Below are 121,896 nucleotides of genomic sequence, written 5' to 3'. Positions count from 1 at the left end.
TGTGATGAATAAAGTTCTTGTTGGTTTAATTTTATTGGCTGTTGTTGTAGCGAAATAAAATTAATTAATTCATTCTATTTACTTTCAATAATAAGAGATCAAGCATTCCAAGAAACCACATCAATATTATATTTGGCAAACAAACTGTTTTACTGCAACGATATAGACTTAGCAGTTATCACAAGGTTAGACAGTTTGTATATATTCTAGAAGACCCACCAATGAAGTTTGGCTTCTTCATTTTAAAGTTGTTCTTCATTTAGCTATAATGTTCTAAGCTACTGCTCGTTTGTTCTTGGTCTCTTTTCCATTTCTATTTTCTCTCCATTCTACATGTGGTATAATATAGCCTGTTCAAAGCAATGCATTATAATATTGTGAATATACAAGTATTTAGTGGAGTGTCCTAATTCTCATTGGAGTCATTTACAATGTTATCTTGGATGAATAAATTATGAAAACTGAGTATACAAGACATTGATAACATCCAATTTTTGCTTACACATGTTCGGTTTCCAGCAGGGGAGCAACAACGATGACAATGTTCTTGATGATATTGTGGGTTGGGTAATAATTTGTTTGTGTTATTAACCAAACATCCTGAGGGGCAAAGTTTTGCTCCTGGTGTTGCAGTTGTTTCTTTAATACGTACACATGCTACTTTAGACTGACGGAGTTTTCTATTCCTTACGTGTACTAACAATTTAGTACTGGTTACCTTGTTTCTCTATGATAGGTGGTGCATTTGATGGTGACAGAAAGATGGATGAGTTGCAGCTCCTTTACAAACATTATGTGGTAGAATATTTGTCTTCTGGACACAAACTCAGCCCTTGTGGTGCACTCTGTGCCCAGATACAAAGAGGCGTTGAATGAGCACCCCATGAAAAGCACCACTGCTGGTTCTTCTATATGTGCAATTTGTTGTTAGCCTTTGAGTTGATGTAGGAGCCATTTTAATATGTTCACGAAACCTTCTCACTGACTGATTTTTTTCGTTTATATCCCGGAGTTATTGTAAATAAATTCTCTTACTTAATATACTCTCTCTTTCCATCCAACTTATTCAATCGAAAAAGAAAATAACACTGAGAATCATTATTTGTTTACTACTTGATGGTTGAGATTGACATAAGATTTGGCTAACAAATGGTGGTTATTATAACCAATGAGTTCCCACCTAGTACATCATTTAGAAACGATCAGCAAATTCAAAAGACAAAGTACTGAACTAACTATTTTGATATCCCTTCAACATCTTCCCTCATGAGTTGAAGCCCCTGGATCATCAGCTCTTTTAAACAATGGCTATTGTGAGAATAAAACATTATTATTGCAGAACCAAAACTAACATGTATTCAATATGTATTTCACACATAGTATATTTAGATATCACAAGGAAAACCAATAGCTGATATTCTAATTGTATCTCACACATAGTATAGTCAAATAACAAAATATAAGAAATATAAAGGAACTGGGAACCTTACAATTTGTTATCTGTCTCTTAAATAAGCATTGTTCAAAGGATTCAAACAAATAATCCCATTCACATAACATCCAAATTAAATTTAACAAAAATAATCAACCTATTCAGATTCTGATGCAGATCCAACAAGTCATATTAAAGACAAACATTTCCACACCATTGTGCCAAGCATCCACCCACACTCAACACATCACAAAGAGAGGGAAATAACCCTCTAATCTTAACACCAAAATGTTTCAAATTTACAAGCCCTAACAAGTTAAAATACAAACCATTAACAAAAAAACATGCAAAAAACCTAAAAAGTATCAAAGTGAAGTAGTTTAAGTTCTAAACATTCACGAATGAAGTGATAAAATATCCACATATTGCATAACAACATCAGCATTTGAGTATCTTAGACTAAGGACTCACTTCTTCAGCATTCCACATGTTACTAAAGGTACATCACTATATTTTGTAGGTCATAAAACCTTTATTTGCATTATCACTCATCTTACCGTAGGCTAAAGTACATCCACAGCATGACAACAAACATCTTTCAGACCCAAATAGAAATGACATTTTAAAGTCACTAAATGCGACAAAAGTAAAAGAATCACATAGTAAAAGCTCTATCCAATCTGCAAGCCAAATTGTATGATCCAATGGAGTTTCAGTTCAGCAACAAACTTAAAAAAATAACTGAATAACATAAGGAAAGATCTATGACTAGATTTCAAATAATGGACAATGTGTTTTATCGGGAACACTTTAGTTGATCTGATGCCAATTTAGTTGTCTAGTACAACACTTCAAAAGATGAGTTTGATCCAATGAACTGATCTGAAAGTTAATACATCATCCCACTAAGAATACGGTTATTTCAATCAAACTATTATAAGTTTTAGATTTATTACCAATTATTCAAGTGGGATTCAAACCCGCAATTAAGCAATTTTTCTATTGTCAACCTCACTGATGTGATTGACAATAGCAAAATTGGCAATTAAGAGTATCAAAAACCAACAACTTTCAGCAATGATATATGATTAATATGCTGCAAGAGAATCGCATCTGATCTTAAAACAGTAGAATATGACATCAAACTCACAATAGGACTATAATAAATCAAAACAAAAACCAATTACTGAAACCACATGAAGGTTCAGAACAGAAACCAGATATATAACACTGAAGCAAATTCTAAATCGAACAGTTACTTTTAAAGCTTCAGTAAATCCCTAGTTGGAAAATATAAGATTTCATGCCAATAAAGGAATCAGAAGTAAGAACTGATACGATGAGAAGGAAACTACAAAAACTAACTTCATAATCAACTGACAAAAGAGAAAAGAAGATCTATGGAGACCAATCCTGTATGCCAAGCCATTTATCCCCCCCCCCCCCCCAAATTTTTTTATTTAATTAATAGAAAACCCTGTGTTATGATCATAACATAAACAAAATACTTCAAAACAACTGATAATAGAACAAAACAACAGACACCAAAGGCTATAGAATCTATCCACATGCCAAAATAAAATCTTCCAAATACCAATTACCTTGATTAGACAAACGTAATGCATCACTTCCATTACACCAAACATCATCATAGGAGTGCAGGATAAAGTCCTAACTAATTGTGGCTTTGTGGGAGTGAAATGGAAAATTTTAGACTAATTCAAGCGCAAGTCGTAGTCAATTAGCAGATCTACAAAACCACAAACAAAATATATTTTTGAACATTGTAATCGACTCAACAAAAGACACTGACAACTGCTTAAACTTAGGTAAAAAACTCAAATCCACATAAAAGAAAACGAAGGTAAAATTCATTAACACACGGATCTCGAATCATACTCGAGAAACGTAGAAGAACCTCTACAACTTAAGAAACTAACATAGAGACAAAATTAACCACTTCTCTGTTTCGAGAAACCACAACAGCCGGAAGGGGAACAAATTCAAATGAACAAAAAAAAGTAAGAAGCAAAATTCGCACCGAAACAGCAAAGGAAATCAAACTTGTTTGGGATAAATTCGCACATGTAACCGGACGAGAGCAAAGCCCTAGAGCTGTTGGTGAGGCGGACGGCTGAATCTGAATGTTGGGGCTTTAGATTTTGAAATGAAACACAACTTTGGTTTGTCTTCTCCGCCGCCTCAACCTGCTGCTTCTCGAGCTTCTCCAATCCTCCCAAGATATTGACAACGATCGAAGCCTCCAGGACTTGGAGAAGTTCGAGAAGCAGCAGGTTGAGGAAGAAGAAGAAGCAGAGGAGAAGACGAACCAAAGTCTTGTTTCATTTCAAAATCAAGATATTGACAGCAACAAAATCCAGATAGGTGTCCAAGACAAGTGTTCACCTTTTTTACCAGCTTAGTAACTTAAAGAAAGCCCTCATGCATCATACTGACCAGTTCCTAACCCTGGATGATACAACTCTATTTCACTCAAATATTCTTCCGACTTGTGAAGCCTGATAAGTTTTCTATTCTTTGGCGGAAGGACACCAAATAATAGCAGGGAGCAATACAAAGGTCAAAACAAATCCTAAAGATTGCAAACATAAGTGAACCACATTCCTTCAACAACATGGTTAAACAAGACAACACATTAAAGAAGAAGAAATAAACATCACAAAAGTAAAAGATCTTGGAATACGATATATAACAACTACTACTTGACAAAACGGGTTTGATCACTATCAACTCATATTTAAAGAACTGGAGAACTATAGGCAATCTGAAGAGTGGTAGGAAAGGGCTCTCATCCAAAGGCTGGCACCAAAAATTTATTTTCTTAGAAACAACCTAACCACGTGCATCTAGCATAGAAAATAGAATTGGCAGCAAATCTCTTAGGTATCTCAGTATAAGCCGATCAGGTGAATTCGGAAGGGACCACAATGATGCTGAATTTAAGATGATGCAGAAAATTAACACTGAAAAGGTAATATGTACTTTCGAACACTTTAAGTTGGCTAATCACATCCAACCTGCAAATCCATCATCGGCAGCATTTTACTTCATCAATAATACCAAGTCAAACTAACAATTTATTTTCTCATTAACACTACCAACTTAAAAAGAATCTGTAATCATTAAAGTAATGGTTAACTAAATCAAGGTTGTCATTCCAACATCAATACCCATAAGCTCATTGAAACCGACCACAAGAACAGAGAAGCGTGCAGCCATGCTAAGAAGGAAACCCAAAATAGCATTACTCCATACAACAAACAAAAGGGGCCAACACAATTTTGTTTTGCTATATTAAACTACATATAATTATAAAATAATACTAATTTCAGCACCCATTCGACTATACCCACTTGTTATTATTAAGTAAGCCAAAGGTTGCAATTAGAACAAAAACTCAGGTTGAATCATAGTTCTACTAGATCATGTCCAAGCAAGCCTAAATCCAGAATACAGCTGCAACAAGGATGGTTGTTGCATTGAAGGGCTTGGGCCAGCTCCTTGTTGCCCAATTCGACATTCTTTGTAGCTTCAACTGCCTGGATGGATAAAAATAAAAATAGAGTTGCAGGAAATAGAATACTCACTTTCCAAATTCAGTTCAATGAGCTTGTAAGTTGCTTTTAGCTCTGACAACAACTGGTTGACCTTCTTACTATAAGGGCAATGGGTCTTGCTGCACATGTTACAAAGAGATTGCAGCAGAATGCATCATTATAAACTTAGAAAATAACACAGCATCTATTTTACCCAAACCCTAAACGATAGAGAAGTGAGAGAGACCTGGAACCATTCAGTGAACAAATGTAAGAGAGATGTTACCTTTTTTCCTCGATCTCTTTTGCAGAAATGGGTGTGAATGAAGCCAAATCGAAGCTTAGAAAAGGAAGGCGATGGAGCTCAACGAACCACCAGTGCGAGATTTGAATTTTTGAGAGTAAAAGAACTCGAGCAGAGATGTTACGACGACGGAAAGGAAGAATCGCACAGACAATCTCAGCCCTAGAGAAGCCAAATCAAAGCTGGAGCTCAACCTCAACGAACCAGGTTTCTTCTTCTTCTTCTTTGTTCTCAACTAACACGGTCACTGTTGTTGTTGTTCTTCTTCTTCTCTCCTTCGATTTCTCTTGATGTTCTTCTTCTCCAGCTTGGTTCAGAGCTCCAAAAACGTCAAATGAAATGGGCGGGGTGAAGAATAGGGGTTTGGTTTTGGGTAGTTTCAAAATGTTTTGAAAATTGGTTGTTTATACGATTACAGATTCGTGTATATACGTATAGGGCTTGGTTATATAATACCTCATAAAACGTATATATCAATCTTATACTAACCCACTCGAACCGCCTAGACGGACCGCTGGGTTTGCATGAACCGAACTGAGGAAACACGCTTTATGAGGTGGGTTTTGATTTAATTTGATTTTTTTAATGAGAGGATGATGCCAGCCGTATGATTAGATCGGACGGCTGGCTGCACGGTCAAGCGCATTAATGAGGCACTACTGAAGCAAAATTGTTCTATCAGACTCCTCATTTGATAAACCTACTCTTCAGTGAATCTTTGCTAAACTCATCATTGCTAGCTACTCTATTTGGGTTTTATGAAATGATGTTACGTTTAATAAAAAACCCCTGACTCGGTCTTTGTATCCAAGTGGTTAACTGAACAAGGCATTCAGGCCCCATTTTTGATAAATATTTCATCCTTCTAAAAGTGCCTTCCTTTCTAATTGGTTCTCCAACATGGCCCTTTGAAGAATGTTAGTCATTCACTTCCACAAGTGATAGATAAAACATGAATCTGAGTAATAGGGTGAACTTGGTACTGAATATCCTATAATCATAGACTTCCACTTTTGCTGCTATCTCCAGAAATTGGCATTCTGATAACCACAAGGTTTGATGATGTGAAGGATTGAAGACTTTATCTACTTTTACACCTCTTTACAATTGATCGATAGGATTGTCGTTGTTTGGTGTTCGAAACCTGTTAATCATCCTAATTAGTTAATGGACGTGGAAGAACCCATCTTGATGGATATGAGATTGAAACCCAACAGAACGATGATGAATTTTATTTTATTAATCTAAGAACTTGCATTTTTTGAGATCCGTTCAAGGCAAGCCCAACAGGAAAGTAGACTTGCAGAACTTCAGAGTAGGGTTTCATCAGCTCCGAATTTTGAATTCCTTTTCTCAACTAAACTTGACATGCTTCATGCTGGTGAAGAGGGAGGAAGACGAATGGGGAAGAGAAGCTGGAGCTAGGGCTGCAATTGGGCCGGGCTTTTGCAATCCCAAGCCCGGCCCTATATGTTCTAATATGAGTCTATTCCCTCCCCCACCCTATTTTAGGGCCAAGGATTATTGTCCTTGGCCCTAAGCCCTACAGGGTCAAGCCAAGCCCATTCCCGCCCTAATTGGCCCTAATTGGGTTGGGTAGGGATGGGTTGGCCCTGATTGGCCCTAATTGGCCCTAGCCCTGGCCCTGATCCTGATTGGCCCTAATTGGTCCTGACCCTGATTAGCCTTGATTGGCCCTATCCCTAGCCCCGAATGACCTTGATTAACCCTGTCCCTGTCCCCTAATTGGCCCTGACCCTAATTAACCTTGTCCTTGCCCCTAATTGACCTTATCTTGGCCCTGGCCTTAATTTGTCATATTCTTGGACTTAAAATAACAAATGTAAATTCATAAAATAATAATAATAATAATAATAAAATTAAAAGTGTCATAAGTAAACTAAAAATAAAATTCATAGAAAGATAAGATGATTCAAACTCATACAAAATGATAAAATAGTCAATAAGTTGATAGTGTTGCTTTAAACACAAATAAATTCATATTCCATAATTCTATATTGATCTCTGAAAGTCTCTCATTGCTTTGATGATGGAAATTGAAAACCTCTCCCATTACTTTGATGATGGAAATTGAAAACCCCTCCCATTGATATCCTTATTCAACAAAAAAAATCATATTCAAAATTTTGTTAATAAGTAAATCAACAATAATTTAGTATTGATATTTTCTTCGTAATTAAAGAAAATTATATTTTATTTACAAACATAGCTATCTGTCATTAATAAGTTTTTTTTCTTTCTTTTCTCTGAAATATCACATTGGAGGCAAAAGAAAGATGTCAATATTCATGACCAGAAGTTGGGGTGTAGATTTGTTAGATATTAATTCTCTATATACTAGCTTTTATTATTCATAATATATCATCTCGCCTTAGTCTAAAAAAAAAAAAAAAAATCAATGACTTTTTGGAACTAAAAATGACTTAATTTGAAAAATAAAAATTATCTTAAAAATAATATAAAAAGTGAAATCATAGTCTAATATTATCAAAATGACTGAAGGTCAAAATCGAGACTTATAGTTATATCAATGTTAATGTGAAGATTAGGGTAAAAATCTAATATATGATCAATGTCAAATTCACATTAAGACTATAGCTAAAATTAGGGTCAGAATCGGGCCAAAATCAGGTGGATGCTTACTACATTGGTAATGAAGATATAATTTATTTTTATTAATTTTTTTACAAAACATGATCATGTTTTTTAAATTTAACAGGTGTCCAATATTCATCCATGTGGATTATAATTAATTCATTTCTATATGGGTGGAGGGTCCAAATTCAAATCAGGGCCAAAATCATGGGCCTAGATCAAGGCCAAGATTAGTGTCAAGATCAAGGCCAAAACCAGGGTAAGAATTAGGGCCAAGATCAGGGCTAGAATCAGGGCCAGAATTAAGGACGGGTCGGGATGGGCTGGACGGGCCAAAGAGTAATCCCAGGCCCGAATATTTTGGCCCTAACCCACCCTTAGGGCCAAAATCTTTAGCCCAAGCCCTATTCGGGCTCAAGGCAAGTCAGGCCCGCCATGGCCAAACTTGCACCCTTAGCTGGAGTGAAGGAAAGAGGAAATCGAGGGAGAGAAATTTTGATAGGGAGGAAATTATCAAAATGACCTTCCTAACAGTTAGCTCTAATTGATAGTATTAAGGGTATAAAAAAGATTATGACCTTTGCTGTTACCGCACGTGTCTTAAATGGTTGACTGTAGGCTGTAGCAATAAGACGCAAAAAAGGGCCGAGGATTTCTTTTCAGCAGCTCTTCTGGTTTCGTTACAATCTCGGGCAAGGCATATCAGGGAGCCGAGAATTTTCTAGGGTTTTCTCACTAACGATCATGTACAGAAGCGCAGCCTCACGGCTTAGAGCTCTCAATAAGGTCAGCATCGATTATGAAATCCGAATCCGAACGTATTTGTGTTTCCCTTCGCTTGACAACGACTATTTCCATGATTACGGGGTTGATGTTAATGATTGAAAGATTTAAGCTTTTTGAATTGATTGATTATTTGATGCTAAATTTTCCCAGCCATTATTCAGAGTTTTACTCGTTTTCCTTTGGATGGTTATTGTAAACAAATGTGTAAGACCTGATCCTACTTCGATGTATTCATTTGAATAATGAGATTTATTTGCGTCTGATAGTTTTCTTAATGGAGCTCCTAGATGGGAGTTAGAGTTTGTTTTGGCATCTACAATGAGTTGGAATATCGAAGTGAATAAGAGATCTCCCTAAGGAAACTGTATTTAGCCTAGCCATAGGCTGGAAGGAAAGAAAACAAAATGCCTTTTTTCTTCTCTTATCGTGTTCCCAGCCCTCACTCCACGCCTTCGTATTCTTTCTAATTTTTCTTTAACTAACTTGGAACATGGGTGCATTGTTGAAATGAAAACAGTGAATGTCAAAACAGATGATTGGGCGGTGGTTTGCTGTTTTGGGTTAACTTTTTAGTTTCTTTTTTATTTTTTATTAACAAAATTAGAACTTAAGTTGTTGTAATGAGGAAAAGTGAACGTTAAAACAATGATATGGCCATATGGGTGTGTTTTGCTGTTTTGATTAGCATTTAGATTTTCCAAATTTTTTTAACTTCTAGGTAATTATTTGGCTGGATTTGTTGATTGTATGGAGTTCTTACGAAATCCAAGGTTTTCTTTTTTTCTTTTAATAATAGCCAGGCCCCCCAATGAGATTTGAACTCAGGGTCTCTTAGTTTTGATTTGTTGGTCTTTGCCAATGAAGGGTTAGAGAAAATGAGTCCAATAAATTTAATAAAATAACAATAAATCTCCTAGATCTTTGCCCAATGTTGACCTGGTTTGGCATGGAACTGTGTAAATAGGGCTGTGGAGGCAATAGGGCAGCTGCCAGGTTTGCAAGTTCAAGTGCTGCAATCAAGAAGGCATCCTCTTCTGGTGGTCTCTTCAGTTGGCTCACAGGGGAACGCTCTAGTTCTCTTCCTCCCCTCGACTTCCCTCTTCCAGGTGTCACCCTCCCACCTCCACTGCCTGATTATGTTGAACCCGGCAAGACTAAGATAACCACCCTCGACAACGGTGTCAGGATTGCCTCAGAAACTTCAACGGTCTCTTTCTCTCTCTCTCTCTCTCTCTTTTCTCTCTTCTGTGTGTGTATGCATTTGCATGTTGTGTTTTTAACTTAATTGATTGGTTGAGCAGAACCCAGCTGCCTCAATTGGCCTATATGTTGACTGTGGTTCCATTTATGAGACACCAATCTCATTTGGCGCTACACACCTGCTGGAAAGAATGGCCTTCAAGAGCACCACAAATAGAAGTCACTTGCGTGTTGTTAGGGAAGTTGAAGCAATTGGAGGCAATGTGATGGCCTTGGCCTCACGGGAACAGATGGGATACACTTATGATGCGTTGAAGACACATGTTCCTGAAATGGTAGAACTGCTTATTGACAGTGTGAGGAACCCAGTTTTTCTGGACTGGGAGGTTGATGAACAGGTTTTACTCCATGATTCCCTTCAATTCGGATACTCTTTTCTTTTGCATTAGATGTTTGATAGAATGCTATAACCACTCTTAATAAATTATATTTGTGCTGCTACAGCTGCAGAAGGTAAAAACAGAGATTTCAGAAATTTCAAACAACCCACAGGGCTTACTCTTGGAGGCAATTCATTCTGCTGGCTATGCTGGTGCACTTGCTAATCCTCTTTTGGCGCCTGAGTCTGCACTGAACAGATTGAATAGTGCAATTTTGGAGGAATTTGTTGCTGTAAGATGATAAACTGTATCTTTCTTTCTTTTTTGAGTGCTTTTTCCCTTTCTTTGGAATTGATTTTGTTTGCTAGGGATCCTTCACATGGCAGCTAATCTAGAAACATCTGGGGGCTCCTCATGTTTCCTTTACTCTCATCCCTTGATGATAAATTTTAACGCAAGCAGTATGCTACTTGACAAATAGCTGTACATTGTGGAAATTTTGAATTTTAATGTAAAATAATCTCATGGCTTAAATTATATGTGAGAAATGCCCAGCAAATGGTGGGACAACAATTGAGGTAAACATGGTTCTTTGGTATGTTGTTGAACCCTAGTTTCCATCATCTAATCGTCTGACCAAATCAAATGCTTAAGCTTCTTTTTTTTGGTGTTTGGGGGGGGGGTTGATATGCTCACGGAAAAAATTTCAGTTCATTCCTTATGAAAGTGAATGGTGCCTATGTTATAGAATGGGCATGTCAAATCTGAGATGAGAGACCATCCTGCAAAGAAATCTTGGAGACTCACCTCCAAATATGCAGTTTATGTTGATAGATGCGCTAGTGATGGAGGAGAGAATTGAGAAAAAAGATAATTTCATGGGGAAGATGAAAAATATAGGAGAGAAAATATGGGATTTAGTCTTTACAGACTTAACCTTGCATGCTGGCTGGGTGAGAAAGCCTTCCCTCATCTCCTTGAGATAATTTACGTTTTCAAAATTTGTGTACTTCTTCAGCGTTCATGAATAAAAGATAACCACTTACCTGCCCTCATAATGCTTCTTATTATAACTCCACTGCTAACCGCTCCCAGCTCTACTTAAGAATTAAAATCTTGTTTTGTTTTGATATTTTGGTTTGACTAAAACTACAAAAATGTTGAAATATCACTGAAATTTGGTATTTTTCTTGTTCCAATAGCTTTAGGCCAAATTAAGGCCTGAAATTTTGTGGGAACCTAATTGTATGCACCTTGACTCCAAAGGACTTTTAATGGGATTGATCCTAGAGGGCAGAGTAGTTATGTTAGTAATTAGTGATTACTAACTAGCTTATTACTTTACTAGACACTTGTATTTAGGAGATATTGAATTTTTGGTGCGATGAACTAGCTTATTACTTTACTAGACACTTGTATTTAGGAGATATTGAATTTTTGGTGCGATGAACTAGCTTATTACTTTACTAGACACTTGTATTTTGGAGATATTGAATTTTTGGTGCGATGAACTGATGGTGTTGTTGAACATGTACTTGTGTATCATGCTTCTTTGTAGTATACTTGAATCATTAAATTGCTTATTATTTATGCACTTTAGCACTTCAACAATGTGTATTATTTCAGATCGACTATATATTTGAAATCAAGGGTGCAAATTCAAAACACTACTTTGGGTGACTTCTTTTGGAAACTGATCAATAAATTGTGTTATATGGCCTATATTAAGATTTCCATGTAGTTTCAACCCTTAATTTAGCCTAAAAAGCATTGAAATTTTGAGGAAATTTCAGTATTTTGGCAATTTAGACCAAAGTACCAAAGCAAAACTAGAAGGGTCAGTTGTGTATTGTATGGTGGTAGTCATGGTCATGGTTGTGTTGTGTTGAGTAGCAATTAAAACTACTTTTACTCTATTAAATGGGGATAATCTGAGAGGTAAGATAGGCTTTGGATCAACTTAAACTTCTTGAGTTTAGGTAGGCTTCCTTCAAAGCTGTGACCTCACGCTTGATCTGTTGAGCCATATCCCTATTTTATTTGCCACCTCTATGTTGTGCACATAAGATATGTGTATATGCATAGTTTTTTGTTGTTGGTAGAACTATATGCATAGTTTTTTGTTGTTGGTAGAACTATATGCATAGTTTTTTGTTGTTGGTAGAATCTATATGCATAGTTTGATGGGGGCAATTACGGGGTTTGTTTTGTTCTAACAGCTGCTTGCTTTGAGATTTTCAGGAGAATTATACCGCACCACGCATGGTACTCGTAGCTTCTGGAGTTGAACATGAGGAGCTATTATCTGTTGCAGAGCCGCTGCTGTCTGACCTACCCAAAGTCCCTCGTCCTGAGGAGCCCAAATCTGTCTACGTTGGAGGTGATTACCGTCGTCAAGCTGATTCAGATGTGTGTATTATAACCATTTCATCTTAATTGTCATTCTTCATTTCATTTCCTATTTGGCACTTGAATTAGTTTGAGGTGTTTCTGATATGTTCTCTTTTCTTACTGAGTTCAGAAGACACATGTCGCCCTTGCTTTTGAAGTTCCTGGTGGCTGGCATAAGGAGAAGGAAGCCATGACATTGACTGTACTTCAGGTTTTATTTTTGATCTTTGCTGTCTGTAGTGCTTCTCATTGTGTTTGGATTGGTCATTTATTTTTGGTTCTTGCATGCTTCTTCTTTTCTTTTCTTTTTTTTTTTTTGGGGGGTGGGGGTGGGGGGGGGGGAGGGGGTGTTTGATGTAACCATGATTTTAGGGTTAGGGGATTTCTGATTAATTCCCTAAAATCAAGGTTAGCCCAGAATCCTTCCTTTTGTGAACCAGCATACAAGACTTGGAAAAAGAGATTCTTAACAACTTTGGGTGGGTTGGGTTTTAGGGTTAAAAGTTTGTGATGGTTAGGGTTTTTGGGGTTAAGATTGAGATTAACAAAAGCCGAAAAGGATTGTAGGAATTGAGAAGAAATTGGGATTAGGACTTATGGAGGATCATAGGTACAAGTTAGGATTAGTATGGGTTGGTATGGGATGATTAGGGTTTTAACAAATTTGCATGGGATGGTTGGTTAGAGAATGGATTGTTGGAAATCTTAAAGATTCTTGATTCTTGATCTGCCTTCTCTCTCTCTCTCTTTTCTTTCTTCTTTCTTTCTTTCTTGCTCTGAAATTTCAGAACCTGCCTCAGATCCAAAAAGAGGGAAAAATAAAGAAAAGGGAGGGGAAGGAAGTTGCCATAAGGTGTAGGAGGGGCTGGGGAGGTTGCTTCAGGGGTGGGGGATTTTACTTGGGGGTCTGTGATGGAAGAAGGAAGGGTGGGAGGGGAAGGAAGTTGCCGCATGGTGTAGGAGGGGCTGGGGAGGTTGCTGCAGGGGTGGGGGATTTTTCTTGGGGGTCTGTGATAGAAGGAAGGGTGGGGGAGGTTCTTGATGGAGTCAGAGTGTAGGGAAAGGAGTTAGGGCTGCTGTACTTGTTTGATTGGAAGAAGGTGTTGTGAATGCTAGACTGCTGCTGGAATTAAAGATTTCTTGCTGAATTAAAGAAAAAAAGTCTTTCTAAATCCACTGTGGGCCTCCCAAGAAGACCACGACCTTGTTTGCCTCCAAACAAATATTTTTATTCATCAATTCAGCCTCCCTTTACAATGAGGTAGGGTAGGCTATATATAGCCTTACAATTGGAGGGAAAAGACTTGGACTCAAATAAGGAAACATATGTTGACTCAACTACGGGATCCCTTGTAGACTAGGATCTCCTTTACTACTCAATAGATAACAACCACAAATAAAAAGAAACCATCTTGGAAAATAACAACTAATTATTCAAATGGAATCTAAATTTAAAATAGATTTGAGATGTGACTCCAACACTAACTAGGACTCTCAGTTCTAACTCAATCAAAGAAATAAAATTAGATATGGACTCACAAAAATAAAACTAAATTTACTAGACTAGAATAACCAATTAACCATCAAAAGTAGGCAGTTGACCAAAATACCCCTGGTAGGGTTCGACCAACCTACTAGTTGTGCCAAATGGACTTGGGTTTTGGGCCCAAGATGCTGGTTCGGATGGGGTGTGGGCTTGCTTGCATCCTGGAGGGGGGGGGATGTTGGGTGAGGGCATTATAATCGTCTCTTAGCAGTTTTAGTTTCCATTTTGGCCTCTTTATTTTTCTTTTTGTGTTTTTTCTCGTTATGTTGAGATGGTAGGTAAATAACAAATTTTACTTTCCAACAGATGCTTATGGGAGGAGGTGGCTCTTTCTCTGCTGGGGGACCTGGTAAAGGGATGTACTCGCGGCTATGTGAGTTAACTTATAAACTTCTTTTGCTTTTGGTATTTTGGTAAACTTAACCATAATCATTTTATGGGAAAATGGGATGATGTAAACTGTTTCCAGGGGTTCCATAGGGCCTAGGGTTACTTCCCCAAACCCTACAGTCCAGGTGTATCTTGGTCTGCAAATTTCGTGGAGTCCTAGGTGAGGTTCCCATTGAGTCCAGTTAGTTGTCAAAACCTGAGACCTATTTTTTTAAAATTTTTTATTTGGATCATTATTTTGTGATTTATTAAAGAGTCCTTTTCTTTTTTCTTTTTTGTCTTCTAAATGAGTCCTTATCTAGGTGTCAATCCTAGTTTATGTTGAGATCCCCTAGTCTCAGGCTACTTCTTATTAGGACTCCATGTCTACTCTTAGGTTCCAAATTAGATCTTTCTAGAGTAAGATATGGTAGAGTCCTTGTTTAAGTTAGAGTCATTAGTCAAGTGAGAATCATACTTAGAATTAGAGTCTTAGTTTGAAGTCAAGTTGGTTTCCTAAATTGAGTCCTAATATGTTGCTTTCTATAAATAAAGTCTACATCCTCTGTAATTGCAAGTTGAATTGATTAATAAAATTGAGAATCGAGTTTTGAGGCCAGAGAGGAAGTCATGGGTTTTCTAAGGGAGGGCTGTGGCACTACTAAGTGATTATTTCTGCAGTTCGTCAAACCCAGCATCCTTCTTCAAGCAGCAGCAGTCATTAACCACCATAAACAACCCCAGTTCCTTCCTAACCCTGTCCCGCTTCTTCTCTCCTCCATGTGAGCTCCTCAACCCCTTCTTTCCTGCGGCAGCAGCATACTCCCTCCCCTTCAACCCTAGATCCCCTAACCCTCTCACCCTTCTCTAGACCCTAGTCCTACTTTTAGGTCCTCCATTGGATCTCCTTCCATTAGGTTTTAGAATTTCCTGCAATTCATCTACAACCTTTAGAAACTCTAAACCCCTAATTTTTCTAGAAACCCTGTGACTCCCAAATTCCTCAACCTAACTTCAAGCCCTCTTAGGATTGTCATCTCCCACCCTATTCTACCTCTCCCAATCCCTAGTTGACGAGTCCTAACCCAAGTAGGATATTTCAAACCCAAACCCAAACCCAAACCCATTAGGACTAACCTGAAAATGTAAAATAACAATAACTGTCCCCTCCCTAGCCCAACTGAAACCCAATACCCTATTTTCTAAGCCCTAGCCTGTAAACACTAACCTGAAAATAACAAACAGTAGCAGCCAAACCCTAATTCTCTTCGGCTCAACTTAAAACCACTAAACCTAACCCTAGACCTAAATCCCAGATCTGAAATCTAAATTACAGTAAGGTTTAATCTTCAAAAACTTGAAGTTCTACAGCCTAAGCCTGGCTGAACTCTTCTTGGCCTATACTTGACCCTTACTATACTTAACTCCTTCAAGAATCCTTCAATTAAAGGTACCTACCTAACCCTAAACTGCTGGTTCCCTGAGAGAGGATCCTTGAGTGAGCTGGATTCTAGGGAATATCCCTACAAGCTAAACCCTAGAACTTGGTTCACCTCATGAACATCTCAACAAAGAGTCAAAGAGCTAATCTTCATTTAATCTTGATTTTTCACATTGTTAGAACAAAAAACTAATTAAGGAGCTCCAAAACATCATCCTTCACATTATTTGATGCTTTTCATGGCTATAAATTATCACATGAAAGAAAAATCATCTTTATAACAATATTAATTTGATCGACATTGTTTGGTAATGTACTATTCTTCATCTATGTGTTTCGTGATACCTGTTATACATATTGTTAAAAAAAACAACACATGGGCAACATTCTGAAACCAAGTGAGCTAAAATGTTTGGTGTATGCTTCTAATTTCAAATTGATTTGCTCATGCTTTCATGCTTTCCTACTTTGTGCCATGGTGTGTTATTAATCATCCCTCTTCCTTGCTTTGGTGTAAAGGCTTTAAGTCCATAACTTTGCATTGATAGGCATAATGCCTAGTGTCACTACACCAATAGCACTCAACATTATTGCTGCTGGCATGGTGGGAGATCTCGCGAGATATCTCGCGAGATATCTCGCTTTTTCAAACAAGCAAGACGAGATGTAGATCGAGAGTAGAGAGTTGGGTTATCTCACTCAAGATCTAGCCATATCTCTATATATCTCGCCCTGTATCTCGCCATATCTCACTGGACCTCTCAATTTTTCGCCCATTTTTTTGCAAATCTTGGCTGGATTTTCACTTGCAACTATTCTTAGCACATCTACAACATCGAAGGAAGATCAATCATTCTCTGCTTGTCTTATGAACTTATGATTTAATGACTTATATTACACTTTTAATGGTTGGGACAAGGCTTATTGTTGTTGTTGTTGTTGTTGTTGTTGTTGTATTACACTTTTAATGGTTGTATAATTTTATTATTCTATTATTGAAATTTGAGATTGTGATACTCATATGGATGGAATTTTGATGACATTTAGGTTATTTGATGCATTTGATACACTTGCTTTTCATCTATATGCCTTTAAAGATTTTATATTACATGTTGTATAACCTTACGTTCCCTAATCCTACAAAATTTCAGTTTTACACTATGGGTAGACTTTGAAATCATGTTGCTTTTTGACAAATCCAAGGCCACCATTGTGTTCAAAGGCCTTAAATAGGTTAAATACTAAGTTTCAGCCCAATTGGGACCCTAAAACCCACCGAGATCGGCCGAGTTGACGCAAAAAAGTCGCATATCTCGACTGAGATCTCGTTGAGATGGTCGAGATCTTGGTTTTTCAAGGTTGCGAGATCTCACTCGAGAGCCAGATATTCTACCATGGCTGCCTGTACAACTTCCGAAATAGATCCTTTCCCTTGTGAATGTGTAAGTGTGAACTGGAAAGGGCTGCTTCCTCTAGGTACAGCAGAGAGACCTGGATACCCATTCACCAGCAGATAATTGCTCACTGCGTACATGTTATTTTATTACAATGAAGGACATTTTAATTGTCTGTTGCATACTTTTTATTTTTTTTACTGGTCATAATGTGAACAGATCTCCGTGTCTTGAATGAATATCAACAAGTTCAGTCGTTTTCTGCATTTAACAGCATCTACAATGACACTGGCATCTTTGGAATTCATGCTACGACGGTGAGCCATACTTTCCTCACTTCATCTATTTTGGCTTTTATATATGTTAACTTGTTTGTTGGGTTTATATCTAATAGATCTCTAAGTTGTCCTTTTTATTATTTTTCACTTATATTTGCTCGACTAATGAATTGAAAATTTGAAGTTGTGGACTTGGAGCTAGAGCTTTTAATGCATCCAGAAAGAATTTAGGACTATGATTAGCCACTAATAGACCCAGGAAATAATATCTGAAATTGGAGGATCAGATTTGGATATAATGCCTGGTAGGTTACTATGGTTTGTAATAGGAAAAAATAATGAATGCATATGGATATAATTGGGGATAGGAAGCCAAACAAAATTATCTGTAAAGTCAACAGATAACTTTGCAGTGGTTCATGTGATTTATTGAGAAATTAAAATCGGAGTTGCTAGTTCAATAGCATTATAAGATCAAAGCATGAGAAGTAGAAAATCATAATGAATCTTTGGCTAGATAACAGCCACAAAATCATTCACTCAGAAGCTAGGCTAAGATAAACAGCTGAGCTTAAGTGGGTGTAGAAACAGCTAAAACATATGACATTTACCTGCACCAAGTATGCTGAATAAGCACTTACTAGCAAGTTCTTAGAAAGAGGTGGCATTAGAATTGAAGAATTTACAGCACAGTAAACATTGAGGGAATTCAAGCAATCCTTGAAGTTAAGAAATCAATAACCTGGAAGATGAACAACAGATGGGTAGATGCTACAAAGAACAAATTGTTAAATTACTAAAGGATAACCTGTTTTGATGATTTTACCAACCCTTACTGATCAAGCCCACAAAGGTGGTTTGCAACCCAGACATGGTTGGGAACACGGTTTTATTTATAAGATTACTGCCACCGCTCTCTAGGAAGACAAAGTGAGATGATGGTAACTCCCTGGGAAGACAACTTGTTGAGGCGGGAGATGTGAGGTTGGAGAGTTGGGTGTAGAAGAATATATGTGTTCAGAGTTTGTTTCTAGAACCACAAAGATACTATTTTTTGGTTTGGTGTTCAATATAAGGTTCAGTTCGTGAAGATAGAAAAACAAGTTGGACATATCAAATGCGTTATTCTTTTATTATTGTTCGAGCATTGCAAAAAGAAAAAAAAAACTTCTTGGAGTGTTACCATGCAGTCAAAGACACTGAAGGAGGAGAGGAACAGCTCAGAAATTAGGAAAATAAGAGAATTGGTAGAATAAGGAAGAAGGAAGTTCTTACCCTTAAATGGAGAGTGTGGGAGCTCTTGCCTATAAATCATAAGTGGTTATTTTCGTTAACTGGGTGGGGTGCTGACATTTGTAGCAAAGAATTAAGGAAAACAGCATACTGCCATGAATAGGAATCCTCAATCTGGTATAATGTAACTGATGCCTAACTTGGACAGCTAAGCCTAGTTTGTATCTGATGGCATTGCACCAGACATTATTTCCATATGGATGTGCCTATGTGTGAGTCTAGATGCACCCAAGGAGCAGTGGGCTGTCTAATGGATTGAAATTGACCTTTGAGAACCTTTCAGTTTTTTTTCCCCCTCTTTCATGTAATGAGTTTAGTTTATGATGGGTGTTGAATCCACCAAAGTTAATCTCTTCTCTCAACTGAATCTGTAATAGAATGAGTAGGGTTGAATCCACATAGATTGGTGAAGATTTATTTCTTGATAAAAATTGGGGGTTTTTGAATCGAGAAACTAAAGAATAAATAAAATAAACAATGGATGAAATAATTATCAAGTAAACCAGAATAACAAAACTTTCAGTAAAAAATTAATTTCGTTATTGATTTCCTCAATTGATTGTTGGCTTAAAGACAAAAACTTTAATTTTGGGTAAATTGGTTATAGTTATTGAGGATCAGTCCTCTATTAGCCAATCTTTCCCTACTTTCTCGATAACCTTCGAATTCGTCCTTTGAGTTATTTCCCTAATTAATAAACATAACCTTCGGAATCCTTTAAGTTATGCTATTAATTACATCAAATATTAAAGACTCAATCCCTAGCTAATAAACCTGGAAAAACCTTGTTTATTTAAACTAGGACATACATTCACATAACAAACTTTCTAAGGTATTGATTACCCATTCGATGATGCTATTTGTCACTTATATTAGAATAATTAATAAATGACTATTCGATTTGATTAACTATTGAACTAATCATCAAACAATAGGCCTCTTGTCTAAGTATTAATCCAATAACATAATGAACATGGAAAATGTATAAATACCCATGAATTAAAGAAGAAAACTAGTTACCTGAAGTCTCACAATTGTCGAAAATCAAACGTCTATTAATCTTGATTCAAAGATAGAATTAGCTAGACATGGGAAAGAAGATCAAAGAAATGAAAAAAAGAAAACATCGTCCCCTTTCTTCCGTAGAACTATGACCTCCTCTTGTTGTGGTGTGTGATGTCTAATCTCTGGCAATGCCTTCCTTCTTATAGAGGTTTCCTGCCAATTCTGCATCCTTTCCAATTTTGTCATTTCCATTGTTCTCTTTAGCAATGCAATTCTTCCCAATTCAATTGTTTATGTTCTCCTTCTTGCCTATCCAATGGTTTTCATTACTCCTCCTTACCTATTTTGTTATCTACATTCTCCTCCTTGCCAATGCAATGGTTTCCAATTTAGTTACTTCCAATTCAACTTCTTCTTTAGATGTCCGATCTCAAGTGGGAATGAAATCTTTGATTGTTGAATTGAGACATTTTATGAAAATCCTCCAGATTTGGACATACTCAAATTCTCCAGCTTTGGGCCTAGTTCTTTGATTTGATTCAGTATTCATTTGATTTAAAAATGTGGCGCTGCGGTTTTAAACCACTCTTTTTTTGGACTTGATATCCAAACACTTTAATATGTCCATATAATAAAAATCCAAATAAACAACCAATTAGTCTCATTAAAATACAAAGGAATTGATATAATATGAATGCAATTAAGCAACCTATCAGTTTATTAGCCCTTAAAGTGGGGATAAAGTCAGTATAAGGGATTAGGGTTTAGATATTTTGAGTTGGATTATAGTACTTAATAGGTAGATAGGATTCTACTTCAACATTATTTAATTTAGTAAGTGCATAGTGGGATAAGGAGTCTTTTATGAGTCAATTTAGAAGTTTTAAAAGGTGTTTGTATATCATTATCTATATTTCATCCATCATCTAATTAAGGATAATGTCAATGAAAAAAGGTCGCTTACAGGATTTGGTATCCCAGACTTCATTTTTTGCTCCTCTCTTTATGTTGTCTCTTCTTCTTCCCAAGCAGATCAATCTCATCTCTTTTGCCATTTCATTCCATTGATCACATTTAAGCCTGAACTTTTTTTAAGATATAAAAAAGGAGTATATTATGTTTATCTTTGCTTATACTAAGATGCATAATGAGGTGATGAAAATTTATGATAGAGATTCCACAAAGTGATTAGTTTAGGTATTTGGTCTCTTATCATAAATCTGGAAATACCTTGGGAGCAGGGATAAAGCTGTATATGTTGACCCTCTCAAGACCTTGTGGTAGGGAGCCACTGCACTAGGTATGCCGGTGGGATGAAATGGGAAATGGTTTAGTTTGCGTGTGTGGTGTGTTCGGTGTATCCCTTTAAAACTTAATGAGAAAATTTTAGGATCTTCATACAACTGGACATATGTATGGTGCTGAATGTTGGGCAGCTAAGAAGCATCATATAGATTGACTATGACTATGTAGGAGAGGAGGATGTTGAGATAGATGAGTTGCAAAACTAGGAAGAATATGGTAAGGAATGATCATATTTGAACTGATTTGAGAGTAGCTCAGTTAGTGATAAACTACAGGAAGATCATTTGAGGTAGTATGGTCATGTTCAGCCAGAGGCCCTTGGATTCCCTCATATGGATGGGTGATTTGATTCGACTTAAGAGGAATTAAAAGAGCCACAAGGTGACCTAAAATGACCTTCATAAATTGAGGATGAAACATATGCATAGTTTAGTCTTGCTGGAACATTTTCTGCTTGATGGTTCATGGTTCAATGAGTGTCAACTAGCATCCTCTTTATGTTTCCTGTGTGTGCAAATTTGAATCTTAATACTAATCATTGAATATCGCCTGCTTCCATGTTTTCAAAAAGTCGAAAATGATTTAAATATCTACAAGTGGATGTTTATAAATGTCTATTGGTTCAGCAGTCACTCCTGTTGTTTGTTAGACCCGTGAAATGGTTGGCACTTGATATGGTTCTCATGATGGCTCCTAGGTAAGAAGGCAATTCTTGATGTTGGGTTGCTTAGAGAGCAAGAGCAAGAGAGAAGCAAGAATTCATTAGAATAAGAACATCTGACATCATTAATGAGAGCAAGGGAGCAACGTCTACATCTGGTATTCTTTGCTCGTCATTTAAGGGAATTATCTACATTGTGTGTGTTTATCCTATTTTCTAGCATCTAAATCACCACTTGCCAAATCCAATACAAGAAGGATTCACTAGTGTAGGTAGTTGATTCATAAGTTAATAATCTATCATTGGTTTCCAATAGTTGTCCCAAAAGAAGGGAAAATGATTGAAAGAAAAGGGTTCCAGGCATAGAAAAAAATTCGAGGGAAACTCAAGTTTCGACTAGGTGAAAATGGGAAACCTAGGTGGGAAACGGGAAATTTCAAAGAAACTTAGGATTTTTTTGTGCAAGTTTCGACATGAAGTTTTGACAGGTTTTAGAGAGTATTTTAGGGTAGGACTTTGCATTTAAGCTAATTAGAGTATAAAGAACACATTGGCTGTATTTTGCTAAAAAAAATCAATGTAGATATGTCATTTAATGTACATAACATCAATATAGAGTTGTTTGAGTAGTACACTATAAACTTATCTTCTTAAGTACATAACATTCAATATATAATTTCTAACTTCAATACATCAAATACAAAGTAACTAACAATAAAAGGAAAGTACAACTAAGTGCCAAGAGGAGTGCCTTGGCGGATCCATCCTATGAGCAGAGTAGTACTATGCCTCTAACATCCTCTCCTCCAACCAACGAGGATAGACATCCTATGACATTTTATGCCTATGGTTGTCAAGGTAATCGACAACTGTAATTTTATAAGTCTGGTCATCAACATGCCTAAGATAATCAGTCTGGTCATCAACATGCCTAAGATAATCAGTTTGAGGGACTATGCAATTTGGATGGGGAAGTCTTGATGGAGGGGGTATCTGGGGAAACATGAAAGAAACAAAAAAATTGAAAATATGGGAATGCTATGAAACTTGTAGGAAAAAATCCCAGGTTTCCGTGAAATTTGGGATTTTTTTTCTTCTTATGAACCAGCTGGTCTAGCTGGGTTGAACCAGGTTTCAAGGTTTCGACAAGTTTTGACCAAATTTTGACGGTTTTGACCGAAACTTGAGATTTTGTTTCGGTCCCCTAGTTTTTCGTTTCGAGGTTCTCAAAATGGGAAATTTCGCAAGTTTTGAGGGAATTTTGTTCCATGGACTTCTAGGTACATGTAACTTGATATTATTCTGTTCTGTTCTTTGCAAGGGCTGTACTTGGGGTTTTTTTAGATTATATATCTTAAGCTAGATATTTAGTTAACATTTTTTTGTGTGGTATTGAGATGACCTTTTTAATCTCCTCTATGTGGTTGAGAACCTGAATGAATATTTGTCCTATGATATTGTTTCTCTCTTTTTTCTTTTTCTTTTTTCTTTTTTTCTTTTTTCTTTTTAATTTAATTTCATTAATGGAGGACGTTCTTTTAAGTGAAACATTTTTTTGTTGCATCTTTGGTTAAACCCTTCGATCAAAGACCGCGAAGCAGCTATTGTAAATCTAACAGAAAAGAAGTCATATTGACAGAAACAATCTACAAAGCTAGCCAATTGTGGCTCAAAATTCTCTTTTTAATATTCACTTGGATGACACTAATGAACCTTATAGATATGACTTGCACAGTAATAAAAGTAATCCTTTGCCTTTGTCCATCCAAAGAAAAATGCAAATTGAGTCCATAAATGAATATACCAATGGAGATCACTCATGAAGAAAATGGTATCAATCTGGTATTTTCTTGATGTTGCATTTTGTCGAGGGCAATTCCATTACTTATGCTTCTTGTTTCCATGACTTAAATAAGTAGGCTGGCCATTGCAAGTCACAGGAGGATTACTAACCATCATTGCTCCTTCCAAATGCAAGTTTTTGTAATGAAGGATTATTGTCTATTTGGAATTACTTTTAACTTTATACTTTGTACTCTGTTGAAGTTGCCAGGGATATAAAGTCCAGCTATAATATGAATCTTCTCCTTGTTCCCCCTGCCTAAGGCGCTGTGATAATCTGAATTAATTTGCTAAACTTGTGCTGGTCTAGTGAAATTTCTTCCCTCAATGGGTGGACACTATTATTGCCTCGTTATTGTAGATGATAATTTCATCTTTCTGGCATTAGGGCTCTGAGTTTGTCTCGCAAGCTGTTGATTTAGCAGCAAGAGAACTACTTGCAGTTGCAACACCAGGACAAGGTTTGTTGAACTTCTTTGTGAAATGGTTCTATTTCTTTGGGTAAATGTCTGTGCCCTTCATGAGTGACACTATATTGTTTTTGTTTTATAGTTGACCAAGTGCAGCTGGATCGTGCAAAGGCAACAACCAAGTCTGCTGTTTTGATGAACCTAGAATCCAGGGTATGTAGTTGGTTTACCTTGCTGACACAGATAATTAAGTTTAGTGTGATTTTGTTATGGTAGTGTGTTTTCATCCAAAAGCATGTCTTATTCACTAGCTGATGGGTGTTATGCAGGGTGTAGTCTCAGAAGATATGGGACGGCAGATTTTGACGTATGGGGAGAGGTAACTCATGAACAATCACAATCTTGTTCTTACATAATATTCTTGTGCATTCTGCACATTCATTTTCGGAGCATTCAAGCACTTTTAATTTCTCAACAAAGTTTAATGGGATTTGTCATTGGTAAAACTTACATCATATGTAGCTAATTGAAATGTAGAGGTAATACTGGAATGAAGAGAGGGCACCATATCATTGATGCACGAGAAACGTTTTTCATTTTATAGTCCTAAAATGTGCAAATCTTAATGATATTTTAATTTTAATTTCATTTGCAGGAAACCTGTGGACCATTTTTTGAAAGCTGTGGACGAAGTTACTTTGAAGGATATTACCTCCATTGCCCAGAAGATTGTTTCCTCACCACTCACAATGGCATCCTGGGGAGATGGTAATTCTTTTGCATTCATATAGTGGACAATTTTTTTCTTGATTGAGTTGGTGACTGATTGTGATGTAATCTATCCTTGTTGACAGTTATCAATGTACCTAGCTACGATTCTGTTAACAGCAAGTTCCATGCAAACTAAGATTTGTCAAGACCGAATTAGGCTTCTTTCCACCTTGGCATCATCCTTCTGCGGCTTTGGAGTGTCTTTTTTACATTTTAGATGCACTCTTCTTCCCTGGGCAGAATAAAAAGTTCAGATTGCACGACCGAGAAGACAGGAAGTCTGAATTGAGTTCCAACTTAGGATCAATAAAATTGACGATCCTATGAAGCAGATCTTTGATACATAAACTTTGTATGATTTGCCGAAGTTGTTCTGTGGTTGGGATCATCGTGGATCAGACGAGTGAGGTTCCTTTTCATGTTCATTTATTGCCTGGGGAAATTTTTGCACATTTTGTTTCCTAGTCTCATTTTAGAGTGATATACTTTTTATGTACCTCTATTCTAGTTTAATAGTTCATTTCTGCGATCTATTTTCTCCAGAAAGTATATTGGCAACACTGCAAGAATGTAGTGAACCCCCCTCCTTCCCTTTGACCAGAGGAAGATTGTGGCACTTAAGTGACAAGACACCTCAGATGTTGACGTTTAAAAAAAAAAGGAACAAGAGAGGCATGGTCTCCTAACTTAGGGAGGGCTTCAACAATGTGACTCTTGCATGAATTTGAAGGAGAGGATTTGACAATTAACTAAAATACCTTTGCTATCATTCTCCTGACAATATTAGTGTAGAAAGCTTGGGTGTTCTACCATTTGCTGGGGATTATCTTTGGTGTGTAATAAGAAAGGGGGATTTCTAGATTTCCAGAGCTCTCAGCTAATGAAGCCACCGTAGAATCAACCTTGCCTGATTTTGGAATACCTGCTTCAGCAGATTGTGAGAATATGTAAAGAAACACCATAAATGTCAGGTCTTTGCTAAGTGAGACCTCCTTCAGAATTTTACACCCTCGGTTTGCCACGGCCATTCGCAACTTCGGGTATCAACATTGTAGAAAAAGTCAGCCCCCCAAAGCTTCTAATGGATATGAGTTCGTTTTAGTGGCCATCGACTACCTCATCAAATGGGTTGAGGCATAGTTATATGCCAATCTCACAGCAGATAAGGTGGCAAAGTTTTTAAAAAGGAATATGATGTGCCACCATGGCGTGCCTCAATAACAAATCTCGGATTAAGGTAGCTTGTTTGCCAGGGGCAAGTGAAAACTTTATGCAACAAATGGTGATCCAGAGACACGCTAGTGAGTGATGCTTGACCCACGGCATTAGATACTGTTCTGGTTTCTCTGTACATCAACAATCATCAGCATGAAATAGCATGGAGTGACTTTAAAAAAATATGAAGAAGAAGCTCATACTTGTAGCCTTTGGGCCTTGTAGCACGGTATCACAAGACACAACAAATGGATCCACCGAGGTATAGTACTTGGTATTGACATGATACATATGGTGCCAACACAGGTATATACTTAATTGTATTTGAATACTAATATTTTATAATGATGTTTATTGTCCTTGTGCATATTTATTTTAGTTTAATTGTTTAAAATAATGTTATAAAATTTCAATTTTACCCGTATAAAATCAAGAATGTGCTAATCGAGAACACCAATTTGGGTGAGATTTTAAGCAAAACCAGCAATTCTAGTGTGTTTATTGGCATCAAATTAGGGCAGACACCAAATTTGGGTTCAAAATGACCAAAAATAGCCTTTGAGATGAGGGGGTCAAAATCTGGCCGAAACCAAGGCAAAAATTAACCGAAATTTCACACCTTGGTTGTCAGCTATCTGGTATCGTGGGATAAAAGTACCCCTTAGAGGGAAGACAAAATGTAGCAAAAAAAGGTTTGAAAACTTCAGCCTATATTTTAGCCAAAACCTGATACGTAACATTACAAAAACTAATAGGCTTATTTATAAATAAGCTCAAATTACAAGGCCTACGGGGTGGGAAGTTTAACAAGATTTTATCCCTATCCTTAATTGTAAACTCAATCTGGTAGGAGGTTTTATCCCGGAAAAGAGAAGCAATTAGTGGCTAAATAAATTTGGCTCGAATACACTATTATTTGACTCCGATAAGATAATTTGCTATCAGGCTAAAATTTATAGAAGGTTTCCAAATTTGGAACTTTATTGGCTATCTTTAATAATTTGATCCAATTATTGATTGTTGATTGTCATTTCTTTTATTTCTAATTTTCAACTTTTGATTTTTCATTATCAATTAACGACTTTCGAATCCGATGATCAGCCTTTTTTAGAGAAAAAATGTTTAATATTTTGCTCTAACCAGATAAATTGTTTTAAGGATATTATCCGATCCAATAAGCAATTAACCGAATTTGAGTCCAATTGTTTATTCAAATTTCAAACATGAAGGGACCAAAGTATCACCTCAGGTTATTTAATACATTGTGTTAATATATGAATTTAAAAAGAGATAATTGGTCATTGTGTTAATATATGCATTTATAGTCAACAAGCATTTTGAACAAATTAGAGGAAAAACTAGATTAATTATAAATTATAAAAGATTAAATGACAATACATATAAAGATGTTTATAAAATCCCAAATAGGGATTATTTTCTTAGTTACATACAAGATTGTGAAATATTTAATAAATTTGACTATAAATTTGGATTCCATCAAATTAAAATACATCCAGAATCTATTGAATGGACTGCATTCACTACAACGGAAGGATATTATGAATGGTTATTAATGCTCTTTGGACTTAAAAATGCTCATTTTGTCCTCAAAAAGCGTATGGATGAAATATTTCTTAAACATAAAAATTTTGCTATAGTTGCGATAATCTCTGGCAATCCATCAACATAAGCATTGGAAATAAAAAATTTCAGCCTTCCGTGGCCAATGCTATGAATGCAGTAGCCCTGCTCTTTGATCAAGCCAGGGCAAAAAGGAAAAATCCAAATTCTACGTGGTCTTAAACGGCAACACAAAAGACATATTCTTGACTAGGAATACGTTGTCCAAGCAATACAGGACCACCCTACTCCAAAATTGAAAGGATACGACACCCTTGAAGAGGCCACCATGCAAGCTAAGATATCCAAATAAAAGAGAAAAAAAAATATAATAACATAATGTATTAAATAAACTGAAGAGCATTTTGGTCTCTCCAAATTTGAAGTTTGAATATACTTAACGACAATTAGTCTAATTAGAACTCACACATGATATATTACACTAAAACAACTTAACATTAGTTTGTGATCCCCTAAAGGGACCCACGAAGTAAAAAACTATTCATTTCTTCTTTAGTCGTAAAATGAATAATAAATTCTTTTCTTCAATGTGTCAAATGGAGGAGGGCCCGCACCGCCGAGTATCCTCTTAATTTCGGTTATTCCTTTACGTCCCTAGAAGTAATCTCCTGCCCCGACTACGGATCTTCACTATCATTCGATTGAGTAGTAGGGTGTCTCTTCACTGCTTGCAGACATGGATCCACAGCAGCCGCGAGCAGGAGCTCCTCGGTCTCCTGCTGGAGGACCAAGTAACCCCTCTGCCAATCTTTCTGTAATCATCGCCTTCCTCTCCTTTGTTGTCATGGTAATGCTCATACATTCACATTTTTCTTTAATGATTCGTTTTTACATGTTCGAATATTTCCTTGGTCGTCAGTCTTGAATTCGCAATCGGTCGATCTTTTTGTTTCTTGTCTTTTAATTCTCGAGTTGGATGCTTTCTCATTGAATGCAATTGTTGGCTTATGAATTGTTGTGTAGTTGATTCTTTTTCCGCTTGTACAGGTTGGTTTCATTCTTTATTCAGAGTAGTTTAGGTCTTGCTTTTAGTTCTAATGTTTAGAAGGTACCGTTTATTAACAATCAGCTGTTGGAACATTTTTTTGCCTCAGAAATGCTACTGGCCCATTGCTTCCGCTGGTTCAGTCACCATCTCCGCACCCACCCCGACCCAAAAGGGAAAAAAAAATCCCCTGAATTAAGATGATTGTGTTTGGGAAAAGGTTCAGATATACCTTGGGCTTCTCGAATCTCCCCATTTGTTCTTGTAGGCAAATATTATATTACCCAAATGAAGTATGTATAGGACGATATTAACTGTCTTTGGAAATTAAAATGATTGTGTTTAGATGGTAAGTAATGCTGGCACTACACTTTTAGCTCGGCCATATGCACTCAGCCATCCAACTGACAAGATAGAAATGTAGACTTGTATGGTTAGTTGAACTTGACAGTGGTGGCCTTGGGATCAAGATTTTGGGAAATGGTACGTCGATGCTGGTGTCAAAAGATCAGCACCCTTATGGCTGGTGTTCTTGCTTATCCAAGTTCATTGTACATTTCACCGACGTGTTTATCGAGTATGCTTGCCTCACATCTATGTAGTATTTTGTATGACGACTCCATCCTCTAGGCTGAGCTTGATGTAGAAAGGCAACCTTGGACTGACCCAAAGATGAACTAGGTTCGGTTGGAGTCATGGTTCTAGTAGGATTTGAGGAAATATATCTTGGGGAAATATTGTCTGTTTTATTTTAGAAACTAGATTCTTAACTTGGATTGGTCACTTGGGGAGTTAGTCTTAAATTAGAAGTCTAGCAATTTTCCATATATATACATAGATTTAATCCCCATTCATACACACAGATTGAATAGAATGGATTGGGTTATTATGTTTGTGAGAGCTTGTGTGGCTGTTGTCTGAGTGTGGGCACTCCTCCCTTCTTGATTCCGTCTTCCTCCTCTTCCAATTCTTCTGATTTCCCTTTCGTGAAAGTCCACCATAGCAGACCATTCCCAGGCCTGCAGTAATTGGTATAAGCCAGAGATCAACACCCTTCCCAATCTTCTTGTTCCTCTATACCCCTCCTCTACTAATTCTGCCCTATTATACAGCAGCTTAGATGAAGAAGAAGAGCAGCTGGGGGAAGGAGAAATACCTGAATTTATACTCCCCCCCCCCCCAACCATCGATTTGCACCACCGCAGTCCATAAACCATTGCCTTCTTGCAGTTCCACCTTCAGCTTTCTTGAGTCTGCATTTCCAAAATCTAATGGTAAACCCCACTGTATCCTTCTTTAATCCAATATCCGTTAATTAGTTTCTTTTCTTTTATACCCCTTAACCCACAACTCTCTTTGTTCATTCCATTTATTTAGTTTTCTTTCTTTTCCCAAACTGCCCCTCCTCCTTGTTTGTCCCTACTTCGATTTTTTTTCTTGTTACAATTTGCCCCTTCCGAGACATGCCATTATGTCCAATCCTTTTTTATTTTAGTTCCAATTTATAATTCTGCCACTCACCATTAAAGATCCCTTTATTTTTAATTCTGCCATCCCTTATTGAGTCCCAATTATTTACAAATGGAATATGAAATGGTCCACACGTATATTTGGGTCCTTCAAATCTTCCAAGACTACAGTTCCTTGGATTATTTGTATCTATAGAAGTACAGAATCTAATGCCATACAGTATAAAGAAAATAATTCATACTCATGTTACTGGAATTTTCTGGCAATACTTTCTGGGTAAGGAGGCTCTTAAGTTGTTAATTATGAAATTACCATTTTTGTGAATAACTTTATTAGCTGTAGTGTCATGTGGTGCTGATAGTTGTATTTTTTAACTGACAAAGGCAACATTTTAATGAAATCTATAATTTAAGAACCAACATTGGATTCTTTGTGCTCTAGCAAAATTTCTCAGACTATGTATAGGTAGATATGTTTTTTCCCCTTCTCTCAAAATTTCAACCGAATCCAGTAACATATCAATGATATGATAATAATTGCAGATCTTGGTCTCGTCATCGTTTACAGTTATGAGCGATAACTTTTCAATCCTACATCAAGTCCCAGAAGGCCATGTTGGTGTGTATTGGAGGGGGGGTGCCCTTCTAAAAACAATTACCGATCCAGGTCTGTCCATGCTTTATATAGATCCAACTCTATGCTATTTTGTTTTGAATATAGGGACTAAGGCCTGTGAACTCTGCTTGATGTCATTTTGGTTTCTAGGTTTTCATTTGAAGCTGCCATTGGTTACTCAGTTTGAGCCCATTCAAGTGACCATTCAGACAGATCAGGTGCATATTGTTATTTTTTTCCGGATGTGGCGGACACTAAGATTTGTATTATGACATTGATCATATTTCTCCTGGAGGCTGATAGTCATCTTTTTCAAAAGGAAAGATTTATGCAGTTGAAATGACAAGAATGGTCCCTTCAGTCATATTGGATGTATGATTCTACAAGGCTTACCCTTTTGCCAAATCAGTTTCCATTGGGAATACAAATATCTGAAATGATATATGGTTCTGGAAGCACGAGAAGACCTATCTCCCTTGTATCTGTGCTGGTGTCTTTTTTTGGGGGAATCCTAGTGAAGATTTCCTGTGATTTCATTCTTGATTGTGTTGATTTTTTTATCTTTATTTTTATTTTTTTAGGTTGTTAATCATCATATATGTCTTCTTTCCTTCCCAATAAACAGGTTAAGGACATCCCTTGTGGAACAAAAGGTGGTGTGATGATCTCCTTTGATAAAATTGAGGTAAGTCTTGAAGCTTTTTCTCAATCTTCATTGCCTATAGTCCTGGTCTTTCCTCCAAGCCTTTATATGTATTTAAATTGGTTGTAATGCTTCTTAGGTTGTCAATCGCCTTCGTAAGGATTATGTGTATGAGACACTACTCAATTACGGCGTACAATATGATCATACATGGATATATGATAAAATTCATCATGAAATCAATCAGTTCTGCAGTGTTCATGCTCTTCAACAAGTTTATATCGACATGTTTGATCAGGCAAGCAACTGAACCAACCATTCTGTTTTAGTCAACCATGTTAGTTTGTAAAAGGTGGCATAGATTCAAGAAGGTTCTCATCAGTGTCCTATATTGATGATCTGCATCCTACCATTTAAAGAAATTACTTAGTGGTTGCTTTTGTCAGCAGTGATGACTGATCTTGTCTGATGGCAAATTACCAGACTAAAGTTTTCTTTAGTGTTTTCTTGTTTTTCGTGTAAATCTTTTTTGGTGAATTTTTGTAAATTTTATTTTCCAAGGTTTTTCTAGGTTGAACATTTTTACTTTTTCATATGCAACATTTGTTAAAAATGACAAATTTATCAAATGTTTCAGATTGATGAAAAGATGAAAGAAAACCTTCAGGGGGATTGTACACGCTATGCCCCAGGTATCGAAATTATAGCTGTGCGTGTCACAAAACCCAGAATTCCAGATACCATAAGACGCAATTTTGAGCTGATGGAAGAGGAACGCACTAAGGTATTTGGTTTATGCCATCTTACTGTTAAATGGACTAGTTTGGGTTCATGGGGGAACTTGTTTCTGACAACACATGGGGAAAGAATTGAGTAAAGTCTGAGATTTTCAGCCCAGAACTTACCAACTTAATAGCTCCATCCCATCAATAATTCTGTCAGTAGCATTGATTCATTGCTTTTCTTTTAATTTGATAATTAAATACTATATCTGACAAATAGAATAGGTAAGAAAATCGGAGGGGTTAGTTAATATTTCATAGTCAGCAAGTCCATTAATGGGATTTGCTTCCATTGACCTTGCATATAAGAAACATCTGGGATTGGGCTGTTTGTTTGTGCTCATAAGTTCATGTGAGAGTCACCTTCCATAACACTGATGATGAGAAGTTAGTAAATCCACAACTAGACAAGCTTTAGCTTTACCAGTCTTTATAAACTGCAGAATCTGCAATTCTCTTTCTATATAGACTTCTGATGCTACTTGCTAGCCAAAAATTATCTTATCTTTACTGTTAGTGATTACAGTAAGTGTATGAGATAGAGTTTGTGTATACAGCAATGTGAGACCTGGATGGCTCAGATTGGGTGGAGAATCACCGTTGTTGCCATAACTGTTTCACTGTAGTCATAGTAAGTTCTTTATGGTTGCATCTACAACTGCCAAGATGGAGCCAACTGAAACCTTTTCTCAACCCACAGGATTTAGATTATAATCTATGTGTGCCCATGGTTGGTCGAATTTTTTTCAGATGAAAATTTCTTTCTAATAATTTTCAATGCCAGACTGGTGAGACTTTGATTTTATATACTTGTAGATTTTATTTTAATTGATAACATTTAAAATGAAGAGTCTCTGGCTGAGTAGTGTTACCTTGTGTAGGTCATGATTGCCATAGAAAAACAACGGGTTTCTGAGAAAGAGGCTGAGACAGAAAAGAAAATGGCTATAACAGAGGCAGAGAAGAATTCCCAGGTTAGCAGGATTCTAATGCAGCAGAAGTTGATGGAGAAGGACAGTGCCAGAATGCAGCAGGAAATAGAGAACCAAATGTACATAGCCCGGCAGAAGAGCCTGGCAGATGCTGACTTCTACAGGTAAAAGTTTCCTGGCTGCCCTAAAAATGAAGGGAAGAGGAACTCCCAAACTTCCTTTTCCATCCTCTTTTCACAAGATGTATGTGACTGTATTACAAACACTAAATACCATTAGTGGCTTCCTTTTTCCAGAGAGATTAAAGAGGCAGAAGCAAACAAGTTGAAGCTTACACCAGAGTATCTTGAGCTGAAATTTATTGAATCTATAGCAAATAATTCCAAGATCTTCTTTGGAGAAAAGGTTTGATATCATACTCTATCTGTGGCAGTTCTCTTCCAACTTAACTATCTCAGGTTATTGAATATATTCATGGTAATGTTGTTGCATAGGTACCAAGCATGATATTCGATCAGAGGTTGCTCGGAAATTTTCTGAAGGACTTTCCAAGGAAAGTTAGCTCAGATTCGTAGGTTTTGATCAATTTTTCTTGATGGTGAGGTATGATCCTTCATAGATAAATGCTCCATACAAGATAGAAAAGTAGACAAAAAGGATGTTTTGTTTATTTGGTGACACATTTAATGCTCTCAACTTGAGCTAATGCAAGGAATTGTAAATTCTGACTATTTCTCGTCAATATAGAAGAAAGGAAAATTTTTTTGTTACCTCTTCACGGTTACTTCGATGAGCCCTATATTAGAGAAGTAAGTCCTACAATGAATGTGATCCTGTGTTGTTCCTGTCAATATTCAGTCCTCTTTTTTCTTTTTTAAATCCAAAATGAATTATCTCTACAACACCAAATTTCATTCAGAGGAAGTTACAGGATTTCTAGTATTTTTCATGACAATGATGATTCAAAGAGTCTTTAGAGCTGCATTTCATAACTTTCATGATGCTTGTCAATAAGCCCGGTTGGGAAAAACACCTAATTCTAAACCCTGCAGGGAATAATAACACGATATTATTAGTTGTCTGATTTAATCACTATGCTTGGGATGGTCATTATGTTTTGAAACATCAAATTAACTGTTGGACTACATATGGGTTTTTTTAAAACCCTAATCAAATCCCACACAAGGATTAGAATACAATACAATGTTTAAAGAGAATTGGGTATACCTTACACTAACATGTGATGAGAAAGATCAATGCAAACTAAAGGTTTCAATTGGTACGCTACCAATTTTGAATACTGAAAATCAAAATCGTACCATACCGAATTTACACGGTACGGAATGGTTTTGGTATTAAATCAGTGCGGAAAAATGATTTAAAAACAGTATCTAGTGCAATACGGTTTGGTACGAATGAACTTATGCCACTTTTGCTATTAGTTCATTAAGATCCTAATGAAATTACGATCCACCAATCGATAGAATTTGATATTAACAGAGATAAAGCAAGTAAATCTAATTAATAGAGACAAAACAAGTAAATCTAAGAAGAGGAGTGAAGGATGAAACAAAAAATTGAAATAGGGGGATAGGGTAAAGGTAAAGTGTTTTAATTGTAAAATTATAATTTATATTCCTTAATTTGGTATGGTACCAATTCGGTACGATTTCGGTACATACCGACGATATGAGTACCTAAAACCGGAACCGTGTCGAAGAAATTCGGTTTCGGTACGGTTTGAAAAGTATGGTTCGGTACGGTTAAACGGTTTCGATACGCAATTGACACCCTTAATGCAAACCTTGAATGCTAAAACCTGTAGAATGACAAAACCTTTTCCAATCTCTTCGTCTTCCTTTCCATATCTCTTTCTTGTGGAGAGAAAAGTGAACAAAAGACTTAACTAATTGGAGGTATTTTATTATATATATATATTTATAAAAGCAATCCCAAACCCTAGTCAACTTCTACAATGGATCGGTTTGGTCCATTTGAAACCTAATAGCAATCTATTGGCCCGATGTGTTGAGACCCACATCAATTATTAACCCTAGTAATTAATCTAAGCCTCATATTGTCTAGGATAAATTTAACAGTCTCCCACTTGAGTTAGATTAATTATTCTATTACAATAAATTGATATGGCCATGAAATCTCAAATACAAATTCTGTTAGTAATTCGTGATCCAGTTAACAAGGTCACCGATATTAGACAATAGCAAAATATGTCTTGTAATACAACATATGTCTTTCTATCAATCACAACAGAAGTCTACTTACTAACTAAACCAAAATGAGATAAACAAGGAATATCAATAATTATGATCACATAAACAACATTTTTCTTTGTCAATCCTTCATCATACCTCTAAATATTGTCATATTCATGGATTGCCTTGAACACTCACATTCAAGGCTAAACACATATTTAGGCACAAGGCCATTGTCAATAGCTAATCCGTCAATTATGACCTAAAATCACATTTGAACATTATAACAACGAAGTACAAATAAATGCATGCATGCATCAAAACATCGATAAGAAAAATAATTCATATATCATATATGTCATCAATATCAATTTATTAGCTCCCACTGAGTTCTCCCACTAAACAAGCATAAATTCAATTAAGAACGAATTGTAAGGTCAATTAAATTGTCAAATAACAATAAAATGAGTGAATAGGTTCAATCTTCAAAATATATATAAAAATTACTATAAGAAATAGGTTTCATCTCCTAAATTACTCTTTTTCCCCATCTTTAACGTCTTTCTTCTCTAGCCAAGATTTACATGCATTACAGTCTCTTTTAAATGTCTCGTTTAATCACTCTAGTAACACATGATATCACAATGATTTTTTTCCCTTGTTATATGGAAGATAGTTGTTTTTCTTGAAAGAATTTTGTTTGTTCTTGTGAGACCCACTAGTAGATTCATTGTTGTCTTCAACCAAATTTATCGACCTTGCTTGGGTCTGCGCGCAAGGATACTGAATCGAGTTGGTTGGTGCCATAGGGGATGAATCAAATCGGACAAAATCCAAAAGTTGCAAGCTCACTGGAAACCAGCTGGTTGCTTGGGCGAGCGACCACCACTAGTGACCGCCCAAAAAATAGTGAGTTTCAATCGGAAACTCAGGCTTCTAATCATCCATTTTCAATCCGATTTTTGAATGATCATAGTCCGAATTTCAAATCTAACACTCCCACAACCAAGGGAAATACGAAACCTAACAATTGACATCAATTTGGTTATCTAGAATCCTCCCCTTGATTAGATCAGTCCTTTTCACGAAAGCAGGGTTTTGTTTTCGGACTTGATCTCATCAAGATCATTAAAAAGGTAGGTATTGTAATAGAAGGATCATAAACAACCAAAGAAGAAAACTAATCTACTTTAATCATAGCTAAAGGTAGAGTATGAGTGAACAAAGAATCACTTACCTCAACTAGACCAGCTATAAAAGACAGTAGAAGCTTCTGGAACACTAACAACACTTCAGATCACCTTCCAGCACGTCTCCACAGCCGCCTAACCACCAAAAACAACAATCCCGAATATAATATTCATAAAATAGACGAGGGTTACTATTTATAGAAGTCTGGGGGCAAAATAAGGCAAAACCCCGCAACCAAGACCAGGCGGTCGCTTGGTTCAATCAACCGCCACTAGCAATCGCCCCCTAGTATATTGCTATGCAAGGGTGCTTTGCTCAGGGGGTTGAAGTCCAAGTACAACCTAACCCTAATGAACACATGGGGGAGGTCTTACCTTCATTTCGGACATCTCTAGACATCACTTGCCTTGAAGTTCAATTACCAAGCAAGGCAAGCTCTTCAACAAGAGAATCCAGATCCATGGGTTCAGGGTATGGATCATGGACTTCTATCCGGACACTCCACAAATTTACCCGTCTAGACCTTCGGGTTCTCGGACTTGCAATATGGATCCCGGGTTAGAAATACGGGGATTGTTACACTACACATCCTCTTAACCCTATTGGTCATCCACATATAATGGGCGAGAAGCTCTCATTACCTCTCATGGGTTGGTTATCGGTCTTGAGCGTTCATGAGTTCAAGCCTATTATATGTAACCCTACCAATGAATGGCCCCCACAATGTGGTTGTGTCCTCTAGAGGGTTGGTTATCGGTCTTGAGTGCCTACCAACCCACACTTTTGCCATGGGTCACTCGGCATCAATACCCAAGTTGATAGGGTGTGATATGATAGGTACCTAACTATACTCTTTTATACCTCCTAGTCATGACAAACAATAATTGTGAAGAGTGTTGGGGACACTAGAGGACAATGTCCCATATAGGGGTGTCAACGGTGTAGTTTGGAGCGGTTTCGGGCTGAAAAACACCTAACCCAAACACGGCCCATTAGCAAAATAACGGTTTCAAGCCGGTTTCGGTTTGGTGCGGTTTGGATTAACGGTTTAGACTCGGGTTGACTAACGATTTATGGTGTCTAAGAAAAAGAACAAGAAGAAACAATTGAGTATCCTACAACAAAAGCGAAAATTATATGAAAAGCAAAGTTGCTATTGGTCAATTTCCATTAAAAAAAAACCACCCTTTTTATAGAAATCAAGAACCTAGATATTAAGTAGTAAAATAACTATTTGATCTTTGAATTCATGCTTAATTTTTTTAATTGCCTATACCAATTACCTAATGGTAATATAACAATTCAAATATTATTTAATGTAAAATTACAAAACGGGTTATAATGGGTTGCGGTTCGGTTTCGGGTTGGTGCGGGCTCCACCACCCTCAGCCCAATTACGGCCCACTAAGGTTTGGTTTGGGCCGATTTGGGCTATAACGGGCCGGTGCGGTTTGGTTTTAATGGTTCGGGCTACAATTGACACCCCTAGTGCCATACCTCCTTCTTTGAAATCAAGCCGGAGTACCTAGATAGGTATTCCCCAATTCACAATCACAACATACAACATCCTCCCACAAAGAAGTAAAATGTTCAAATCAACATTCACAATCTACAAACCAATTCAAGTCCATAATGCCTTAAGTTTGATCTATACATCAATATCAATAACAACCGACTTGTATTATGTAATTTCAGAACGTAAATATTATTCCTAAGTCTTAGAACTACAACATGTGTATCAATATGCAAGTCTCATATCAATTTATAAGTGTAACAATAATATATACAAGTGAACGTTCTCACATTGCTATTGTTTTGCAACTTCGAAAAGACACTTAGAGGGTAGGCTCATGCTTCCCAAAAAGTCCTAATAACATGCTCGTTCAAAGTTAGAAATAACCTTAGAGGTCCTATATCGAAATAAGAAACAAAACCCAAAACTACAAGGAGTGGTTGGTTGGATGGGTTGTGGACGGTCAAGCAACCAGTGCATGAGTACGAACAAAATTGATTCAAATTGATAGTAGGCTTCCATATTGGGTTCTAAACTACTTTGAAAATATATATAAAAAATTATAAAATAACACTAGAACATGGTTTAAGCATTCAACAACGCAAAAGAAACGAAAACCTAGCGAATCCTAGGTTAGGTCTTTTCCGAAATCAATAAGAAAGAATCACGGATGAACCAGAGTGAATGGGGGTTCACTTTAGGGCAAAGAGAAGAGATAAACTAGGTTGATACAGTTATTAGAAGGCTCCTACTAGGTCTAAACAAGAGAAGAAGAAATCAATTGCGAAAGAGAATTAGAAAGAACAGGGATGAGTACTATCCTTAGAGAAAGTTACTTGTCGCATGGAAAGCTTTTCGGAAGATCTCCACATTGCCTTTCACCTTCGCAGAGCACTCTCTGACGAGCTCTAGACTATGGATCATAATGACTCGTTTTAGAACAAAAACACATTAAATAGGGCCTCGAAAATTTAATTTTCCAAAATTGCCCTTTTCCACCCACAACTAGGCTGGTCACCTGGGGCGAACAGACCAATCGATTAACTCTTGGAACTTCATTCCAAAAGTAGAATCAAGGCCCAGAAAGCCCATGGCTTTGCCCTAGCTCCTATTCTACACTCCAAAAGGGTTTCACCTGATTTTCAGGACCTTCCACATGTGTCATCAATGAATACTTGATCCATCTACCAAATCCTTTGATGTCCAAGTTAGATCGCCTTCTAAACTCTGACAGAACTCCCAACTCAGCATCATCTCCATCCACTTTCATTGGTTTGGATTCCAATCCAATGGTCTCTAACTAGATGGCCCATAGTTGCTTTCTACCCGCACTCCAGGTTCTTTGATCTACAATAAGGATTTTGGGTTAGGATCCTAGGGGATTTCACACCAACTATCGTGGAGAACCCAAAAGACATCTCAAGTTGAGGGTCAGTGTCGAGACCATCCAAAGGAGGTTGGTTAAGAGCATACTTGCATACTCATTCATTTATTCATCTCAACATATATATATATATATATATATATATATATATATATATATATATATATATATATATATATATATATATATATATATATATATATATATATTGTTTATTGAAGTGTGTGATGGATGCCGATATATGGTCATGTTGATCCCATTGAGTTCGTTGAACTCATTCCTTTCTATGCGGGACCGACAGACGAGGATGCGGGAGCACATTGAGACTTGTGCCCATGTTTGGATTGCTCTTACGGAGTCGAGTAATATCGAGTCCACGTCAATGTAGTTGCCCTTGTGGCCATTTGTTATATTCTTCTGATAAATTCAATAGATGGTGGCACTACTTAGCCTTTTGAGCCTCTTTCAGAACACAAATTTCGGTTGATATACAATCTTTTTATTTAACTTTGATCATGAATTTGGATAATTTTGATTAACATTTGGGGATAACTGTAATAACTTTGAGATTATAATTTTGATACTTGTCCCTTTAATCTTTTATTGCTCTTGGATTATACTATATTGTGTTGAATAATGGATATGGTTGTGAACCTAGTGTATCACCCCACAGGTATTAAGTATGATTGAATCTGACTGGGTGGGGTGTGATAGAGATATTATGATCTATGGTTTTTTTTTCTTTCTTTTGTCTTGTTTTTATTCTACTGGATTTTTTCGGCTCAAGTTTTTCAATGGTAGATGTTATAATCAGAGGGAGTAAAATACGAGCTACGCTCTTTTATTTTTTTTTCCTTTATAAAGGTTTTGAACCCTTTGGGTTTTCATAATAAAGTTTTTTAACGAAACAGTTAGCAATATGTATTATTTAAAAATGTATAATCTTTTTCTTTCATTAAGATTTTTTCCCACAAGTTTTTTCTTAGTAAAGTTTAACGAGGTATATTATCTATTGATGGACATCTACGGGGAGAGTGATAAATAACATTGATTGTGGATGTCCATCACTCCCAAAAAGATAATACCAAAAGATGTAACTTGCAATTGAAGTTCTCAGCCACCTTAGTGTATAATCGTGGCAATCCACATTTTCATTCTATTCATCTTCTATCATGGATAGAGATCTGTCCTTCCATACCAAGGGCATTTTATTGTATGCAATAGTCAATTTGAATCGGGCAAATTAAATATAGACCACATGTGTTTGCAATCAAATACATCTACTATCCTTGAAAAAAAACAATTGCAGAATACAGATGTGCCCCCTTACTGCTTCAATAGAGCTGCTTATTTATAGCTTTCAATTCTTAACAATAGGGGTATCTGTAATTAAATTTATTTTTTAGAATAGTAGATGTTATTGATTACAAACACATGAGGTCTATATGTAATTTGTCTATTTGAATATCATATATTGTATTTTTTTTATAGACTTTGATATTTTAATGTCAAAATTTTTTTTACTTCTATTATAAATATGTAATGCGAACAACTCAATGAAGTGAGCAATTCATTTTATCTTAATTTCTTTCTTGTCTTTGATAGACATCCTCTAGTTATCATTAAGTTTTGAGCAAATTGTACTAACACCCCAAAATGAAGGCTTTAAAGCACCGACCTTCCACTTTTTGTTTGAAAAATACATATGTCCTATTATGGTAGAATGATTAGTTATATAATCGCAAAGACTATTATACCCTTCCAAGAAATCTTATCATCATTTCCCAAAAACAAAGAAAAAAAGGACATTCTTCCACCTACGAAGGTTATTTGATGAAAATGTTGTTGGAATTTTTTAAATTTTTCTTCCTCATATTTTGGTAGTGTCTATGTTTTTCAAACAAAAAGTAAGGGTGTCATGACAACGGATCGGCTCGGATACACCGAATCCGAATCCGATTAGCAAATCCGCTTCCGAATCCGGATTTAAAGAGCATTCAATCCGTCCGACTTTTCGGATTCCGTATAATCCGTCCGATAAATATCCGTTTTGTTGATAATTGTCCTTTTTACATTTTTATTATGATTTATAATTTCCGATTCCGATCCGCTTCCGATCCGTCCGGTTCCGTCCGTTCCTTTTTTTAAGAAAAATGTTATTCTTTCTCTTCCGGATTTTTCCGGATTTTCCGTCCGTGCTTTCCGATCTCCGGTTGTGCGGCGTCTTTTTCGTGTTTTCGATCGGTCCCGCGCGGGGTTCGGCTATCCTTTCGTCTGGTGTCAGTGCTTTAAAACCTCTATTTTGGGGTGCCATTGCAATTTACTCTTAAGTTTATTAGAAAAAGTATATTATATTAAAAATTTCTATAAAAGAGGGGAAAAATAATAAATTAATTTCTCTTATTGATCACAATAGTCAAAATATAAGTAATTTGAAACATCAGGGAATAAAAAAAAGTAATAATAATTCGTTTTATAAAAATAAATAAATAAATAGAGAATAAATATAGGGAAGAAATCCCAAGTAAACCTCAGCTGATAGAACCGAAGATCGTTTGACACCTTCTGACAGATCACATTTGCAGTGAGACAGTGGGACTCAAATTATAATCTGCCTGTTCGGGTTCCCTGTATCCACGCTGTATCTGCTTTCTTTCTCTACTGTATAATTATATATATTTTCTAAAAAAACTCCTGTTCTGGGGGATTTCGTCTCCATCATCTTCGCTCCGACTATTAAAAGCCTTACGTGATTGAAAATCATTACTTCCGATAGGCTCTGCTGCATATTCTTTATTGCAGTTAACGGCTGGTTTCGAAATTCGGTGCTCCACTGCTAAGCAGAATGGATTTGGTATCTGGCTACAAGGTTCTCTCTCACTCCCTCCCTGTTTCTCAGGATGCTTATGGAACATGTGCATGGAAGCTCTATTTACTTTGTTATTGTGATCCTGATAAATTTTTTACCTACTTAGATGTAATAGTGTTTTAGCCTGAATGGTATTGCAGTTTCTCTGTGTTTTTGAGTTGTATCTGACAATGTCGTTGTCAACGCAATCTACAGCTTAGGTAGCTAAACCTTTACCGAATTGAAGGATGTCAATACGTTCGAGGTTAAAAAACTATTTGGGGAATGGGGAAAATTTTGGTGTTAAGTTTTGAATTGGCTGAACATTGCTTTTAAAAACATGAATGGGCGATAAGTTTTCCCCATAAGAAAAGAGACCTACCTAGAATAGAAGATTATAACAAATAAACGAACTACCTAGAAATAGAAGATTATAATTAATAAACAAGCTACCTAGAAATAGAAGATTACAATAAGAGATCTATCTAGATTAGAAGATTAAAGTAAATCACAAATAGAAGATTATAATTAATAAACAAGCTACTTAGAAATAGAAGATTACAATAAGAGATCTATCTAGATTAGAAGATTAAAGTAAATCACAAAAATTGCAAGATAACACAATTATACTGTAATACTCCCCCTCAAGGTGGAGCATGAAGGTCCTGAATGCCTAGCTTGAATTGAAGATGATGGAATGATTTATGACCCATGAACATGGTAAATAAATTCGAAAGTTGCTCAGATGAGGCAACCTTGGATCAAATGAAGATGATGGATGATGCACAACCAAGGGATGTGACAAATATATCTGGAAACTGAAGTAAATGAGTGTGTTTTGCAAGAATGTTAATAGAGGATACATGCTTAGGAATAAAGAATTTGGTTTAGGACTTAGGATTTAGGATGTTGAGCTTAGGGTTTAGAGTTTAGGATTTTGAGCTTAGGGTTTAGGGTTTAGGATTTTGAGCTTAGGGTTTAGAATTTTGAGTTTAGGATTTAGGATTTAGGATTTGAGATTTGGCACAAGATCTAGTGTTCATTGTTTAGGTTTAGCACTTGGAGATAGTTTTGGGTTCTTAGTAATACCATAGAGAGAATGGGGGGTTTGCTCTAAGGTGTACTTGGGGAAGTTTAGGATTAGGATTTGGAATTATAATGAAAATAAGGAGAAGATGGGTTAGCAACTGCTAGAGTAGCAGTTGGGGATGGAAGATTGGTTGCCATGAGGAAGAAGACAGGATCAAATATTAGGCTAAAAGATTGGTTGCCATGAGGTAGAAGACAAAATCAATATTAGGCTAAACAATTGGTTGCCATGAAGAGGAAGACAAGATCGAATGTTAGGGGGGGGGGGTGTTGATGATAAACTGATGCATATAAATAAAGTTTAGCCATAAGAAAAGACACCTACTCATAATAGAAGATTACAATAAATAAAAGAACTACCTAGAAATAAAAGATTACAATAAGAGATATACCTAGATTAGAAGATTCAATAAGTAAATTATCAAAAATGCAATATATATACAATAATTCTATAATAGTGTAATAACACTCTTGGCTTTGTTTAATGTGTGCATATTATTGTTTTAAGGACTGGGGGTGGAGCTGATAAAATACTGCCAAATTTTCTGTAAGATTTGAATTCTTTTAGAGCTATGCCATTTCCAGTTCCTTCTTCGTTGTGTATCATGGAATTTTTCTTTTTATCTTCTTTCCAGAATCACAGATAAGGTTCCCAATAGTGAATCCTAGGCCATGCAACGTCAGAATGTTTTCTTTTGGAGAACAAACAGAATTGCCAGCTACATAAATGATGAGCTCATACTTTGTCCAGGAGAACCTTCACTCGATTTCAAGTGTTTTGTTTTTTTGTTTTGTTTTTGGGGGTGGGGGGGGGGTTTTCTTGGGATTTCTGACCTTAATTCCATTAGGATTTTTTTTTTGGCAAAGAGAAGAGTTACCGGTTTATGGGAGTGGGAGGGGGATGTTGCAAGTTAACTGCTACCAATATATGTTGTCATGTATGTACCATAGAATGTTTTTTCATTGCTTGCCTGATGAAATTAATGATGGCAATCAATAGAGCCTATGAAAGGTGGTGGAATTGGTTGAAAATGAGTACGGAACGCTCTCCACACAAGCTAGAAAGAATGTGTCCTGGATAGAGAGGACTATTTTTATCTGCATTGAGACAGACTCACAGACTCACGGAAGAGAAAAAGTAACTGAAAAGAGGTCCTAATCTAATTGGTTTTGAGTGAACCATCTGGCATCCAACCCATAAGGCTTTGCCTGAACCAGAATGAATGAGTATATGGTTTGTTTGAACCAATACTGGTTCTTATGTCCCACAGGTCTGTGTTTTTTTAGGGGCCTGTTTCCTGCATTGATATTTCAACATATACCTCCTGTGATCTGCATTAGGATCAGTCCCAGGAGTAGGATTTGTATATCCTATCAAATTTATCCCATCCATTAGTAAGTTGAGAAATCCATAGCAATCCCACCTTGGATCTACAAGGGCCTTAATTTTGATCTTTGAATCAAAAGGCCATAGCAGATGCGTGCTTTTGGAGTATACTCACGCTATGATACTTATATAACAAATTTTGACAAGAGCCCTTTTTTATATATAATTGATGCACTTATCTTGTTGTACTTTTTATTATAATTTAGATTTAGGGCCTTTTTGGTATCAATTCTCGATTCTCTATTTTGCCTATTTAAAAAAAATGAATATAAGAATCCGTTTTTGGTCAAAAATGAAAAATGATTTGGCCACTTTTGTCCAGAATAAATTATAGAATGAAAAATAAGTTTGATATGTCAAAATAAAAAATTGATAAAAAATGATAATGAAAATTGAGACTAGATTTTTAGGGTTTGGGAGTGAGAAAATGGAGAAACAATTGGGTTTTCATAAAAAGAATGTGTGTTTACTATTATACCCTCAATTTGCACTTGGATTTTAAATGGCTTGCTCAAAAATGAATAGAATGAGTTTTTGACCTAGAATCCACAAAAAATCTTATGGATTTTGGGGTTTTTCTTTTCTTTTAAGTTTTAAACAAAAATAGGATTAAAATGGATACCAAACACATAAAAAAAAATGAAAAATGTCAGAAAATGAGAATGAGAATTGATACCAAAAAAGCCTTTAGACATATAATGTGTTTTTATATATTTCTTATAGTGTTTTATGATGCAGAACTGCATTATGCATAAATCCTTAGCATTTCCATATGTTTCATCACATTATCCATACTATATGTTTGTATCTTGTGTCTCTCTTATACAGTACGTCTCTTAAACTCACCCTTCTGATATGATACTCAGTATTGATGGTTTAAACCTTCAATATATTATAGTTTGTATAGAAACACCATTATGGTTTTAGTTAATAAAACTTTTATCAAGTATATGGTCATTTTCTCTTGTTTATTTATTTTTAATGTTGCACTGTGGGTCTGTGCAGGGGGTTGTTGGGCTTGTATTTGGGAATGAAAGTTCTGCTTCCAATGAGGATAGGTAAGCTGTTCTGTATTTGTACCTTTTGGGTTATTTACTTACATGATATTACTAAGATTGAGGGGAAAAAATGTCATTTGCTGATTGATGTGGGGTTTTCCTCAATTATATTGCTTTTTTGACCAGTTTAAGAGAAAGAGTTCTATCATGCGTACATATAACCCTGGATGGTTTTTTTTTTTTAAATTTTTTAAGTTAATAATTGACAGGTAATTGGTTCTTGAAAAACTTCTTTTATGCTTTTCAATTGCATTTCTGTCTTCTGGGAATAAAGGAAACCTAAAAAATCTCAACAATTGTGTGTCATTGAGTGGTGCATCATTCGTAGTTTTAAGCCTCACATAGTAGATTCCAAATGGTGATGGTGTGGTGGAGTTGAAGTTGAGTATAGAGTGAACAATTCTGATTGAGGTGGCTGACATGCAAATTTATACCCTTATTTTGGGCACTTATGTTAAAATCTATTGTATTGGATATTTGGACTGATTTAGAAATTCTTGCTGGTTTTTTGTCTGAAATTCAAGGTCGAGAAGGTACAATTGGAGCAGTGTCATTTTTTTTTGGGGTGAATAAATTAGTGTTATTTTTTTTGGGGTGAATAAATTATTGTTACCAAACCTGGGGAAGAGAGGGAAGGAGGGGGGCAAGGGCAGTAAATCAGCGGTTCAAAGGAAAAATCGAAGAACTGATACCCTAGGTAACAACAATAGGCCTGTTTCTTGGGGAATTCAGAATAGATAGATGGGGTATCATCTTCACCCTAGAGGAAACATCAAAATAGATCACTCTCAAATCAAGTCCATAGGCCTAGAGTTGGAGTTTCATCTCCTAAGGTTGTATTCCCACCACATTTGCATAATTGTCACTCCAAACACCACCTTATCAACAAGATCACAAACAGAATTTGTAGAGAAAAATCTTGCTACTCACAACCATTCACAAGTAAAACATCGAATATGTCTAGAGCACGGTCAGGTGGAGGCAAAGGACTTATCCTAGAACCTAGATAGAGTAGGAGGGGACAATTGAAGAATAAGTGGTCAACATTGATCCAGGTATTATTCATTTTATAAGGCTAGTTTCTTGATTCTTAAGGTTACTTGTAACGTGGCACACAAGTTAGGTTATGTTTAATTGCATGTGGGAAAGGTCAGGGTTTGTGTCTGATTTCAATTTGGGTTACTGGAAAGATCAAGAAAGTTAACCCTTACTTTATGAGAATATTGCTTGTTTTTATCAATTCCAGTGGTCAATAAAATAAGAAAGAGACAACAAAGTTATCCCATAATCTCTTCTTGAGATCACATGAATATTAGTAGGATCACTTTTTAGGGGATTAACCATCTAAAAATCATTACTGTGGTAAATCATCCATTGGTTTGTTAAAAGGGCAAAACTGTCCAGCAATGTGTCAATCCCTGCATAATTGATTTAGTTGGTCAATTATGCTTGACTTGTATTTAAATTTCTAAAAAGTTGGTGATCCAAGTTTCTTTGCCTAGAAAGACTATCCTCATTTGGACTATTTGATGCTTAAATTATGGATGATTAATTTTTATCCCTTGCCTTTTCATATGTTACATAACAATGTATTATGTAGGCAAAAAAGGTTAGTTGATAGTAAGTACAAGGGTAGTGCACACAAGTATATGTTTTAACACGTATGATGGTGCTTTTTGGTAAGGCTACTCATAAGAAACAGTCAGTAAAAACTCAGTATGCAAATAAAACATCCTAGTAGAAGTGTGTGTGCTAGGTTAGTTGAAACTTGAAAGATATACATCCCCAAAGTGCTATGTAGCTGTGCCGGTACCAGTACCATCGGTTGCCACGTGGACAGTTGAAAAAATAACTTCAAGGGGAAGCATCTGACAAAACTAATCACCACCTCTTTAGGCTTTCCCTGTATAGTTGGTAGCAGCTATAATTGAAACAATTTTGTACTAGAGAAAAAGAGGAGGTTTTCGAGTTGATATGATAATGTGTCCAGGGTACAAAATGTGCTCTCTTTATAGTAGTATAATGTCTATTCACGTATCAAGAGGCTTTTAGCAATTTTCTCCTTTGTCTCTGTGTAGTTGATCATTGCTGTTGTTCGTCTGCTTGCATGTATTTCATGCATTTTCATGTGATTAATTTGTTCCTTGCTTGTTTCAATAGCTATGTAGAATGCTTGCTCGACCGTATTAGCAATGGTGTCTTAGCAGAGGACAGACGTACTGCTATTGTTGAACTGCAGTCTGTTGTAGCGGAAAGTGATTCTGCCCAGCTAGCTTTTGGCGCAATGGGTGAGTGCTTGTTTCTTGTTTGAACAGAAAATTTGTAGATATCATTACCGTATATATGTCATGTATCTTCTGTGTCTTTTGTTTACAGGCTTCCCAGTGCTTATGAGTGTCTTGAAAGAAGAACGTGATGATGTAGAGATGGTGATGATACTTTTTGTTTGTTTTGAGTATTATTTTCTGTTACATAGGCATTTGATTAGATCTACCATTTTCATTTCTGATTTGACATCTAGGTATGCATGGCAATTTTTCGTTCCAAGTTAATTAATATTCTGTACTAACAGATTTTGTGTGATAAAATTGGAGTTTTTTTTTGTCAATGTAAATAAATAGGAACATGTTTGGAATGCATCTTAATGAAACATTCTTTTATTTGTATGGAATTACATAAACTGCCGCTCTACACATACTTTGTGACTTGTATGTTTGGGAACATCATTGTCATCTCTTAAGCAAGGCTGGTTAATGTGTCATCTACTTACAAGTTACAAGCATGGTACACAATTTTGCCAAATCTTGCTTTGGTGGTTGACCTCACCGAAACGAAACAAAAATCCGAAATACTGGTGACTTGAAACTCGACCAAAATCTCACCAAATGTTGGGATTCAGTCCTATTCCAAAATTTCGAACATTTTGAGTGACCCATGTGTAGAAGTTTCTTATTTATACCTCATTTTGGTCCTGTTTCGAGTTTTTAACCTCTTCCCATTTCTTCACATCTTTGAGTGGTTCCTTGCTCTTTTACCTCATTCTTGCCAGCAAATGCTGGGTGGAGGTGGATTGAGCCTTATTCCATCAACATTTGGGTGATTTTCCGGATTGAGGTATCCGATCTTTCTCTAATCTATATTTTTCCTCTCAAAATGCATGTTCAATAGTAGATGAATGTTGATGAAAATAATATATGTTTAACACATGGGCCAATCTACGAATTCATAGTGTCAAATTTTTTTTCACAAAATATATTATTTTTTTTAGTTTTATGATTTATAAAATGTCATTTCTTACGTAAAAAATGTAAAGAACATATGCGATAGGTGTGTTGTATCATTGTATGATGATGGAATAAATATATGTTAAAACTCCTTTGACCGTTCTTCGGTCTTGTGGAGATTTTTCCACCCCATAAATTTTTTTTTTTCAAAAGATTAGTATAATCATATAAAAATTAAAATAAGAGAGTTAAGGGAAAAGGCCTATTATGGTTTTGAAAATTTTAGAAAAATATGAAGGGCGTTCCATATGTTTTTTGAAGTGCTGTCCATTTCATTTCATACTCAGTTTTGTTATAGGCAACCAATTTTATGACTGAAAAAACAAAAAAAAATGATTTTATATTTGATAAAAATATGTGCAAGGGGAAAAATACCAAATAAGTAAAACCTTGTTTTCTTTGTCTGAAAGAAATTAAATTGATGTTCTTTAGTGACTTATGAAAGCATTTTATGTGTGCAACATTGATAATGTCCGACCGTTCGAGGCGGTGCTAATAGAGGCAGGGGATGGCAGTTCACATGGTGGGAGTTCACACTGGGGCAACAGGATCAGAGGTAGAGGTCATCTAGGGGTTCTGGTAGTATTAGAAGTGAAACTGCATTTTAGTATGGCACACCTATTAATGGGGACAAGAGAAGAACTGAGTACAACTTTTGTCACTAGTGGTCTTTTGGAGCTGGATCCACTAGACTCAAACAACATCTAGTTGGCACTTCTAGAGATGTGGCAGTACACCATGTAGTTCTTATTGATGTAGCACGGGTTGTGAAGGATTACATGAAGGAAGGGACCAAGAGGAAGGCAGACAGAGAGAGTTAGGGTTGCACTGGTGATGTAACCCAGGAGTTAAGGGAAGATTTCAGTATTTTCTAATTAAGGAACCAACACTAAGTCAGGGTTTTAGGGTGAACTAGGGTTTTGATTAGGGTTTAGGATGGGCCTAGGGTTGCTGGTTTTGTAATTCTGAACTACTATTAATACTAAATTAGTAATTCAGATGCTGTCCAGAGGTGAGGGGGATGGGGTATGAAGGTTTTAGGGTTTCCTGAAAATTTTAAAAAAATTCTGCAACTTTATTCAAAGAAGATGAAGTGCAGAAAATCTCCAACTCCAGAAACGGGGCTGCTTTTGGAAAATTGGAATCAGGATTTCAGTCTAGGGCTAACGGCGACCTAAAGGGAGTGAAAAGGGGGAGGGGGGCCGAAGTTTGAGTTCTGCAGGGTGGCCTAGGTTAGGGAATGGGGTTTCTTACTACTTGGGAGGCAGGGGATGAAGGAGAAGGGCCACAGCAGCTTGGGGTGGTGGCCTAGGTTTGGGCTGCAACTAAAGGGGAAGGCAGGGGGAGGCAGGGGAAGGATTTGCAATGGGGTTAGGGCTGCTCCTAAGGTCTGAAAATGAGGGGATAGCTTTGTGAAGAAGAGAGAGAGAGAGAGAGAGAGAGAGAGAGAGAGAGAGAGAGAGAGAGAGAGAGGCTTACTTGGGATTGAAGGCTTGCAGAAATTCTGTGTTGAATGCTTGAATCAGTGAATGAAGATCATACAAACTGTGGCGCAGGGTGTTACTTAGGGTCCCATGACTTCTCAAGCTCTGGTTTCATTTAATAATCAAGACTGTCAATTACTAGAAAGACTCAAAATCACACTCATAAACAGTTAACAAATTAACTCAACTACTTAAGACTCCAAAGTAGGAAATAATTAAAAATAGAATTACTTTAAGATAAGGTCCCTAAAATTAGGGAACCATATTCTAACAACTCAACACTAACTTAAATGGACTATAACTCTTAAATTACCGACTCCATCTTCAGCCCCAAAAGGGGCTTGTAAAATGACCAAAATACCCCTGGGGTATTCGGCCAGCCTTGGATGCCTTATTGGGTTTGGTTTTGGGCCCAATTTTAAAGGGGGGAGGCACAATCCAGGATAGATCAATTGGATTAGGCAATGAGGCCTTCATATGGAGTTGGGGATGATTATAATGACCTATGATTGTGGCTTTTGATGTAGAGACAGCTGCTGAGGCTAGGGATTTGCACCCGCACAACATGAGTAGTAGTGCATTATTAGCAGAGGAGTAGGAGAAGAGTAGGGGTAGTCTAGAAGTTGGTGCCTTTAGAGTTGCAACAGCTGAACTATATGGGTCAAGTGGTGTATTTGGTGGTTTGTTTAGGAGATCATAGAGTCGAAGAGTACCAACTTCATAAGTGCTTACACAAAGTGATCCTATATTGGAGCAGGACTTGCAGTTGTTTAAAAGAGGGGGTAAAAGAGCCCAAAATCAGAGGTGACTGGAAGAATATGAAGGGGCTGGTTAAAGAATCAATTGTAAAGTGGATGCTCTTTAACATCATCCTAACTAACACCGCAGAGGGTCCGTATTACTAGACCATGATTAACACTATTGCTGAGGCTAGCCCTGGTTATAAGGGGCCCACTCCTTATAAGATCATGATTGTGTATCTACTTCAGAGGGTTGAGATTGATGACTATGTTGTAGATATGAGGCCTTTTTGGGAGAGTGATGCAGTAACCATCATGCGTCATGGATGGGCTGGTGATGTATCCTGGGTTGGGCTCCCCAAAAATTGGGCCAAAAAACCAGATCCAACAAGGCATTTAAAGTTGGCCAAATACCCCAGGGGTATTTTGGTCATTTTTAAGCCCTCTTTTGAGGTTGAATATGGGTCTTGATAGAATCCCCTCAAACCAAGGGTCAAGGATCTATTTGTATTTTTCTATATGAGTCAGTAGTTTAAGAGTTGCAGTCCATTTAAATTAGTGTAGAGTTGTTAGGATAGGGTTCCTTAATTTTAGAAACTTTATTTTAAAGTAGTTCTATTTTAGGTATTTCCTAATTTGGGGTTTGAGTAGTTGAGTTAAATTGGTATTTATTTGTGAGTGATTTGTTTGGGATAGGGTTCTCTAAAAATTAGAAAGTAGAAACCTTGTCTTAAGTATTGGTTTTATTTTAGTCAGGTTCTAAAATTAGAAACCTTTGTTGAATCCAATTCAATTGTAAAGGCTATAAAAGGCTATAAATAGCCTAGTCCTTCATGTTATTTCTCAGTTTTGAGTTAATGAAATTATAAGTTTAACAAAGACTTGAGAGAAGTCATGGGATCCCTAGGAGGGGTGACCTGCGGCTGGGTTTTGAGGTTTGTTTCTGCAATTTTCAAGTTGTTTCTTTTTCTTCAAGCACTCAAACAGCAAGCCAGCAACTACTACAAGCATTCCACTCCAGATCACTGCAAGCTTTCATCCACAAGTAAGTTAGAAGCTTCCCAAACCTTTCCCCTACATCTCCAGCCACTCCTTACCCCAACCTCAAGCCAACCATAGCCTTTTCCCCTTCTCCTTCTTCTTCCCACATTTTCAGATCCCACCCCAACCAAAACTTCCTCATTCCAGCCCCAAAACACCCTAGTACACCTCTTTAGGATCACCCAAGCCTTGGGACTTCATCATTACTCTTAGCTTCCCCAAAGCCAGCCCTATTCCCCTAAGTTTTGAGAGGCCTGCAATTTATCTTCTTCCTTGGATTTGCAGAATTTTCAGAATTTCCAGAAATCAGAATTTTCTTAATTTTTCCCAGTTAAACCCTATTCTAGTTCTGACCTGCACAACCAGCAAGCCTAACCTCTCTTTTCACCCTATCTGAAACACCCTAATTTGAGCCAAAACCCTAGACAAAACACCTAGAAGCCCTAAGCAGTGCTAGTTCTTATTAAAGAGGATCCTGGATATCCAACCCTAAGCCTTGGGTTGCGTCAGTCGCTATAACAAAAAAGTCCATCAACTTTATAGTATGCTGTCCTGGGAAGATACTTTTTTATGAGATTAGTGGATGCCTCTAAAGAAGTGAAGGATCATAGCATAGTTAAGGCCTCACCTAGGCGTCCGGATGCCTTTGGAGCGCCTCAAATCAGCTGTCGCTTTATTTTCAGGCAACAAAGCGACCGCCTTGGGGTATGAGAGGCATTGCCTCAAGCCCCTCGGATGCCTTATACCCCTAGGCGTCCACTTTTTTTTTTTTTTTTTTTTTTAAATCACATGAAAGATGCCAAATCGAAGGCATATATTGAATTACTTATTAGATTCCAATTGTAAAGTATTTATTGTTTGAACCTATATGCATATTTATAATGACGCTATATGTGATCAAATGTTAAAATTTAAAATAAAAAAAAAACCAAAAGAGAATAAGTTCTTCACTCGGGTCTCACACTCTCACTCTCACTCTAAACCCTAATCTCTTTCTCCCTTCCTCTCTTCTTCTCTTTCCATTCCTGCGACGACACTCTGGCAAGTAGCGGCCAGCAACAGTGACTTCTTCTCTTCCTTTCTTCCCGCGATTTTTTATTTAGGACCTACCATGTGTGGTTTGTAGTATGTTAGATGACTTGAGGTAGGCTAATATTATTTGTTTTTATTGTATAAGATATGATAGATTTATAATGAATTAGAGTGAATGAGATGTACACTAAACATTTCACTTAAAACGCCTCAGTCGCCTCAAAAGCGCCTTGGAGGGCGCCTCATCGACTCATCACCTCAACTAACCTAAACCGCCTCGCATGGCCTCATCGCCGTGCCAACTATGCTACTGATGGAGTTGCCACAAGCAATCTGGAGGTGCTGATGGTGGTGATCGTGTGTGCTGGTGGATATCAAGAGCATTATGTGATTCTAGTGCTACAATCATCAAGCCCCATCAGATTCACTGGGAGACGCGGTATACATGTGCCACCTAGGATACAGATCATGGTAGTGTACCTCTTCACAGGAGCATGCCATCCTTATCCATTGGGACTAAGGGTCACTCGAGAGGGCCCCATGGCTTGTTATAGCCCAATACACAGTCAGACGCGGGCATTGATAGCTTATTAGGCTCTATTTGTGACATTAGTATTGGTGGGAGTGCATCTCGGAGGGGCTCAGAGTAGAGTGGGTCATATTTCTATGGTGGGAGATCTCGTGCGATATCTCGCTATTTTGGGATAGGAAACGAGAGGAGAGATGAGATTTGAGAGATGGGAGATCTCGCCACGAGATCTCACTATATCCATAGTTGTTAAGGCGTCGCCTAAGCATTGCCTAGGCAATGCCTAGGCGTCCGAGCACCTTAGAAGCGCCTCAAATCGGTGTCGCCTCATTTTCAGGCAATAAGATGACCGCCTTGGGGTATGAGGCATTGCCTAAGCGTCGCCTCAAGAGCCTCGGACACCTTATACCCCAAGGTGTCCGCTTTTTTTTCTTTTTTAAATCACATGAAAGATGCCAAATCAAAGGCATATATTGAATTACTTATTAGATTCCAATTGTAAAGTATCTATTGTTTGAACCTATATGCATATTTATAATGACACTACATGTGATCAAATGTTAAAATAAAAAATAAAATAAAAAAACAAAATCGAAAGAGAATAAGTTCTTGACTCGAGTCTCACACTCTCACTCTAATCCCTAATCTCTTTCTTTTCCATTCTCGCGACGACACTCTGGGCAAGTTGCGCGACGATGACTTCTTCTCTTCCTTTCTTCCCGCGGCTTTTTATTTAGGACCTACTATGTGTGGTTTTTAGTATGTTGGATGACTTGAGATAGGCTAATATTAGTTTTTTTTTTCATATAAGATATGATAGATTTATAATGAATTGGAGTGAATGAGATGTACATTAAAAATTTTACTTAAAACGCCCCAACCGCCTCAAAAGCGCCTCGGAGGGCGCCTTATCGACTCATTGCCTCAACTAGCCTAAACCGCCTCGCATCGCCTCATTGCCGTGACAACTATGACTATATCTAGGCGAGATCTCGCCATCTCTGGTTGAACCACCTAGTTTAGGGGGTTTTAAAACCCTCTATTTTGCTTGAGAGAGGCGTAATCTCTCTCTCTCGGCAACCCTCAAAACTTGTCGGAAACTTGATTTTTGGCCGGAATTTGTTGGGGATTCAACTTCTAAACATCCTTAACACATCTACAACATCAGATTATCATCATTCAAGCCTATTTCAACTAGATCTTCAACAAAGGTAAGATTTTTCCCCCAAATTTGAATTTTTTTCAAATAGAATGTTCTACAATGGGTGTGTGAGTCTAGTATAATATAAATATATGTTGATCTACTAGCTTTGATCTACATTTTCATGGAAACAAATTTATGGATTGTGAACTTATGGATTATGATTTATGACTTACTAAAAGTCTAAAACTTCTTATGGTTGTAAAATTTTGAAAACATTTAAGTTCTTTGATAGTTTGATGTGTAATGTATTTGATACTTGATAGTTGATAACTTGAATTACTTGATATCTCTACATTACATGTTGTCTAACCTTGCATTTCACAGCATTTCGGTTTTACATATAGGGTTGACTTAGAAGATATACTTATGGTTATTTTCTCACAAATCTAAGGCCACCAGTGTGTTCAAAAGGCCTTAAAAAGGCTAAATACCAAGTTCAAACCCAACCGGGGCCCTAAAACCCACCGATATGGCCACCGAGTTTATGCCAGAAATTTTATATATCTTGATTGAGATCTCGCCATCTTGGTCGAGATCTTAGTATTTTGAAGTGGCGAGATCTTGCTCGAGAGCGAGATCTCCCATCATGCATATTTCAACTCATATGGTTAGATGGTTGGAATGAGGATGCCTGCTCCATCTTATTCTAATGTTGACTATGGTTCCCACTCACAGTTTGAGCCATAGTATGGCGGTATGGGAACTTCCTTTGTTAATAAAATGTTCTTTTACCCTATCCCTATCAATGCACACCAGCCAACACACCCATATAATCCTTTTGATTGTGGGATGGTGGATCAGTCGGTCATCATAGACTAGCGGTATAATGACCCATATTCTAGGATTGGTTACCTTCAGTTTGCTGATGATGCCACATACATAGAGGTGGTGTCCGATTATGTCTGATACTTCTTAGCTTCTATGTCGTGGGATGCATGTGGCACAAACTAAGCATAATGTGCGTTGGGTCCAACGGACATACAGTTGGATTGACACAAGTTGACGTAGCATCTTCTAGTAGCCTAGGTCTCACTGATTCATGATCTTGTATTTGTTATGTAACTTATTTTATGAGCCATAACTGATGAGTTGCATTGATAGTGTCTTGTGATATACTGATATGTTAGTTGTAATTGAGTTCTGAGTTTTTGAACCACAGATATGATTTCTTGTATTCTCATCTTTCTTGTATTTGTTCTTGCATTTCAACGAGAGTTTTGATGTTTTCTTGTAAATCCATGTTTGCATTCGTGAAAATACATGATCCAGTTTCGTCTGTCTACAGCTGGGATGTGGGAATCAAGAAAACCAGTTTGTATTCTGTTCTAGTAAAAAATAATATCGGAATTGTGTTTATTATTGGCATTAAATTAGACTGTACACCATAAACCAAGGGAAAAAACCAAAAACCACTGAAACCATCAACTAATGTACCATGTTTCAGTAAAATTTCAACAGAAATTTCAGACATTGCTTACAAGTCTATAACTGCACAAAAGTCCATGGAAATCTAGTGAAATTGATCTAGTACTGATCTGGAAACACTACCTTGGACCTACTCAGGGTTCATTTTCAGTGATGGGTCTAGTAGAATTCTAGGGATTTATTTTGGAACTATCCTGTCAATTTTATGGTGACAGAAAGCAAGAAAGAGATATGATGATTTTTTGGAGAAAGAGAATCATGAATCACAACATGAGGGATAGGATGTTGTGTACAACTCCTTCCCTTCAAGGGCAGCAATAGGCAAATTCAAGTCATCAACATAATTAAGGAGGGATAGGTTAGCAGATTCTGATAAAATAATGGGCTGACACAGAACCAAGGGAATCAAATGGTATGTTGTAACAACTTCTGGCCTCTTGTGAGGATGAGCGTACACTATCCCATATCTTATGTCAATGCCTTTGTTAGTGCGCAGTCTTCCCAGTGCATAGAAGAATGTATAGGAAGATGAAAATCAATCAGAGAAGAGGCATAAAACACCGTCGAGAGGGACATCCATTAACACATAATCACTAGATGAACCCCAAAAGTGGTGCCATGGGAGATTCAGAGTATTAAGGGGCAGGCTCATGGAACGCATCATCCATAGAGATGTAGTGGGTGGGATGGCATACTTTTGGTTGCATAGTCTTGCATGAGAAATTCACACCTTATTCTTCATTAGAAACCTCTCTAGATTGTTCACTTTGTCCATACCCACATCAGTCTGGCTCTGCGTATTTCAGATTTTCAAGCCCCTTAAAACTTAAGAATTTTCCAATTAAGAATGAATGAGAAAAATGATTTTTCTTTTGGGGGGGGGGGATGTGTTACTCATTTGGGGTTGCCAGCTTTGCCCTGTGTAAATATATTTATGAACAAGATTGCTAGTCCATTATCCCCTAAAAGGCAATATTTGGGAACTTCTGCTCATCTACAAAGATGGGATATTACTATTATTTCTTTACTTTCCGGTAATCAGTTCTGTGCTCTTTTTGTAAGCATGTTTTTACCTCGATGATAGTATTTAATGTGACAAATAATATGCTTTCAATCTCATGTGTGCAGGTTCGGGGTGCCTTGGAAACTCTTGTAAGTGCCGTGACTCCTATTGATCATACACGGGCAAAGAAAGAAGTCCAAGCAAGTTTAATGAACTCTGATTTGCTCTCAAGAGAAGCAGAAAACATTTCTCTGCTTCTAAGTTTACTGGTGAGATAGTTCACTATTCAATTTCTCTAGATATATTAAATGATCTTTACATTGCATATTGGGTTTTGAATGCGTGATGGACCTAGGTGTAAAATTCTGTCCTTCTGGTACTTTGCAGTCAGAGGAGGACTTTTATGTTCGGTATTATACGCTTCAAGTTTTGACAGCACTTCTTACACATTCTCGCAATAGGTATCCTGCTTTCAGCCACGATAGTTATTTTTTGATGTCTTGTTTCAATTGTTATCCAATGCCTGGAATTCATATGTTGCTCTGAGGTTCTTGTTTCAGGCTACAAGAAGCAATTCTTACCACTCCTCGGGGAATAACACGTCTTATGGATATGCTTATGGATCGTGAGGTATGCTTCTTGTTTGTTCTTAAAAAGTCCTGTTCCGAAGCTTTGCTATAAAATAAGGGCAAAACTATTGCAAATCAATGCCTGTTGAGAGGTTCATCCACATGAATTTTTTTTATGCCAACTATGCCACTTCTTTTAAATTCAAATGTGTTACTATTGGCAGGTTATACGAAATGAGGCTTTGTTACTTCTTACTCACTTGACCTGTGAGGCTGAGGTTGTGTTTTCCTCAGCATCGTTGATAATTATTATTTGCGTGGTTTTTTCCCTTGCTGATCATTGAGCTTCATAATTTACAGGAAATTCAAAAAATCCTTGTCTTTGAGGGTGCATTTGAGAAGATATTTAGTATTATTAAAGAGGAAGGAGGTTCTGAAGGCGGTGTTGTTGTGCAGGTGATCTCCTAGGAACTTGAATTCGACATATAATCCTGTTACTTAGGTTACCATTATCTTTTTTGAAGCTTCTTGTTGTCAAAGTTAACCTTTTTGGGCCTAATTTAGTTCGATTAAAGGTTGTGTGGGTTTTAGATTCTTTTTACTGAGAGTGCTTCTTAGTCTTGGCATCCGATGTGCAATTATTAAAGTGCTGCGTGTTGCCCTTGTAGACTTTTATACCTGTTAGCCTTGCAGTTTAAGATGCTATTAGTTAGTAAAATTAGTTTATTCTTGCCAAATGGAAGAAAGAAAGTTCAGTTATACAAAACCAAAGTAAATATAAGGTATTCTTTTGGCATTTAAGGTTACAGGATAGTGAGGGAAATCCATAAATTTGAACAATATTCTTGTTTGGCATGAGTTGGAGGCTGTGTCCCTGATAAAGCAGATAGATGAGAGTATCCCTTATTGTTTATTATGCGAGTGCCACCTCAATGCTATTTAATCTGTCATTTATGTTGCATTTCTTCTTTGTAGTGCTGTTAACATTATTTGACAGGTGACACTAGGTGTGCTAATTTAAGTGCCTGAATCAATGTGGAGAAATGGAAGTGAAACCAAACTAACTTTTATTCTCTTCTTCCTTCATCTTTATAACAAGGCTAAAGTTTTCAAATTCTGGTCTGATTTTCACCCCTGTCAAAGTCAAAATTGTTTCAGCAAAATTGCTGGAATGTCAGTGAAATTTAGTCCCAGTTTGATGCCAAAGTAGTAGAAGTTTTCCCCTACACTGTAAGGAGTTCCCATTTATGCATGATTTACATGTTTGAAGAATTAGATAGGAAAAAAAAAAAAAAACCATAAAGTGCAAGTTTGGCTTCAAATAGGGCTGCAACTGGGCCGGGCTGGGCCGGGCTTTTGCAATCCCAAGCCCAGCCCTATATGTTCTAATCTGAGCCTATTTCCTCCCTGACCCTAGTTCAGGACCAAGGATTATTGTCCCTGGCCCTAAGCCCTACAGGGCCAAGCCAAGCCCATTCCCACCCTAATTGGGCCGGGTCGGGATGGGTTGGCCCTAATTGGCCATGGCCCTGACCCTGATTGGCCCTAATTGGCCCTGCCCTGACCCTGATTGGCCCTAATTGGCCCCGCCCGGCCCCCGACCCCGACCCCGATTGGCACTAACCCCGATTAGCCCTGATTGGCCCTGTCCCTAGCCTTTATTAGCCCTGATTGGCCCTGTCCCTGGCCCTAATTGGCCCTGACCCTGATTAGCCTTGTCCCTGGCCCTGATTGACCTTAGCCTTAATTGGTCCTATCCTTGGATCTAAAATATCAAATGTAAATTCATAAAAATAAAAGTATCATAAGTAAACTAAAAATTCAAAGAAATATAAGATGATTCAAGCTCATACAAAATGATAAAATAGTCAATAAGTTGATAGTGTTGCTTTAAACATAAATAAATTCATAATCCATAATCCATAATTTTATATTAATCTCTGAAAGTCTCTCATTGCTTTGATGATGGAAATTGAAAACCTCTCCCATTACTTTGGTGATGGAAATTGAAAACCACTCCCACTGATATCCTTATTCAACAAAAAAAAGAAATAAAATAAAATAAAAAAATCAAAAAATCAAAACTTTGTTGACAAGTAAATCAATGATAATTTAGTATTGATATTTCTTTGTAGTTAAAGAAATTATATTTTAGTTACAAACATAGCTATCTGTCCTTAATAAAATTTTTTTTTCCTGAAATATCACATTGGAGGCAAAAGAAAGATGTCAATATTCATGATGAGAAGGGAGTGTAGATTTGTTAGATATTAATTCTCTATATACTAGCTTTTATTATTTATAATATATTATCTCGCCTTAGTAAAAAAAAAAAAAATCAATGCTTGTTCGAAAAATAAAACAACAACAACAACAACAATAAGCCTTGTCCCAACTAAATGGGGTCTGCTTTAAAGGATTCTAGCCCCAATACTACCTTTAATAGGCCAAGAGATTAGGGCCTAAACTACACATATCCTTTCTCAAAGACCACTTCTCCTAAGGTTATCCCTAGCTCTTCTTTTTCCTTCAATATGGATTATATCACTTCTCCGTGAGGTGAGTATTTAGTAGGTCTCAGATTCAACGTGGCCATGCCACTTCAAACATTTCTCTAAGCTATATTACTTATGGGAGCAACTCCCGCACCAACTCTAATATGATCAATTAGATCTTATCCATCCTAGTTTGTTTGCCACTCATCCATCTTAGCATCCTCATTACTGCAATATTGAAGTTGATCTAAAAGATTCTTTTAACAACAACACTCATAAGCACGTACATCCCACCAAATCCAACAACTAATCCTATAAAATTTTCCTTTAAGCTTTAATGGAATACGCCGATCACATAAGACCCCGACGCACCTCTCCACTTCATCCACCCTATTTTAATTCTTTGGGAAACCTCATCTTCCAAATCACCTTTTTTACTTATGATTGAACCTAGGTACCTAAAACAATCACTTCAGGAATCTCTTTATCGTCAAGTATCACCACCTCATCATCCGCCGATCATGACTAAAGTTACAAATTAAATATTCTGTCTTCAATCTACTAAGTTTAAAGCCTTTTGATTCCAAAGCTAATCTCCAAGATTCTAATTTGGTATTAATCCCCACTTGGGTCTCATCAATCAACACAATATCATCCGCAAAAAGCATACACCAGGGACCTCATCTTGAATGTCTTTGGTTAATTCATCCATTACCAGGCAAATAGATATGGGCTTAAAGTTGACCCTGAGATGTGAGCCTAGATGTTATCGGGAATTCATTACTTTGTCCCCCCACTGTTCTAACACTAGTCGTCTAACCATCATACATATCCTTAACTATATCTATATATTTACTTGCAACACTTCTTTTCTCTAGTACTTGCCAAATTAACGCTTAGGGGACTCTATCATAAACTTTTTCTAGGTCAATAAATACCATATGAAGATCTTTCCTACATTCTCTATACCTTTCCATAAGTCTCCTAATTAAGACTTAGAGTTATATTAATGTTAATGTGAAGATTAAGGTAAAAATCTAATACATGATCAGGGTCAAATTAACATTAAGACTAGAGCCAAAATTAGGGACAAGATCGGGCCAAAATTTGGTGGATGCTTACTACATTGGTAATGAAGATATAATTTATTTTTATTAATTTTTTACAAAACATGATCATGTTTTTAAACTTTGACACGTGTCAAATATTCACCCATGTGGATTATAAATAATTCCTCTCCATATGGGTGGAGGGTCCAGACTCAAATCAGGGCCAAAATCATGGGCTTAGATCAAGACCAAGATTAGGGCCAATATCAGGGCCAAGATTAGGGACAAGATCAGGGTTAGGATCAGGGCCAAGATCAGGGCCAAAATCAGGGCCAAAATCAGGGCCAAGATTAGGGTCAAAATCAGGGCTAGAATCAGGGCCAAGATCAGGGTCAGAATCAGGGCCAAAATCAGGGCCAAGATTAGTGCCAAGATTAGTGCCAAGATTAGTGCCAAAATTAGGGCCGGGCCGGGCCGGGCCGGGATGGGCTGGGCGGGCCAGAGTAATCCCAGGCCCGCCCTTGGCCCTAGTTCAGGGCCATAATATTTTGGCCCTAACCCGCCCTTAGGGCCAAAATCTTTAGCCCAAGCCCTATTCGGGCTTAGGGCGGGCTTAGGGCGGGTCAGGACCACCAGGGCCAAACTTGCACCCCTAGCTTCAAACTTAGAATTGCTGGTGTGTAGAGTGGTCTATCATATCCTTTTCTTTAACCTATCGGTTCTATCTATACAAAATTTAGTTCTAAAACATGGCTTCAAACTTAGAATTGCTGGTGTGTAGAGTAGTCTATCATATCCTTTTCTTTAACCTATCGGTTCTATCTATACAAAATTTAGTTCTAAAACATGGCATTCAATGAAAACAATTGAAACATGCATTGGGTATGAGGAGCAACCAATTTGGAAAGCGTTCCATAATTAACGGTGTAAGACATTTAAAATTGCACAATTGTCAAAACGTGTCGTCATAGACAGTTATGGAATTTACAAATTGGAAACAATTTGTCATTCAATATTACAAGTTACTGGTTAGGCCTATGTCATGATGACATCAGGGTATTTGGAAGGGTCGAAACCACTGCAAGATTCATGCTGGTCCTGGGACTGATGAAACCATGTTTTTGGTTGTATCATGTATAATAGCCTAGTCATGCTATGCCTGAAGATTCTCTTGAAGCCCATTGCAGTAGTCCTATAGGTGGCATTGTCAACATATGCAAGACAATCCAATCTAGTTACACAAAGTTTGCCCATCAAACATCAAGCCTCGATAGCAGCTAAATGAAGGATTCTTGCAATAAATCAGGTTTCCAAACTCAAGAGTGTAATGGATGAAAGACTCGTATCAGTGAAATGAATAAAGCATTGGGTTCCATGGAAGAGGTTTGTATTGTTTACTTTTCAAAGGCTTTTAGTCTTGTAGATTTGTGTAGCCTTTTGTTTTGGTTTTTGTTGAAATGTGAACTTTTTGCCGGAATTTCGAACCTTGACTACTTTAGATTACCTCACTATCATCTTGTTTATCTTTTTCGGTGTATGCTCGGATTCCACGTGTATGTATTCTGATTGTTCTTTTTCCCCTAATCTCTAGACTTGTTTAACTGACTGAATTAATAGTTTCAGGAAATTATGAACTTGATAATGGCATTGCTAATATTTTATGTACACAGGACTGTCTTGAATTGTTGAACAATCTTATTCGAAATAATGGATCAAATCAGGTTTGTGGCTTTTGTTATTGTCAATTCATGTATTTCCTTAGTAGCAGGAATCATGCTTTTTGTTTATCTCAGGTATTAATGAGGGAAACTATTGGCTTTGAGCCATTAATATCAATTTTGAGGCTCCGTGGCAGTGCATACAGTTTTACCCAACAAAAGGTACAAAGATAAATTAAATAGTTTAAGATTCGTCTGTTTCTTTTGATTAAGAGAGAATTTTATTTTAACCAATATTGGTGAATCTACTTCTTCCTTTCTTCTTCTTCTTCTTTTTACATTTGTTTTCCAAAGGGGGTGGTCCCTGCCATTTAAATGCCTATTTGAATAATGTGCAGATTTTTATAATAGCATCATAATAAGTCAATACAATTTATTTTGGAAGCCTTTTTACCCCTTCCTTAATTAACATCTGGGAGAAAGACAACTGGCAGTTAAAAACATGAATGCAACTTCTCACTTCACCATTTGGGTGACAACAAGATTCACCCTTTACCCTAGTTTTTATTTCTAGATTTAGAATTTCATGGGATGCTGAGTTTATGTTCTTGCCTGTGCTTATATCATGTTTCTTTTTCTTTTATTTGCATGGAAAAACATAAAATGCTGGTAGGCTGTAAATCTGATTAGTGCATTAGAATCCATTGAGTTGCTGTTGATGGGAGGTCGAGAGGCTGAACCCAGAAAAGATGTTGACAGGTTGACTAACCAAGCGGTCTTGTGTCAGGTTCGCATAGAAACCTTTAATACTTTGATTACATCAAATGGCATTTTCCAAACCTCATTTTTTAAACTTTTGGACTTGGAAATGTCTCATTTGCTGTTATCTTGAATGAATTGTAGAAGAAGGTATTGGACTATCTTCTAATGTTGGGAGTTGAGAGCCAATGGGCTGCAGTTGCTGTGCGCTGTATGGTAAGATGAATATTTCTTTGAGGATCCATTCATATACGTACATATATAGCTCACCATTCAGAATTTCAACAAAATCCTATTGAGAAGTTGAAAATTTCAGTTAGGCCCAGAAAGGAAAAACAACTTAAAAATAAAATGTGCAAAATTTCTGTATTTTGATTTGAAATCTCTAAGAGGAATGTTGAAACTTTGGTTGTAATTTTGGAAGTACAAAATATTTTGGTTGAAATCTCAGAAGCTTTGATGATTAAGTGTTACTCCCATTCAAAGGGATGTATTAGATCGACTTTTGCAGACAACAACATCTTCTATGCAACCTCCAGTTGTATGTGCATATGACTTGTATCTCAGTGGATTAATGTGTTTCTTCAGTTTGGTGATCAATATACTTTAATGGGTACTCAGAGAATTACGCACTTTAGTTCCATTAAACTTATTTTAAGTATCAAACAATTGTATTTGGATTTTAGAAAGGTATGATATGATGTCTTTTAAAACTAGTACAGTGTGATGATGCCCTTTAGAAATTATGTACTTAAATATTTATGAATCTTTGACTATATGAATTAATGATTTACTTCATTCCTTGTTCGAAACTTTAAATTGCATACTATTCATGTCCTTTAGTACTCGATCAATGTGTGAGTAATTATGCATGAGTGTTCAATTGTCAATCAAGGGTGTGAATACAAAATACCAATTTAAGTAACTAGTTTTGCAAAATGATCAGTTAACTTTTAATAGTAAAAAATGGGGTTTCTATGAAGTTCCAAGCCTAAGACTAAACTGAAATGGAACACTAAATCTTGGCAGAAACATACCGTGATTATTTCAATATTTGTCATCTTTTTAGGACTTGCAATACTGAAATTAAATTTTTAACCTTCATATGGTTCAAGTTGGGGGGTTTTCCCTGAAGTACATGATTTTGAGTGGATGTCTAGAACTCCATTAATATTGTTGTACCATACAAAACAAACATAATCTTAGATCCTTCAAGAAAGGGCATTGTATCTAATGCCTCTTCAATGTAATGGCATCTATTGTGCCAAGCCAATGAGGGCATCATCACGATTCATATATAGAGGCCCGACATGATCAGGGAGGAAAGAGTGAGAACGATGTACATATTGTGATATGTAAATAGGCACATCAAGGAGCATGGTAAGAGATCTTGCTCTCGAGCGAGATCTCGCCACCCTGAAAAATCGAGATCTCGGTCGAGATCTGCCATTTTTTTTTGCGTCAACTCGGTGGCCCTTGGTTTGTTTTAAGGTACCGGTTGGGCAGAAACTTGGTAATTAGCCTATTTAAGGCCTTTTGAACAGGTTGGTGGCCTTGGATTTGTGAGAAAACAACCCTAAGTATGATTTCTAAGTTTTCCCATATTGTGAAACTGAAATGCTGTAGGATTAGGGAATGCAAGGTTGTACAACATGTAATAAGAACATTTAAGACATATAAATGAAAAGCAAGCATATCAAATACATCAAATAACTTAAATGTCATCAAAATTCCATCCATCTGAGTATCACAATCTCGACTTTCGAGAATAGAATGATAAAATTATACAGCCATTAGAAGTTCTATATAAGTCATTGACACATAAGTTCATAAGACAAGCAGAGAATGATTGATCTTCCTTTGATGTTGTAGATGTGCTAAGAGTAGTTGCAAGTGAAATTACAGTTGAAATCCACAAAAAATCCAACAAAAATTGAGAGTTCCACCGAGATATGGCGAGATCTCAAGCGAGATATCCCATTTTGCAAAACTTGATCTCTATCTTGTCTTGGTTTATGAAAAAGCCGAGATATCTCGCGAGATCTCCCACCATGTCAAGGAGAATATTTTCAACCAATGCCCTTTCAGAAAAAGAAAATAGAAACTGTACTTTCACTAAGTTGGCCTGTTGTGTGCTTTTTATCATTTGTTCATATCTTCTCTCCTATTTTAATGGTGGTCCATAGTGATGAGCTGAAACCAGCACAAGATGTTGCAAGTGAACTAAAGATTATCACCTTTAAGAGGCAAAGCTTCCCCAAATAGGTTTATTCTTTGTGAGAATATCTTAGGATATTATTCTATAAAGGGTGTACACGACATGGGTAAAATAAGGTGTGACAGAGATCATTCCAGATATGGAAAGAGATCTCATTCTCACCTACATGAAAAGTAGTTTGCTTGGATTTGTTAGGATTGGGTCAAGGTTATGTTAAGGGGAAGAGAGGAATTTGAGAAAGGGGGTGGGTGGTGCTAATAAAGTGTTTATCTTGGGCAAGCTTGCTTGCAGTAAGGGAAAGACTCGTAAAGCATTTTGAGGAGTGTATTCAGTTCTGGGAGTTTTGTAATGGAGTCCAATTGCTGAGTTTAATGCTTTGGTTATTTACACTTCATCTTCAGATCTTGTTTATGCAAATTGAGTGTTGTGTTTGTGAGTTTGATCGAATCTGTTTGAGGCTCAACCGCTCAAGACAAGTGTCTTAACAACATGGTATTAGAGCAGTTTCTATCCTATGTTATGGTTAGTCGCAGAGTGGAAGCCAGAGTGGAAGAACTCGAGACTACGGAAAAGGAGCTTTAAGTTTGGGTGAGTGCGATGGATTCTAAGATAGGATCCCGAGCCCAGCATTTGGAGAAGGTGCAGCAGAACAATGATGAATTCAGGGCAGGACTGAGGGCTCACCTGCTGCATGGAAAGGCTCTCGAAGTTGACTCACCAGCACCGGAAGTGACAGAGGAGAGAGGACCGAAAACACTTCAGCCAAGGACAAGTAATGATGAGCAGAAGAGGAGATGCAACAACCCGGTTTGTGTAGAGGAGGCTGTGTATCGCAGGGATTTCTTCCCACGGCAACTGGAGATGCCAATCTTCAGTGGAGAGGATTCAATTGGGTGTGAGATGAGAGCAAAGAGTATTTTTCAATGTCAGCGCAACAGAGAAACTATGAGTGGCAACCATCTACTTCGATGCTAGGGTGGTTCCAGTTCTGTGAGCTGCAAAACCCCATTGCTTTTTGATCGGAGTTGAAGGAGTAGCTGAGATGAAGGTTCAGTTCCCCTCAAATGAACACACCACAGGAGGCTTTGATTAGGGCTTACATAGGGGAATTCAGTCGCTGAGTATCAGAGCCATTTCTAAGCTCTTGTTGCTGTCACCGGAAATGGAGATAAAACCTGGCTGCAACGTGCCTTCCTATCGGGTTTGGTGAAGGAAATTAGGGCTGAAGTGAAGCTTTGCAAACCAAAAGGTCTGACCCAACTTATGGACCTGCCTCAATTGATTGAGACAAAGATTTGATTGGGGAGGTTCAGCCAAGCCAGCCCAAGCTTTACCAATCATGACAACAAGTGACCTGTCAATCCATGCCTTCATCTTCTCAAGCAGCGACAACTCCTACTGTGTGGACTAATCATTTTCATTGGTAACACAGGAAAAATTGAAAGGAAGATGGACAAAGGCTTATGTTTCTGTTGTGATGCACCATATTCGAAGACCCATCAGTGCCTGTGCAAACAACTTAGGTTCTTGCATTACATGAAGAGGGAGGGGAGGATCCGACGGCCACAGTGGGGAATGGGATGGTACACAGTGCTGGCCATTCTTGATGAAAGCTCGATGTCACCTTTAGGGCAAGTCGAAACTGAAAGGGGGAAGTAGTGTTAGGATATTATTCTATAAAGGGCATATACAGTATTGGTAAAATACAAAGGTGTGATGGGGACCAATTCCAGACATGGAAAGAGACCTCATTCTCATCTACATGAAAAAGTAGTTTGCTAGAATTGAGATTTGTTAGGATTGTTTCAAGGTTACATTAAGGGGAAGAGAGGGATTTGAAGGTGTGTGGGGGGGGGGGGGGGGAACCAAGTGTTTATTTTGGGCAAGCTTGCCTGTGGGAAGGGGAAGGCCCTTGGGCACTTTGAGGAGTGTATTCAGGTCTGGGGAGTTTTGTAATAGTCCAATTGCTGATTTTAATGCTTTGGTTATTTACACTTCATCTTAGGATCTTGTTTATGCTAATCGAGTGCCGTGTTTGTGAGTTTGATTGACTCTTTTTTAGGCTCAGGACAAGGGCCTTAACAGAATAATATCTTTTCTTTATACTTTGCACTTAATCTAGTCAAAAGAGCTTCAGGCACACCGAAGTAATAGAGTTAACTATATATATCATGATTTCACTTCTGTAATTCTTCATCTAGTTCCACTAAGAAGCTGTTAAAACTCATGGATGTAAATTGATACATATGATCACTAATAATTTTGGAGAAGTTCATGTGATGACTTTAAATATTACATACTCTTTCAGGCACTGCGCTGTATTGGTGATTTAGTGGCTAGAAATCCTCAAAATCTTGACACCCTTGCGAGTAAATTGCTTGGAGATGAACCAGATGTTGAACCAGCCCTGAATTCAATCCTGCGGATCCTTCTACATACTTCTAGTTCACAAGAGTTCGTAGCAGCTGACTATGTTTTCAAGTGCTTTTGTGAGGTTTGTCTCTTACAGGGAACTCAAACCTTGTAGTACTTCCAGTTTACAGGAGTTCATAGCAGCTGAATACATCTTCAAGTGATTTGTGAGGTTTCTCTCTGACAGTGAACTCAGACCTTGTAGTATTCGTATACTTTTATGTATGGCCTACTAAAATGTAATGAAGAAGCTGCCATTGGTTCTCTTAGATTGTTCTTTAATCACAAGGACACAGGAGAATTTAGTTGTGTACATGGGTGGAATTTTGGATATGAAATTAGAAATTATATATTGACCATGAAACAAGATACACTCATCTTCCTAATTGTGCATGGTCTTGGGGTGCCTTTTCTTGCTATTTTTAATAGGTTTCCACTTTGTTTGATTCAGACAAATCCAGATGGTCAAGCAATGTTAGCATCCACGATGATTCCCCAGCCACAATCGATGGCTCATGCTCCTCTCGAGGAAGATGTCAAGATGTCATTTGGAAGGTTTCATTTCAACAGTCTTGGCTAATTAAGTTTGTTACTGTAATTAGAAATTCTACTTGTCATCCTTCACTATCTAAAACTTGTAATTGGCACTCATTTGATGTTTATCTTCCTTTTTAACTGTTTGATCTTCTGTGGCAGCATGCTGTTACGTGGTCTTTCTTTGACTGAGACTGATGGAGATCTGGAGGTAACACAACTCTCAGTGAATATAGATTAGCAATCCCCCCCCAAACCCCACCCAGAAAAAAAGAAAAAAAAAGGCCCAAAAGCATCCCCCTGCCCAATTTGTCCCCATTGATTGGATTTTGTGTTTTGTAATATTACCGTCCTTGGCACAACTAAAGGTCAGGATAGATCATATGTTTTTACTACTTGCCACTGTGAATTTCAGCAGCTAATGTGTTTTGAGAGTAGACTTGTTGCAGAGCTGCTAGTGTTCTTACTCATATACTGAAGGATAATATCCAGTGCAAGGAACGGGTAATTCTTTTTCTACACATTCTTTTTCTACACCCCTCCTGCCAGGAAAAAAAATTTAATATATATATATTTTCTTGGGTTTCTTCACCCCCACCTCTTTGGGTTATGACCATGGAATCATTGTCTTTGAAAGCCATTAAGCACTTCTGATATTCTGAGCTTAATGCCATCCATTTCTTCAAGGTTTCAGGAAATCTGTAACTCTGGAACTAGCATTGAGTGGATATAAAGCAGCTTCTTATTATACTTATCTAGTTGTTTGTTTCAACATTCAGGTCATACAAATTGAAATTGAAGCATCAACGTCATCGTTGGGTGCCCCTGAGCCACTTGTGGAGCTCATTGTAAAGTATTTGATTCTTGCTGTCTCCTTGAGTAGGAAGGAAGATGATCACAAAGACAAAAATTCAACTTCAGTTGGAGACTCATATATACAACCCATCATCTTGCAACTTCTCATCACTTGGCTGGCAGATTGCCCTAGAGCAGTTCATTCCTTTTTAGATTCAAGGCCTCACCTCACATTTCTGCTTGAACTGGTGTCAAACCCCTCTGCTACTGTTTGTGTAAGGGGTTTGGCTGCCGTTCTTTTAGGTGAATGTGTCATCTACAACAAATCTGGTGATAGTGCCAAGGATTCTTTTATGGTGGTAGATGCCATTAGCCAGAAGATAGGGTTGACCTCTTACTTGCTAAAGTTTGATGAGATGCAGAAAAGTTCCCAATTTGCCTTGGCAAAGCCGGCCCGACAGCGTAAATCACTAACTAGATCTAATACTGCTAGTATGGTGGAGATTAAAGAAGTCGATGAGATTGATGGGACCGGTCGGAAGCAGGATGAGCATCCAATTCTCACATCACTCTTTGATGCTCAATTTGTTAATTTCATAAAGAGGTTGGAGACACAAATTAGAGACAGCATTGTGGAAATTTATAGTCGCCCAAAGAATAGTGTAGTGGTGGTGCCAGCAGAGTTGGAACAGATGAGTGAGGAGAGCAATGAGGACCATATAAAACGGTTAAAGTCATTTGTACAGAAACAGTGTATTGAGATGCAGGTACTTTTTCTTTCTCCATAGCTAGTTTTGACTTTCAAGACCATAATGCATGACCAGTGTTGTGGTACACATTTTTCTTTTGATTCTCTATCATCATGCCTACATGTACATATCCTTATCTCAGTATTGTTTGGATGTGGTCTGTTAGGATCTTCTTGGTAGGAATGCAATTCTGGCCCAGGAGTTGATGGAAGCTGGTGGAGGTGATATTTCCGGATCTCATCAGAGGGCTTCAAGTGGAGTCCGCGAGAGGATCCAGGCTGAGACTCTTCATAGAAATCTTCAGGAAGGAAAGCAACAGGTTGAGATGCTCAAGTCAGAAAAAGCCAAGATTGAGGCTGATGCATCCATGTATCACAACCTTGCAAGTAAGCTGGAAGCTGATCTGAAGAGCCTCTCTGATGCGTATAACAGTCTTGAACAAGAAAACTTTAGGTTGGAATCAGAGGTAACTGCTTTGAGGAAAGGAGAACCATACCCAGATGCTGAGGCCCTGAAGGCTGAGGCGAGGGAAGAAGCCCAGAAGGAGAGCGAGGCAGAATTGAGTGATCTGCTAGTTTGCCTTGGACAGGAGCAGAACAAGGTGGAGAAGCTGACGATAAGGTTGAAGGAATTGGGGGAGGATGTTGACTCACTTCTAGATGGTGTTGGAGATGACATTGGGCTAGAGGATCAAGAAGAGGACTGACGATCAGACTTGTACATTTATCTCTGTCGAAAAACTTGTAAATTAAATTGAATGAATTGTTGGTGTCAACCACCAACAGTATGCCTTTATTTATAGTGAATCATTGATATTATCTAGAAGGTCTTGCTTGACATGGTTGATTGCTAATTATTGTATTTTGGGCATGGGTTTAAATGGGAAAGAAGGGTAGAGTTGCATACTTTGGGTCTCTCTCCCTGCCAAACGAAGAGTCCTGTGCACTTAGCTAATTTTCATGAAGCTAGTGGGGAATCATGAGTAAATTATGAAATCGGTAAAACTATCCCTCAAGTTTCTTGTCTTGGAGATATTCCTCTTGTACAGGTAATGGATGATGGTTGTGTTCTACATGTCAACCAGATGCATCATAGCTTGAGCTCAACTTGATCGGTCGACCTGCTGAAAGAAGTTAAGCACTCTAAAGAACCAGGTCCGATCTATACAAGAATGCGACGTTTCAGGGCACTGGATGCCCCCAGGAGAAGAGCCTCAGTTGACGAAGTCAGGACCTTGGAACAAAAGGTTTCATTTCTCTCTGGAATAAGAACTTGATAACCCTATCAGACTTAAAAACCCTCTATGAAATGAGCTTACCTTGTATTTATAGGGTTGAATCAATAGATGGTTGTAGAATAAATGCTACCCTAGATCCTTCGCAGGATCAAGTTGAGGATGCTAGTCTGATGAGAATGTGGCACTCAATATGTTCATAGGATGTGAGTTCCTGATCTTATTTGGGTTAAATCTTGCAGTGTGAATGAGGTTTTGTCATCTCCTAACCCCTTTTCTAGCTTGCAAGATTTGGGGGAATTTTGTTTTCTGCAGTGCTAGTTCTCCGGCGTGGCAGTTGAGATGATGTGGAGAGATTCTACCTTGGATTGCCTAAAGAGAGATATCTCCTAAATTTAAAGGATTTCTTTGCGAATTGAGAAGCCTCTAGATGGCTTAAAGAAATAGGAAGGTTTCCCATTGATGAACACAGAGAAGTTATATAGAACATAATACACTTACTCCAATTCAAAGGAAAACCAGAGGCACTGAGAGCTCTTTCTATAAATGTACAACACTCCATCCTATCATATGCTTTGTTTATGTCAATTTTGATAGACATGATCCCTTTCTTTCTTTGATTGATTTTGTGCATGATTTCATATCCAATCAAAATGTTGTCTTGAATGTGTCTACCCTTGATAAAATCATTTTGGTTGAAGGAGTTATGACTCGGCAGAATCTACTTTATTCTACTAACCATAAGCTTTGTGATGATTTTATAACGACATTGCAAAGGTTTTTGGGTCTATACTAATTCACAAAAGAGGGGACACCCACTTTTGGAATGAGAGATATGAAGATTTGCTTATGGCCTGTTTGGTTACATGAATCCAGAGATTTCAAATCTCTGGATTCATGAATCTGAGAATTATACCTGTTTGGTTGTAAAAATCTCTAGATTATGAAATCTAGAGATTCACATTTTTACACTAAAATTGTGAATTTGTAGATTTATGGGTAAGGGGTGAAATCCAGAGATTTCAAAAAAGCTATACATTTGCACATTCACAAAAATCACGTCGATCAAATATTTTTTTAGGATGAATCCAAAGATTTCATTCCACAACCAAACATCTAATTTTATAAATTATAACTCCATAGATTTGAAATCTATAGATTTGAAATCTCTAGATATTTGAAATCTCCAGACTCATGTAACCAAACAGGCCCTTAATGTGTGTGGAAAAGGCTGCCGTAATGTTTGACATGAGCAATTGCATCTTTATTGCAAATATCCATGTAGAATGATAGAAACCACTGGAGAAGCCATATATCTTTTAGGGCCATCACAGATCTCTTTATCATTTGAAAAGTTTGACAAATATTGATTATGCTATATTTTTTTCTCTAATGATCAAAATATAGGTAAAATTAAAGCCATTCAATATAAAAAATATACACATGCCTTCCACCCTAAAAGGTTAAATTGGGCCGGGTCGGGAAACCACAATTTTCATTGGTCGGAGATGTAACCCCACCCCAACCCCCCCCCCCCCCCAATTGGCCTAGTCCCTAGCTTTAATTAGCCATATCTTTGGTCGTAAATCATATGGGTGTAGTAATTAAAATACATATTAAAGTAATTAAATACTTAAATTCCAAACTCAATTCCGAAAAATAAAATATTAAAGATGTCAATAAATAATCTAAAACTTAGATTCAATATGTATTTAACTATTTATACCCATTTAGATTTTAGAAAAATAGAGAAATCCAAATTTCTAGGTTTTTTAATTTGCTCTCTCTCTCTCTCTCTCTCTCTCTCTCTCTCTCTCTCTCTCTCTCTCTTATTCATTTTTTCATGAAATAAAATAAGTAGAGAGAATAAAATTTAGGCATATTTAAAGTCAAGTCAATTATAGAGAATGTCAAATAAACTTTTTGTAAACAATGAATATAATTCAAAAGGAATCGATAAATGAAAATTTTATATTCAAAGTCAAGAATTTAAGCGAGGTAGGTATTTTTTCATTCACAACTATTCAATAAATTGATATCTTTATTCAATACAAAAAAATCATATTCAAAACCTTGTTAACACAATAAATAGGAAAAAAAATTTAGATTTTTTCATACTAAGAAAATGAGTTAAGACAATACTATAGGGTTTTAATAGTTAGTTTTTAATTAGAAATACACATTTTGATTTGTTAGAATACCTAATGGTTAATGTTTGATTTTTATTCAAGATATTCCTGATGGGTTAGGGTATAGATTTGTTAGATATTAATTCTTTATGTAATTTTTTAGTTTTTATTATTTATAATATATTATCTCGCCTAAGTCAAAAAACAAAATCCATATTTTATTGAACTAAAAATGACTTTGTTGGAAAAATAAAAATTACCTTAAAAATAATATAAAAAGTGAATTTATAGTCTAATATGATCAAAGTGACTAAATATCAAAATCAAGACTTATATCAATGTTAGTATGAAGATCGGGTAAAAATCTAGTACCCGTAGTACATGATCATTGTCAAATTAATATTAAGATTAGAGCCAAAATTAGGGTCAAGATCAGAGCCAAAATCAAATAGATGCTTATTACATTGGTGATGAGGTTATAGTTTATTTTTATTAATTTTCTACAAAACATGATCATGTTTTTAAAATTTGACATGTGTCAAGTATCCACCTATATGTATTTAATTCCTCTCCATGTGGGTGGATGGTCCAGAGTCTTTAGACTCAAATTAGGGCCAGGATCAGGGTCAGGGCTAATATCAGGGCCAAGATTAGGGCCGGATCGGGGCGAGGATCGGGGCAAAATCGGGGCACGGGACGAACAAATCGGGCCAAGATCATGGCCAAAATCAGGGCTTGGGTCAGGGCTAAAAATCGAGCGGATGGGCAGCAGAGTGGCGATCCCGAGCTCCGCCCTTGGCCCTAGTTCGAAAGGTTTGGACATAACCCCCCCTTTGGGCCAAAATCTTTAGGCCCTCATCTGTAATTTTATCTCTAATTAGACCTACAAAGTATGCCTCATCAAGGGTGTGGTTTGTGGATGAGTAAATTGATTTGAAATGTGAGACAAAGGCTGCTTCTATATCGTTATGGTTTGTAAGAGAAGTTCCTCAGCAATTAATACACTTAATTCTGTTCCTAGTTCTTCTCTTCATGGTGGACATAGAAATCTGTAAGCAACCTTACCAAACTGCTTGTAAATAGTTCTAGGACATAACAGGGAACTCTTGATTTCATAAAGGAAGACAATTGATGGTCTAAAACTTCAGATATTGGCTTTCACTTCCTTCTGTGTTGAGGGGTGACCAAGCCTTCAACGGTTCAAAAAATAATCAATTGTTCCTCCTCTAATTGTTGTTTACAGTTAGCCATCACAACCTCAGACATCTGTTGATTCACTCTCATCTTTTTTGAGTCTTGTTCAATGTCCTCAGATTCATTGATAATGAATCTCTCAGCTGCACCTTCGACAAGATGGTGCCCCTCCACTTTGATTGATTTTATTGCCATTGTTGTGATTTAAGCAAGGGGATTGGGGATTTGCAAAATTTGATGGAGAAACAGAGAGAATTTCTGAAAAATTTCAACAACTTTTGGGTTGGAGAAGAGTTGATAAATTTCATTGCCTTTAGGGTTCCCACAAAGTCGTTGATAACATTCTGTTTGTTCTTCTTGGTTGCCACAATGGCATCTGTAATGCCTGCCCCCCTCCCTCCCTCTAAATAATCCTTCAAATATGCTAGAGCCTTGCTCATGCGTTGAGGCCTTCTAGTGCTTTTCAAAATCTCTTTTGGCAGCTCAATCCTCACGGTCAAAATTCTGCCAATTATGCTTAAAAATCTCTTCAGGTGATCAAGAGGGCCCCCTTTTTCCAGGAATGCATCAACAAAACTGCCCTTCCATATTCTGCTTCTTCCTTGTACTTGTCACCTTCGTAGTGTCCATGTGGTTCCTTCTCTGTGGCAGTCCTTGGTTCAATGTGGTTCACAACATTGCCATCCTTTGGAAGTATAACCTTGTCCTCAAGGTTAAGGAGAGGAAAAACGCTGCTTGAGGTCAGTGACGTCTACCCAATTAACATCCTTCATTGGTAGGCCTTCCCATTGGACCAGAACTTGAGAAGCAGAGTGACTTCTTTGATGAATATTGCGAGATTGTAATATGGCTACTGGGATAGGAGCGGGTGGAAGTGGTGGAACTAGAGATGGGGTAGAGGGTGGTGCCCCAACATGTTGTTTCAGCAAAGATATGAGAAACATAGGGTGAATCGGGGATTTGGGGGGGGGGGGGGGGGCAAGGCTAATCTATAAGCAACCTTACCAATTCGCTCCTCTATGCGATAAGGTCCAAAGTATCTATGAGATAGCTTAGGGTGGAGACGCCGTCCAAGTGAAGCCTGCCGGTAAGGTTGGAGTTTGACATATGCCCAATCACCAATCCCTTCCCCTTCTCCCTCCTCCCTTCCTCTTCCCCTTACCCTTCCTCCTCTCACCATCATTTTTTTTATTTTTTTTATTATTATTATTATTATTATTATTATTATTATTATTATTATTATTATTATTATTATTATTATTATTATTATTATTATTATTATTATTATTATTATTATTATTATTATTATTATTATTATTATTATTATTATTATTATTATTATTATTATTATTATTATTATTATTATTATTATTATTATTATTATTATTATTATTATTATTATTATTATTATTATTATTATTATTATTATTATTATTATTATTATTATTATTATTATTATTATTATTATTATTATTATTATTATTATTATTATTATTATTATTATTATTATTATTATTATTATTATTATTATTATTATTATTATTATTATTATTATTATTATTATTATTATTATTATTATTATTATTATTATTATTATTATTATTATTATTATTATTATTATTATTATTATTATTATTATTATTATTATTATTATTATTATTATTATTATTATTATTATTATTATTATTATTATTATTATTATTATTATTATTATTATTATTATTATTATTATTATTATTATTATTATTATTATTATTATTATTATTATTATTATTATTATTATTATTATTATTATTATTATTATTATTATTATTATTATTATTATTATTATTATTATTATTATTATTATTATTATTATTATTATTATTATTATTATTATTATTATTATTATTATTATTATTATTATTATTATTATTATTATTATTATTATTATTATTATTATTATTATTATTATTATTATTATTATTATTATTATTATTATTATTATTATTATTATTATTATTATTATTATTATTATTATTATTATTATTATTATTATTATTATTATTATTATTATTATTATTATTATTATTATTATTATTATTATTATTATTATTATTATTATTATTATTATTATTATTATTATTATTATTATTATTATTATTATTATTATTATTATTATTATTATTATTATTATTATTATTATTATTATTATTATTATTATTATTATTATTATTATTATTATTATTATTATTATTATTATTATTATTATTATTATTATTATTATTATTATTATTATTATTATTATTATTATTATTATTATTATTATTATTATTATTATTATTATTATTATTATTATTATTATTATTATTATTATTATTATTATTATTATTATTATTATTATTATTATTATTATTATTATTATTATTATTATTATTATTATTATTATTATTATTATTATTATTATTATTATTATTATTATTATTATTATTATTATTATTATTATTATTATTATTATTATTATTATTATTATTATTATTATTATTATTATTATTATTATTATTATTATTATTATTATTATTATTATTATTATTATTATTATTATTATTATTATTATTATTATTATTATTATTATTATTATTATTATTATTATTATTATTATTATTATTATTATTATTATTATTATTATTATTATTATTATTATTATTATTATTATTATTATTATTTTTTGTTTAATTATTTTTTTATTATTTTTTATTATTTATTATTTATTATTTTATTTTATTTTATTTATTTATTTATTTATTTTTTAACTATGTTAAGACTTCATCTCTGTTTCGCAAGTTATCTTCAATAGCTGCATTATGGGTGCTCTCCGGTAGGTAAGGGGGGGGGGGGGAGCTGAGCGGGGGGGGGGCCCCTTGGCCCTAAAAAACCTGGGGGGAATCCAATTTTCTTTTCTGTCATTGCCGGCAGGAATCATGAGAATCCATGAAACCACTTTTACACAAAATCCAGTGAAGTTTCTCCTTGTTGTCTTTATTGTTAAAAATTTTCTCTAATTTGGGGGCCAATATTGATATTTTATGCATGGAAAGAGGGTTATGGAAAAATTTCAAAAAATTGGGGCACCAGGTCCTCCATAGCCCATGGTAGAAACAACACAATAAGGTAAATGTTATTCACCTTCTACAAGACACAAATGTTATAACAAACCAAGTGTTCATGAGTACAATAAATTTTTATTTGGATAAACATATATCAATGAATGCGAGAAATGGTCTAGTGAGGGTCACCTTACATTTGATGAGATATTCTGCCTCGGTGAGGCCTCGTTCCTCCAAAGTAATTACCATTTTTTTCTTTTTAGATAAGAATATGCATCTTAGTCCTTCTAGTGTATCATGATAATGATATTCTTATCTACATTTTACCCATCATTCAAATCCAAGAATGCTAGGTACACATATTGGCAACAACATTTTGAGATTCTTGTTTCGTTTTGTTTGGAATTCTATTAATTATGATAGTGACTAGCACCGGTAACTACTAGACAAAACACAATAAGATATATGTGATTCACGTTTTACAAGACACAAATATTATAGCAAACCAAGTGTTTATGAGTATAATAAATTTTTATTTGCATAAACATATATTAATGAATGTGAGAAATTCAGGTGAAAATCAACCAAGCTGACCCACTCCAATGAATTCTATTTGGATACCTTAGTATATTCTTCATGCCTGGCACCGATAATGGTCTAGTGAGGTCACTTAACATTTGAAGAGATGCTCTGGTAGTGAGGCTTTGTTCCTCCAAAGTAATTACCATTTTTTCCTATTTAATTAGGTAAGAAGATGCATCTTAGCCCTTCCAGTGTATCATGATAATGATATTCTTATCTACATTTTACCCATCATTCAAATCCATGAATTGTAGGTACACATTGGTAACAACATTTTGAGATTAATTCTATTAATTATGATAGTGACTATTAGAACCAGAAGACCAGAGGCACAATATAGACAGACCAATAAAAGAATCAATGAGAAACGAATATATTAAGTATACCTTATGTCAGAATCACTTACCCGAATGTAGTAGAATAAGCGAAAGTAAAACCAGCACGAACTCGAACAGGGTGAGTTGAGGTGTACGAACAGTATTTTTCCTTAAGGTATTTGAACGCCCCCTTTTATGCTGCTGGAGTTTGACCTTGACGTTCTCACCTCCAAGATACAACAACTCCTAGATCTGAAGGCAGCACTCCAACAGAATCTACTTGCAAAGGAGATCCGAAAGTAATATACAACACAAGAATGAAAAAAACAAAAAATGGAATTTTCTAACACTAGATTTTTGAATTTCTGTTTTTCACTAAAAACCGAGTCATTCTTTGTTCAGAGCTTAACTTCTATTTATAGGCTCGTATGGACACATTCAAAGAGCTACAAATGTACGTAAGGTCACCTGCAGAGAGTTGTTACTGTATGGTTAGTCACCTCCCTACTGCAAAACCCAAAACCGGGTTTTCTAGATCCACGACCCACGACCCAAGTCCCATCATAGCACTTAATATTATTGATATAATATTATAGTGCCCCATGGCTTGGTTAGACTAGGGTCTACGGACTACTACCGCAACCCCATCCCACGTTCGGCTCTCTGCGCGTGATCCACACGTAGGTCTCTACCAGCATACACCCCACTTAGGGGCTATATATGTATATATAATCATATAATCATTAGCTCCATCCGATGTGGGACTAAACACATATGGTAATCTAAATCACCTAATATACAAGAGTCCTATAGAGTAAGAATAAACAAGAGTCCTAAAACAAAACTAGGGAGATAGAGTTTTAATGATTTTGAAACTTATCTAATAGTATATTATAGGGATAATTACTATTGGCCCCCTATACTTTGATTTTATTACTATTGTATCCCATGTACTTTTCAAAATTACTAATCCAACCTTCAACTTTGTCTATAATTACTATTGCCCCCTTACCGTTAAGTTCCGTTAGTTAACTGATGATGTGGCATGTTTATATTTTCTCAAAAACCCCCAAAATACCCTTATACTTATCTCTTTACATATTTACCCTTTTGTCAAGTTACAGTAGTACCCTTAATTAACTGTGGAAAAAAAATCACTATAATTCGTTTTATTCTCAAAAATAAAATAATAAATAAAAAAAACCCACAAAATAAGGAAATAATGATTGAATAAAACTCAAATAGAAACCGAAGAGGAAGAAAAATCGAATTCAACTCAAATTGGAAATTGAATATCACCTAAAATTTTTTCAAAATAAATGAAGTTTAGCTCAGGTGGGAAACAAAATTGGATTTGGATTTTGTTCATTTCTTTAATTCAAAATAAATGAAGTTTAGTGAAGGTGGGAAACCAAATCGGATTTGGATTTTGCTCATTTCTTTAGTTCAAAATAGATGAAGTTTTTTTTTTTTTTTTTTTTTGAATCCGAAGAGTTTATATATAGGGGACGGGGAATATTACTAATATATAGGTGCCGCCGGATGGGTGCGAACCCAGGACCTCCCCGTGGGAAGTTGGGCTTTTAACCACTCTACTAATCCACCATTGGCAAAATAGATGAAGTTTTGTGAGGGTGGGAAACCAAATTGGATTTGGATTTTGCCCATTTCATTAATTCAAAATAAATGAAGTTTAGGATAAAATTGACATTTAATCTGGTTTTATAAATGGGGTAGAATTGTCTTTTGATTTCTTAATTTTAATGAAGGGTAAATTAGAAATTACATATTCAAACTTAATGGCAACTTAACACCGTTATAAGGAAGGGGGACAACAGTAATTTAGTAAAGAACAGGGTTTTATTAGTAATAAAATCAAACTATAGGGGGGCAACAGTAATTATCCTTATATTATATTATGTTATTATTTCTTTTAAAACAAAATCCAACAGTGAGAGACATGATTTGACTATTAAGCATTACTTTTAATATTTTAAAACGTTTGTGTCAAGTCATCACTAACGTTTGCACATTTATAATATATATTTATGTTATATATTATATATAAAATTGATTATATATGCAAATATATTATATATGTGTATGATTTGACTAATCGCCTTGCCATATAAAATATTATATATTTTTTAAATATGATGTTTGACGTTTTAGGGAAACAATCAATTTACTTTTTATCTATCAATGTCACTCTGTCAGTTATTAAATATTTAAAACTTATAGTGTCATATCTCATACATTTTTTAAGCATTTATATTTAATATCAATTTAGGGCGAAACGAACCAAATATCGTTCCTTGGTTGAAGAGCCTCTAGAAAAACGTGTTGCTTTACAGAAATCATTATTGCCCTGCGTGGGTCCAGGGTTCATATAGTCCAACCTGAGTGGCTGTTAGTTGTCCCACACACCAGCCATTTCCTGACATTTCTTCTCCCAATTGATACTTCTCAAAACGCGAATGCTAATGGTTGGGCCAGCTGGTGGTGATTAATTTTTGCAAGATCTCGCACCAATTTGAGAAGAAGAGGAAAGGAATAAGTAAAAGAAAATTGTAGATAATGAACGCCTGAGATGCAGAAGATGGAGTGTAGGTCTATGCAGGGATAACCATATCGAAATTGTTAGCTTTGTTAGAATTGACAAGAAATGTGGTGCAAAATAACCCACTACTAGCTATTGAATTTTTGCAAAGCTTAAGACAATGGATGGCTTCTTAACTTAGTATCTATTTTGATAGAAGTTGCATTAGCAACAACAATATCGTATTATTGTAACTTTTAAGTCCCCTACACTCTTGAGTTGGTTCACTAGTTTAACACTAGAGGTCTCATCTAATCTAAATGCACAAATTTAGGAACAAACATATCCATGTAACTGCACAACTTACGCTTAATACTAACTATTTTCTTCTTTCATTTAAAAAAAAAAAGTAAAAGAAGATTGCAGAGGTTTTGGTTTCTGTCTTTTTTCCCCCTCAAGCAGTTGATATTGTGCTTCTGTGATTCTGACATGAGCTTTCAAATCTTATATGGGGTTTTCTTTTATCTTGGAAAGGTTAAAGAAATACAAACTAGTACATATGCATGATATATGTAGAGAAACCTAAATTGAAAACATATAGACAATACATACAATCAGAATTTGAGGCCAGAGCCTTGGAACTTCTCTTCTGTGATCTTGTCAAGTCGTTCAATCATCTCAGATGTTAAATGATTTGCCCAGTCCCCAACTTTACCACTCCTGAAGAAGATATCATTCCCGAGATCCAAAATAGGAGTTTTTCCAACCTTGTTCACTTCAAGGCTACTGAGGTTCTCAAAGTTGCATGACCTTAAGATTTCATCCACAACTCCTTCCTTGATTTCCTGTGAGGTAAAAGGATATCCCACAAAATGGGCTAACCTTTTCAAGTGAAGAGTTGGGTTTGCTTTTATCTCTTCATACTCGAGGAACAACAAATTTTCAGGCCTCTCTAAGCTTGCTTTCCAATACCCTAACACATGATCCCAGAAAGGCCCAAAATGGGAACTCCCTTTGTAGAAACTTTCAAATGCATCTACTATAGTCAATGGTGGTTTTGATGATTGATCTCTGATCTTGTTGCTGAAAAACCAAAAAGACACAAAGACATCTTTAGGGTTCCGGCAAATATACACCACCCGACAACCGAGTTGGATGACACTTGGTGGCAGGGAAGAATAAGGTGTATGAACTCCGAAGAGTCTTGGAGAGGGAAGGATTTCAAGGTTAGGAAGAATTTGATTGCCGTAAAGCCTGAGCTCCACAAATGGAACAAGATCATGAGGGTTGTTACTAAGCAAGGGATGGTTGTGGTTGGAGTAGATACCACGCGTAACAGTGTAGAAGAGAAGGGCTTTGACCCATGTAGCACCGGCTTTTGGGGTGCTTGCAGAGAATATGTCAGTGGAGCGAGGCTTAAAGTGGTCTTGAAATGCCATTGTTGCTTTGCAACAGAAGTCTGGAAACCAGAAGTTTTGGTATTAGCAAAGATAATCCTCAAGTATCCAACCTTCCTCCTTGGGTAGGGTTGACATGAGACTATCATATCTTTGGAAAGCTCTCTCATCTTCTTCCTCTTCTTTTTTGGTTTTGGTTACAAAGCAACTTCTGTAAGAAATGTAGTTTGCCATTGTTTTGGGTGAAAGGCCTCTCAACTCTCAATTTAAGAGTTAAGACCCTATGTAGCTTCTCGATCTCAACAGCTATGCCTCGAGTGTAATACTCAAATGTGTGAGTGAGATCTACTGAAGTACCAGGATCACTTATATATATATATATATATATATATATAGAGAGAGAGAGAGAGAGAGAGAGAGAGAGAGAGAGAGAGAGAGAGAGAGAGAGAGAGAGAGAGAGAGAGAGAGAGAGAGAGAGAGAGAGAGAGAGAGAGAGAGAGAGAGAGAGAGAGAGAGAGAGTCCCTAGGCTTGAATGTTGTCCATTGAATGTTTTGATTTCAATCATTTGTCTTTCAGATGATTAAAAACTAGACGAAAACACAGTTAATGTGCAACACTGAAGTTGAACCCTGACCTTGGTAGATGACTGATCACTTTCGATGTTCAAATCTGTAATCACACAACAAAGGAGACGAATACTTTTGTGTAGTTGTAAAGCCCGTAGAAAATGTGTTGCTCGATAGAAATCAATTATTGCCCTGGGTAGGTCCTGGTTCACATATCTAACTTGAGTTATTGTTAGTTGTCCGACAAGCCAGCCTTTGGCCAGTTGACAGTGATTAATTTTTGTAGGATCTCGCTCTAATTACTAATTTGAGGAAAAAGAAAGGTAATAAGTAGAAGAAAATTGTAGATAATGATAGGTAGAGGATGGAGTGTGGGTCCATGCTGGGATAAACATATCAAAGTTGTTAGCTATTATAGAATCACAGTAAAATATTTTGGCAAAATTTTGCAAAATTTTGCTCAGTTTGGTGAGTAGTGAACCGAAAAATGCACCGAAAAACGAAATTAAATAATATTGCTGAAAAATTGCTAAATATCGCCGGAAAAATACCAAATCCGTAAAAATCATCAGCGAACCTGCAAAATATTGCTGAAAATGGATTGATTGCCTCCTAGATCTGCTGCTACGTTCGTATACATGTTCTTTGCCTCTTCAGTTCAATTGAACAAAAATTTTATCTTCGTATTCAGTTTCTTGGTCGAAATCTTTCTATCACTAGCGAAATCTATGGTTTGATGGGGAAGAAGTGAAGAACAGAAGAAGAACTGAAGAAGACAACGACTCATCTTGTGTATGTCCATCAACATTAAATATTGATTTTTTTTGTTAAACTTAAAAAGTGGATCTGACATATGATAGTTGCATTTGTATTTTGTAGCCACACACATAAGAAGTGAAAAAGTTATTGATATTTTGTGTTTTGTTTTTTTATAAAATTTGAGTTAAACATTTAAGGCCACTGACACACATAAATCGATGCCACTCACTGTTTTTACACCCTATCAAGCTATCACGCACAGAGTATATCGGCGAAATCTCACCTCTGTTTCACTGGTTTTGGCAACCAGCAAACCAGCGAGGTTTCGCGAGACTTCGCACCTTGGATAGAATTTTTTAAACGATTGGAGCTCAAAGATAGTTAGTGCAAAATAATCACGGTTAAAGGGAAGAGTTCTTGCTTAGTTTCAATTGATACAATCTAGAAGATTAAGTGTGAATGTGTAGGTGGGAATTACAAGACTGTTTGAAGAACATTGGTTTTGTCCTCAACTAGGGTGGGTAAAAATAATCATAGATGGAGATTTGTTAGGAATAAAATAGCTTGACCCTTGCAGATATATCGCGTATATTTAGTGGTAAGAACAAACTTTGAAGCAGAAGTGAAAGCATTGTGCAAGTCTTGGAGGTGGTCGAGGAGCTAAACATGCTAAAAAAGGAAACAGAATCACTTGTAGTGGTATCTTTAGCTGTCAAGAGGAGGCTTACATGGTATGTCATGGAATGGTAGTGGTGCATAAAGCCCTTCTTAATTGGATACATTAAAATGAAAAATCACTAACTGTTATAAAGAAATAATCTCATCGATGGATTATTTGGCAAAATCTACAACAAGAGTCAACCATTTGGGCCCAGCAGCATCAATAATTTACGAGATAGAGAAAGATGTAATGTATATACATCGATTCAGGTTTGAAAGTTAAATATCTAATGGGCAGCCACCAATTAAAGGTGAAGATGAATTTATTTAACATGTAAATAATTTTCAATCTCTTTTTCAACACACTGAACATTACCCATAATCAATCAGGCTCCACAGCCCATAGTGATCTAAAACATCATATATAGCCGTAGGCAATTGGAGTAGGTCATCCCATCATCAACAAAACAGTTTTAACTTTTGGGTTTCTAACTCTTTGAGAGGTAAAAAATGTAGAAAAATCAGCTTCCTCTTCACACTCACAAAGGTTTATACAAGCAGGTTGGATAGAAAAGATCTAAATTCCCAACCAAATCCACCTACCTAGTCTCAAAGTACTTGATATTGTGCTTCTATGATTTCTGACCTGAGATTTCAAATCTCATATGGGTTTTTCTTTTATCTTGGCAACGTTGAAGAAATACTAACTAGTACATATGCATGATATATGTAGTGAAACCTAAATTGAAAACATACAGACAATACATACAAGATTAGAATTTGAGGCCAAAGCCTTGGAACTTCTCTTCTGTGATCTTGTCAAGTTGTTCAATCATCTCAGATGTTAAATGATTTACCTAGTCCCCAACTTTACCATTCCTGAAGAAGATATCATTCCCGAGATCCAAAGGATTTTTTCTATCCTTGTTCACTTCAAGGCTACTAAGGTTCTCAAGTTGCATCACCTTAAGATTTCATCCACAACTCCTTCCTCAATTTCTTGTGAGGTAAAAGGGTATCCCACAAAATGGGCTAACCTTTTCAAGTGAAGAGTTGGGTTTGCTTTTATCTCTTCATACTTGAGGAACAACAAATTTTCAGGCCTCTCTAAGCTAGCTTTCCAATACCCTAACACATGATGCCAGAAAGGCCCAAAATGGGAACTCCCTCTACAAAAACTTTCAAATGCATCTACCACAGTCAATGGTGGTTTTGATAGTTGATCTCTGATCTTGTTGCTGAAAAAACAGAAAGACACAAAGACATCTTTAGGGTTTCGGCAAACATACACCATTCGAAAACCGAGCTGGATGACACTTGGTGGCAGGGAAGAATAAGGCATATGAACTTCGAGGAGTCTTGGAGAGGGAAGAATGGTGTAACTGTCTTCCATCAACGTTAAAAATTGATTTTTTTTTTTAAAGTTAAAAAGTAGATTTGACATATAACAGTTGCATTTGTATTTTGTAGCCACACACGTAAGAAGTGAAAAAGTTATTGATATTTTGTTTTTTTATAAAATATGAGTTAGACATTTAAGGCCACTAACACACGTAAATCGATGTCACTCACTGTTTTTACACCCTATCAAACCATCACGCACAGAGTATATCAGCTGCAAGATTTTGCTAGTTTCAGCAACCAGCAAACCAGCGAGGTTCACTGAGACTTCGCACCTTGGATAGAATTTTTTAAACGATTGGAGCTCAAAGATATTTAGTGCAAAATAACCACGGTTAAAGGGAAGAGTTCTTGCTTAGTTTCAATTGATACAATCTAGAAGATTAAGTGTGAATGTGTAGGTGGGAATTACAAGATTGTTTGAAGAACATTGGTTTTGTCCTCAACTAGGGTGGGTAAAAATTATCATAGATGGAGATTTGTTAGGAATAAAATAGCTTGACCCTTGCAGATATATCGCGTATATTTAGTGGTAAGAACAAACTTTGAAGCAGAAGTGAAAGCATTGTGCAAGTCTTGGAGGTGGTTGAGGAGCTAAACATGCCAAAAAGGGAAACAGACTCACTTGCAGTGGGTATCTTTAGCTGTCAAGAGGAGGCTTCCATGGTATATCATGGAATGGTGATGGTGCATAAAGCCCTTCTTAATTGGATACATATAGCCCGAGTGGGGGTCCTTGGGCACCCCACTCGGGCTATTGTTGTGGAGAACATATAGCCAATAGCCCGAGTGGGGGTGTACACTCCTCCCAAGAGGGGGCCCTCGGGCTATATGTTCTCCACAACAATATTCAAACGTGGGGTCTACATTAAAATTATAGGTAAATTAATAGGAGGACTAAAATATAGATAAAACAATTATTAGTAAATTATAAAAAATATATTGACATAAAACATAAGGGTTAAAATTGTGGGAGAAAAACTTTAACAAATCATGAAAGAAAAAGGTGGGAAAGAAATTGTGGGAGAAATTATAGGAAAAAAGATTGATTTGAAGTATATTAACTAAATACGAGGAAAACAATCAATTTTCATAAATTAAGTAAAAAAAAAAAAAAACAAATTCAATGATTATGATTAGATCTAATAATATTAATTGCTGAAATTATAAACATTCGACTAATTAAACTTAAAATTTAAATTGCTATTAGTAAGAATTGAAAGTTTAACGATTTAAAAATTAAATTAAATGATTACGATTAGATCTGATAAAATTGATGGTTGAAATTCTAAATGAGATTTAAATTTCTACTAATAGGAATTGAAATTTTAGGGATAAAAAAAAAATCAATGATTATGATTAGATTTTATAAAATCAACGGCTGAATTCTAACAAGATTTAAATTGCTATTAGTATATTTGAAATTTTAGGAAAAGAAATAACAATGAAATAAAAAAAAAAAAAATTAAATTGTGCTTTTTGAAAAGAATACCAAAAAAAAGAGAGAGAGAGAGAGAGAGAGAGAGAGAGAGAGAGAGAGAGAGAGAGAGAGAGAGAGTGAATACCTGATGATAAGGATAAAATAACATTGAACTGGGTTCGGCCATGGTCAGGGCGATAACTCTGGTCGGGACTAGCTCAGTGGTTGAACCTATCAAGTAGCGAGAGGAATAAGGAACTCGACGGTTTTAGAAAGAAACGTGTCTCTGCGGAATTCAGGATACACGATCGTGTCATACAAGGAAACCATAACTGACTCCGAAATGGGGGAAAAACCCTACAATCGGTGGCCACCAAGAAAGATCATGAACGAATCCAACGACCGAGAATGAGAGGTAAACCCTATATAAACTAGAGGATTGCACACTATGAAGGTATCTGAATCGTTTCCCTTAACGTTATTCAATTAGGCTCTGCAACTTGCCAAAGCTTTGTGGTGATCCATTGCTAACTTAACCTTTAGAGGTGGCTTCCCGATCACGAAGTCGGCCCACATCTAATATTTCTTTTGCAAGCAAGCCTTAAGGAATCCAAGGGCTAAATAGTTTTTGGAACTCATCATTTGGCGCCATCTATGGGAAACACTTCAAAAAAACCATGGTAGGCACCAAATTTACAAAGACACCAGAGTCAAAATTTCCAATCTCTTCAAGTGGAAGGCCTTTCTCCTCCAGAGGGAAATCGTGTTCGTGAAGGTGAACTTCACGAGGAAGAAGAAATAACCAAAGGAGTTCGCCTAAACGATCCTAATGGTGAGGTCCAAATAGTTCTAGTCATTTAGGAACAGATGAATCAGATGCAAGTTCAATTTCTGGAGATGCAGGCAATGCTCTAAACGATGGCCAAACATCTAGGATCCCCAAGAAACCTGAACCTCCACGATCGTGAGGAAGCAAGAAGGCAAACCCGAAGGACTGAAAGAAGAAATTCCCCAGTAACGGGATGTTCTCCCCAGAGAGAAAGAAACCCAAACGAGGACCAAAATTTCCGTCAAGAAAGGAACCAAGGCCCACAAGAGGCACAAGAAGAGCGATCAAGAATAAGAAGAACATGCGAGTTACCGAGGAGAGATGGTCAGAATGTTCGGGATCATCAGCCAGGGAGTCGCATAGGGACTTTCACCAGGATTGAGCGCGGGGCACATACACATTTAGTAACGTCCCAACGGTCAGGGACAGCGTTCGGACGCCAAGCACTTGGGCGGTATAGATCAATCGAAAATTTACGAAGGGTCTATGGACCACTACCACAACCATGCCCGACTCGGTCCAATTCGTTGCATGCACGTGATCCACACGTAACTCTCTACCAGTATACACCCCACTTAGGAGCTATATATGTATATATAATCATATAATCATTAGCTCCATCCGATTTGGGACTAAACATATATGGTAATCTAAATCACCTAATATACATTCAGAAGAGTCCTATAGAGTAAGAATAAACAAGAGTCCTAAAACAAAATTAGGAAGATAGAGTTTTAATGATTTTGAAACTTATCTAAATACTATATTATATAATATTATTATTTTCTTTTAAAACAAAATCCAACAATGACTAGCACCCGTAACTACTAAACAAAACACAATAAAATATATGTGGTTCACGTTCTACAAGACACAAATATTATGCAAACCAAGTGTTTATGAGTACAATAAATTTTTATTTGCATAAACATATATTAATGAATGTGAGAAATTCAGGTGAAAATCAACCAAGCTGACCCACTCCTCAATATATTCTTCGTGTCTGGCACCGATCGATAACGGTCCAGTGAGGTCACCTTACGTTTGATGAGATGTTCTGTCGGTGAGGCTTTGTTCCTTCGAAGTAATTACCATTTTTTTTCCTATTTAGGTAAAAAGATGCATCTTAGCCCTTCCAGTGTATCATGATAATGATTTTCGTATCTACATTTTATCCATCATTCAAATCCATGAACGGCAGGTACCTAAATTGGCAACAACATCTTGAGATTCTTGTTTTGTTTTGTTTGGAATTCTATTAATTATGACAGTGACCAGCACCGATTACTACTAAACTCAAGAAAGAAGATTTTGCTAATTCTGGAACCACTGCATGAGTGGCTGATCATTTTGTTTTTAGATCCTGCTCACAAGTTCTTCTGTCTAGCTTTGAACAGGAAACCACGAAATACTCCATATTAATTGGCTTTGTTTTTTTGGTCAACAGTAAGGTAATTTCATTAAGTGAAAGTATCCAAGGATAAAGCACTAAAAAAGGAACAAAGCATGCAGCAGCTGGATGTGTTTCTCAGGGATCTGGAAGCTTTGCTGGTGCAAGAGTCTCGTATTGCTGGTTGTCGTCGGTGTATCTTTGCGTCGCTGTTATCTCCGCTCTTGTGGCGTGTTATCTCTCCGCCCTTGTGGCCTGTATTTCAGTCCTTGTGGGGTGTCTATGTCCGTCTTTATGGCGTGTTAGTTGTACTAGAGGATGCATATGTTGTATTCTTTGAGCTTAAATGTTATTGTGGTTGTTACAACCGCCTTTCTAAGGGTTTGGGCTCGACCCATTCCTTAGACAGGATGACCGTGTCTATTGCATATATGACATTTGGTCATTTTCCACTCCTTGGTTCGGATCGAACATTGTGTTTCATGCAGTTATCTTTTGTATTTCTTTCTTTTCTTCGTTGTGTCTGTAGTTTCTTTCAAGTTCATGAATGAAGCTCTTTAGTTTCGTACCAAAAAAAAAAAAAAAAAAAAAAAAGAACAAAGGAGGAACAACAAAGCAAGGTGGGATATCCCACCAATATCTAAACAGTTTGAAATGATTAGCTCCCCTACATAAAAGTTTGCAAAAGTATTTCTTGACCTGGATATATAAACAAATCTAACATGTGTGAAGTCCAACACGATTGTTAAGATTTCTGAATTAAGGCTTAAGCACCTTCAATCAAGAGATGTGTTAAGACCATGAAGAGCCTGAATTTCCAGTTTGAAGTTTGAGCTAAGTTGCACCTTCAACACTCCCAAAGCTTTTGCCAAAAGGAGACCGTCATAGCCTTCAATTTCATCAATGCTGCTGATGTGCCTTCACTCCCAATGCACTGGACTGCTATAAATGTTTGTTGGACATCCCATAAAATGCTACAGCTCCCATTGTGTCCTTCTACAGTCCCACGACTCATCCACAAACAAGTGAAATAAATTTGTATCATCATCCATGTTGTCCACTCTATGCAAAGGGTAGGATGGCATTGCTTCCCTATGAGGAGCACTCTTGCAATATGATTGAATTTCTGCACATAAGGCATGGAAAGTAGTAACTATTGTATGCCTTATGGAAGGATCAATTCCTTTGAAAAGTATAGAATTTGTAGTTTTCCGAATGCACCACATAAGAGAGCTCCACATTTGATGTAAATGGTTCAAATTCCCATAATCCTTGAACTTTTCTAATATAAATCTTATCCAATCATGAAGGGACTCACCATAGAATTTTGAAACATCTAGTCTACGAGGCGACATCTCCAACATTCTTTTGCATGGGAACAAAAAGCAAAGTATGACCAAAGTTTTCAACATTTTTATCACAAAAAAGACAGATGTGTATGAGAGCTATTTCAATGAAAAAGAGAATTTCCAATAGCAAGCGTCTCCTAGGAAGTTTTCCACAAGAAATGTTTAATCTTTGGTAAAGTAAGAATGCGCCAAATTCTATTCCAACAAAATGAGGTGATGAGGAAGAAATTTTACCTCTAGAGTTAGCCATTTCCATACACTGATAATAGGCTGACTTTACCTTGCAAGTTCCTTATCTTGATTTGTACCACACGTTGGAATCTTAACTATTGGGAGAAAGGATGGGGATGGTCAAGATCGCATCCACCTCCAAATGAGAGAATAGGGAGTCCAATCGATCTCTTTTTCACCACAAGTTAGTCCAATTAATCAAATCATGCACAAGTGAAGAGGGGCTGGTGCTATATTTGAAAGGGAGGGGGAACCCATTGGTTTTTATAAATGTGAGTGTATAAGCCATTACCCACCTATCTAATCAAACCATGTTTAAGCACATCTCTCCCCATTAAAACACTTATCCAAACCCAAGAGCAGTTTGCTAGAGGTATCACCTCAAGAATAGACTTCCCTTTAAGATTTGGCTGACATCACTTGAGCGGCGTTGAGCCTAAAGAGAGGTCAGGTTAGTCAATAGTCTCCAACTTTGCTTGGCCAATAAGGCTTTATTAAAGCAAAGAACATCTCGAAATCCAAGACCTGCCTCTTTCTTACTCTTCCATAAGGTGTCCCACTTCACCCAACAAAGCTTCTTTCCTTGTTCATTTCTCCACCAAAAGTTTAAGATTTTCTTGGTAACGAAATGGCAAATTTCACTGGGGATTATAAAACAAGATATGACATACACTGGCAATGCAAAAGTCACAGCCTTAATAATGACTTCCTTTTCCCTCAAAGACAAGAGTTACCCCTCCAACCCACTAGCTTTGAAGTAAGTTTGTCTATAATGAAAGAGAAAGTTTGCACTTTGGATTTACCTATGGATGAAGGGAGACCCAAGTATCATGCAATTGCACTTCTTTCAGACTTAGAGAGGCCACCACATCAGCCTTGATATTGGAAGGTGTTGTTCTACTAAATAGCACAACTGACTTTTCCAGGATTATGTGCAGACTTGACACCTTCTCATAGTCTTGAAGAATGGTGGTGACGGTGGTTGCATTATGAACCAGATGCGGGGAGAATAACATACAATCATCAGAAAAAACAAATGGTTAATTTTAGGACCCTAGTGGGACAGTCTAATACCAGGCAATCTAGGGATCCCTTTACTGAATTGAAGTCTTTGGGTAAGTATCTCTTGGCACAAGATGAAGATGTATGGGTTTAGTTGACACCTTATTGCTTGATTCCCCTTTGGGGAAAAATGCATCTAGAGAGGGAGCCATTGATCTTAATCTAAAAAGTAAAAGTTGATATGCATTGCATTACCCATTGTATCCATTAGTCAGCAAATCCCATGCATCTTAGTGTGTCTTCAATAAAGTACTATTCTAGTTTGTCATAGGCCTTACACATGTCAAGTTCAGGGCCATATATCCATATTTCAATTGAGATTTCTCTAGGAAGTGAAGATACTAATGAGCAAGATATATGTTGTCTGGGATGGCTTTACCTAGTACAAAAGCACTTTGGGTCTGACTAATAATGGACCTCATAATGGGTTTGAGTGTATTAGTGAAACATTTTTCTATGACTTTTAAGGAATGATACATAAACTGATCCCCCTAAATTGAGAGACATCCTGGGGGTTGTTTCTCTTTGGGATCAAAGAGATACCTGTTCTGTGGGCCCTTTTGAAAAAATGTTGCATCCCTTTAACTAGATTGGCCCCAATGGTATCCCAATGGTATCCCAATGCTTATGAAAGAACCTAGCAGGAAGACCATCTATCCTAGGGGTTTTGGTCCCTTTCATTTGGAAGAGAATGCTTTTGATTTCCTCAGAGGAAAAAGGGGCACACAAAGCCAAATTTTCTGAAGCTATAATGCCTAGAGATGTGCTTAGAAGGAAATATTGAGGACCAATAGGGGAGATGAAGCAATTAGGGAAGAGAAATGAGTGCATATTGTAGTTTTGATATGATCTTCTTTTAGCCATTGACCCAGACTCTCCTTTAATCTATGGATTGTGTTCTTTTGTCTTCTTTGGACAATTGAGGCATGAGAACTAAGTGTTAAGGTCCCCCTCAGTTAACCAAAGGACCCTAGATCTCTGGTACCAAAATTTTACCTCATTCGAGAAATGCTACTCTAATTGCTTCTTTAGGTCAATTTCCTCTTGGGAAGAGGATTTTATTTTTATTTTTATTTTTTTTAACACTCTTCAAGGAGTTGAGAGATTCTAACAATTTCTTTTGATACATCTTTAAAGGTGGTCTTACTCCAAAGGCAAAGGGATCTTGAGCAATTTTTAATTTTTGGATTTTTTTTTTCAACACTCTTCAAGGAGTTGAGAGATTCTGACAATTTCTTTTGATACATCTTTAAAGGTGGTCTTACTCCAAAGGCAAAGGGATCTTAAGCAATTTTTTATTTTTGGATGTAGTTGATAACAACGTGATCCAAGGTTAGGGGTTGTTCATCCAAGAGATACTTAGTGAGGTAGGTCTTGATGGCTTTCCCATTTGGTTTCATATTGAAACCGCATAGGGCATTGCTTGGTTAGGTATAAGGTTATACCTCAAGAGGGGCATGGCCCACCAAAGATTGATGCCCTTAGACACTTCCAAATAGGTCCAGAACATCTATATTGATAAAAGCCCTATCAAGACACTCCTTTACCAATCCCGCCCCCTGCCTTTTGTTTGACCATGAAAATTTTGGCCCTGTACACTTGACCTCAAAAAGGTAACAATTGTCAAGTGCATTACAAAACCCATCCATTTGGGCCTGGGGTTTGGGTCTCCCTCCTAGTTTTTCATCATTGCTTAGAATCTCATTGAAATCACCAAGAACATGTCAAGGGGTACATACAGAGGTTCCTAATTGGGATAGCTCGTCCTAAATCTTGTCTCATTGATCTACTTGCAGATGCCCATAAACTAATGTCAATCTGAATTCTACACCAGAGGGAAGCACAAGTATTAATACATTATTTCCGGCGAGGAGGGGGTGTGGTGGTTTCTGGCAGTGGTGGACGGTTTCCGGTGAGGGATATGAAGAAGATGGGTGACCCACCTAATGAGAGTAGTTAAATTATTTTACTACTCAAAGGGCATTTAGGCCATTTTACACTCCATTTCAAAGAAAATCCTAACTGTGGGTAACTTGTAATTTTGAAAGTTGGTGCCATGTAATTTAAGCCATAATAGTGAGTGGGCACTAGTTTCACCCTAATAATAGTGAGTGCCGTGTAAAAAACTCATTATATATCATACGAGTTCAAATTGAATTTGTGAGAGTCTTTCATTGAACAAAATTATTTTATTTCCTACATGCAAAGACTACCCACAAAATTATTACAAATAAAGAATGACATAAAGATATTGAATGATTGTGTAAATAAATTTTACCAATAAATTTATTAAATTAAATCTGAACTGTTTATGATGGATGATCTAGAATTAATCCTACCAAATTTAATGGTAGGATTTCTAGGACCATTCAGCCAAGCAATTTATACGGTGGTTTAGCCACCACCTTTCCTCTAGAATTTAGTTTTCTTAATTATATAGCCACATTGTCCATTTGTTTTTGTGGATACAATTATCCTTCTTTATACCACTACTACAATGTGAGGGCAATTTTATCTATTTAATTTTGTAATTAGTTATTGCATTAATTAATATATACCAACTTTGAGGTTGACAATTCTACCCTCATGTTTAAATATTGGAAAATCTTTCAACTTAGATTCGTTTTTGAGTTCTCACAAAATCATGCTGCAATGTCATCCTCATTGTTATTTGTTTGAAATGAATGGTAGAGTTTTACATGTGTACCCCACTTAAGTTGTGCCAAAACTCGTATTGGCTCCCTTAAGTGGCCTAAATTACGTGTAACCCCCAACAACTTAACAGTCTCAGTTAGTACTACTTAACTCCAATATGAAATGACCAAGATACCCTTCCAATGTCAAATTACTAAACTAACATTGTGTCTCATTCCATACCCAACCCTTAGGCACATCTTTTTCCTACACCTTACTAGAAACTACCCACCACTGCTAGAAACCACCACACCCCCTCCCCTTGCTGGAAATCACCCACTACTATCATCTATAACTACCCAACATGACTATGAATTGTGATTGAATTTCCCCCCCCCCCTCTTTCCTTGTCATCACAACTGCACTGACAGAACACTGCCTAGTTTTCGATCTTTCTCGTAATCATATCCACAATTTGTGTTGGTTGCTGTAAAGCTATACCGTGAAGTAGGGACCATAATCCAAACTCTAGTTCTACAGAAATCCCGAGGAGCCAACAAATCTCGATTTCTTTTTTTCCCCCCTGATCTAGACCTTGTTGTATACTTCTTCAAGATTTGTCAACAAACCTCATCTGAAACGAAAAATGGTGGATTCAAAGTAAACCCTAGAGGAGTGGAACATCAAGATTGGGGCATCAATCAGCAGAGTAAGGGAGGTGGGGCACTCAAATACAGCCAGTTCAACATGGTTGAAGGTTGCCCTATTGGATTGAACAATAGATTTTGGCACATTACAGCTGGTACATGCAACGGTGTATTTCCTTCCTACATTTCTTACATGAATAGATTTCATTTGCTATGTTTTCATCCTTTATAGAGTCTGTGTATTTTCAGAAGGGAGAAGGTGGACATAGTGGTGGCCAGCCAGGGGAGGGGGTGTGGTGGTTTCAAGTAAGGTGTAGGAAGAAGATGGGTGAACCCACTTAATGGTTGGGTATGGAATGAGACACAAGGTTAGTTTACTTAAAATTGGAGTGTATTTTGGTCATTTCATATTGGAGTTTACTGGCACTAACAGAGGTTATTAAGTTGTGGGCTAGACATAATTTAGTTGTGGGTTACATGTAATTTAGACCACTTAAGAGAGTTAACACGAGTTTTGGCCCAACTTTAGTGGGGTACACGTAAAAAACTTTTTAATAGTGTTATTATTATCAAGGAAAAACTTAAATTTCTTAATGAGGGTAAATATATCCATTTACTTTATGATATGAATTTATAAAGGGAAATTTTTTGCGCCATTCCCTATGTTATCGAATTTATCATTAAATTGGCTACATGGATCAATGACACCTCCTGAAGTAGCTGAAGCAAGTAGAAATTCATAATTAAGTGTTGAAAGCAAGTTAAACTTTTCGAAAAGACAAGAATAACCTTGAAGGAAAAACCTTACACTGGACTCGTTTCTTCATCTCCCTCTGGCCTTCTACGACTTTTTCCTCTCCCAATCATAAATCCTCACCAAATTTTGGGAAAAATGGTTCATGGGTAGTGCTTTTAAACTTAGAATATGGGGGTGATAATGGAAATGGAAAAACAAAAATTAACTGATAATAATGGTGTTACTAATAAGGGGTTTTACTGATAAATTTTTGGTAACTTAGGGGGTGGTGTTAATTTTAGGGGGTAACTCAGGGGGTGAGACTGAAATTTTCTCATTGATAAGTCTCTCCTTCCCATTCCTTGATTTTATAGATTGATGACTATTTTATTACCCACAAGTAACTCTTTGTTCATCTACTATTATATCTCCCCTATCCACCTATTATTTCGAATGTTAAATGTTGCTCTTCCATTCTTCTTCTTCGTCAATTGAATATTTTACTGGAAAAAGGACATGGTTATGTTACCTATTATTTCGAATCTATAAATGGCGATGAATGTTGCTGATTTGTTTTGAAAGAGGTCACCAGCTCCTGCTCTCCCAGGATTTCCCAGTGAACTCCCATATATATTTAGCTTCAACCACCCATGTTGTGGACGCATCCAGAAGACCTCTTGTCGAAACCCCAGCATTCTAGACTAAGAATACACCTCATGCGTCATCTTCCTTCCTTCAATTGTAATCTCAATTTGTGCAAGGTCTGAACATATTTGCCGCAGCAACCATCCTAGTGAGCGACCAACTCCCTCATATCGTCTTTTATTTCGAACAAGCCAAAGATAATACATCAAGGGCAGGCAACCACCATTTAACCAAGCTTCCCCTAAGGGAGTCTTCTAAGCCTGCTATATCCTGGAGAGCAGTTTTCACTACCTATTTCTTACAAAATTTTGCCGCAAAACGTTCCCTACAACAAGGAGCAAAAGGGCATAACAACATGATGTGCCTCAACTTCTTTGTGGCTTCCAAGCACAGCTCACAACGCGATGCTAGAGAGACCCTTATTCATGATTTGTTCATGATGCATCCAAAATCTACTCAGCCCTTAGATCTCTTGAGAATGACCTGCAAAACGAAAACGTCAGATGTGGTCCGACCACTGGGGTCGGGAGTCCACCTCCGAAGGCTAAGTCAGTCGATGAACTTAATCACAAACGGCTCTGCTAGAAGCGCAGAGCTAAGGAATGAATAACTAGAAAATGATTTAGATCATAAGCATCTGAGTGTTTATGTCCAAATGTGGGTGTATGGATTTGGATCCCCCCTTACCTTGTAGGTAAGTGGTGTTTATATAGAGTGTACCTTCGAATCTTCTTCATTGGATATAATTGAGCTTTCTTCGGATAGTCGTTGGATTCTAACAGTTAGATCCATTGAGCGATAGACTTCTACTAGTTTGAACTAGTAGAGGACTCCTGAGATAACCTCACGGTTATCTGATGATTATCCCTTCAACAGCGATAAGTGACAGCCGCCAAGTTGTTTCTGCCATCATTAACCTAATCCATAAGTTGAATTAGGGCATGCTTGTTGCTGATTTAGTTTTCTTCTTCAGCAAGCTATTTCTTGGACCCGGCTCGCTCGGAAGCGAGTCGATTCCTTTCGTCTCGACCGGAGTCGAAGGTCAAACCAAGTATGAACCATGTTCGATCATATTTTCTCAACATCAGTTCATCAACTGAATTATTCCATGAAATACATTCCAATAGAACCTAATTTGACTTCCAAATTAGATTTGCCCAGTCCACCTTCGCTGCACTTCTACTGTATAACTCCCATGCTGATCTAAGAGAAAACTCACTTATCGCATTACCTTTCCAGTGACATTGAAAGGGTAGTGAATTGAACTAAATCCAGTACCTCCTGGAACCGAATAGATTTTACTTTGGTAAAACACCATTTATCATCATGGAAGCTTTCCAAATTTCCAATCGCACCACCTTTGTCTGCCACTTTCGAAAAGAGCTCATCTACCACCTCTTAAGAAAGGCCTATATATTCAGTAATTAAAAAAACAGACCCGGTCACCGATCAGTCCAAAAGTTAATGTTCATTGCTTGTTTTCCATTCAATAAAATAGAAATTCTAGATGTAAACATCAGCTCATGAATCCACCCAACCCATCTCTTTAAGAAATCAAAATTGTTCAAAACAGCAGATAAAAATTTCCAACACAGGTATATAGGTTTTTTTAATATCAACTTTGAAATCCATCCCCTCCCCTCTAACTGAAGCATGCAGCATATTTGTTAATTTTGTAGAAACTGAAATGTTATTTTTTAGAGATTTAACTTACCTAATTTCTGAAAGGCTTCTTACTCCTCTAAAATTAAATTTGGTAGAAGAAGGCTGAGTCGAAGTCATCACTTTTAATAGTACCTTGTAGAAGAAATTTTCCATGCAGATAGGACAATACTTCTCTAGTGAGACAACATTCCCACTTCCGAATCAACATGATGAAGTTGTTATCCACCCCTTTCAGGATTTTACCTTTTCTGAAAAAAGGTCTTAACAGTAGCCCCCAAGCCATGGTGAACAATGTTCCAACATTCTCTGTAAAATTTCTTGAAAATCCATCAAGACCAGGAGCACTTTTTGGATCAAGCTCTGATAGAACGGTTTTTATTTCCTCTTCTGAAAGTAATGTTTCAAGGGCATTACAGTTAGCATCTGACAGAATTTCTGGAATCACCTATAGTAACTAGCTCCTGATGTTTTAGTATAGGTTCCCTGCTTATGGAATTTGTCAAAAAAAAATTAATCAGATTATCCTTCAACTCATCCTTCCCTGTTGTCTGTAACCATCTTCTTTCTTCAAGGTTTTAATGAATTTTTTTGCTCTACAAACTTTAGTGGACAAGTAAAAAAAATTCAAATTCCTTTCACCTTCTTTCAATCACCATACCTTGGCTTTTTGGTTGTTATTGATCGGATGCAGGGACAGGAAGAGTGCACTGCTTTGCTTCCCCAAAACGATCTAACTACCCAACATTACAGAAATTCTTGTTCAGAACAGTTTAGCATTAACATGCATCTACTGTTGCCTGAAACTCAGCCGCATGCCCTAAACTTCCAGCATCCCCCATCCATGGCAATCTAAGACTGTTGAAGGCCTACAATATCCAACCACACTTGTCTTCGATCAGCTCTAATGCAACTATCATGCACCATTGTAAGACCAAAATCTGCACCATTCCACACGAACTCCATTGAGATGTATCGATCTAATATGCCTCAGCGAGAGTCGAACCCTCGACCTCTTCACTAGGAGGTGTTGGTTTCAACCACTAGAACAGTTGTATATTGACTATCCCAACTATTTAGTAATAGAATTAGCTACCTTGTAGCTTCCACCTTTGACTAAGCAATGCAAAAATTTTTTGGTTGGTGAGTGGTTACCTTGCAGTCAATTTACCAATGCCTCTGTTGTTTCAAAAGAAAAGCTTCATTATGAAACAATTTAGTGACCTGGTTCCCCCTCCCCTAGGGAGTGGCCTACTGTGTCTAATGTCACCTTCATCAAAATCGAATCTACCTGCTGGATCTCCTCAACCATTGTGGACATGTTGCCGTGATTAGTGAGGCTACCTGTTTTGTTTTTGGAATTTAAGTGAACCACCATCAACCTGCGATTGAGGAGCAAGAGTTGCTGGCTGATAAAGACCGCTTTCAACTGACAGTGGGAGTCCCTCTCAATTGATTGATCCACCATTCTAACGCCCTTCATTTGATGCTCTGAATCTTATTATAATATTATTTTAATTGTAAACGAAAATGAGTCTATACTCAAAATTACTAAATAATTATTGATAGTTGTACCAAGTAAGGTCTGTGGTGTAATTAGGGACAGTTTAAAGGACTCCAAATTCGTGTTTTGGATTGAAACCTCGTAAAGATTTGTAGACTCTGCATACAGTGAATTTAGTCTGAATGAAAGACGGGAAAGTGATCAGCAATGATTTTCTAGACTCAGAGGTACCAATAATTGGATCTCCGAATGAGTCTCAAGCAAGAGATAGAAGTGGGCCCTCTGGCACATTAGGGAAGCCACTAGGCATCATCATAGATTATGATATATGCATGTATGCTTATATGGGTGAATATAGTACATTACATGTACATATGGTATTGAGATATATTATTAAATAATGTTGTAATATATTCTATTATATAATATTAAGTGATGAGTCAAAGAGGTGGAGAACGAGAAGGTGACCCCTCACTGCTCTTACCATCGCCCCTTCGCTCTTATCCTTCCACCCCCATGGTTTTCATGGAGGGATCGAGAAGGGTGAAAGGGCGTGGGGTTAATTATGGTGGGATTAAATAAATATATAATATATTAATAAAATATAATATATATATATATATAATGATTTAATATCCTATATTAAACATCTATAAATAGGAGAAGAAACTATGATTAGGCTTAAACATCTATAGAGGTAGGGGCCATTTTAGTGGTCTAAGAGAGATATGCATCTCTAGATTTGTTTAGGCTTAAAAGTATAAATGTTGGAGAAATAGAGATGAAAATATGTGAATGGATTTGAAAAGAGATACTACAAATATTTTCCATAACATGAATTTTCTGCAAAAAAAAAGTTTTGTTTTGACATGTGTAATTGTCATACCCCACCTAGCTGATATCGGACCTACCCGAATATTTGTGGAGGTGATCACAGTCACAAGATCAGGTTATAGCCACAGTCACAAATATCATACATTGTATCATAATCAAGAACAAAAGATCAAGTGTCATGTATTAATTAATGAAAAATAAAAGGAAATTATTCAACTTTCAAAATGAATTGGAAGAGAAAAGGAATAACAACGTGTCAAACTACCAAGAATACATCTGTCCCAACTAGTAACATAAATAGTAGTCCGATATCGTATGCTACGTTTCTATATCCCAAAACCGCACAAGGCCCTATGACTACTACATACCACTATAGGTGCATTCCATACGGACACACACACACTACCTTGCACCTTGTAGTCATCAACCATAGGTTTCTGTATGCTTCTAGCGGGGCATATTATTCCTAGGTAGATGTCCCATCGGAACTTGTAGAATAATCTTAAGTAAATACACCTAACACGGATGAGTTCCAAAGAACTCAGTGAGGCAAAACAATATCCACATTAACCAAGGATATGAATGCAGAGTGTAGCAATGACCTAAGTGTGCAACTAAGATGCTAACCATGCTAGTCTGTATCCAAGCCACACACATTAAGTACTACAACAACCTCCTCTAGGAAGTCTCACGTAGACCCCTTATGGCCTCCAATTGATTTTTGGGTTTCACGATTGAGGTAGAGGGAGACTTGTCACACCCCACCTAGCTAGTATCGGACTTACCCGAATACCCGTGGGCGTGATGCACACTACATAATCTAGGTTCGTGGCCAATCCATAACCACAATATATAGCATAATCCAAAGAGCAAAGGAAGAAGAAAGGTACCAATTATCAAAGTTATTATAGTCATCCTTAAAAGATAAACAAAGTCATAAACAGAGTTAAAAAGGAAAGTTAGATTTATTACAACGGAAGTCACAAAATTATCAAGAAAGGTTTAAAAGAATGTATTTTAATCCCTTGATTTCCTAAAAGTGAGTTACACAATCCCAGTTAGGCTATACCACGTCTCTGAAATAATCAACGACACTCAAAAGGACAGAGCATCGTATGAGCAGTCCAAGCATGAACACCTGTCTCCATGAGTCTCAATATCTTTGTCCGCCAAGATGTCATACAGTTCGGTGAGCAAATAGTACTCCGGAATGATGGAGTTCTCATAACCTGTAAATAGTACCACTTGTTTAGGGATATGATAGAGGCCATTCTGCTTGACCTTAAAATTTTGAAAAATATGTTCTCTTTTATTCTGTTCTACCTCTACCATGTATATAGTATATATGCTAGTATCTCATTGGTGACTCTCCCAAGTTATGTGATCCCTTGAATAGACCAAAGGTAATATGGATTGTTAAAAGCACGGTGAGGGTTAAAAGCATTGTGAGTAGATCTTCCTTACAATCCCGGGTCTCCGTGGTTAATGCCACTGAGTGAGACTTTTAAATTCTCACTAGGTTAACATTGCACAATTGGGGCTTAGGGACAAAGGCCACTACAAGGCTTAGATAGACAGTTGTTTGAGATCCATGTTACAGGTGTAGGATATGTCTTGGGCGGCTTTTTGGGATAGGTGTTATCAACTTGAAAAAAATTGGAATTATATATGATTTGAAGAGAGAGAGAGAGAGAGAGAGAGTGTGTGTGAGAGTGTGTGTGTGTGTGTTGTGCTTCAATTTTATTGTCTCCATGTATGTATGTATTCTAGCCCTCTTCCAACATTATTTCCACCTTCACAAGTCTTTTTGACCTTGAACAAATGGTTTATCTTTACTAGTGGAGAAGGATGATTGATTGGACATATAATAAATGACCTTGGACTAGGGAGTTATGGGTTAAATTTGAGATCTATATGTGCATACGCTTGATTTGTTAAGGTCTATACACACACAGATCAAAGTTTGGAACTCGTGATCTGTATACTTATCTTTCGATTAGCTCATTTTATACCTTTCTTTTAATTATGGTTGAATTTGACTAAGATTAAATATTGAATTAAGATGATGATTTAGCAGATCTTGATGTTTGTTCCATGACTAGCAAATGCTAAATTTGGGGGTAATTTGATAAGTTCATTTCATGCATACTATTTTGGATAATTAATCGGCTATATTTGCATGTGTTTACAATTGTTTTATATCAATTTACCCTAATATTCCATGAAAATTAATATATTATACCATTTTCTTTTTAATTTATGTAATTCATATATTTTTTAACAAATTCTAATTAGAATTTATTACTTTTGCTTGAAGGAAATCACCAACTAAATCATGCAGGAGCACCATGGAAATTTGAAGAAGATTTGGCAAGATTTTATTGTACTCAAAAAGGAAAGTTTGTGAATGAAGTTGGGATGCACTCAAACTCCTAGAATTTGGCAAGATTAGTTAGTTTATCGACTGCCTATCACAATCCAACATAAGAGATAGAGAGAGAGAGAGAGAGAGAGAGAGAGAGAGAGAGAGAGAGAGAGAGAGAGAGAGAGAGAGAGAGAGAGAGTTTACAAAGTTTGAAAAAAATTCCGTACACTAGTGATCGGTGGAAGGGAAATGAAGAAAAAATAAATTGGACTGGTAGATGGTTGAAATGTACTATTGTTCATGTGAACCCATTAACTAAATGTGCAAAACTGAATATCGCAACATTAATTTGCAGCAAAAATCTTGAACAGAAATTCAAAAAAACTACACCTGCTTCAAATCCGTTGACATGCAAGATAGGCACGTTGGTGGGCTATAAGTATGGTGATAAATAGAGGGAATTGAAGAGATGAGCTCGAACGATCCGAGAGTGTTTGTGCGTGCAAAGTGAGTGAGAGCTAGGGAGCTAGGGTGCCTGGGGAGGGATGAGATGGGTGGAGTAAGCAATTTCAGAAAAGGACCATGGACTGAAGAAGAAGATAAATTGCTGAGAACATATGTAGAGATGTATGGAGAAGGGAGCTGGAGGCATATCCCTTCGAGGACAGGCAAGAATTACTCTTGTTTTGTTCGACTTTGATCGATTTGCACTCTCCACACTCCTAAATCTCCTCACCTCTCTAACAGTTCAAATTCACAAGAGGGAACCTGATCAATTCCCTTAATTTCGAATTCTGATTCATTACTTTTTTTATTTGGGTTTCTTTTAATTATGGGTTTGATTTGCAGGCCTCAATCGATGTCGCAAGAGTTGCAGACTGAGATGGTTGAATTATCTTCATCCAAATATCAAGAGAGGTGACTTTGAAGTTGATGAAGTTGACCTCATCATCAGGCTCCACAGGCTTCTTGGCAACAGGCAAGCTCTTTAACACTCTCTCTCTCTCTCTTCACAGTAATATAAGTTTTGGGGAAACTAGAGTACTCAGAGTTGGGCACTTGGGTGGCCACGGAGGAGTACTGATTGTTAAATTTGAAATAAATAGTGAGGCAACAGAGGAACGACAGATCCTACTGGTCTCTTTATGTCTGAAGTTTTTTAGTTCTTCTGTCTTAGCCCTCACTATATTTTGTAGCTTTTCAGCATCTTGCAGCAGAATAGTATTCATTTTCTATCAGGGTTGGAACAAGAAATCCACGGATTTTCTGTCTTAGACTTTTGATCTTATGTAATTGTCTTTGTTTCTAAACGTCATTTTTGTGTCTCTTGTCCTATAACACCTCACTCCAAAGAAAACACAAGTTTCCTCCACATTAAAATTTGAAAATTTTCATAAAGAATTTGGAAGCACCAAGTCAAACTAAAGCTGAGGTTCTTTTTAACTGAGGTGTTATAGTATTTATCCTACTCATCTACAGTTATATTTTGTAATTTAACCTTTTAGATTTGACAGTATAACTAATCTTCCAATAGATCAAACTTACAATTCGTCCCCAGTATGCAACTAATATTTTTTTCAAATATATATCTGAAATGTTCCAATACAAATTGTTGGTTGGTTTTATTTTTTTATTTTTTTTTTTTCAGTAGACAAGACAAAGTATGTTATTCATGTCTTTGTATCTATCATCAATTATCTCCCTTTCTCATATGTGATGTATGATTATTAAGGTAAAGGTAAATTTTAAATTAATTATTTATATGAGTATTATATTTAACCTAATTATGGTAAATCGGTGCGCGTGCTCATGTGTTGATATATGATCAACAGTCAAAAACTATCTTTTAGTTGCTACATTATAATAAGACTGAGTAGGGCTGCAACAGGGTCAGGCTGCATCGGGCTGGGTTTGGCTTTTACAATCCCAAGCCTAGTCATGTATATTATAATCGAAGCACATTCCCATCTTGACCCTAATTCAGGGCCAAGGATTATTGTCCTTAACCCTAAGCCCTACAAGGCCAAGCTAAACTCATTCCCGCCTTGATTGGCCATGTCCCTAGTCCTGATTGGCCTTGTCTGGCCCTAGCCTGATTAGCCATGTCCCTAGCTCTGATTGGCCCTATCTTTGGCCCTGGCCTTGATTGGCCCTATCCTTAGCCCTAATTGGCCCTATCACTAGCTATCACTGGCCCTAGCCTTGATTGAACCTACACTTGGCCTTATCCCTAGCCATGATTAACCCTATACTTTGCCTTGACCTTGATTGGCCTTATTCTTGTGCATGTTCTTAATTCATTGAGATCAATCATCAGAGACAAATTAGGATCAAGATTAGGGCCAGAATCAGGGCCAAGGTTGTGGCAAAAAATCAAGGATGGGTCAGGATAATCGGGCCAAAGAGTAATCACAGGCCCGCCCTTGGACCTAGTCAGGGCTATAATATTTTTGCCCTAACCCACCCTAAGAGCCAAAATCTTGAGCCCAAGCCATATCTTGGCTTAGGATAGGCTAGAATATGGCAACGGCGAGTCAGGGCCATCAGGCCAAACTTGCATCTCTAAGATAGAATGGTTCTTACACAAGGTATAGGCTCCTTTAAAACTCATTCCTTCTTTGTATTAAATGATCTCCCTATTCACTGGTAATTGAATTGATTTTGGGCTCCATTAACTCTACCTACCTAATCAGTATAAGAAATACTTTTTTCTTTAATATAATTATGAGTAATTAAATTAAAAATGGCAAACTAAGTTTCAAAGACTTCCCCACAAGCAAAGTTGGGAGAGAGGGAGGGAGGTTAATTTTCCTAGTAACTTTACCCCGCAGTTTCTTGTGAGGGACTGTTGGATAATTATGAATAAGAATCTTCTTAGTCAACTTTCTTGCCTTTCATCTTGGATTCTATTCAAGAAATTTTTTTTTTTTTTAATAATTAAAGAAATAGAGGCTTGACATAAACCCAAGAAGATTTGAATTATTCTCCACCCGCAATCTTAAATGACCATTTGGAGTTCTCTTGTACTAAAGAGAAACTCTCTCTAACCCTAATGCTAAAGAAAATAAATCTCAAACTAGTTACAACTTACATATGAATTCCCTTGAAAAACAAATTACAATTCCATTAATAATATTCATTGCCTGTTACTCATCTGTCAACTTATCGAATTTATTTATTTGTTTATTTATCTTACGTGGGTAATTCAAACAACTTATTTCTATTTATTTATAATTAAAATAGTTCACATCAAATCATCTCAATTAGCTAAGCTTATTTTCCAAGTGATTAAATACGGAGATCACATAAAAAAGGAGTTGTTAAATAGGAAAGTGCTGCTCTAGAGGTCCATTAATTTCACTTGTAAGCTCCTCTGCCATCTATTAGTTATTCTCAAAATTTTAGACGTTTCATCTCCTGGTGAGTGGGGTTTCTTCTGTGTGGATGTGGGATGTGTGGGTTTCAAAGTGGAAAGGAAGAAATAAGACAGTAGATTGTTTTTGGTAATTTTTCCAATCTATCAAAAAAGAACAAATCATTCTGGGGTTCAAAATAAAATCATTAGATATCACTGAATAGAAAGGCCTACCATGTAGTACCATACGTTCTAACAATTTGTTTTGAAACCAGATCATGACAGCGAATCTATGTCAACAAGCTAATGGTGATATAAATGTGCAAAAGCAAAGCATATTCTTTTGAAATATGTAAAAATTTCTGACTGGATTAAGCTTGATCTTCGTATATATGTGTTTTGTAGGTGGACTCTTATTGCGGGAAGAATACCGGGAAGAACAGCAAATGACGTTAAGAACTTTTGGAACTCTAAATTAAGCACAAAATTTAGGTCGGAACAAAATACAGTACCATCATCATGTAGTAAAAACAAGTTGAATGAAACCGACAACCCTGCGATGAATTCGAGGTGGTTGAGGGGGGCATCACAGTCTTCTTCCAACAACCAACAACCCCCAAAAGAAGAAGGAGAAGAAGATGATGGTGATGGCGGTGATGAGGAGGGGGAGGGGGAGAAAGAAATATTATTTTTCTGGAAGAGAATGTTAATAAAGGGAGAAGAGATGGAAAAAGAATTCAACAAATTTGCAAGTTGAGAAAAAAGTATTTGGTTTCGGTAGAAGATGACTTGTTTGTAGGGGTTGACAACTTGCTTCAAGAAATGGACATGGAATTGTGGGTTATACTTGGTGATCATGAGGGACAAAAGTAGTTTCCATCTTCTTTTGTTACTGTTTCTGAATCCTCTAAGGTGTTTTCATTCTCCTTCTATAGTTTAGTACAAATTTGAATGGACCAAAAGTCTCTTTCTCAATTATCTCCCCCAAAAGATCAAGAGTTCAGTTCACCAGCACATACATGCCAAAGTGTACAATATGTGAAATAAGTCTATTCACGGTCAAATGAACACTCAAAAGAAGGCTTAAAGAAAATTAGCATTTTTTTTTGGTATACTGTTCCACTTGGTTCACCATTTAATATTTAATTCTTTCAATCACTACACAAAATCAAGAGTTCAATGGTCACCCAAGGAAAGCCAAGAGAAACCAAAAACACGAGCTATAACTAATTTTTCTTCAATTATTTTGGTAACAAAATCTGGAGAACCTCAACCATAGAGCAGCCAACCAAAGAATCCTCCATGCAGTTAAGAGTCTGAAAAAAAAATCAATAAAGAGGTGCTTTGGGGATGCTCCATCAGTATTCCCACTGGACATTTTCGCTTTCAGGGACCAAGATTCAGTAAAACTGATGATGCCGTCTTCATTGTATCTGGCTCATTTAATTGTGGCATAAAAGGTTCTTGGTGCAGCCAGTATATCAACATGGGCTGTAAGTTAAAGAATTTTTCCAGAATGTTGTAATTTCAATTGGATATAAACTAAAAGGTTTTTGGTAGTTGGTATAGTGCTACATTGGATATCCTGAGCTTCTATTTGGACTTTATTTTCTGAATATGGAATAACTTGGGTTGGTTGGCTTGGTAAATTTTGTTGACTAACAAGGGTCCTAGTATAACTGTCATTTGAGCAAGTCTTTTATCTATTTCATCTAAGTCTATTTTGGCCATTTGTACTCTTTGTACTCTAGAAGTGTTAACTCCACATATGCCAAGGGATGGAAGCAGAATGGTTAGCTATTTGGGAAAGGGTGAGATTTGCTCTGAATTTGGGAGCATGGCCCTTGTATTTTTTTTTTTTTTTTTGATACAAATGAAAAGGTTAACATTAATTTAGAAGCAATTACATAAGTAGGATTGTAGGTATATCTTCATAGCCTACATCCGTTACCAAAAAAGCCATATTTGTGAAGCATTGTTGGAGCTCAGGGGATGGGAAAACATCAAAGCTGATCGCTAATGTTCTATTAGCTACATTTAATAATTTGTCTATTACAGACAAAGGCTAAAATGTTGTTGTTGGTTTAGGTAGGAGTGGTGCTAGTAACTCCAAGTTACTCCAAACCATATTTGCTTGAATTCCAAAATTATCCGCAGCTTTGATTCCATTGAGCAGTCCCACAAGTATTCCTTCTAGTGTGTCATTAGAGTTAATCTTGCCAAAATTGATGGAGATTATATGTCCATCGGCTGCTATCCCCATGCTCCATCCCACGACGTTCACCCGTTTGTTAAGAACCCCTGCACACATTAAAACTAATTCTAAGAAGGTGATCATGATGCTAGGATCTAATGTTTAGAACTTGGGTAACTTTGAAAATCTAGTTAACGAGATACTCTGTTTGTTTGTATCGCCGTGGGAAGAAATTTCAATAGGGTAATAGATTGGCTCACAAAGATACCGATTAATGCAGAAGATAGGCGGATAATCATTACTGAAGCTCCTTCAGAATTGAGAGAAATTTGATGGGAGGACCTCTAGGGAGGTGTCTCTGTAGTCTTCTTCTTTTCTTTTTGCCTTTTGGGTCCTTTCACCCATTTCTATACCCAAAAAAAAAAAAAGTGTTTACTCTACAGGCCTCTTTTATAACTGTAAGTTCCTTTTCTATATTAAGAGATTGGGTAATGGTTGTAGGCTGTTCATGGTCTATAGCTGGTTCCCCACACTGCATAGAGGAGGAAGGCATAAACCCATATTGGATATGTATAGGTAAGACCTTGTTTTTTGCATGATCCATTTGGGAACTTGAGTTTTTATTTAAATGGCTTGAGAGGATGAACACCATTTTTGTTTTGGTTATGCTGTAGACAGTTCATTGTGTTTGAAGAAGAGAAAGATGGTGCCAACTGGTATATCCATTTACAGAAGGTTAGGAAAGAATATGTTATTCCCAAGTTGACACTAAGAGGGAGGGACTGAGAGGAGGGGTGAATCAATGTCTTCTAAAATTCTCTTTGATATGACGCTTCTTTTAGCTCAAGATAAAATTGGTCAAGATAATCCTATAGTTATCAATTACACAATGGCACGTCCACCACACACCACAATGTGGCTAGGTCTACCAGACAGTGCATCACCACTCTGTAATCAAAGTACTGCAATATATGCAATGAAAAATAAACTAGAAATGCAAAACATCAAATTTACATGGTTCAGCCAAATTGCCTGCATCCACGGAGTAATGCTCTAAATAAAGTTTTGTATTTACTCAATACTTTCCAACTAAAATTTTGATCACTACAATGATCAGAGAGCACCCACTCCAGTATTAACTCTTGCACCCACAAAACTATAAGGCTCCAACCTCAAACAACCCAACCCTAACAAGCAACTACTTGAAAGGTGAAACTTTTCAAATTAAAAGGATATCACAATAGATTACTCAAATTCTTCTTCAACGTTTTCACCAAAATATGCATCCAAGCTTGTTCTCCATACCCATCTTGCTTCTTAGCTTCTCCTCCTTGTTTTGCTTAGTCTCCACAAGCCAAAAACCCCCAAAAACCTTCTACTGTTCGCTCAAATTTGAGCTTTTAAAGAGAATGAACATTAATGCACAGGAATCATTGGATTTCATCTTTTAGATGAGTCCCAAAAAGAATCTAATCACACAACCATTGGATATCCACTTTTAAAAAAGCAGGTGACATCTGAGCCGTCAGATCCTTTAAGTGATATAAGATTAGAGTACCATTCACCAGATTATTTCAAATGGAATCTTTTCTAATCTTACCTTTAAGCTACGATACACAGGATCATATTGATCATTATACTTTACAGTGCACCACATTTTCATGCTCCTGACCAACCAAAAGGTACGCGATGGAATCTTTTCTGTCTTGGACACCTGAAAACCAAGCGCATCAATCTCAACCTTCAAAATTGGATCTTCGTCACTACAAAAAAAACACATTTTTGGCGACAGTTTCAAACCATCTCCAAAAGCCCATAAATCGTCACCAAAAATAAATGGCTACTATTTCCTACCGTCGCCGCTGACGTCACCTATACTTTTTCTGCAATGGCTACAATTTCCTACCGTCGCCTATACTTTTTCTGCGACGGTTTTTTTATTCCAATTGGGAAAACAGTTTCAGTGATAGTTTCTCTCAAACCGTCGCCAAAAAATGGGATTTTTGGGCGACGCTTTCCCATAGAACCGTCGCCGAAAAAGCATTTTTGGTGACAGTTGCTTGTTAATTGTCGCTAAAAAATGAATTTTTTTATTAGGTATTTTATCGCACTTTTAGCGACACACAGAAAATATAACCGTCGCCAATGATACCTTCTTTTTTTTTTTTAATTAATGAAAATCATCATCCTAATCCATAAAAAGACATACACCTAAAATGACAAATAACATTTAGAATTATCAAAACCCTAATATTTATGCACTATTTTTTCATGTACCTAACAAAAAATATCGTATAACAATCAATCATTATATAGTAAAATGAGAAGTTGTTACAATTAACCTATGAAGTACATGAACCCCCAACAATTCCAAATGAACAAAGATATATAACATGTTATTACAACAGAAGGAGAGTAAAGAAAAATATTAGTATTTTTACAAAACTTGCTTTGAAAATGACTAATGATTCTTGTTATATCAACATATTCCTGACAGTGTTAAGTGCCTCCACGAACTTAGATATCAATTGCATCAAGTTCATACCCTCTGACTTGACAAATCAGCTTTCTCATTCACTTCTGCATCAATTCAAGTTTCTAAATAAACAAATTGGATTCATTTTCCATACCTAAAACACACAAGGGAAAATCCCAACCTGACCCCCCCCCACTAGAACTGCTCCAGCTTTTCATGATAGATTGTTGGGAGCCCTAAGGATTGCCCATGTGGCTCTCTAAACCAAATTGGGATTCCAAACAGACAAATACCTTATTTAGCCACACATTGTACAAATACACAAACAGCACAGCACGTCTCAGTGAATTTTCATGTAGTTTTGCAGCAAACCAAACCAAAAAAATTAAAAATAAATAAAATAAAAAATTTGGAGGAAACCGATAACTGGTTTGACCAAATACAACTTGGATTTCGTCCGTTGAATGAGAAATTTGAAAATAATACAAAGGAAACACAATTCTGGTTCAATTGGCTCCATATGAGAAGGGGAGGGGGGAGGGGGGGACGGGGGGCGGGGGAACCAAGAAGAATGGTTTCAAATATTGAGAACAAAAAGTCTCAATGGGAAACAAACTCAATATATCTAGCAGTTTAGACATTTTATATAGTAGGGAAAATGAATAAAAACATAGAATTTCATGCTCAAATGAACAAGATTATAAAGTAACTTACTTGGGACATATCCAATTTCCTCTCTTGATCATTTCAACATTTTGAGATGGTTCACGATCAATGACCCTGTCATCCCGTTCATTTTCATTGCTTGGTCTTGCAGCAGGTTTTGGAAGTTCAGGATCTGGAGAAGTGTCACTCAGCTCAATTAGCTCAGAAAGCAGCTTGCGTGCTGATGCTTCACACGTTCTCTACCATGTGGCATCTCTCCTCCAGAAAGAACAAGTGGATCTAGCGCGTACATACAAAAAATATTAGCCCAATATCAACAGTACAGGCATGTGCTTCTGAGTCCTTGAGTATCACATAGGCCCTATCACAGGATCCTCTGAGATTGCAGGCACTACACACCTGCAAGAAAGAGTTATTTCTAATCAGATCTCACATTTTTAAATAATTTATTCAGTGATCACTGATTGCTAAGGAGCACACTAATTGCAACGAATATTCCCCAATATTGAACTAGATATGCCAGAAATTTGTAACCGACAATTTCAAACAGAGAAAAGGAAAGAACTTACATCTCCTTCATCAAGCCTTACAAATGCTCTCAATCGTTTTGCTGAATTGACGGCTTTCTGAAACACAGTGGGACACCCACGCTCAACAACGGTTTGAATGTCCTCATTAGACACTGATCTGTTACAGAAAGCATTGAGGGTTCAATAACTAATAACACATACATACTTTTCAGAAATCTCAGCCATTAATGCTCTTTTTTTGAGTATGACTTGTTATATATTTATTGTGCCTCTTTATAGCAAACTGTCCAAGTGCTGGAAAAATTATTCAAGTCTCTGAGAAGTTGCGAAACACAGCAGGTATATGAGCCCAAACATGTCTAAAGATACAAAGAACATAGTAACTGTATAGAACGTTAGGAACAAGTTTAAAAATTACAGTAAGAAGTAATAACACACAAGAAAAGATCTCTACTCAAAATTTACAATCAATAGCAGAATTTAAAAACAATAGTAAGAACTGTTATCTAATCTGTGTAATGTAAGGAAACTCTCTTTTTTTATGGATGTTTGACCTGGAAAAAGCAAAGAACTAAGGCCCAAGACCTGGTATCTATGTAACTCATTTAGCCCCTTTATTCTAGTATCAAATTGAGGTCCAACTCCTTTTCTTTTAAGTCTATCATAATCAACTAATTGAATCCTCATAATTTCCCCCACCCACCTATTATTCTTCTTAATATCTTTGACAGTATTTGTTCCCATCCATATGTTTCCTGAGCTTGGAATACTCGTCAAACCAAATATTGGAAAATAGTGTGGGCTAATGTTCCTTACCTATTGTTGTTTATACATTTTATTGTCGTCTTGTAATGTAGAAGGAAACTGGTTAAGTACATGCGGATCATAAGAAACTACAAAACAGTTGAAGCAAACCCAATGGAAAAATCATCTGGATTTTTTGGTTTAAGTTACACGTTCAAGTAAAGTAAATAAGAGAGCCACAGAACCAAGTAAATACTCAAGTTGACAGCTTAAACAGGAAAGGCACTACATATATTCCCTAGTCAAGTAGAGGATGGAATTAGTTTGGAAAAACAAAAAATAGTAAAACCATACTTGAAAATGTCGAACTGCTCCACCCGCAATGCTGAGACAAGCGTTCTTCAAGATATTCAAGTCTTTGGAGTAGGCACCCGCAATAGGAGAATCCCCACCCAAATTAGGGGAAGCAATGTTGCCACCCTCGCCTTCACCGTCCCCGACAGGAGAAGAGACCACCTCATCAAAATATCCTTTACTCTTCAACCAATCAAGGAAGGTGGTCCACTCAGGCCAGGGGTGAGAATCGAGAGGTCCAGAGCTGTCAACTGAATTATCTAGGCAGCAGAAGAAGAGCTATAGCAATGCAAGTATGGCCTTGACAAAGGTGAACCTTTGGCGAACTGCCTAGGAAACAAAGCGGGAGGGAAGTGAAACTAAGGAGTGTTGAGGAGGGTACGAGAGACAGAGCATGCTGTTGCTGTGTGAGGAGGGTACACAATATGTCTTTCTGTCATCAAATCATCCTGGCTGAAATTGAATATCTCTTTAACCTGCAATCACAACATGACAAACTGCCGTGGGTGAATGCTTTTCTTGGTTAGCAATAAGAGGAACAACAGAAGCAATATGACGTTTTCATGTTTCTTAAGATTATTTAATTTTCAGTGTCTTATTAAATCAGAAAACACAGTTATATTCACCAACACCACCCTCCGCACCTCTTCCCACGAAAAAAGGGGTGTGGAGTGGGGAAGGAAAGAAGATGAAAATAGCAGTTCATTTTTATTATCATAGATTCATAAATGAAATTGCATACAAATATATGGCATGATAGAGTATACAAAAGTAAGAAAACCAATGCAGACTAATCCCAACCAGAAAATCTAACAAAAGACTAGTACTAAGGATATAGGATATGGAAGTAATAGAGCAGAATATTAAACTAACTCTATAAACAGGACACTTCAGATTTAACAGAGAATAGGAGAAACTGACATAGCACAAAAAGGCTCTCTAGATGAGGGGGTATCCACTCTAGAGAGATCGTCGATATATAAGATTAGAATAATAGTGAACAGAGAAAGTCCTATATAAATAAATAACAATAACAGTAGGAAAACAAATAGCAGAGAGAACAGTTTGACTATTGTATACTAATAAATGTTGTAGTCTCAACTCCAAACCTTAACTCCGCCAGTGTTTTGCTGCCGGTCCCAAGCCCGGGTAAAGGAGGAGGGTTGGTGCGTCAGGTCGGCAGCCGGCACCGGAAAAAATCTAGCCAAACCTTTTTTCACGGATTTAACCTTATATGATAAAAGCTATGCTAGGGCGTTCCCCAACAAAAGAAGCGACGCGCTACACTACGGCCCGGGTGTAGTGATAAGTGGGCAAGGGTTAGCTAGGGCGTCCCCTGTAAGCGACGCATCGCATCGGCGCCCGGATGCGGTGATAAATAGGCAAAGGTTCCCGCGCCGTGGACAAATGCGGGTAAAGAAACTAGTCCATAAGCGTAGGATTAGATTGGCATCTTGGAACATAGGATCTTTAACTGGTAAGAGCTTAGAATTGATAGATGTTATGAGGAGAAGAATGATTAATGTAGCTTGCATCCAAGAGACTAGATGGAGGGGTAAAAAAGCCAAAGAGTTGGATGACTTTAAACTTTGGTATATTGGGGATAAAACAAATAAAAATGGAGTGGGTATAATAGTGGATAAAGATTTAAAAAATGATGTGGTGGATGTTAAAAGAGTGGGTGATAGGATTATTGTTTTCAAGCTTGTAATGTAGAAAGAGTTCATAATTATAATTTGTGCATATGCACCTCAAGTAGGATTAGATGAAAGTCTAAAGCTAGAATTTTGGGAAAATATGGATGGATTAATGCAAGGAATTCATTAAGGAGAAAAGATTATCATAAGAGGTGATTTGAATGGACATATTGGAAAAGATCAAAGAGAATATAAGAGTGTTCATGGAGGATATGGTTTTGGAGAAAGGAATGAGGAGGGGATTTCAACTTTGGATTTTGCTACTGCTTTTGATCTATCTATTATAAATACTTACTTCAAAAAGAGAGATAAACATTTAATTCATAAGTGGACAGCATAGAAGCCAAATAGATTTCTTCCTAATTAGAAGGACTGATAGATTGTTGTGCAAGGATTGCAAGGTGATACCGGGGGAAAGCTTAACTGCACAACATAGACTTGTGGTCTTGGATATGTGCTTAGTCCCAAAAACACATAAAAGGTCCAAGGTAAACTATCCTAGAATAAGATGGTGGAATTTGAAAGGAGAGTACTCTAAATCCTTTATTAATGAAGTAGTCAAACAAGGAAAATGGGATTTTAAAGGGGATACCAATGCAACGTGGAATGAGATGGCTACGTGTATTAAGAAGGTGGCTAAAGATGTTCTAGGTGAATCAAAAGGAAAGATCCATTCTTATAGAGAGACGTGGTGGTGAGATAGTGAGGTTCAAGCTGCCATTAGGAATAAAAAAGCTAGTTTTAAGACATGGCAAAGAACTAAGGATGTTGAGGATCTTCAAAGGTATAGGTTGGATAGAAATGAAGCTAAGAAAATTACGGGAAAAGCAAGGGAAAGGAAGTATGAAGAGTTATACAATAAGTTGGGCACAAAGGAAGGGGGAAAATCTATTTATAAGATAGCTAAGATGAGGGATAGGAAGAGTAGAGATCTTGACCATGTTAGATGTATTAAAAATGGAGATGGTAAAGTATTAGTTTGTGAGGAGGATATTAAGAAAAGATGGGAAACCTATTTCTCTAGTTTACTAAATGAGCATTCTTCAAGCACTTATGTTTCGGATGATTACACTTTTCACCAAGGCACCAATGTCTGAACTTATATACGTAGAATTTCAATGTCCGAAGTAAAAGAAGCTTTAAGGAGGATGAAACTCGGCAAGACAAAAGGTCCTGATGAAATCCCAATTGAAGTATGGAAGAGCTTAGGAACCCATGGACTAGTTTGGTTGACTAAGTTGTTTAATAAGATTATGAGCACAGGGAAAATGCCAGATGATTGGAGGAGAAGTGTTGTGGTTCCAATTTACAAAAATAAAGGAGATATTCAAAGTTGTAATAACTATAGGGGCATTAAATTGATGAGTCATACGATGAAATTATGGGAGAGAATAATTGAAACCCGTTTGACACACTTAACTACAGTTACGGAGAACCAATTTGGGTTTATGCCAGGAAGATCTACAACGGAGGCTATTTACTTAATTAGGAGACTTATGGAAAGGTATAGAGAATGTAGGAAAGATCTTCATATGGTATTTATTGACCTAGAAAAAGCTTATGATAGAGTCCCTAGCAAGGTTCGACATGTCGACTCATGTTGCTGTGTCGGACCCTGGCGACATGTCGCCAAAAGTCGCCCGACTTTTGGCAAGGGTTCGATGAAAAATCGAACCCCTGTTTCGAAGGGTATTTCAGGTCATTTTGACTTGAAATTTGACATGTAACCTAATTTGAGGCCAATAAACACATTGGGAGTGTTATTTTGACCTAAAACATCACCTAACCTAAAGTTTATAATTGGCACATGTCCAGCTATATGCGGGCAAAACTGGAAGTTTGAAAAATTCATATAAACTAACGTAAATATGCAAAGAGAACACAAATACACAAGTAGTAAAGAGATGTACTAAAGTTTACAATTCATTATACAATTATGTTGAGTATGGCTCATGCTTCACATATTGTTGCCGACGGACACAGGGTCCCGCTCCCCGGTGAACGGCCGGGGGTCTGGGGAGCCGCCCAGGCGGGGGTGTGGGGGCAACACCCCCGGAGCTTTTAGATGCCCTATGTCACCTTGGCAAAAAGCGAACGATAAATCGGCAAAAAACAAACAAAAGGCTGTTATATATGGCGAATTTAACGATATATCGCCGATTTTTCGGCGATATATCGACTTGTCGGCGATATTTCGTCGACTTAGTGTATAAGTCGTGTTGCTAGGGGGTGTCGTGTCGCCCAACGACATGTCGAAATGTCACCTTGTGTCGGCGATATATCGCCGACACGAGGAACCATGGTCCCTAGAGCGTTAATTTGGCAAGTACTAGAGAAAAGAAGTGTTGCAAGTAAATATATATAGATATAGTTAAGGATATGTATGATGGTTCGGTGACTAGTGTTAGAACAGTGGGGGGACAAGGTAATGAATTCTCGATAACAGTTGGGTTACATCAAGGGTCAACTTTAAGCCCATATCTATTTGCACTGGTAATGGATGAATCAACCAAAGACATTCAAGATGAGGTCCCCTGGTGTATGCTTTTTGCAGATGATATTGTGTTGATTGATAAGACCCAAGTGGGGATTAATACCAAATTAAAATCATGGAGAGTAGCTTTGGAATCAAAAGGCTTTAAACTTAGTAGATCGAAGACAGAATATTTAGTTTGTAACTTTAGTCATGATCGGGCAGATGATGAGGTGGTGATACTTGACGATAAAGAGATTCCTCAAAGTGATTGTTTTAGGTACCTAAGTTCAATCATAAGTAAAAGAGGTGATTTAGAAGATGAAGTTTCCCAAAGAATTAAAATAGGGTGGATGAAGTGGAGAGGAACGTCCGGGGTCTTACATGATCGGCATATTCCATTAAAGCTTAAAGGAAAATTTTATAGGGCCGTTGTTCGATCAGCTATGATGTACGGTGCAGAGTGTTGGGCTGTTAAAAAGAATCATAAGATAAACTCAGTGTAGCAGAAATGAGGATGCTAAGATGGATGAGTGGCAAAACTAGGATGGATAAGATAAGAAACGATCATATTAGAGTTGGTCTGGGAGTTTCTCTCATAAGTGATAAGCTTAGAGAAAGTCGCTTTGAGGTGGCACGGCCACGTTCAACGGAGACCTATAAATGCTCCTGTATGGAGAAGTGATAAAATCCATATTAAAGGAACTAGAAGAGCTAGGGGTAGACCTAAAATAACCTTAGGAGAAGTGGTGAGAAAGGATATGTATAGCTTAGGCCTTGTATCTAGCATGGCCTCGAACAAAACTGATTGGAGGGCAAGAATCCATGTAGCCGACCCCATTTAGTTGGGACAAGGCTTATTGTTGTTGTTGTTGTCTCAACTCCAAACCTTATTTTAGGCTCATTAATGTGACCCAAATGACAAATATCCTTTACACAAAAACCAATATGGATTAGGAGTTAAGGACATGATGAACAGTGTGTTCAATATGGACATATGTAGCGATCATATGAAGCATTAAGAACAATCATTTTAAACTACAGAACAGAAAACAGATATAATTCAAAAGTTTCAGTAGAAATGTTTAGGGGTTTGGGGTGAAAAGAAATGTAAACAGATATAATTCAAAAATATCATCCATCATAGAATCCATGAAATCCATAAAATAAGGTTCATCACAGATTGAAGATAGTAAAAGTGACAATTATGATTCAAGAAAACCATCAAGAAATTGTGATGAAAAAATTGTTTTATAGTGTTTATGGTTTAAATTGATAATATACCTATGGCTCAATAGAATCTGGAGCTTGTGTAGACTGTGTAGATTGTGTGGACTGTATTGACCTGAAATAATGTCCAATGATTCGTTGCTCAGACTGTATTGTGTTTATAATTTCATCTTGCCTTGCTATTTTTTCATCTTGCCCTGCTACTTTGTGCTTCCATTGAGATATCTCCTCTCCTTGCTCTGCTACTTTGTGCTTCCATTGAGATATCTCCTCCCCTTGTTTCGACACAATATCTTTCAAATTCTCATTTTCCAATCTTAAGTCTTCAAATTGAGATGCATTACGTTCCTCACGCATAACCTATTTGCCCACGATTTTTTAGCAGTTACTCCAGCACCCCCCAAGCGCGCTTTCCCTCGAGCATAGGATTTAGCAACTTCTTTAGCAACAATTTCAAAGATTTATTCCCGCACCTCAATGCTTTGTTGGTTTTCTTCACTTTGCTAACTCAATTCATCTTGAACTTTCTCTTGCAGGTTATATAAAACAATAACAATGAGAGTAATGGGAGTTTAAGAAAAAGATTTTATCACCACTATTAGATACATAAGTTAGAATGCAAACCATAAAACCATAAGCTTCTCCAGGTTTATTGACTAGGGATTGGGTCTTTAATATTTGATGCAATTAATAGACATAACTCAAAAGACAGATTCGAAAGTCATGTTTAATAATTAGGGAATAACTCAAAGGACGGATCCGAAGGTTATTGAGAAAGTAGGGAAAGATTGGTCGTTAGAGGATTGATCCTCAATGACCATAACCAATCTACCCGAAATGAAAGTTTTTGTTTTTAAGTCAATGATCAATTGAGAGAATCAATACTGCAATTAAATCTTGATTAAAAGTTTTTATTATTCTGATTTTCTTGTTAACTACTGCATCCGTTTATTTGTTTTATTCATTATTTAGTTTCTCGATTCAAACCCCCCCCCCAAAAAAAAAAAAAAAATTTTATCAAGGAATAACTCTTTACCAATCTCTGTGGATTCAGCTCTACTCACTGCTATGACAAATTCAGTTGAGAGAAGGATTATCTTTGGTGGATTCGACACCCATCACAGAACCGGTCGAAACTAGGGGGAAATTCTGCCCCTGCTTTCATCTTAACTGCGAAAACCACCCAAACTGTGGTAAGCACAAATTTCTACACACCTCCATGCAAAGAGTAATTTATCTCAAGGTGGGGAGATGGCTAAAATGAAGCAAAGCAACTATCAATTGAAAAAACAAAACACATAAAGCGATCCACCAAGAAAATGATCTAACGTTCATCATAGCTTGTTACAAACAAAATAAGATATAACAATGCCCAATGTACATCTGCTCAGCAATAGCCTTAAATAATAAAAGAATAATAATAATAAGGCTAGATCATGCTTACCAAGGCCTAATGAAATCAATGCCTTCTTTAATCCGCCGGATGATTTGACTGCCTCAAATGATGCCATAGAATCATCAATTGTATCTCCCATCATCAGCAAAACAGAAGCAGATTCAGTTTGCTTCTGTTGAGGGTGCCATAATCGTAATTCCAGAGCAATCCAGTTTCATTATGTATCTTTAGCAAGGGAGAGACAGTAATAGAGAGACCATCCTAGAAGTCACTCCCACCATAAAAGAGCACGGAAAAAAGGAAGAATCAAAACAAGTTATAACAACAAAGACATCCTTATATATATCAAATGAATTTCTGCAATGAGAAGACTAATATCAATCCTCAATACCTCAGTTCCATTCGAAACATCAACGACAACAAATGGACCAGGAAAGGTTCTTGAATCTGTTTCAAGGATTCAGAAGAAACATTAAAGGCAATGGGATAAACATTAAGAGCAATCAGAAACCTGATGATGCGACGAAACTAAACAAGGATTGACAATCTGATGCTGACAAACAAAGTATGTGACAGCAATGAACAGAAAATCTATCACAAGGGCAGGCATAAGAAGAGGATAAAGTCAAATCAACTCAACCAGGTGGTGTCTGAAACTGGAGGAACTTCTTCACTACAGTT

General features: G+C 36.7%; 3 protein-coding genes, 1 long non-coding RNA gene and 2 pseudogenes across 4 annotated transcripts; 4 read left to right on the top strand and 2 right to left on the bottom strand.

The window, feature by feature from the left end:
- Positions 1-8,555: 8,555 nt before the first annotated feature.
- LOC149006510 (mitochondrial-processing peptidase subunit alpha-like) lies at positions 8,556-25,561 on the top strand. Its single transcript, XM_089164784.1, has 13 exons — positions 8,556-8,695; positions 9,660-9,902; positions 9,997-10,293; positions 10,400-10,567; positions 12,517-12,684; positions 12,797-12,877; positions 14,519-14,585; positions 17,636-17,733; positions 24,189-24,261; positions 24,353-24,423; positions 24,540-24,589; positions 24,866-24,978; positions 25,065-25,561. Exons 1-13 carry the CDS (start codon positions 8,654-8,656, stop codon positions 25,115-25,117), a joined length of 1,524 nt encoding a protein of 507 aa, XP_089020910.1. The 5' UTR covers positions 8,556-8,653; the 3' UTR covers positions 25,118-25,561.
- Positions 25,562-28,455: 2,894 nt separating this feature from the next.
- LOC149006509 (SPFH/Band 7/PHB domain-containing membrane-associated protein family) lies at positions 28,456-34,198 on the top strand. Its single transcript, XM_089166927.1, has 9 exons — positions 28,456-28,624; positions 30,835-30,958; positions 31,058-31,125; positions 31,533-31,592; positions 31,690-31,848; positions 32,188-32,334; positions 33,214-33,428; positions 33,561-33,669; positions 33,759-34,198. Exons 1-9 carry the CDS (start codon positions 28,514-28,516, stop codon positions 33,837-33,839), a joined length of 1,074 nt encoding a protein of 357 aa, XP_089023053.1. The 5' UTR covers positions 28,456-28,513; the 3' UTR covers positions 33,840-34,198.
- Positions 34,199-42,392: 8,194 nt separating this feature from the next.
- On the top strand, positions 42,393-71,932 carry LOC149006508 (golgin candidate 6-like). Its single transcript, XM_089165787.1, has 19 exons — positions 42,393-42,434; positions 45,895-45,947; positions 48,108-48,235; positions 48,324-48,376; positions 57,815-57,958; positions 58,077-58,150; positions 58,250-58,319; positions 58,483-58,536; positions 58,619-58,714; positions 63,473-63,523; positions 63,596-63,682; positions 64,134-64,247; positions 64,364-64,435; positions 68,746-68,931; positions 69,301-69,404; positions 69,546-69,594; positions 69,822-69,887; positions 70,163-70,945; positions 71,094-71,932. Exons 1-19 carry the CDS (start codon positions 42,411-42,413, stop codon positions 71,631-71,633), a joined length of 2,748 nt encoding a protein of 915 aa, XP_089021913.1. The 5' UTR covers positions 42,393-42,410; the 3' UTR covers positions 71,634-71,932.
- A 10,609-nt stretch (positions 71,933-82,541) lies between these two features.
- LOC149006507 (cytosolic sulfotransferase 5 pseudogene) lies at positions 82,542-83,639 on the bottom strand (annotated as a pseudogene).
- A 21,011-nt stretch (positions 83,640-104,650) lies between these two features.
- LOC149006506 (transcription factor MYB90-like) lies at positions 104,651-108,399 on the top strand (annotated as a pseudogene).
- Positions 108,400-112,712: 4,313 nt separating this feature from the next.
- On the bottom strand, positions 112,713-120,785 carry LOC149006505 (uncharacterized). Its single transcript, XR_016175261.1, has 4 exons — positions 119,874-120,785; positions 114,420-114,895; positions 113,361-113,478; positions 112,713-113,190 (listed from the first exon to the last, which is right to left on the bottom strand). It is a non-coding gene; the product is annotated as an uncharacterized LOC149006505 (long non-coding RNA).
- Between the last annotated feature and the right edge of the window lie 1,111 nt (positions 120,786-121,896).

This window comes from Hakea prostrata, chromosome 8, assembly GCF_041222555.1.
Source record: "Hakea prostrata isolate BN-2017 chromosome 8, UWA_Hpros_2, whole genome shotgun sequence".
Classification (NCBI taxonomy): domain Eukaryota; kingdom Viridiplantae; phylum Streptophyta; class Magnoliopsida; order Proteales; family Proteaceae; genus Hakea; species Hakea prostrata.
This window is presented reverse-complemented; position numbering and strand designations above follow the sequence as displayed.

Coding starts and splice junctions, on each gene's coding strand:
- LOC149006510 (XM_089164784.1), top strand. CDS start 8,654: ATGTACAGAAGCGCAGCCTCACGGCTTAGAGCTCTCAATAAG. Junction 10,568..12,516: donor TTTTGGAGGAATTTGTTGCT/GTAAGATGATAA, acceptor TGAGATTTTCAG/GAGAATTATACCGCACCACG. Junction 12,685..12,796: donor GTCGTCAAGCTGATTCAGAT/GTGTGTATTATA, acceptor TACTGAGTTCAG/AAGACACATGTCGCCCTTGC.
- LOC149006508 (XM_089165787.1), top strand. CDS start 42,411: ATGGATTTGGTATCTGGCTACAAG. Junction 58,537..58,618: donor ACTTGACCTGTGAGGCTGAG/GTTGTGTTTTCC, acceptor CATAATTTACAG/GAAATTCAAAAAATCCTTGT. Junction 68,932..69,300: donor TTTTCAAGTGCTTTTGTGAG/GTTTGTCTCTTA, acceptor TGTTTGATTCAG/ACAAATCCAGATGGTCAAGC.
- LOC149006509 (XM_089166927.1), top strand. CDS start 28,514: ATGGATCCACAGCAGCCGCGAGCAGGAGCTCCTCGGTCTCCTGCTGGA. Junction 30,959..31,057: donor AAAAACAATTACCGATCCAG/GTCTGTCCATGC, acceptor TTTGGTTTCTAG/GTTTTCATTTGAAGCTGCCA. Junction 33,670..33,758: donor AGATCTTCTTTGGAGAAAAG/GTTTGATATCAT, acceptor GTTGTTGCATAG/GTACCAAGCATGATATTCGA.